At 33.6% G+C, this 126,704-nt stretch overlaps 10 protein-coding genes, 3 long non-coding RNA genes and 2 pseudogenes across 16 annotated transcripts; 9 read left to right on the top strand and 6 right to left on the bottom strand.

Annotated features, from left to right (window-relative positions):
• Positions 1-9,274: 9,274 nt before the first annotated feature.
• Positions 9,275-10,791, top strand: LOC144575729 (uncharacterized). The gene has a single exon (XM_078325967.1). It carries the CDS (start codon positions 9,290-9,292, stop codon positions 10,550-10,552), a length of 1,263 nt encoding a protein of 420 aa, XP_078182093.1. The 5' UTR covers positions 9,275-9,289; the 3' UTR covers positions 10,553-10,791.
• A 3,626-nt stretch (positions 10,792-14,417) lies between these two features.
• Positions 14,418-15,768, bottom strand: LOC144575742 (F-box protein SKIP23-like). The gene has a single exon (XM_078325980.1). It carries the CDS (start codon positions 15,718-15,720, stop codon positions 14,458-14,460), a length of 1,263 nt encoding a protein of 420 aa, XP_078182106.1. The 5' UTR covers positions 15,721-15,768; the 3' UTR covers positions 14,418-14,457.
• Positions 15,769-20,566: 4,798 nt separating this feature from the next.
• Positions 20,567-21,727, top strand: LOC144575992 (BTB/POZ and MATH domain-containing protein 2 pseudogene; annotated as a pseudogene).
• A 5,691-nt stretch (positions 21,728-27,418) lies between these two features.
• On the top strand, positions 27,419-29,108 carry LOC144575343 (uncharacterized). The gene is made up of 2 exons (XR_013518415.1): positions 27,419-27,482; positions 28,844-29,108. It is a non-coding gene; the product is annotated as an uncharacterized LOC144575343 (long non-coding RNA).
• A 31,269-nt stretch (positions 29,109-60,377) lies between these two features.
• LOC144575812 (7-deoxyloganetin glucosyltransferase-like) lies at positions 60,378-62,682 on the top strand. The gene is made up of 3 exons (XM_078326057.1): positions 60,378-60,763; positions 60,935-61,282; positions 61,656-62,682. Exons 1-3 carry the CDS (start codon positions 60,595-60,597, stop codon positions 62,591-62,593), a joined length of 1,455 nt encoding a protein of 484 aa, XP_078182183.1. The 5' UTR covers positions 60,378-60,594; the 3' UTR covers positions 62,594-62,682.
• Positions 62,683-68,472: 5,790 nt separating this feature from the next.
• LOC144575923 (uncharacterized) lies at positions 68,473-70,598 on the top strand. The gene is made up of 3 exons (XR_013518562.1): positions 68,473-68,575; positions 68,655-70,523; positions 70,579-70,598. It is a non-coding gene; the product is annotated as an uncharacterized LOC144575923 (long non-coding RNA).
• Positions 70,599-74,769: 4,171 nt separating this feature from the next.
• LOC144575946 (putative E3 ubiquitin-protein ligase SINA-like 6) lies at positions 74,770-77,558 on the bottom strand. Its single transcript, XM_078326208.1, has 4 exons — positions 77,396-77,558; positions 75,929-76,104; positions 75,481-75,736; positions 74,770-75,345 (listed from the first exon to the last, which is right to left on the bottom strand). The coding sequence occupies exons 2-4, from the start codon at positions 76,094-76,096 to the stop codon at positions 74,954-74,956; spliced, it is 816 nt and encodes a 271-aa protein (XP_078182334.1). The 5' UTR covers positions 76,097-76,104; positions 77,396-77,558; the 3' UTR covers positions 74,770-74,953.
• Positions 77,559-79,967: 2,409 nt separating this feature from the next.
• Positions 79,968-83,335, bottom strand: LOC144575691 (uncharacterized). Of its 2 annotated transcripts, XM_078325923.1 has the most exons (3): positions 81,158-83,335; positions 80,791-80,860; positions 79,968-80,656 (listed from the first exon to the last, which is right to left on the bottom strand). In XM_078325923.1, exons 1-3 carry the CDS (start codon positions 83,296-83,298, stop codon positions 80,648-80,650), a joined length of 2,220 nt encoding a protein of 739 aa, XP_078182049.1. In that variant the 5' UTR covers positions 83,299-83,335; the 3' UTR covers positions 79,968-80,647. The 2 variants fall into 2 exon arrangements, with proteins under 2 accessions (XP_078182049.1, XP_078182048.1); XM_078325922.1 differs by having other exon boundaries at positions 79,968-80,860.
• A 1,314-nt stretch (positions 83,336-84,649) lies between these two features.
• Positions 84,650-89,093, bottom strand: LOC144575692 (imidazoleglycerol-phosphate dehydratase 3, chloroplastic-like). 2 transcript variants are annotated; one of them, XM_078325924.1, is made up of 8 exons: positions 88,666-89,093; positions 88,092-88,219; positions 87,597-87,701; positions 87,061-87,153; positions 86,471-86,545; positions 86,317-86,379; positions 85,046-85,155; positions 84,650-84,922 (listed from the first exon to the last, which is right to left on the bottom strand). In XM_078325924.1, the coding sequence occupies exons 1-8, from the start codon at positions 88,901-88,903 to the stop codon at positions 84,895-84,897; spliced, it is 840 nt and encodes a 279-aa protein (XP_078182050.1). In that variant the 5' UTR covers positions 88,904-89,093; the 3' UTR covers positions 84,650-84,894. The 2 variants fall into 2 exon arrangements, with proteins under 2 accessions (XP_078182050.1, XP_078182051.1); XM_078325925.1 differs by having other exon boundaries at positions 88,092-88,216; positions 88,666-89,084.
• Positions 89,094-90,606: 1,513 nt separating this feature from the next.
• Positions 90,607-92,325, bottom strand: LOC144575974 (uncharacterized). Its single transcript, XM_078326248.1, has 5 exons — positions 92,227-92,325; positions 91,930-92,156; positions 91,699-91,852; positions 91,203-91,625; positions 90,607-91,123 (listed from the first exon to the last, which is right to left on the bottom strand). The coding sequence occupies exons 2-5, from the start codon at positions 92,124-92,126 to the stop codon at positions 90,680-90,682; spliced, it is 1,218 nt and encodes a 405-aa protein (XP_078182374.1). The 5' UTR covers positions 92,127-92,156; positions 92,227-92,325; the 3' UTR covers positions 90,607-90,679.
• A 33-nt stretch (positions 92,326-92,358) lies between these two features.
• Positions 92,359-93,193, bottom strand: LOC144575557 (uncharacterized). Its single transcript, XM_078325747.1, has 2 exons — positions 92,861-93,193; positions 92,359-92,724 (listed from the first exon to the last, which is right to left on the bottom strand). The coding sequence occupies exons 1-2, from the start codon at positions 93,068-93,070 to the stop codon at positions 92,359-92,361; spliced, it is 576 nt and encodes a 191-aa protein (XP_078181873.1). The 5' UTR covers positions 93,071-93,193.
• Positions 93,194-95,269: 2,076 nt separating this feature from the next.
• Positions 95,270-99,330, top strand: LOC144575342 (uncharacterized). The gene is made up of 3 exons (XR_013518414.1): positions 95,270-95,887; positions 97,645-97,754; positions 99,084-99,330. It is a non-coding gene; the product is annotated as an uncharacterized LOC144575342 (long non-coding RNA).
• Positions 99,331-112,078: 12,748 nt separating this feature from the next.
• On the top strand, positions 112,079-117,098 carry LOC144575991 (uncharacterized; annotated as a pseudogene).
• A 1,432-nt stretch (positions 117,099-118,530) lies between these two features.
• LOC144575300 (uncharacterized) lies at positions 118,531-121,825 on the top strand. Of its 2 annotated transcripts, none has more exons than XM_078325389.1 (4): positions 118,531-120,027; positions 120,481-120,650; positions 120,846-121,118; positions 121,238-121,825. In XM_078325389.1, the coding sequence occupies exons 1-3, from the start codon at positions 119,935-119,937 to the stop codon at positions 120,925-120,927; spliced, it is 345 nt and encodes a 114-aa protein (XP_078181515.1). In that variant the 5' UTR covers positions 118,531-119,934; the 3' UTR covers positions 120,928-121,118; positions 121,238-121,825. The 2 variants fall into 2 exon arrangements, with proteins under 2 accessions (XP_078181515.1, XP_078181514.1); XM_078325388.1 differs by having other exon boundaries at positions 118,531-120,054.
• Positions 118,573-119,406, top strand: LOC144575990 (protein Rf1, mitochondrial-like). The gene is made up of 2 exons (XM_078326263.1): positions 118,573-118,779; positions 118,867-119,406. Exons 1-2 carry the CDS (start codon positions 118,573-118,575, stop codon positions 119,404-119,406), a joined length of 747 nt encoding a protein of 248 aa, XP_078182389.1.
• Positions 121,826-126,704: the final 4,879 nt, after the last annotated feature.

Genomic DNA, 126,704 nt, shown 5'->3' with positions numbered 1-126,704 from the left:
TCTCAAAGCACAAATAATACTGCCCCCTACATCATTCCGAACACACACCAACTGAGAATAAATCTGGACCATCTGTTTCAATTGTGTTGAGTCAGGTACCTGGGAGGATACGGATCCAAACCAATTTAATGAGCCCTTACAATTTTGCGTTTATTCATATTATACTTGGTAGAATTTGATTTTATATTTTTATATACTAATTTCCACGTACATGTATAAAAACTGGATTATCTCAATTAATTAATTTCTTTGCACATATGTATAAACACATCAACTGATCATACAATTTTAATGGTTTAATATGCAATAAATAATACACAACTCATAAAACTCATGGCTAGTTGCTAAATTCAAACAAAAACAACCAAGTATGTAGACAGAAATAATAAGCATTTTTAATAATAAATAACATAACGAACAACAAGTATTAAAATTAAGATATTTTCAATAATTAAAAAAAATGAAAAAATAGACATTATCGTACAAGTATAATTTGACAGACTTAAAGATGTTTTGTTATAAATTGGATTGATATTAGATTATTCTCTAGTCTTGAGTAAGATATTTAATTATTATGATTGTATTTATGGTTGTATATATGGGATTATGTAAATGTGTTATGTGTATGTAACATATTATTTTTTATTTTATTATCTGCAAGAGTTTTCGAATAGGACTTAGGTACGGAGAATGAAAAGATATTTATTATATTTGGTTAATCGGAAAATGAGAAGATAAAAAGCTAATTAAGAACCATAAATACAATAAAGAACTAGAACCATATATATTAAATATAATTGAAATTAATATAACTAGCTAGCTTTCACAGTAACTATTTTGAGGCTTTAACCCATAAGTTGTGTCTTAATTGATTTACTCCAATGTCTCCTATAATAATTAGTTGCAAATACAAGATGCATTTGAATATTAAAAAAAAAAAATCAATACAATAAAGAACTATGAACCATAGCATTTTAATGTTATATAATTGATAGAATGTAATGAATATAACTAGATAGTTCTCACAGAAAATGTATTAATTTGAATCATAAATAATTCGTGATTTAATCTGAAAATGAAAGAACAATATAATATTCATTTTCTCACAATAAGCATGAATATCTTATTCAACGTTTCACATGTTTTTTGCATTACGGGTCATGAATTAATATGTTTTTTTCCTTGTGCTAAAATAATAATAATTCGGGCTATTTAATTTTTTTTTATCAAACAAGTCACTGATGTTCAGAATTATTTTGCTAAAAATATTAATTACAGCCTTTCACTAGTGGAAAATATGGAATCAGGATCGGTTATATACGCATATTAGTATCGGAATACAACCGATCCTGATAAAGGCGATACTGATACTACAATAATCTGGATCGGTTGTTTAAATAACCAATCTAAATAGTAACTATTAGGATCGGTTGTTTAATATAACCGATCCTAATTCAAAAAAAAATACTTTTAGGATCGGTTATTTTAAACAACCGATCCTAATAGTAGTAATCTGGATCAGTTGTTTAAAATAGTCGATCCTGATGTTTTATTGAAGCTAAAAAAAATATTTTTATTTATTTGACCAGCTTCCATATATATTTTGCTGGCCAGCATCCTAATTTTTTTTTTTTGCACAGTAAGAAGCAATAATCAAATATCATATACACATCCTAAATTAAATATCATATACATCTTAAATTATTACAAAAAATTCATGTTCATGCAAAGTTTAACTAAACTAAAGCTTTAGAAATAACCAAAATGTGAACTCTCTATCTACAAAAATTAAGTTTTGCATCTCTAAAGAGCAGAGTGAATTAGTCATCACTGCTTATCCCTACAAGAAGATAACACCAGAAAAAAGTAAAACAAATCATCAAAGTGAATTTCTCGTACGACCCTTGAAAAAATTCCATAATTTTGGCACAAAAAACACAATATCAAATAAATTTCAGAACCTGTCGTTGCTGAAAATAATCCTTAGCATGACCCTCTCTCTCACGAATTGCAAAATCAGTATCTAATAGAGCACTATTGAAATCCCCTAACTTCAATTTGCAAGCCTGAAAAAATACCAACAAGGTAACGTTCAAAATAAAATTTGCAAATGGAAGACAAAATTAACATCAAAGCTCTTAAATCACATACAAATTCACTTTGTTAATAAACCTAAAATTAATAGTAAAGCTTACTGAGCGGAGAGGGTGAGGCGAGAGGGAGAGCGGCTTTGAGAGGGAGAGCGGCTTTGAGAGGGAGAGACAGAGAAACACGAAGGAGAGGGAGAGACGGAAATAGAGAAAGAGAGAGACACGTAGGAGAGGGAGAGAGAGAGAGAGGGATGAGTTGAGACTCAAATATTTTGGCTAAGTACAGAGGCGCGAAACGAAAATAAAGGGATGAGTTGAGACTCAAATATTTTGGACAAGTACAGAGGCGCGAAATGAAAATAAACCCTAGCGCTACATAAGCATTAGGATCAATCCTAATTATCATATATTAGGATCGGTTAATAGCTTATAACCGATCCTGATACTATCAGGATCGGTTCTCGCTAAACAACCGATCCTAATTCTAAAAAAAAAACTTTTAGGATTGGTTATTTTTAACAACTATTCACACAGAATATATGCTACAAATTTCAGTATAGCAAGCTATACCTTTTAAACCTTTGTTATACTCTGTCAAATCAGATAGCAAGTGTACTATCCTATTGATGAGTATGCTCAGGTATCGATCCACAGGGACGGAAGAAAATGACCGGACTCGTCTTAAGGTTACTTGAGATTCTAGAAGTGAGAGAAATTGGTTTGGTTCGGTTCTAACAATTCTAATGATTTATGACAAGTTTAAAAGACAATAAAAAGAATTAAAGTTGTTTCTAATTGATAAAAAGGAGTTTCCAGGGTTCAGATTTCATTTCTGTTCAGCCCCGAGGCATACGGCCCGTACGGATTCCCGTACGGCCCGTAGGGGATCCCAAGTTAATGCTGCAGCTACTGTTTTCTGCGTTGATACTAATGTTTAGGGTTTCTATCGACCAGATCTAGATACCTAACCTCAACTTTCGCATTTTGGCCTAGTACCCGATTACCGGACTCAAATACTTCCCTCTTAGATGCGTTAAACCTCAAATTTCGCATTTTGGCCTAATTTATCTAAGTTACTTGTTGGTTTACTAAAAATATCCAAGGACTTTCGCCTCAAGGAAAGTTTCACCTTTCGGGTACTCCTTGGTTTCACCCTACTTCATATACTTAATTCGGTTGGATTAAATGTCATAGACTTGGCTCCTAACACTTAGATGTGCGCATTCATCTAACGGGATGACTAATCAATTCAAGCAAACACAAATAAAGCAATCAAAATACTACTCAACAAGGTAAAAACAAAGCATTCAACACAAAATCCAAGTAGCATGCAAACAAAACCAAACTAGAAACTACATCTTAACCCTAGAAACAAAGTAAATTAGCTACTCATGTTCATAAGATAACACAAATAACAAGAAATAAAAGAGTTCATGACAAAACAGTGGAAAATCCGAAGATCCGTTGCAAACTCGCGTTTTTCACTTCTCTTCCTCTTCTCCTCCTCTTGTATTTTGCTTCAAGAAAGCTTGTCCAAGTTCCAGTCGTGAATCCCCCTTTTTTTGGTGTGGAATATCTCATTTAATGCCTCAGATTACGCCGGCAGAGGCTTCCTTTTCGGCCTCCTTAAATTATGCTCATTTCAGATTCCAGCTGGATTTTCTGAATTAGCGTCCTACGGCCCGTAGGGGACCCCATACGGGCCGTATGCCTGTGCTTTGTCTTGGAGACTTTGTGCCTCTGTTGGGGAACCTTCTGTGTGGTTGGGCAGATCTCGTATGGTCCGTAGGGAATGTCATACAGGCCGTATGAAAAGTAGTCAGATCCAGTTTTTTCGCCCTTTCTCCTGCAAAATACCAAACAAAGCATAGCAGTACCACATTTCAAAGTAAAAGTCCACATTTATAGGCTTTAAAGCACATGTTTTAGTATAAATCAGGGCCGTAATTTAGATATAATATGGAGATATCAACAACCAATCCTAAAAGTTTTTTTTATTTTTAGAATTAGAATTAGGATTAGGATCTAAAAAAAAAATAGTCACTGACAGTGGGATCATTGGAGGACTAATTACTCTTAAGCAACATTAATAGTTGGTTTACATTTAGAGGTCTAATTTTAAATGTTAAACTGACATGATTATAATCCGGATTTGATAAAATAATTAAGGCTTGAATTCCTTATTCTATTTGGACCTACCGATCACCGATCAACTTTAACTTCTCTCGAAGTGAAAGTGAACCCAATAATTAAAACCGTCTACTCATCCTTATTTTTTTTTCACGTTACAATTTATATTTTCTATTTCACATGCATGTTGTGTTTCCAGTCATAATCTTAGTGTCTTAATTTTTTTCACAGGTTTATATTTGTATTAACATGATTAATTATAATAATAATAAATGAGGAGGGATACAATTGCACCATTTTATGGTAACACACCTTATTGACACCCATATGTTTATAAGCTATTTTTGCGATTTCAAAGGCCAAACTGTCAATCCGAACCGTTCAACATGATCTCTATATTAAAATGTGATTGGGGTCCAAATTTTACATTTTTTTGAACTTTTTTAGAATTTAGTAAGATGTGTACAAAATTGTTGTTTTAAAATAATTATGGATCATTGAAAAACAACGATTTAAATAAATTATAATAAATAGTAAACAATTTTCAAAAAATGAAAAATTTGGTCTGCAAGGACATTTTAATATGAAAATCATGTTGAACGGTTCGGATCGACTATTTAAATTTTGAAATTGCAAAAATTACTTATAAATATATAGTGTCAAGATGTGTCACTATAAAATGGTGTAACTAATAAATTTTCAATTATTTTGCCAAAATCCAGCAACTGTTAATTGCGAAATATCATATCCAGATACTAATTTAAAATTTTAGAGTAAATTTGCACATATGCTATCGGACACATAGATAACCTAATAAATTTCATACAATTTAAGTATTTTTTGCCGATGCATGAAGAACCATTAATTTCGGTTGAAATTTTAAGTTAATTGATGTACAGTGAATTATAACAAAAAATTTCGTTATATTTTATAGATATATCATGTCTATAATATTGTATTTAAATTTAAGCTTCCTTTTAAAAATTATTAAAACTTTTAAAATAAAGTAATATTAAAATTAATCCCCCGTCATAAATAAATATATATATATATCAATATACCCGTCCATATATGCAAAAACGTTGTTGAAAGTCTTCTTCCTCGACAATCACCATACTAAAATGGACATGTGTATTTTTAGTAGTTATCTATTCTTTTTATTTAAAATCACAATGACAATTCAATACAATAAGTTAATAATTACTTTTCATTATTTGTAATTTTCAATTTTTTTATGTATTTAGCTTTATATGTAATGTAGATTTTACTTCATTTTTTTTTTTTGCTTATTGGTTTGGTTTTTTGTTTATCGTTTTATAAAATGCTCTGAATTTTTGCATTGTGTTGCATTGGAACTATTTTTTTATGGTTGTTTTTGTTTATAATAAAATTTCTGATATTTATTTTTTAAAATTATGTCTGAGATGTTGTTCTTTTTATTAGATAATTTTTTATGGATTATATTTGTTACAGAGAATTTTCTATCGAGAATATATGCATTGTTTTGCAGATAAATTAACTTCATTAAAACAACAAAAATAGTATATTACAACAAAAGAAAAGATCGCCAACTCAACCACATAACACTATTATCAACCAAATGCATCACTACAAATTAAAATAAGAATGAACAACATAATAGGGCCGACCAACATATCTAATTAATTATAACTATTTATTCATTTTGGCTTACTTTTTTTTATATATAAATAATTTAAATTTGTCTCAATTAAAGCATGTAGTAGGAACTATATAATTTTGTATTTCTTAACGTCTTATATGAAACTTATTTAGGCTGTTTTTTTTAAACTTATCTATTAGGATCGGTTCTAAGCTAATAACCGATCCTAATATATGATAATTAAAAGTGCATAAATTAGGAACAGTTGATCAAAAAACCCGTTTTTAGGATCGGTTTTATTAATAAAACTGATCCAGATAGGTATTAGTATCGGTTGGTTGCTATAGCCGATCCTGATTCCAGTTTTTCCACTAGTGTTTGTGATGGGTCCGGTTTTAGGTTTGTCAACTTTGTTTCGTTATGGCCAAAATATTGATTTCGCATTATTCCAGTAAGAAAAAACGAATTGCATGATTTTTCAATCTTAATTAGTCAATTATCAAGTCAAAAGTGATTGAGTTTAAAAAAGTTGATGCAAGTGCATATCTATAATAACATAATGAATGATTACAAGTTATTATATTATATAATATATAATAGGCACTTTTTGCGAGAGAAAAAACACATTTATGATGGAACTCCGTCGCGAAAAGTACTGTCGCAAATAGAAAAAACACATTAATTACATTCCTCCGTCGCGAAAAGTCACTTTTTATCCTCGTGAAAAGTGACTGTCTTTTGTAGTAGCTGAATTTTCATGTCCATTATAATTTCTGACTTATAAAATTCTTATTTTGAAAATTGCATCAAAATTGTATATATTTTCTTTCTGATTTGTCTATAAACTGTACGATTTTTTTAGACTTCGCATCGGAGAAGAATATATATAATGAAAAAAGTTTAATTTTTTTAAAGAAAAATAATATTGCACAGCAGTTTTGTATTAAAAAATTATAAGCACGAATATATTTTTTTTTCAAAATACTATGATGTGTAGACAATACAATTCACCACGCATTAATGTTTTATGCATCCCCAAAAAACAGAAAAGAATTGAAATTCTTTAATAATTATAATGTAACTTAGCTATTTTACATTCATTATGACCTTCTTCTTTTTTATTTCACACTCAATCGCATCGTCACTACCTAACACATTATAATTAATTTGTATCATATGTTCTTTTTATGTTCTCTTTATTTTTATTAAAGAAAACTATCCTATTTTGTATCCTATATTTTCTTTATTTTTATTAAAGACAAACTATTCTATTTTGTATCCTATAATTTTTTTATTAAGACAAACTATTCTATTTTGTATTTTATGTTCTCTTTATTTTTATTGAAGACATAATATCCTATTTAATTTGTATCCTATGTTTTCTTAATGTTCTCTTTATTTTTATTAATGAAAAACTACCAATTGAGTGCGACGAGTATTGTGTCCCCGCAGATACTATAGATGCAAATTAAGTCTGTGCCCAGATTAATCCTAGTCAAATTAACCAAATTCAATCCAATACTTATTTAAAATATAGAGTGCCTTCTTTGAGATTCGTGCCAGGTTAAAAAAACGGTCTGAAATTATCACTTGCATCTCAGCTACGGATTCCTAAATATAAACTTTAATGAAATGGGTAGGTAGTTTGTTCAATGCACAAAAGTGACTCGGTGAGTGGAAAGTTGTATAAAATTGATGAGAGGCATTAAACGGTGCTATAACTTTCACATAGAAGATGACAAGATGTGACTGTAACAACAAACAATTAAATATTTGACGTTCTCTCTAAAACAATAACTAAGTACATTTTATTTCAGAGATTCCGTAGTCAGTCATTGAAGTTAATAGAAGGGCTATATGGTAAATAGATCTAGAAATTACTTGTCAATAACGGTATGCGGTCGTTGAATGAATAGGGTATCGCCAGGTAATTAATAAAAAATAATCGGTCGATTAATCAGAAAAATTCATAATGGTTTGATCACTGCCAATGACTAGTCGGCCGATTAATCAGTCTAAACGGACGTTTTTTACATCACTGATAATAACATGACCAATCATATATATAGAAATATCAAGTAATATGTTAAATTAATGTGATGTATTACGAAGTAACACGTACTGATCATAATAGAAACAGAAATAGAAAAAAAATTATTAGTTAAATCGCAGAGTATTTTGTTGACAACTAATTTATTTTGATTAAAAAATAATTTGCGGGTCCAAAAAGTTCAACAAAAAATACAATTGCAAATTCAAACTTCAAAAGGGGTAAATTTTAATTGGAAATATTGATTTCAACCATAAGCCGTAATGCTCGTGAAGAGATATACAATGTTTATTGAGATATATTGTAGATATTCCACTTTTTAGAGCAAAAAAATGTCTTTAAATTCTTAAATCTTGATTTGAAGTTCCTGATTCTCAGCACCATATTTTTGATGAATATTGCTTATTTCTACTGATTAAATTTGTATTGTGATAATTTAGATCTTGTATGTATGTTATATTTAACCATAAGCCATAAGGATTTAAAACAATGAATTATGGGGATACAATTAATGGAAATGTGAAAAATAATTAAATAAGAATATATAAAAATTACTGAATTTAAAAATTGGAAATTGAGGATTTTCTTTTAAAGCTAAAAAAAAACACTCATTCATAACTGATAACTGAATCATAAGTTTAGTTTCTCAAAAAAAAAAAAAAAATCTGGTTAGGCGTGGGTTGTAAATGAATTAATGAAACGATATGTTTTTTTTTTGTTTTTTTCTCTCTCAAAAAAGCCACTCCGGGAAATGAAACGATTTGATTCTCTTTAAGAGTTAGGCTGGGGTGCTATGGATAGCATAGAGGCCTCTATGCTACGGCTCAATATTCGAGTTTTCAAAATCCAAACGGTCCGAACCGTTCATCTTATTCTCCATATTAATATCTGCTTGGAGACCAAATTTTACATTTTTCTGAATTTGTTTACTATTTATTAAGTATTTTACAAAATTGTTGATCCAACGGTGGCTGCACAAAACAGTAAAACCGTTGGATTAGCGATTTTCAAAGTGGCTTAATAAATAGTAAAAAAATTCAGAAAATTATAAAATTTGGTCTCCAAACAGATATTAATATGGAGAATAAGATGAACGGTTCGGATCGACCGTTTGGATTTTGAAAACTCGAATATTGAACCGTAGCATAGAGATCACTATGCTATCCATAGCACCCCAGCCTAACTCTCTTTTTAAGATCGCGTTCAACGTATAGTCATAAATTTGAACTTAAATTTCATTGAGGGCAGTCTAATCTACGGCCTACGGCCTTTTGGGTTCCCAACAATCTCTGCAATAAAAACCCTTCAACAACCTTCTTCTCCTCCCTCCCGTCGGCCGTCCCGTCCTCTATCTTTTTTAACAAAGCAGCCAGCAGTGCATTTGATTTCAGCTCCAAAATGGAAGATTCGGCAACTGCATTTCCCGACTGGGCCCATCTCCCACTAGCTGCGGTGCTTTTGATTTCACAAAAGGTCAAATGCATCACTGACTATGTTCGATTTCGCGCCGTTTGCTCCCCATGGCGCTCTGCATCACTTCCGAAGCCAAGCCACCTGCCTCCCCAACTCCCATGGCTGATGATTCCGTACCTGGTAAGTACTGACATAGTTGATGATGGAATCCGCTTATTCTACGACCTCTGGGAATCTAAGATGTGCAAGATTCCCCTCCCAGAGACCATCGGCAAGATGTGTTGTGCCACCTACCGTGGCTGGATACTGATTGTGGCCTCTGGTGGATCAGAGCTTTTCTTATTGAACCCGTTAACCCGGGCTCGGGTCCCGCTCCCTCCTTTTAATATTCCGGTCAAACATATCTGGGATGGGGATGAGGAAGATAAGCGGCGTTTTGGAGAAAGGCCGCCCCGCATGGTTGATCATCTGTTTAAGTCTATGTCTACACCTTATGCAATCACTAAGATAACTTTTTCTAGGGATCTGACCGATCCAAACTGTGTCATAATGGTTTTCTTTCAGAGAGCCCGTGGACTTTTTTATTGTAAAGTCGGCGATCCTTCCTGGACAAAGGTTGCCCAGCCTCCGTACCCAAATGCTGAATTGGCCGATGCAGCTTACAATAATGGAAGTTTTTATCTGTACTACGAGGGAGTGATGGCCATTTATAACCTAAACAAACACAAGGAGCAAGGTATTTACTTTTTCCAGCCAGAGTTGAAATCTCTTCCCAAGTTTTTTTTGGTAGGGAAATCTGGAGTGTACATGGCTGTTGTTCATCCCGCTGAAGAAGAGTACGGTGAGGAAGCAGAGGAGGCCACCGTGGAGGTTCCTAAGCAAAAAATTGACTTGTACCAAGTCATAGGGGAAGAGCTGCAGATGGATCTAAAACGGGTTGCTGACACAAGCAACACCGTTCTTTTCTATGGGGATAACTTCCACTTCTTGGATGTCTGTGCTGATGACTGGGACCCACTTGTTGGGGGAAGTATTTACATGGAGTGCGTTTGCTCATCATATGTCGATAATGATGTTATGCTGAATCGTGAAGATCTCACGCATTGTCTGGATCATGAACCATGTTATGGCATTTTTTTTGCCAAGATGGATAATGGAAAGACTGAGCCAGTGGTGCTTGGCATTGCTGAAATGCCGCTAATGGTCCCACCCCCACCATCTATGTGGTTTCAGCCAAGCATTATTTAGCTATTTGGAAATGACGCTAACTGAACTTATGTTTTAATTAGGTAAAAAAATCCAGTCTCTTTTGGTTCCTAATTGCAGCTAAGTATTGTTAGAAATTAATGCAGTAGATCAGTCTTTTGAGTCCCTAGAGCTTCTTAATTTGGTGTTGTTTTAATTATCAAATTTTAGGCTTTCTCTAATATGTTGGTGTTTATGTTTTTATTTATGTTATATGCGATGTTTAATAGATATTATTATGAGCTATCAGAATTTGTGTTACATTTGAATGTTGGTGTTGATTGATGTATTTGTGCTGTGCTGCAATGTTTAAAGTCAGTAATTAGGATTGTTGAGCATGTTTATTGTATGTAATAAGCAACCTACATAATTTATAATTAACTAGGCATTGAATAAACATTAAGTTAAATACTATAACTAGAAAAAGTTATCTGCATTTTCCTGATCTCACCTTCTTCTTGCCAGACCTTCATATATACCAGACTTTGCCATTATAGAAAATTAGATAAAGTGCATTAATCACTTATCTTTTTACTTAGTTTTCTCTTATTTGTTATTAAGATTAACTTAACATGAATATTATTGAATGTCTCATATTTTCTAAAATGAATATAAAGATCCATTCGGTTTCTTATTCACGTTGTCCTGTGCACGACAATAGAAGCATTTTTAGTTTGATTCTCTTGTGAATATAGATGGAGTGTATTAGAAAACTGTCTAGTTTCTAAACAAGAACATGTTCACTATGTTCTGAATGTTCATAGTAGCTTTCATGATATTTGTAAATATAAGATGTTTTAGGGGTTTGCCTAAATATTTGTTGTTCCTTTGTCAGATCTTTCTTTCTGTTCCTACCATATGATCGATGGAGCTTTTAAGTTTAAATTCAGTATTATGACTTCATGAAGCATTCACCACACATGATCTGACAACCTTGTTCCCATGACGTATGTAATTTAAATTTTTTAAACTAATTCATTGTCTGCATCTACCAACAAATCTCCTTGTTTTCAAATTGGCAGTCCAATAGTGATGTGAGTATTACTATTTGCATTAACAGAGTAGAATAGTCGATAGATCAGACAACCTGCTTTAAGATCTTATTTTATGTTGTTTTCAATCTTTTTTGTGTGTGTGTCAGAGAGAGCTGAGGTTTATATATTTAGCTTGACTGAATTTGGAGTATACATACCAACTACAAACTACATGAAGATAAGATTGTTCAATATTGAGTTCAATGACTGAACTGAACATGTTGCCGTAGTACTAATGTTCTCTTATATTAATTGGTCAGACTGCATATCAAAATGTGATGATAGAAGCCAGTCCATTGATTGTCGTGATGATATATCAAACAGGATGGCCCTCAAACTTTCCAAACGGATATATATATAAGAACCTATAATCTGCTCTCAAGTGTACAGTGTCTTAATATAAAAACGAACAAAGAAGTGAAGAACCATATTATTGGTTCGATCAAATGATTTATACACTAAATTTAGAGTTTCTAGTGGCACTTGTTTTTTAGCAAACATGACATGTTGCTATTTTCAAAAATTACTAAGACTGAATCAGTTTGAATCATTGGTGCAGTCTCATCTATTTGATTGGAAAAAAAAAAATCCACCTTTTTCTTCTGAAATTTTGAGTTTTTTTATTCAAAAAATAAAAAATTTGTTTCCCAGGGGAGTAACTTGACTTTTGACTTTTATCTACAATATTAAAAAAAAAAAATTCAAAACTCCACCAAAAGTTCGTATCTTTATGTGGGTTTTATTTCAGAACAAATTGTTGACAAGAGAGATGCTCATGAGAAGGGGCTGCCCCACAATAGACAGATGTGTAATGTGTGGGCTAAACATAGTCGAATTAAGTGTACATCTATTATGGGAGTGTACTTACTCGACTTCTGGTGGGCTCTAATGCGATCACTGCAGAGGTCCCCGCCATTGCGGGTTCTAGCTTCACACGTCGTCTTCTGGATAGCACATTCGCAGCCCTTGGACAAGATACAAAAAAGAGAATGGGACGCTATCTGGGCAGCGGGAATTTGGACTCTTTGGCGGGAAAGGAACAACAGGTTTATCTCTCAAAAGACAAAGATGATCCGCATATATCCTTTTAGGCGAGACAATAAGAGATATTCAACAATGGTTGACATATTGTTAGGGAGCAGAGACCTGTTGTAATTACTTTTGATTTTTTGTGTTTCGTTACTACGGTCTTTTAGTGCCGTTGTAAATACTTTTCTTAATCAATGAAAAAAAGTAAGATGACATCTTGCCACCTTACCCTAAAAAAAAATAAAAAATAAAAGAAATTTGTCTCCAGTGGTAACAGATCCGAGGGGAAACAATTTCGGACTAGAAGCGGTCGATAAGTAATTTTTGTTTCATTATCTCAATCTTAGGGTTTTGTCCAGATACCTTAATTATCATCTGATGTAACAAAATATTTTTGTTTAGATCTGTTCTGGACCGTCTAATTATGATTTAGCTAAATTCGATATGAGATAAAATACACAGGGTCCTTTAATATTTGTGCGGATTCTAATCGGATGGTTCAAATCTGAATAGAAATACTATGTTATCTTAGGTGATATGAATTCTTGCTTCTCGTGAGGAGTTTAGCTAGATCCAGAATTTTACTGATATCTGCATTGTTGGATGTAATTTACTCTTTTTGCTAATTTTATCTCTTTCCATATGGAGACCTAAAGGATTTTAAGAAAGAGAGAAATAGATTGTATTTTATTGATTGTAGTCTTATTACATTTACATCATCTATTTATAATAGAGCTATTACAGAGAATGGTTTCATAACTAATCTTAATTAATACATCAATCTAACTATTCTGTTATAACATAATGTTAACAACTGCCTAACGACTCTATTAGCACTAACAGCTCTAATATTGCTAACTTCTAACAGCTCTATTATCTTCCAAATTATATATCTTGACTGAGATATCTTGTGTTACTTTATTAAAACCACAGTGTAAGTCTTTTCTCTTGAGATACAGTTAATGGAACTGGGGTGTACAAAATTCAATGATCTGAATTTGACTAGTTTTTGTACTCATCTTAATAAATAGTAATAAAATTTCAAAAAATATAAAATTTGGTCTCCAAACACATTTTATTGTAGAGATCACACCTAATGGTTTGAATCAACGATTTAAACTTTCAAAATGTAGAAAATAATTGTGGTAACTTGTTGTAACTTGATCCCTCCTCATATAGTTAATGGATTTTTTTTACCTTCTTTTCTAATAAGAAAATTATCATGTTATGGAGCTATCTGTTCACACACATTTTATTTGCACCCATACTTTTGAATTTTCAAAAAAAAAAAGTCTAAATATTTCTTGTTACATCAAATGCTACACCAAATTAGGAGATAAGTGACGAACGCAAAGTCTGGTATGAAGAACTGACAAGTGAAAGAAGGAAGAATAGGTGAGATCAGCAAATATGCAAAAATATTCTTGTATTTATACTATTTATTTTAATACTTAGTTAATTATAAATTATGTAGGTTGCTTATTATCAAACAATACATATAGCTGAAAACATGCTCAACAATCCTAGTTAATTAGTGACATTAAAATCGCAGATAGCACAACACAAAAACATAAACACCAACATTCAAAAGTAACACTAATTCTGATAGCTTATGATAATATCTATTAAACATCTCAGATAACATAAATAAAAACATAAACACCAACATATTAGAGAAAAGCCTAATAAAGCACCAAAGCAGCTGATCATGCGACTCAAAAAACTGATCTACGTACTACACTATTTTCTAACAATAATTAATTAGTTGCACTTAGGAATCAAAGGAGACTAGCTAGATTTTTTTTTACCTAAAAAGCAAGTAATATTACTGTCATTTCCTCACGGCTAATCAAAGTTTGGCTGAAACCACATAGATGGTGGGGGTGTGAAAATCTGTGGCATCTTAGCAACGCCAAGAACCAGTGGCTCAGGGTTGCCATCATTCAGCGTGGCTAAAAAAATACCATAACATGGTTGATGATCCCTCCAATGCGTAGGATTTACAGGATTGATCATAACTTCATTCACTACAGATGACGAACAAACGTACTCCATGTAAATACAACCCCCATCAAGCAAGTCCAAGTCATCAGCACAAACAGCGAGGTAGTGGTAGTTATCTCCATAGAAAATAATGGTATCACTTGTGTCAGCAACCCGTTTCACATCCATCCGCGGCTCTTCGTCAATGACCTGATACAGGTCAATTTTTTGCTTTGGAGCCTTCCCAGTGGCTTTGACACCTCCTCTGTACTGATCTTCTTCAATGGGATGAACACCAACCATGAAAACTCCAGATTTCCCTACCAGAAAAAACTTGGGAAGAAATTTCAACTCTGGATCGAAAAAATAAATACCCATCTCCTTGTGTTGGTTTAGGTTATAAATGGCCATCGCGTCCTCGTAGTACAGATAAAAACTTCCATTATTATAAGCTGCATCTGCCAGTTCAGCATTTGGGTATGGAGGCCGGACGACCTGTGTCCAGCAAAGATCCCCAACTTTACAGTAAAATATTCCCCGGGCTCTCTGAAAGAACACCATTATGATGCAGTTCGGATCGGTCAGATCTGTAGAAAAAGTTATCTTGGTGATTGCATAAGTTCCAAACATAGACTTAAACAGATGATCAACCATGCGGGGCGGCCTTTCTCCAAAACGCCGCTTATCTTCCTCATCCCCATCCCAGATATGTTTGACCGGAATATTAAACGGAGGGAGAGGGACCCGAACTCGGGTTAACGGGTTCAGTAAAAAAAGCTCCGAACCACCAGAATCCAGAAGCAGGAGCCAGCCACGGTAGGTGGCGCAGCACCTCTTGCCGATGGTCTCTGGGAGGGGAATCTTGTGCATCTTAGCTTCCCAGAGGTCGTAGAATGATCGGATTCCATCGTCAACTATGCCTCTATGTACCATGTACGGAATCATCAGCCATGGGAGTTGGGGAGGCAGGTGGCTTGGCTTGGGAAGTGATGCATCACGCCATGGGGAGCAAACGGCGCGAAATCGAACATAGTCGGTGATGCATTTGACCTTTTGTGAAATCAAAAGCACCGCTGCTAGTGGGAGATGGGCCCAGTCGGGAAATGCAGTTGCCGAATCTTCCATTTTGGAGCTGAAATCACCGCTAGCTGCTTTGTAACTAAAGAAAATAGATGGAGGAGAAGAACAAGGTTGTTGAAGCCTTGAAGGGCTTTTATTGTAGAGACTTTTGGAAACCCAAAAGGCGTAGAGTAGACTGCTGACAGCTGTCAATGAAATTTAAGTTCAAATTATTATTATTACAGGTACAAAACGATCATAAAAAGAACGTGATTTTTTTTTTTTTTTTTTGGAGAAATAACCGGAAAAAAAAAATCGTTTCATTTCCACAACGGCACAACGTACCGCAACCGCAACCGAGTGCGTATCCTCTGAGATATCTCAACTTTTGCGTGACCGACGTGTCCGGTGCCTATTCGGAGATGATGTAGGGTCCTTATTATTTGTGCTTTGAGATTCGTGCATAACGTGATTAAACGATTGGGATTTTCCACAAAGTCACGCAAAGTTTGAGATATCTCAGAGGATAAGAATTCACCGCAACCACACCCTCACCAGAACTTTTTATTATTATTCAATGAGTTTTCACATTTCCTTTAATTATCCCATACAGCTGAACATACGTAAAACATCGAAATTATTAATTATCACATTGTATATGATCTGGTCATACGCTAAAAAAAAGTTTCCAGTCGAAATTTACCCCGTTTGAAATTTGAATTTGCATTTTCAATTTCTTTGTTGAATATATTTGGCGGCAAATTATTTTTTTTTATCAAAATAAATTAGTTGCCAACAAATTACTTTGCAATCTAAAAATCTAAAAAAAATATTTATTTCTATTTCTATTATGATTGGTCATGTTACTTCATAATACATCACTTTGATTTAACATATTAATTACTTGATATTTCTATTATAATCTCGGTCATATTATTTTCATTTAGTATTTCACTTCCAAACCATATTCATTTTAGCAATTGCATTCTAATTCTAAAGAGAGAATGTGAAATATTTAAAGTTTTCTGTATTACTGTCACATCTTCTATATTTTAATCAAATTAATTCAATTTCTTCATCTTATTTTTTTTGTATTATATTTCAAATGCACATCATTTAAAATGTATGTTATGTACGAAACACCCATCTGAAAAAGTTAATACCACCGTTGAATATATGCATCTCATCAATTTTTTTCTACTTAATTTCCTCTCACCAATTCACTTTAGTGCATTTTTTTGGGGGTTGGTTTAGGGTTAGGGTTTAGTGCATCGTACAAATCACCAATGCTCATCTCATTAAAGGTGATATTTAATGAATGTCAATATCGCATTAAAAAACAAATATCCGGTTGACTATGACACCCCCACTTTTTCCATTTCTGTATTAATTTGTTTAAATCGGAGGAAGTGCGGACAAATTTTTGTTTTTTCGGATTAAAAACAAATATCCGGTTGATTATAAAGATAATGAGGAAGATAAAGAAAAAAATTGTTACTTTTATTCGTACCCGATAAGCTAACAAAAAAAATTCATATCCATACCAGTTTTTTCAGATACGATACGGATGGGATAAAAGAGTATCATTGACACCCCTAGCTTGAAGTGCGAAATAATTTAATTTTTCAGTGAGAAGACAATTATTTTTTCATTTATTTCAATTTTATATTTAATATATACTTTCTATTTTTATTTAAAATTAATTTTGTTATTATTATTAAAGGAAACAATTAATACATTAATAATATATTTACATGACTAGCTTTGTTTACTTTTACGGGTATTGAGGGATGTAATATTTTTTAGCTTTATATGCATCTATGTAAAATGAACTGCGAAAATTTGACAATATCTTATTTTCATATTAGGCATTCCTTAATGTTATTCTATTAATATTTTTTTATTAATATATTAAAAGTCAGTAGACATGTATTGTCATTCTATTAATTTTTTTTTCATTTAGTACTTAATTCATTTAGTACAGAAGTCAAGGGAAAAAAAAATAATGAATAATGAATGCATAAAATAAATTAAAAGCTAACTTATAAAAAAAAAAAATATTACCGCTTAATTTTGTACTAAATAAATTCGAAGATTTCAAAATTTTCCATGTACACCAAGTAGATGCATTTGAACGGTTTTAATTTATCGTTAGAAACTAATCTGATATATTTTTGAAGTTGTATTTATCAAACTCTTTTAGTGAACACGGCACACACTAGATTTGTACAAAAAAAAAAAAAAAATCAGATTTTACCGAGAAGGAAAAGACAGATAATTTTTTATACTTGTGGTAAATGGGCCACTAAATTGATGTTGGGCTCAGTTTATGGGCTAAGTAGTGATATTTCTTTTGTTAACACTGCTATAATTGTTGCAAAAATTCGATCGATTTGGGAGCACATTCAATGGTTGAGTCAGATCAACTGGTTGGGTCTCAACCATAAGAATTCAGATCTAGTCAGGTAGATAGATATCTAATAGGATTAGATAAGGACCGTTTATTTTAATCTGGTACGAATCTGAAAGATCTCTGGTGCATGTAAGGCAAGTCCGAAATAAAATTGTTTGACTGTAGTTTCCTCAAATATGTGCGGTACATAGCTGAGGGGATACACCAACCATAACGAAGATGCTTGAATTTATTTAAAGTAAATTAATTAAATAGAGCATCCACTTTTACATAGGAGCTCTACTATTGGTCTATTGATTTGATTGAGGGAAAATGAGACCTTGATGGCTATTTTAGAGGGAATTAAGCTTTCAAGTTTTCAACACAAATTAATATTATTGAATGTCTCATATTTTCTAAAATGACTATAAAGATCCTGAAATCGCTACAGTAAAGAAAGGTAGATAAGATATGAATTGATATGGTATCCATTCTTTCATTGTATTCAGTGTACTGATTTGATTACATTCTTTAGTTTAGTTTATATAACGATTACATGTTGTCACTATGTAATTCTAATACAGACAAGATAATTTGAGCTGTACGTCCTAAACATAAGGCATATTCTTCTCAAAATTAATGTTGAGTTTCTCAAAATAATTAACATGGTTATTATTTTCTGAATGCCTGAAGAACTGGCCAATTGGACCATGTTCCCTTTACACTAATCTTAAATATATCGATGTCACTATGGTACATATATATTGATCACATATATATTGACATAAACGAAATGCCGGTACTCTAATTAATTATGAAGTAGATGCAGTTCCATTTGAATCCAGCAAAATCACTCGCTAAGCATGGATTTCCTTTTCCACTGCTAAATTCGAGACGATGAATATAAAACTGATAATAGCTAGGTCCACTCGTAAGATTGATTATAACATCTCCAGTTCTCCACAACTATGGATATTATATTAGTATCCGTGAAGAGCTCTAGCTACGTCATACAACCATCCAAATATGAAAAAATTAATGTCCCAGATCTCCTTTCGATAAAGCTTTCATGTTAAAGGGTTATTTTTAAGCATCAGTCTATACTATCTTTGCACAGTTTTTGATTTATGTGCAGCATGATAATGAAGCTAGCTTGTCTCTGATCTCAATTAACGATAAGGTTGGAATAATGAAGAATTCATTCTATAGTAATACTTCATTTTTTTAATACAAACTAATAGCTTAAAAGTGTTAAGGGCCCTAAGATGAGGGTTCCTCAGATGGATAATATTCAAAACCAATACCAAAGGTTCGGTACCAGTTTGATGCAGGAAAGAACAATTTCACTTGAATTTGATGATACCTCACTTTGAAAAGCATATTTATTTAAATGTTTGACACACTCTAACAGGATTAATTTAAGCTTCAATTAAAAATAAGACAATCCAATTGATTAGTTGATATGAAAGAATGACAAATTAAATCGGTACCGCCCACTTCATAATTATGTCCCATGAGATGTTTAAATATCAAATTAATCAATAAAACGTTTTTTCTTTTTTTTTGAGCTAAGGTTGGAGGTCAAGCCACTCAACTATTTAATACCCTTATTATTACAATAAATAATTTTTCTCATCCGGGTTTTGAACCCATTATCTCTCAAATAGAGATCATGTATATTTGCCACTGAATAAAACATTTTTAATATAAGACGGATGAGAGTGGTAGAATTGGTTAGAAGTGTAAATGAATTATGGAAAGGTTCTACAAAAGTTGACATAAACGGTCTCTTATCTTATTCTACCAGGTCATCTGACCTGACTAGATCAGAATTTTATGGTTGTGATCCTACTATCTGATCAACTGGTTCAACCTAACAGTTAAATTGATCAGACCCAATTATTCTGAGTGCTCCCAAATCCAACTTGATGAAATTTATTTGCATCGATTGTAGCGTTGTCAACAAAAAAATGTCACTGATCTAAGCCCATAATTGAGCCCAACACCAATTTAGTGACCCATAATTGTTCTCTCTGGTGATTATTTTTCGCAACCTTTTGTATGTCCTTGTGTAAACGGGCCAAATGTAGACTTTAACACACAACAATGCACACGTGGCAAAACAATTAAGGACAACTGGGGAGTAGAAATTGTTTTGAGTAACTTAATTATTATTACAAAATATTTGCTGGGACACAATTATTATTAATCAATTAAGTGAAAATGTTGAAATAATTGAATTCAACAAGTAATTCTACTCAATTAAAGCACTTTGCCTTTTCATATTACAATGGGACGCATATATGAATCGTTGTTTTTCTACTGATACTGTGATACATCCCCTTCATTTAAATTAATGGGCTCACACTGTCTGTCTCAATTTCCTAGGCGATCTTTTAGCTGGCAATATTAATTATTATGTTAATAAAAAAATCCTATATAAGAAAATGATTCTGGTGTTACTGTACAGAACTACAAAACCAATATATACACTCTCCTCTCAGGGGAAGATATATCCAAATGGATTCCTCCGCTCATGCTATCAGTCATCAGAACCTCCAGACAGCATCTGCAATTCGAACAGAGACCATAACAGGATCACATCTGTTTAAGATTTTCCGATATTCTCTTACTAAAGGGATTGGCATAGGAAATAGTATTGATTCTGATATTTTTACAGTCGGCGGATATAACTGGATAATTCAATTCTATCCTGATGGAAATAGCAAGGATGACCAAAATTTTATATCCATTTTCCTTCAACTTGAAAGTGAAGCTACAGATGTGAAGGCACTAATAAGTTTCGACATACTTCAACAGAATGGTGACCCCTCTAACTTTAGCTTTCAATCCTCAGCTTATACTAATTGGACTTCAAAACATCCAAGCAGGGGTTATCCTCAATTTGCAAATAGAGCTGAATTTGAGGCATCAGACCATCTGAAAAATGATGCTTTAACAGTGAAGTGTACTGTTACTGTTATTAAAGGAACTAAGTTTGAAGTGACTAACTCCCATAGCATCATTGTTCCACCGTCGAATTTGAGTCAAAATTGGGCTAGCCTACTAGAGAATGGAAAGGGGATGGACACTATATTTGTAGTGAATGGAGAGAGAATTAAGGCTCATCGGTGTGTGCTTGCAGCAAGGTCTGCTGTCTTCGATGCCGAACTTTTTGGTTGTATGAAAGAGACATGGACAGATTCCATAGCAGTTGAAGATATTGAGGCACCAGTTTTTAAATCCATGCTTTACTTCATATATTCTGATTTACTACCCGATTTTGAGAGAACTTGTGATAATGAAGGTGAAAAGAAAGATCTGAGGTTGATGGCTCAGAGTTTGCTAGTAGCTGCAGATAGGTATGTATAAGTTTTATATATTCTTTTATTCTCTTCTAATTAATCTTCGTTTTACCAATTTAATATGACGAACAAATATCTGAATGATAGGTATCAGATGGATAGATTGAGGTTGATGTGTGAAGATTTTCTGTGCAAGAATCTCAATGTGAGCAATGCTGCGACTACATTAATTTTGGCTGAGCAACACAATTGTAGTCAACTGAAAACAGAGTGTCTCAAATTTATGAGTTATTCGGAGGTTTTTAAAGCTGTGGTACAGACTGATGAATTTCACAATTTGATGAAGATTTGTCCATCAATATTGAAGGATATCTAATTTTTTTTCTTCTAAAAGTTTATTATTCTTGATAAAAATTTGTCTCTGTCTTTTCTTTTTCATATTAATTATGTCATTTAGGTTGTCACTTTATTGAATCAAAAGTAACTGATTTTGCACTCGCATATTATTAACTTGCTTAATCACTGTGTAGCAATCAAGCTTATGTGCAAAGCAATCAAGCTTTCTCACTGTGTAATTTGCTTTTTGTGCAATTTCTTTTCCACTATTATTATTATCTTCCATATGCTTCTTTTCCTGATGAGAAGGGTTATGGAAACAGAGTACTTCCTTTTTTTTTAGATCAAATGGGATCAAGTTATTAAAATATAAATACCCACTAAATATTCAATGCTGTAATTTAATGTGCAGGTAGTTTTTTTTTTTTAATTGTATTTCCGGCTATTACTTTACAATCTTTCAATTTTAACTGAAAATTATATGCCACCACATAAGTTCTGAAAGATAATTAAAAAAAATTACAGGATTAATTAATCAAATAAAATCTATTTTTTTACATCTTTTGTTCCAGTTTGATCCATATGAGTTTATGATGTAAAGATTTATTAGCAATATTAACAACCAACTTCGTGATACACCCCTTAAATTAAATTAAATTAAATTAATGAGTCAATTTCTAAGGCGACCTTTGAGTGGTAAATATTAATTATTCTACAAATCAAAATCCTATATAATAATAAAATGATTTCACCTTATAAGACCGTACAGAATTATAATATCTAATCTAATCTAATATAAGACACTCTCAGAATTATAATTTAAGTATGGAGACAGCGTCCACAATTCCAACAGAAACCATAAATGAATCACACCTGTTTAAGATTGACGTGACAGATCATATTCTCTTAGGTCATGTTTGGTTTGGTTGTGGACTAAACAGTGGAACAAGGGCTTTAAGTTTCTTTATTCCACTAAATGTGGTTTTTGAGCCAGATTAAGACGGAATAAGTTGATCTTTAGGCCAGACTAAATTGGTCTTAACTAAACCACTGCTCTAGATGGTTTAATTTTAATTTAGTATGCGACCTAACTTTTCATTATTTTTATTATTTTTAATCACTTTTTAAGAAATATAAAATAAGCAATTTTTTTTTCATTTAGAAACTTATAACGTTATCAAATATAGAATAAATATTTTGTTTAAATGGCATAACTTTTTAAATCAACAAAATATGCAATCTAGAAAAAAATTAAATAAAGTATTTTTAAATGAGGAGGGTTCAAATGCCTCTATGTTTTTGTGCCTCCATCATGCCTCCATCTCTCTCCATCATTTTCAAAGTTCAAACAGTCGATCCGAACCGCTCAACCTAACCTCCATACTAAAATATGTTTGGAGACCAAATTTTATATTTTTAGGAATTTTTTTACTATTTTTTTAGATAGGTACAAAATCAGTAAATCTGAACCATCTAAAAACAGTATTTTTGTACCTATCTAAAAAATAGTAAAAAAATTCCTAAAAATATAAAATTTGGTCTCCAAACATATTTTAGTATGGAGGTTAGATTGAGCGGTTCGGATCGACTATTTGAACTTTGAAAATGATGAAGAGAGATGGAGGCACAAAAACATGGAGGCATTTGAACCCTCCTCTTTTTAAATTGTACTACAATATAATATATTTTTTGTTCATCAACCTAACACATTTTTGACAAATAAATTAGTACACATATAACTTTAATTAAATAAGATTCATTAAATACAATGTGCTTTCTCTAAGATATAGAATTAATTTATACATAACTCGTTTTCTTGTACAATTTCTTTCAATCAAAATGAAAAGAAAAAAATACAAAGAATAGTTTTATTATTGTTATTACAAATTTTGTAAGACAATAATTTGTAATATCAAATCATACCTTAAGCCATCAAATTCTTATCAAACAAGGAATAATTTAAGTCAAAGTATAACTTTAGATATCAAGTTATCAACCAAACATGAATAATTTATATCGACCTAAGTTGGAATAACCAAGTTAGACCACATTAACTTTAGTCCACAACCAAACATGACCTTACTAATTAAAGGTATTGGCAAAGGGAAAAAGCATTGACTCTGATGTTTTTTACAGTCGGTGAATACCGAAATTTTTAAATATACCATACTTCCAAAACAAATAAACCAAGTAACCACGATTTCTGAAAAATTTGATTTTTGACATGGCCGTATTCCCTAGGTGCGGCCACCTTTTTTCGGACCGCATCTAGGGGATGCGGCCACCTTTTTTCGGGCCGCATCTAAAGGATGCGGCCACCCCTTTTTTCTCCCGTTCAGATTGAACTACACGAAGACGATGAAAAAAAAAGGTGGCCGCATCCCCTAGATGCGGTCCGAAAAAAGGTGGCCGCACCTAGGGAATACGGCCATGTCAAAATTTGAAATTTTGAGAAAAAGTGGTGGTTTGGTTTATCTTTTTTAGGATAATGGTATATTTAAAAATTTCGGCGGTGAATATAACTGGATGATTCAATTCTATTCCGATGGAAACGATAAGGATGCCAAAAAATTTATATCCATTCATCTTCATCTTTTAGTGAAGCTATTGACGTGAAGGCGCGAACAACTTTCACCATATTTACTGTTATATTCCAAAATTTTAAAACACGATTAATTGCTAAATTGATCTTTGCACTAAATAAAAACCTCTAATTAAATTAATGATCGATCTGATTAATCTGATTATTTAAAACGAAACTAAAATTTCGAAATATAAATGCATTATGACATTATGTACTTTCAAATTTAGAGGTTTAAAAATAAAATACAACACTATAAAGAAAATTATAATTATTCGGTAAACTCGTAAATCGAAAATTCGTTACGATCGTAAAACTTAAGAAATAAAATAAACCAAATTAAATCGATTCATGTAAATAAATAAATAATATTGAGATTAATTAAAAGTATAAAAATACAAATTTTTCATGCACATAACATTATAAAATTTTATAACCCCATTCATTTATGAATCATAGAAGTATAATTAAATAGATAGTTATATATATAATTATATAAAATTGATATCGAATTATTTGGATCCTAAATTGAAATATAACTACTCGAATAATTCGTAACAAATTTCCCAATCAAATTCATTGAAATCCAATTAACTAATCGAGTTATAACAATTAAGAACGTCCATTCATTTCTATAATTCTTTTACCCATTGGATCCCTGCACGAATCTTGACACAGGAATTTTGAAAACCCCTTTAAATCTCCTCTCTCTCTCTTTCTTTCCTCTGCCCCTGGGCCCGTCCCCTTTTGTTTCTCTCTTTCGCTGGTTCTCTCATGGGAACCCTAAGAGAGGCGATCGCCTCTCTCGTTCTCTCGCGCGCGCGACGCTGTTGCCTCCGGTTCACCTGCTCCTGTCACTTCGCCTGTGTGCGCGACGACTTTGGCCGCACGGCCTGTCAGACGGTTCTGACAGCCACGACCCGCTCCCTTTTGTCCCTGTGTGTGCTTTAACGGGTATATAAGTCTCTCTCTCTCTCTCGTTGGGTTTCTCTGGTTCTTTTCCGCTCCTGAGTTGAGACCTCTCTCTTTTTCCTTCCATTTTTCTGTGATTGTGGTGATCTCCCCAAAACCCTAGGGTTTGGGGTTGTGTTCTTGTGGCTTGTCTGTTGCCTTTGTGCTTGTTGATTTGGGGTGCTTGCTTGGTGCCGATCGATTCCGTTCTGTTCTGTTCTGGTGGTGGCTCGGTGATTTCTGGTGTTTGCTTGTTGAATCTTGGGTGCGTGCTGATTTGTTTCCGGTGCTTGATTTTGACGGCCGAAGGGCGAGATTTGAAACTTGGTACCGGCCGTTTTTGCTAAGCCTTCTCTGTGATTTTTGCCTCTCTCGGTTAGTATGCGCACCCTTGATTATTCCTTGATTAATGTTGTATTGAACTGCGGCTTGTGCGGGTTGTTGATTTTCCCGGCAAGCCGATGCACTTGGCTGTGTTGCCGTGCTTTCTGACCTGTGCTTGCTCTGTTTCAGGTTCTGGTTACCTTGACCTGTTGCCTTGCTTGTGTTGTTTGGCTGGGTGTTTGCCTCTGACCTGTGCTTGCTTGTTGTGTATATTGTGCTGGTTCTGTGTTGATGCTGTGTATATGGATGGTGTGTTGCTGACTTGTGTAGGTGACTGGTACCAGTGTACCAGTCCCATGGATTTCTGGTACGGTGTTGATTTGTGTTTACCAGTACTTGAACTGACAGGGACCAAATGGTGAAATTGGGGAAAACTTGGGGTTGGATGCGAAAAATGTAGGCCCTTGTGAGATTAATTAAGTTCTAAGGGCTAAGGTGCAAAATTATATATATTATTGGGCTTGACCTTTTTACTTATTGGGTTCGGCTGAATTTTATTTGGGCTTGGGCCCTTGCAAAAAAAAAAAAAAAGAGATTTAATAAGATGACATTTGGGCTCTCGTTCTGCTGGGCCTATTTTCTAATTTATTAATAAATTGGAACAAGGCTTGGGCCTTGATATTAATGGGCTTGACAGAATTTTAAAAGGATATCAAAATTATGGTATTTGGAATTATTTCCAAAAGGCGTAATTGTCGGATATAAAACGTGGCTTTTAAAGTTTAAGTTTTAGGAGGAATCGAATTAAAATCGAATGCTTACGTAAACTTGAACTAGCTCGGGAAATGATTATACCGTCCAGGGTCTGATGCCTCGATGATGACTCATAACATAATTTGAGCAGATACTATAATAACCCGATTGGACACCTGTATGATCCCGAAACAAACCAAATTAAAACACCCAACACATTAAACTAAAATAAAAGTTTTTATAAAAAGTTTTTAAAGTTAAAATAATTCTTTTAAACATTTTTCGAAGTTGTACGAAAATTAGTTGTTAATTATTAAAGGACCAATTCATTTAGCAACGGAGAGTATTTATTGGACATAGATTCGAAACGACTAATTAAACGTAGAAAATTAATTTAGTTATAAAAATAACGAATTGCGCGACTTAGGAATAAATTAATTAGAAAACGCGTACAATAATTAAATGTTTCGTTTTTAAAATTTTATAAAAGAATTATACATCTAGAATATAAAATGACTAAACTATATTAAAAACGGATTATAAAAATTGCAATGATCATACAATCAATATATTTTTATTAAAATATTCGCATTAGAGATTTTTGATTATAAATTTACTTTCGAAACCGAATTCTGATCAATTAAAATTAATTGTAGTCCGTTTAAAATAAATCAAAGTAGATAGGCAATTAGAATATATTAGTTAAGTAAAACCCGTTAACTTACCGTAACTCTTGAAACAATTATTTTATTACGAATAATTCGACATTTGAGTTTACACAAGCAAGATATCTTCAAATTAAATCATTAGAATATAAATTTAATTAGGATTAAATTAGATTAAATTAGACCAAAGTGAATGATCAATAGTTGACGAACTTATAAATTAAGATTTATGCTAAGCTCGATGACATGAAATTAATTAATTAATATACGCCTAATCGGATCAGTCAGACTGACTGAATCGGTAATTTTATAAAATCGAAATAATCGAGAAGTTGACTTACACATTAAGTGGGACAAGGGTTAGAATAAAATTAGCATAGATTTTAATTAGTTTAAATTACGTGATCACAGATCAGTCAACTCCGTACGAGTCCGACCCGTGGACCGATCCGACTGACCCGCAGTCCGGAGCATACGCGGAGCACGCTGATTACTAGCGACAGAGACTCCAGCCCCCTCAGGTGTGGGATATCTGAATTATTCTTTTCGTGGGCGTACTCTTACCAGTCGATCCATCTGACCTGACATTCGCACTTTATTTTAAGTAGTTGCATTAAAACTGTAGAGCATGTTTATCCTCTCTGCACTGTAGGTAGAATTGCATAAACCCTGAAAAACCTGAATTTACTATATTTTAGGAGTAGAATAATTAAATAATATTATAAGTATATTATTAGAATATTAGGTTATTAGTTGTCTCCCTCTCGTGGAAGACAATATATTATTATTATATTACGTGCATACGCATGCATTGGTGAGAGCTGAGCAGAGCCGAGTGACTTCGTTCCGTCTTGGTGTCACTTGGCATGGGACGGCCCGACAGCCACTGAGCTGAGGGTCACTTGATCCTTGGATGGCTTTAGGATTATATTATATGTATAAACTTTGAATATATATCTTTCTGATTCATTTTACCATTACGTGCGGGCCGGATGCGAGCCCTGAGGCACGAACGATTCGGGATTTATTCCTTCCCTACATTAGGAGCTACTTTGCCTAGAACGGAAGTTCCCAAGGCTAGTGCAGGCCTTGAGGAATGATGTGCAAGTGCATAAGGTCGACGAGCCTTGGTGCACGGGGTCGACGAGCCCCTGATCCTATTGGTCTGGCCGGACGGTAGAGTTCTCTCCTGCTCATGAGGGAAGAGATTAACTTTTTACGACTTGCATTGTATGATTTCTCCTATTGGATATGTTTGGGTGATGAATCGTTAGGCGAGATGACACACCGGATTTTGATATAACCATCGGCTAGTGTGCAGTTCTTGTGGGCAATGCGCGATGTCATTAGGCAACGTGTATCATTGTTCCCTGATCACAGTCCTTGGATTATATTATTCAGATTATTTTGGTAAAGGTATAACCATCGGCTAGTGTGCAGTTCTTGTGGAGCAATGCTCGATGTCACTAGGCATCGTGTATCATTGCACTCTGATCACAGTCCTTGGATTATACTATTCGATTCTTATGATACTATTGGCACGGCACGGGGTGATTTACTTAATTTCATACTATTATTATTATATTTGTTCACACAGTGCTTTGGTACTGGACTCCGACTGGATTTATATCCGATATTTCACCTTGATTTTATTTTGGGTTTATTCCGCATGTTGGCATAATAGAATAATCGCATCATGACATCATTCAAAGTATGATAAATTATATTAGATATTAATATAGGTTCACACATGTGCATATTTTCAATTGCATTCATTTTATAAATAAAAGTGCTTTGACCGTAGAGGATCCCTGAGGGGATAATTCTGGGTCACATACTGGGCGATTCGTCGCTCACCCACAAGTTGTTTCGTGGGTTTTAGGTACAGATTCTGGCGGTCCGCAGCAGGAGATGTCAGGAGCTGTCCCCGAGGGCCACACCACTTGACCTAGTTAGGATTATGCTTTTGATTAGGTTTACGAGTCCCGTATTTTCTGTGTTATATATATACGGGCTCGATAGATCATGTATCCCCTTCTATAGATGGTGTGATTTGGATCCGAGATGGATCGAATTATATGTTATGTATGTGTATGTTTATTTATTTGCTATGTGACTGATGCTTGATAATTATATTATTTTGCTTCCGCTGCTGTTTGATTTATTATTGATGATTAGCCTTGCGTGCTTAATGACTAATTAAGCACGAGGCGAGGTTGATCACACCTTAATCCAGAATTCCTGGTTTGGGGTGTGACATTTACACAGAACGATGCCCCCTCTAACTCAGAACCTTCTTACATCTCCAGTTTTGACATTTGAAAGTAACTTTTAATACAGCTTCTATAATTATATTATGGAGACATGCATAACTATGTAAGTTAGGCAAATGGTATTTTTAATATATTTTGTCCGGGCAGGAACGAAATAGTGCATTCTTCGGAATTCGGAAACCAACAAAATTTGCTGTAACAAAAACAGATTTGAATTTTAAAATGATGAAAGCACCAATCAGTATACCTTTTCTAAAGATGAGCGTGATGTAGGTCTACAAAATGGAAATCTAATCATAGAGTTAATTAAATTAATTATAAAGGAGATTGTAATCTTGCCCTGAAAGCACACAAATTATTGACATCACCTAGACTTAGCAATTCTTATTGAGTAGGGTTGAAATACACTATTAATTGAGTAGAACTAGGGTGCTCTTAAGCTCACCAAAATTTTGGAGAGCTTAACTCTAAAACTCATTAAATCGATTTTAAATGACGAATCCGAACCGTTGAAACCCGCCTACCTTATGTGTGATGCATCTACATATGAAATTTTTAAACATTCGAATTAATTTAGTATAAAGTCAAGTGGTCAAAAAAAAGTTCAAAAAATGAATGCACTAAAATTAATTTATTAACCTTCTAATTTTGACCGCTTGACTTTATACTAAATTAATTCGAATATTTAAAAATTTCACATGTAGATACATCACACGTAAGGTAGGCGGGTTTCAACGGTTCGGATTCGTCATTTAAAATCAATTTGATGAGTTTTAGAGTTAAGTTCACCAAAACTTTGGTAAGCTTAAGAGCACCCTAGTTCTACTCCTATTAATTTGTGCCCCAACTATATTTTACATCTTTGTTTTTGTTTTCAAAATTCAAATAGTCGATCCGAACTGCTCAACACAATATCCATATTAATACGCGCTTAGATATCAAATTTATATATTTTTTTAAAATTTTACTATTTGTTTATATAGATAAAAAAATCACTGTTTTTGGATGATCTAGAAGCATTCATTTTGTACCTATCTAAAAAAATCATAAAAAAATTTAAAAAATACAAAATTTAGACTCTAGTTACATGTTAATATATAGATAATGTTAAAATGTTCAAATCAACTATTTAAACTTGAGAACATAGATAAAAATGTAACGTATGGTTGGAACATGAAACTAGTAGTGTATTTTAAGCCTCTTACTTTTATATAGAATTAGTTACTAACCGCTTCATTTGTGAAAAATCCACTTAGGGTAGGATTGAGATAAAGTGAAACGGCATTTAAAACAAAATTTATGACTATCTCAGTGAACTATTTTAGTTATTGGCGGCTTTGTGCAATATCCAAATTATATTTTTTTTTTTTATTTTGACTTTATTGTTCATGTGTTGCATGAAATCAAAACAATACCATCAATGTCTTTACCCGTTAACTAAGATGTGTTGTTAATATTCAATACCAAAAAGTTCGAATGTGTCCAATAGAGTCCTTTATATCTGTAATATTGTATTCACAGAATTAAATCAAATAAAAAATATAGCATAATTTCATATTAAACAGCAATCTCAGAACGACGTCGGACTATATATTTTATTTTTTTACTGAAAATATTGAATAATCCTAGCATAATTTCTGTGTTGATGTTAAATTGACAATGAAGTAATACAATATACCATTTTGTTCCTCGAGTATATAGTATAAGAATTCATATTATGTAAGGTACCTCATCGTTTGAGTATAAATCCGGTATATTCGTTGTATATTAACACAAATCTTTAAACGATTCTGTGCATTACAGTTTTAGATCATACTGGTCCGTATTTTGATCGGACGGTTTGAATTTAAACTCAAACGGTGAGATAAGTGAGATATATAATGCAAGGATTTAGATCCAAAGTATAGGCCGACATCACAACAATAAAAACGTGGCTAAACAAGGACATCGTTTTTTTGGCAGCAGAAATAATGTCATCAACGCGAAGCAGCTGACAGAAATCGATGCCAACCTTATAAGTTTTGAGAAAAGGTCTTTGTCCACTGACCTTTGTCCACCATTTGTCCACGGTCCTTATCCACTTCCGTTTAACTGATTTTAACAAATTTGGTCTCCACATTCCAACGGAAATTCAAAACCTTATCAGATTTCACGTATTTAAATCTTCCTTCTCGATCGTCTCTTTCATTTTTAAATCTCATTTTCAAAAACTTCATTCCCGATCAGATTATCTTCCTGCTGAGGAGATTTCCTTCCTCTTTTAAATTTTTCTTTTCTATTTCGTCGTGATTTCTAACTCCGATGAGAACACTAGCCACTGAAGCGCACCAAGTGGTCATAGTTTGTAACATCAATCAGATTCGGTCTATGGACCTAAAAGATGAGTCGCCTTTGGCGTATTATTGATCTATGTAGATATGCATATTATTGACGTATTATTGATCAATCAGATGCCTCCTGTTACTTTGATTATCTCTCTCTTCGACCTATATTGATCTACATAGAGAGAAAGAGAGATGGTGATTAAACAACGATATCTAGGTTTATCTCTCTGGTTTGCTCTATGGATACTTTTGAATGATCTCCTCGCTTCAATTTTCTATTCAAATTTCGGCGACGGCAGCGACAACTTTTGACATCATCTCTCCACGCGAGGCATCGTGCTCAACTCTACCGTGTGAGGAATATCGGATCTCACATTATTTCAATTTTACAATTTTACAATTAGGTTTAAAGGTTATGTAGAGTATTTTACCAGATATAGTTCACAATTTTACATGATATATACATCATTTTACAGTATTTATTATTATTAATGTTTAAAGGTTTACAATATATATATAATTCACAGTTTTACATGATATAGTTTACAGTTTTACATGATATGTAGAGTATTTTACAAGATATAGTTCACAGTTTTATAACCTTATTTATTTATTTTTATTTTTTTTGCAGGATGGTATTTCGAAGAACGCTAGTTTTTTTTATGATATTCTGGATATTGAATGATATAATTAGGTTTGTTATTTTGTGGTGAATATTATGGTTTGTGTTGAACAGATGCTGTGTGTGGTGAATATTGTTGTTTTGTTAAACAAATGATATATGTATCTTTAGATTCAGAAATTTTACAGTGTACGTGGAATTGATTTATAGTTTAGATTAAGAAATTTTACAGTATTGATTGTTTGTAAGTTGTATGTTTTATGTTTGTAGTTTAAGTTAAAATTTTGTATTTTTTACAGTTTATTTTATCCTTTTCATATGCTTATTTTAAATTATTGAAATTTTATAGTTTTTACATTTTATTTTCACAGTTTACATTCACAATTTTACAGTATTGAAAATTTATGTTTTCTAATTTGTATTTTAATCGTTTTCATCTGCTAATTTTACATTATTTTAAATTTATAGTTTTTACTTTTTATTTTCAAAGTTTAAGTTTACAATTTTACAGTATTGCAAATTGATATTTTTTATATTTTATTTAATCTGCTAATTTTACAATTTTATAATTTTATAGTTTTTACCTTTTGATTTCACAGTTTAATTTGATAATTTTACAATATTGAAAATTAATTTTTTTTTACATTTTATTTTATCGTTTTCATTTGTGAATTTTGCATGTCTGTAATTTTATAGTTTGTACATTTTATTTTTATAGGTAAAGTGGTCAATTTTACAGTATTCAATGTTTTGATGATTTTATTGTGTGTTCATTAAATCGAGAAAAAAAGAATAAAAAAATAATCAAAAATTTTAATTTTGTCTTTTTATCACGTTTTTTGTCAAAATAACTGCTAATAACTAACATTAACTGCCAATAACTTCCTATATAACTGCAATTTCTGAAAGTACAGTTTGAAAGTACAACTTTTTTGTCCTGTTGTGCAAGTTGCAATGTGTTTTTAACTATCATGGGACCACTTCAAATAGTTGCTAGATGTTTTGTTTTTAACTGATACATTTTATGTGATATATTGTATAATTATACAGCATGTAGAAGTAATTTTACAGTATTCGCTCAAGTCAAAGCTGTGGACAATTAGATGCTTCCATTTCACCATGAATTTTTTGGATATGCATACCAAAATCGTTACTTAACCAAAATAGATTGGGAAAAAGCAAAAAAAAAACTCGGATCACGTTGTTTGTGTGACGTAGATTGTTTCCATATATCTATAAACAAATATTAGATAGATGAAGGTTAACCTTAAATAGATAAATTGATTAAAAATAATCACATTTAAAAAACCTTTGACTCTTACAAAAGTGATAATTGTTAAAGTGATTTTTTTAATGATTTAAAGTCATTAATTTCTTTTGGTTAGACAATCGAGCACGCATGTAGTTCAAATTTGAGTTCAAGAGGATTTTTACAAGTCTTCATTGATATTGACGTTAAAAGAAAATTTGCATGTGAAGTTAGAAAAGAGAGAAATAAATTTAGTGTGATCAATCATGCAAATATTACTTGAATTTTTATTTAAGTATCTCATTGTTTTTGTGAATGAAACTAATTATCCATGTAGAAAGAGTGAAAAAGTTATTGGCAAATATTTGTATTTTTTAATAGAAACTTTGATAGAAAAATAAAAAATATCAAATGATAACATTGAGTTATTTTAATTAATAATTTAATAAGATATCATAGTTATTTTAATTAATAATTTAATAAGAAATCAGAGAAAATCAATGAAAATATTATATATATAATCATATTTTAATTGTTTCAAATAATCAGTCTCTAAGATATAATAATAATGGGTCAGGCCATAATCTATCAGATCATAGATTATAGGATAATATTTTGATAAGATCAACTTAGTAAGAAGTGAATTTTTAGGCAAGTGAAAATAGAGTGGACATTATCATTGACTCTGCCTTTTTTATTTGAAATTTTATTATCAAAATATAAATTTCTTAACTTTTTAAGTTTGTTTCTTTTTACTTTATAATTTAAGTTTATACAAGTTCAAATTTAAATAAAAATATTTACTTATATGTAAAGAAATTGTGTATTGTAAAAATTTCAAATTTTTGCATAACAAATTATTTGTTGCAATTTCTATCTTTTTTTTTGGCGAAAGTACCTACCTTCACTCATTGTTTATCATCTTCTACTATTTTTTGTACTCTCTCTAGCTCTTTAATCAATGTACCTTCTGCGTTGTTATCCTGCAAGGAAACAAATACCCAGCAAAATAGGAATTCGCATCCTCTGAGATATCTCAAACTTGAGTTTTTTTGAAAAATCTCAACCGCTCAAATACGTTATGCAGGAATCTCATTACATAAATAATACTGGTGGAAAAATGTGCCGTATCATGCCATGTTGTAACTAATTATATGCCGTGATTTTGGTCTCGTGCCATACCGTATTTTGATCAAATTAATTTTTCACGTGCTATGCCGTAACTAAAATGTCAAAGGGTGATCACGGCACGCGAATAGACACACCACGTGAGTCATGCCGTGCTTAAACATGCCTTGCATTACTCGCGTGACTATTTAATCATAATTTAAATTAGTTTATTCAAGATTCATTATTTAATCAATATTTAATGGTTATAATTACACGTGACTACGTGCCATGCCGTGTCGTGATTGGATCTTTTACGTCATGACGTGCCCTGTCGTGCCAAGATTTCAAAAGATAGCCACGGCACGCAACACGCGAGTCACGATACGTATCTGACACGCATGACATGCCATTCAGTACTATAACCATGCCGTTCTATGATAGAACCGGCTCCGCCGTGCTATTTTTCCCACTCTACTGGCCCCTACGCTATTTCCGAAGAGGCACCGTGCCAAAGTTGAGATATCTGTATCTCAGAGGATGCAAAGTAGCACTAGGATAGATATATAGATGATGTATTGACACTTATTATGAGCCCATTGTTCCACTGGAAAGTACAAGGCGTTGGTCCTAATATGGTCTAATTGCACTTCTGGGTCCAATGTTATTCTAAATATATACCACTAATACTTAATTTATATCCAAATTATTGGCCCACAAAAATGTGTTCATATAATGTTTCATGTTCAGATATATACATCTAGTAATAATTACAGATCAAGAGGGTCAAGAAGATATATAAATCTAAAATGAATAAATAAATCGTTTATTTGACCAAGTTTTCCTCTTTCTTTTGATAATATATTTTTTTTCAATTCTATAAAGGTTACTTTTTGGCATTCTTTTTAAGTGTTAGTTGTCCAGATTGTTGTTCGGGAATCTCTGTCTGATTTGAATAATTTGGAAGTGTGTGGATGCATTATTTTTAAAGATGGGAATTCATTAATGACGAGTTAACTAATTAATCATTTTCTGATAATATTAGAAAATGACTAATAATTTTGAAATATAACAATTAAAATAAACCATATATTTTATGTATATCATACACATGAAAATTGAAAAATAAAATTGATACAAATTTTATTGTTTATCAAATGACTTAAAGTTTTCGACAGTCCATATTTAACGACATTTGGTGGAACATGGAATATTATTTAAATTGCACTAAAATTGATACGCAATTATAAGTTCATTGTTGGTCATTCAAAACAAGGCGTTTGCAGTGTTAGTTGACTGTTGTCTCCATTAGTAAAGACTAAAGACTAAAGAGTAGAAGAGAAAACTACTCTCGGCCTAGAAAGCCCACTTGAGATAATTAGTATCTGCGTTTTATTATCTCAATCTTAGATGCTTGTTTCTCAGGAGGGGTTCACCGGAAAAGTATCTTTCCCAATATTGTAAAAGATTTTCTTCACGTTATGGTTTTGAGATTAACTCTCAGCCACTTTAAGATTCGAGCTAGCGCAGGGGCAGTATTATTGGACTTTGAGATTCGTGTCAAGTTAAAAGAGAACGGCCCATCCAATAATTCAAAAATATTCTCTTCATGTAGATCTTGTGAAGTACGTGAGTTTTGCTGAAGATTCCATGTGAAATACTAACAGTCGAACTCAAAATAATTCGGTGTTTATTTAAAGTATGAGGGAGGGGTCCACTTTAAGATTTGTGCCAGATCAAAACAGACGACTAAAATCTCATTATACGAGAAATCAGCTGTATTTCTTTTGAAAAGAAAAACAGAAATGTTCTTTTCCTCATCCAATATGCTACAGTAGCTACACCAAAATTAGCTCTAAAGTAGCTATCATTGTCCCATTTCCTCTCAATCAAATAAAAAGACTAGTAGAGCTCTTATGTGAAAGTGCACGCAGCTAATTAATTAACTTGCTGATTAACTGGTTGAGACCCTACCAGTGTCTCATTTCAAGTATTTCGATTCTTGTTGAGACCCTACCAGCTGATTAACTGGTTCAATTTAACAGTTAATTTTAATTTAATCAAATCCAACCACTAATTATAGAATTCAGATATCATAAATTAACTAAATTTTGATTCTTTTAGTTTGGATTTCAACCATCCGATCTGTTTTGACACGAATATTAAAGGGGCCTCACCATTCCACCACAAAACGAAATGACCCAAATCAGTCGTCAGAGAACAGCGGATTGGACGAAAATGAATTTGGCTGTGGAAAGAGATGAGAAATAAGTAATAGAGTGATTAAGAATATAGATAAGTAGAATTAGATGAATAAAATAATTTAGAAGGATTGATGAGAATAAATTAGTAGATACAAAAATTATAGTCATTTGACTCGTTGTAATTATTTTTTATATCAATGAAATTGTTACCAGAAATTCAAAACCACCAACCTTTAAAAATAAAAAAATTATCACCTTTGCAGATAAAAGAGAGAGTATGTCACCTTTGCAAATAGAAGATCTGTATCTCATTTTAACAGGTAAATTGATCAAACCTAATAGTGTTCCCAAATCCCAACTTAGATCGAATTTATTTTGCATCGATTATAGCGTTGCCTAAAAAAATGTTACTGACGTAAGCCCATAATTGTTCTCTCTTACGATTAAATTGCGCAATCTTTGGTGTGTTCTTCTATCCCTAGTAAACATGCTAAAATGCACAATAATACAAACATGATTAAACAAGGACATCGTTTTTCTGTGGCGGAAATAATGTTATCAAAGCAAAGCAACTGACATAAATCAATGCCAAGTTGCTAACCTTAAAAGTTTTATCTCTACATTGTTTAATACATATGTTCTTTCTTGGAAAAATTTAAAATTCCGTATAAATTCACCAGGAATTTCTTGAATATGCATACAAAATCGTTCCATAAATTAATTGTGAAAAGAAAATTTTGGATCACGTTTTTTGTGTGGCGCCGTAGTTGTTCTCAATGCATGTGTATAAACAAATATTAAATAGATGAAGGGTCCTTAATTTAAAAATATAAGTTGATGAAAATAATCATATTTTTCAAAAAATTCCACTCCTCACAAGTCACAAACTGATATTGTCAAAATGATTTTTGCTTTTAATAATTACAAGTTATTGATTTCTTTCAATTTCGCAATTGAGTACACATGTAGTTAAAATTTGAATTCAAGAGAATTTTTACAAGTCTTGTTAAAAGGAAATTTTCATGTGGAATTAGAAAAGATAGAAACAAATTTAGTATGATCTATCATGCAAATGTTACTTTATATTTTATTTAAATATTTAATCGTTGAAACTAAATATTTCTGTGGAAAGAGTTAAAAAGTTATTGGAAAAAATTTGTATTTTCAATATAAAATTTGATAGAAAAAAACAAGTATCTAATAATAATATTGAGTTATTTTAATTAATAATTTAATTAGATATAAGAGAAAATCAATGAAAATATTTTATGATAATATATTTTTCTCTAAGATTGACTAATAATGGGACCAAGTCATAATATGCCGGATTCAATTTTGTTTTTATACCAGACCTAGATCTACAATGTGAGAAATATTGTTATTCTTGGGCAAACAATAACGAATCTGAAATTTTGTCGTCATTAACTCTGTCTCTTTTCTTTTAAATTTTATTATTTCATAATATAAATTTCTTATCTTTACAATTATATATTTTTTATTTTGACTTTGTAATTTAAACTTATACATTTTCTAATTTTAATGAAGATATTTACTTGTATATAAAGAAATTATAGTTTTTTTTATTTTCAAATTTATATATGTAAATTATTATAATAAAATATACAAGGAGAATATAAGAGAAAATGAGCTAGCCATAGCATGGAAAATCCTGATATTTCAGCTCTATTCCAAAAAAATATTATTTAATAAAGATGAAATACCGCAATATTTATTTTTACAATTAAAAAAACAAAATATCTCAAAAACTGAGAACTTCCATTTTTAACATAAACGCAACGTAAAATTGTTATCAGAAATTGAGCGGCCACAACTTCACAATATGAAAAATCAAAAGAATAATAGTAAAGCTTTTGTATAAAAGTGCATGCACTTATTTAATTTTCTTTCAAATATTTCAATTATCTCAATTCTTGTTGAGGCCCTACTAGCTGATCAACTAATTCAATTTAACAGTTAATTTAATCAGACCCAACCACTAATTATGGAATTCAGATCTTCTAAAATAACCTAAATTTTGATATTTTAATTTGAATTCCAACCATCCGATCGATCTGTTAGGACACGAATATTAAAGGGGTCTCAGCATTCCACCACAGACCGAAATGACCTGAATTTTGATTGGACAGTTCTGATCTAAACTCAATATTTGAGTTAATTTAGGGGGGTCCGCACCCTCACCATTCTGGGTGGTGATCCCAAATACAAACTTGATCCAATTTATTTGGATTGAAATCTGCTCCTTTTTCTCATCCAACCGACTGTTGATTACGTCGAGAATCGTATATAAAAATTTTGAACTGTTGGATAAGAAAATTTTCAAAAAATAAAGCAGCTGCCAGCTAGCATATTCAGACTCAATTTATTTGCATCAATTATGGCGTTGGTCAACAAACGAAATGTCAAATGTCATGCCAACGGGCCTCTATCTTGGTCCATTAACTGAGCCCAACCCCAATTTTGTGGCCCACTTACCACAAGCATAGAAAAATTCTCTCTTTTGCGCTCATTTATACTACGCTTGGTGGAATCTGACTTTATAATTATTATGCACATATGCTTCACTTCAGTCGTAAATTAATAACTAGATATATAGACTAATTCAAACTAATTTAACTAATTAAATATTGCAAGATGTCAGCACGCCATATAATGATCCATAAAACACATCAACTTATACAATTTTAATGGCTAAATCTGCAACAAACAATACACAGCTCATATAGAGCTAATGGCTGGTGGATAAATTCAAACTAACATAACCAAGTATATATGTCACATACTGTATGTGCATATCATTATATTACTAAAAGTAAGGATAAATAAAATATATTGAAATATTTACAAATGTAGACATAAATAATAAGCATTTTTAAAAATAAATAACACAACAAACAACAAGTATAAAAATCAAGATTTTTCCAATACAAAAAATATATATATGAAAATAGACATGATCATAAGTATAATTCGACATATTTAAAAATACTTTGTTATAAGTTGGATGCATATTAGAGATTATACTAGAGAAAGATATTTAATTATCATGATTGTATTTCTGATTTTATATATGGAATTATGTTTATTTTATTTTAATAAAGTTGAAAATTAAGCTATTCAACTATTTAATACATTTATTATTATACCAAAGAATTTTTTTTATATGAATTTCAAACTCATAACCTCTAACTATTTAAGTTGTAGGCTACTAGACTCTTTGTGTTTATGTGTGGGTAGGAGCCCGTATCCTCTGAGATATCCCCAATTTTTAGTTTATGTAAAGTTGGAACAAGTTATTTTCGGTGCTCACAATGTAGGAGGTAGTATTAATGTGCTTTAATATTCACGCAAAAATTATTTGGACGGTTCAAATTTTTCACAGATTAACTCAAAGTTTGTAATATCTCAGGGATGCGAATTCATTATATGTACTGTTATTAATTCCAAATATTTTCTATTAATAAAATCATTCATAATTTTAAAGTGTAATATGTATTATATTTTGATATTTATATCACATATATGAATTAATGTAGATATAAGATTTACTTTGATAAAATGACCCAAAACTTAGAACAATTTATAGTCACAAGTGGAAAATATGGAATCAGGATCGGTTATATACGCATATTAGTATCGGAATACAACCGATCCTGATGAAGGCGATACTGATACTACAATAATCTGGATCGGTTAAATAACCGATCCAAATAGAAACTATCAGGATCGGTTATATACGCATATTAGTATCGGAATACAACCGATCCTGATGAAGGCGATACTGATACTACAATAATCTGGATCGGTTAAATAACCGATCCAAATAGAAACTATCAGGATCGGTTTTTTATAAAAAACCGATCCTGATACTATTTTTTTTTTTTCAAAGTTGCTTCTGCAGCAAAAAAAAAAAAATAGTATTAGGATCGGTTGTTTCAAAAAACATAGATCATAATTTATCTAAGCACAGAGATATATATATCAATTTACCCAAAAACATATATCATATCCATTTATTCACACAATCGGGCTTGCTTCCATTTGTCATTTCATTGAAGAAAAATTGCAATATTATTCTTTTAGGATTTATGGTACCCAAAGAATTGAAACCGGATTGATTTGATAAAACAGAATACCATCCCATGTAATTTCAATCCAAAACTAAACTAGCCGAATTGATTTAAATGAAACCGAATTGATTTGAAACCGAATTGAATTGATTTGATAATTTGAAATTACTTAAACTAGCAAAACTAATCTAGCAAATTTACCTAAACTGAGAGGCGAGCGGACTGAGAGGAGAGGGCCGAGCACCGAGCACCGAGCACCGAGCGAGTGAGTGGATTTATTGCACCGAGCACACTTGCGTTGAGCACCGAGCACTCTTTTTATTGAGCCGATCGGACTGAGAGGAGACGGCAAGACGCAGGGAGAGGTGGAGACTTGCGGCTAGAGGAGACAAGGAGTTGAGAGAGTTGTAATTTTGAATAATGGAGAGACGCAAGGAGAGAAGGGATGAGCGCGGAAAAATAAAAACCTAAAATGGACTATCTGGATCGGTTTTTTGAAACAACCGATCCTAATACTATTTTTTTTCAAAGATGGTTCTGCAAAAAAAAAATAATAATATCAGGATCGGTTGTTTATAAACAACCGATCCTGATACTATTATTATTATTATTTTTTTTGCAGAACCATCTTTGAAAAAAAAAATAGTATCATGATCGGTTCTTAGCTTAGCACGGTACGGCACGTGTCACTGTTCACTTGATCACAGCACGGCACGAGACTAAAGTCATGATGTGTTAGTCAAGGCACAACACGGCACGACATAGCACAGCACAACACGTTTTTTCTACTCGCTAGTGGCGCTTAAACTTTACAAGGAATTCATTGTTACCGATAATTTCAATTAGGAAACAGTCACCTAAACGAACACCATTCGCCTCACAAAACTTGCTCCAAACTTTGTATTTCACATGGTATGCCTCTATCCTTTCATTCCTCACCATGGCCATGCCTTCTGTGATTTCATATTGCGAGTCGTTACAGAAGCCTTTTCTCAGGGGCTGGAAAAAAATAAGAGTCAACGAGGAAATTATAAAATTTTCTTACAAGGAAAATATGAAATAGGAAATAAAATATAGAAATGCCAGGGAAACATGAATATGCATATATGTAACTAACTAACTAACTAACTAAGGTTGTAGTCTTTATTGATGGCAATGACTCCACTATTTTTCTTATTTGATCCACTTACTGACAATGCACTGGAATTTACATTCCTCACACGTTTTGACCTTTTCTCTCTGGTTGACCCCTCTATTTTGCTTATTTGAATTTTGGGTTTTCTTATCCACATTAGAAGTTAGGTATTGTTGCTGCATAAGAAATGTATAGTAAAATTAACAAACTTGAAAAAATATCAAGGTCAATGAAGCCAAGATTTATCTTACTTGCTTCACCGTGATAGCCTGACAGTTGTGTTTGCTATTATACAGTTAAAATTTGGATTAGGGTAATTATAATATCCCCCGGCTTACCATCCCCCATCTATCCCCCGTCAAAGTAGATCAATTTTCTAACTGTAATTATCAGTTTCAACTAATTTGTGGTCCCTACAAACTAATCTTTTTCTTTACTGCAGGGGTCTTCAACAATTTTCAATTAGTCAACCTACCTCCACCTCCATGAGAGCACCTCCACCATCTCCATAGATCTGGTGACATCCCAAATTGTTGCGTGCTTCATCTTCTTCCCTTCTACGCCTCCATACACGCTGTCTACTGACCCGACCACTAGAAATCTTACCATCTCGAAAATCTCCACGTCCTCTCCCACCGGATCCTTCTTCCCTGGAGCTTGTCGTTCGTCGTCGGAGGAGGATCGCTGGAGGATCGCCGAGGATCAGCGGCAAGTATTGATTCTGTTAGACTTCGGCCTTCTTTGCTTCGCTTCTTTGTGTCGAGAACCACCGTCACGGTAGCACCAACTAGGGCTGATGTTGACAGGGACTCTGACAACTCAGGTGGGGGTGGAGCAAGGGCTGACGTAGACTGCACAGAGTCCCTAAATCGCATGGTCCTGAGCTTCATGGAGGACAATATGAGATGAGCACCTTGCACACCACCTGTTTGATAAAATGTCTGAGAGAAGGTTCTTAACTGAAAGTCAATTTTTTTGTCAGGTTATGTTATGATATAGAATAGTTGTTAACTCTATTCAATGGTTTGTTCACTATATTATGGATTGTTCATGTATTTTTTAGAATTCAAAATTAGTGTATTTCTGTTTTATAAGGTGTACATATTTTTTTTTTGAGGTGTGAATACTTGATAGTTTTGAATGAATACCTGATATAATAGGCATAAGACAAAATATACTTTCTGCTGTATTAGATGTACATGTTTAATTTGTGCAATGTAAATACTTGATTTGTTTGATATGAATACTTGATTTGTTTGATATGAATACTTGATATACTTGTTTGATCGAAGGTTGTACTATTCGTCTAGCAAAGACTAAAGCTTCAAGTAGCGAGTTATTTTCAAAGAACAAAGCTTCATTAATGATAAATTAGGTTTCACTAAAAAATGACAGAAAAAAAATTGAAAGAAATATAGGTATGAATACTTGATATTTTAGTTATGAATACTTCATATCTTAGAAATGAATTTTTCAACGTGTATTTATGAATACTTCATATCTTAGGAATGAATACTTCAACGTATATTTATGAATATTTTTCATATTACACATTAATATCATCAATTTTTAAAAGAAATTTGTAACAAAATACAACCTAACAATATGTTGAAATAAAATACTTTACAATGTAAATATTCACACATCAATGTACGAGTGTGAATACTTTCTATTAAATTTGTTTTTTTTATAATACTGTTATCATTACTTCAATAGTTTTGTTTTGAAAAAAATAGAGGTATACGAATAAATACTTTATGTCTTAGAATGAATACTTCAATGTGTATAAATGAATACTTGATATCTTAGTGATGAATACTTGTATAACGGACACCTCGAAAGTATGTCATCGTGGATCTCATTTGAAAGATAAAATTGTGTAGAAAACATTAATGACGATGATGAATATTTTTTACATTTGCACTTGCACGACGAGGGTGAATACTTTCTCGATAAGAGATGAATATTTGTGCAACGGACAATTCAAAAGTATGTCATCATGGATCTCATTTGAAAGATAAAATTGTGTAGAAAACGTTCGTGGTTTTAGATTTGCAAAATTCCTCACAGATCGTCAGAAATATTGGTTAGATTGAACGGAGAAAAAAAAATCATCTCTAAAAACGTGTAAAAGATGGATGAGTGATGTGTTCAGTTTTTAAATTTGCACTTGCACAACGAGGATGAATACTTTCTCAATAAGGGATGAATACTTATGCAACGGACAATTCGAAAGTATGTCATCATGGATCTCATTTGAAAGATAAAATTGTGTAGAAAACGTTCGTGGTTTTAGATTTGCAAAATTCCTCATAGATCGTCAGAAATATTGATTAGATTGAACGAAAAAAAAAATCCCACCTCTAAAAACGTGTCCAGTTTTTTTTTTAAAATAATTGATATATTATGTATGAATATTTGATGTGTTATAGATGAATACTTGATACATTATAGATGAATACTTGCGCGCGCCAGTTGTAAAATATTTCAAATATTATGTGGTCCCCAAATAGTAAGTGGTCTCCCCTAGGTAGTTAGTAATTATTGAAGTAGTTAATGACTGGGGAATGAAATGGGGGATTGTTATGGGGGGATAGCTAGATGCTCCCTTTGGATTAATGCTGAATATATACCAGTTCGATCACAATTTTGGAAGTCCATATATTAGATTCATTTATAAATGACAAACCTTTATTGCCCTTTTTGTCCTTCAGATATTTCACTCTAGTAGTCTGAGGCGCTATGTCATGATATGAAAAAAATAGAAATATAAGAGGATGCCAAGTATTTTACTCTAGAATAAGTTAGTTTGTACCATGTTCTCCAGAATTGAAACTTAACCTATTACAAATATAATAGTTCATACCATTGCAAACAAACAAGTAAAGGAAGTAAAATGATTACCAAAAAAGAGGGAATTTTATGTATACCCCTCAAAAACTTCGAAATTACGTATTCCCCCCTAAAATTCATATATCATATTTACCCTTCTAAATAAAAAACTCACAAATTTATTCAATTTATTATTTTTTCTATTAAAGCTTATTTTGGGTTTCTAAAATATGCATTTTACCCTATTAAAAATAAAATATGTACGAATAGTCCATACCATTGCAAACTTGTAAATGAAGCAAAATGACTACAAACAAAAAATCAAATTTGACAAGTTATATATATATATATATATATATATATATATATATATTTTACCAGTAAATTCAGTATCATAAGAGTTGTAATCTTCATAACTAGTGTAGGAACTTTCAGAGTCATTTTCTTTGTTGATGTATGCAGAACTTTCATCTTCAGATCCAGTGTACGTAGGAATCATCAGAGTTGCTTCCTGGAGCAAGTATGATAAAATGATACCAAAATTTTGTAAATTGGAGTCACAAAATCTTTTTAACTTGTCTTTTATCCAAAAGATGGTGTCTTAGCTCCAATTTAGCTTAAGTTTAGACCGAACAAGTTGAAGAGCTAGACCTGAGATGAGAAGGCTTAGACAGAACTGCTATCTTTTAACCCACTGATTAGCATCTCAGATGAAGGTCGTATCAATCATTTAGTATTTAATCAAAAATATTGGCCAGTTATGTAGGATACTTCATTTTTTGGTCAAACAGAAAAAATTCTAAATTAGCCATGGGATTTAATTAAAATTACTGATTTATAAAACAAGGCATTCATTGTAGATGCATCATAATCAGAGATGGAGCCAAACTTTCGAACTATGGAGGTCAAATACATATAAGGATCAATTTTACAGTACCGTGACATTTACTCTAATTTATTTAGAAAATTGTATATAAATATAAAGAAATGAGGATCAATTGATGGGCTGAAAGGGTCAAAATACATGATTTATGGGTTGCATGAAGCCGAAAAAAACCCTTGTTAATATCTTTACTCCAATTTCTTTTCTCCTTTGTTTTACATAGTAATCACTTCTCCTATTTTCTCTTCTAAATTAAAAGCAGTATCAATACATAGTAGTCCGTTAACAAAAGAAAGAGATTGTAAATGCCTGCTAGTATGTCTTACTAGTAATATGTGAAGAACAACCTAATTTATCTTTTGAAAAGAATGGGCGAAATTTAATTGTGCTATTGTTGTCATTTTCTTTGTTACTTGAATTTAAAAAAAAATAAAAAATCAACTACACATTTTCACATAATTCACGAATTGTGTTGATCAAATCTTCGAACTGTCCGATTACAATCACAAATGAATTACACATGAATAATGTATCCACCCGAAAAAGGGCCCATTATCTATCCAAAAAAAAAAGGCCGAGGCCCACTGGAAATTTACATTCCAAATATTACCGAATAACACATCTAGTATATAAATAGCCATTAAACTATAACAAAATGGTAGGATTAATAATGAAAGTTTAATATGAATAAAATATATATTAGAGTAAGTAGAGATTTAAGGACAGTGCTATATTAAGATCTTAATTTACAATATTCAGGGCTTAGAGAATTTTGTTTTCTCTTTGTACCAATTTTGCCCTTATTTAATATCTTCTTTTTAAAACTGAAATATGTTTTAGCATTAAAATTAATGAAATAATTTAATGTTTTAATTTAGAACAACAACATTATTTACTTTTATAGAACTATATTGTGTACCTTCTTCTCTTGGAAATGATATTTTGTTACTTTTACTCATGTGAACTCACAAGCTAATACTATTACTTATTCAGTAGTTTGTCAATTATTATTTATGAAATCAATATTTCATCCGTCAATCTTAAATGAACTTAAATATTATAATCTTGTATGGTATAATAATTTTTATGTAAAGTTATCATATCATCATAGGACAATATCTTTAAATATAAAAATCATCACATGACACAAAAGAAAAAAAACGAACAAAAGTAAACACTAGTACAAAATATATTATGTGTTGTTGAAAGTTGTACATAAATATTCAATTATCATTAATCTCTTTAAATATGAACAAAAGGAATGAAAATAAGTTTTTAAAAAATACTAACAAATGCGTATGGCATATTGTATGTAAATACATTGTTCGTTGGATTAGATTTTTGACCAAAACTTTTAACCTTAGACTGTTAGATAATAAGAATCCTGAAAATTATATATATCAATAATACTTGTATTAACATAAGTTAATTGAAAAATACAACTAATAAAGCGAGTACATGTGAACTATTAAAGTTTTAATAAATTTATTTTGTTAATTAACAACGTTAAATAATAATATGAAAACAACAAATAAATATATTTATATATTTTTTTTTTATCAAACTTAGCTCCTATGAAATAGCTAACTTTTTCTTCCCACGATTTTATGATGCAAACATTTTGTTTATTTTTCTTCTGTTTTTTTTTTCTAGATAACCAACTAGGACTGAAAACGAAGTCGGATTATCTGTTCTGAATCCGCTCCGTATCTAACTCAGATCCGGATACGGATAAATGGATCCGGATAATTTCGCGAATCGGATGCGGATATTTTTGATATGCTAAGAATTCATCCGGATTCGGATACGGATGGTGACTGGAAAACGGAGCGGATATCCGTTTATATCCGCGAGAGTAACAGCACATTCCTTGCGCGCATCCATGTCCGTCTGAATTTCTGTTTTGTCTTCATCTCAATATTATATAAAGCTGTCAGTTAACTTTTAACTTCAATAGTGAGACTACAAATACTCACCGTCCGGATCGCTGCATAGCATGCATTGATTGCTTTTGCTTTTTAATTTTTCCACTTTTCGCTACTTATTTTTTTCAAACTTTTTACTCAAGGCTGCTCTTCTCCATTCATTTCTAATCCTCTCTTCTCCATTTCTTTACCTCTTTTTTATTTTACTTTTTTCTTTTCTTTTCTAATTTATTTTTCTTGATTTTAATTTTTTCTTAATTGATATTTATATCTTAAATTTATATAATTCAATTATCCGACCATTATTCGTTTTATATCCGTATTCGAATCCGTATCCGTGGACTATCCGTTCCGTATCCGTATCCGTATCCGTTTAAGGCGGATTTGGTTTTGAATTTTGATATCCGTTTACTATCCGTATCCGTATTCGTATCTGCTCATTATCTGACAGTTGCGGATATGGTATCAGCATTATCCTCTCCGTATCCGCTCCGTTTTTACCCCTATAACCAACGACTTAAATGTATTAATTAGAATACTTTTTATATCAACATAAATTCTTGGATACAAATGTAACTTGTACTTGTAAAATTCTAAATTTGTAAAGATAGCTAGATAAGGAAGGATGTATCTCATTTATGAGAAAAATTAAGATTTTAAATTTTTTAATTTCCAATACATTAATTATCCACATATCTTAGCATATATGCGAAGTCTTAATCAAAGGCAAAACTGGTATAAAGAAAGAAAAAATTCAGAGCCCTCAATATTGTATTTTGAGCTCTCAAAATAGCGGCTCCCAAGATTTAAATATTCTTGTGTTGCTGTTACCATGCAATATAGCAATTAAGGAGGTTGATTATATAACAATTTATTGTATATAATTACATTTAACTAAAATTCAAGGTAAATTTTATATTAGACCATCAATAATTATTTATCAAAAATATTTTAAAAAAGTTATACAGATTACAAATTACAAATTATTTTTGTACGAGAGATGCACCAGCAATTGTCCTAGCCAAAGGATCGACCAAAGGCCTGTTCAGCTGCCCTGATTCCTCAGTCTTCATCAAAAAAATTCTACCAAATTTTGGAGAAGAAAAGCTAACTTTTTTTTTTTTCTAATTATATGGAAATTAGAGAAGAAAAGAATAATAGGGGGAATTCTCTCACGCTTCCTTCCAAAGAAAGAGTCGGAATCCTTTTCTTTTTGTTTATAGAATTTACTGTTGTATCCAATTGAAAAGAGAGTGGGAATGTGAAATTGAATTCATATTACCTGAGGTAACAAAAATTTTGGGTTTTAATACGGTCCGTTGGTTAACTACATGCACGAATCTTAAAGATTGCTTCTGATCAAAAGGCTCAGATTGAAAGTCAAAAAAATTGTTACCTAAGAGGATGTGGACTCGGTAAAATTGGGAGGAAGATGATAAGTGAGTTGGCGATTCGTCTCAGAATAAAAGATTCTCTAATTAGGTCTGACATGTGGGGTCCATATTTTCATACTCCGAGTCACCGACACTTAAACTCTGTGATAGAGAATTTTATATATAAAGCATTATTCTTTTTATTTTTCAAAACAAAGAACAAAATATCTTTTTCTCAAAAATTTTAATAAAATATCCTCCTCCTAAAAAAAAATTCAATGAAACTTGAGATTTTGATTCTCACTTTTTCTTGAAAAAAAAATAAATATTTGGAATTCAACAAATTTTATGAAAAGGACGGAGCGGCATTTAATGGATATGAGTGACTTAAGCCATTGGTCTGATATTCAAATTTTATTTGAAAATTAGTGAAGACGTACTGATACAAAAGACTCGTGTCATTCCGATCTATTTATTATATTGTATCTAGAGATCTAAAATATATACTTAATTATTGAGTATCAAGCAAAGAAACAACCATTTAACATATATATAATTATTTAATAAAAAGAATATAATTTTTTTTTGTTAATCATGAGATGAATACCAAAATAACAACCATTGATATATATCTAATTTTTAAAATCTTCAAATAAACAGGTACAAATTAACAGAAGTTAATGTCACACCCCAAATCCACCGGGTCTGACAGCCTGCCGCGTGTATAAATCAACCGTCACATATACACGCAAGGCAGTGGATCTTTTTATATGCATTACCAATATCCTCACTCGCTGCGTCCGTGCAATATAAACCTGAAAATAATCGGGAGGGTGGGGGTGAGAATAAATTCTCAGTGCGAATTTGCCACAGTTTAGACTATTGGACTTGCAATCAAACTCTATATTCAATAATGAAACCCAAACAATAACAATGCAAACAGATATACATATAATCATAAATAACAGAATGCCAGTGCTCGACAACAATTTATCAACCTGAAACACAGTTCACGGAATTTCCAAGATGAATCTCAAACACAACATATATTTTGGCTTAACTCGATTCCTAACTCAGTTCAGTAGGGCTTGTAGCAATTACAGATGTTCTTTCGAGCTGAACCTTTATCAAACCCACATCTGTAGGGTTACTGACACCTACAGATGGCCAACCGCTGGACCCTTTATCTGACACCCATCTGCAACCGCTTGGCTTAACAGTTTATTAAGGTCTGGTTCAAATCATGTAAAGAAAATCCACTTTAGAATCATTTCCAATATTCGTCATATTCAATCGACCGTTCAAATGCATTAACACGTAGGAAAATGCTACCGAGCCATAGACGTTACACAAGTCAACCACGATTTCCAATCACACATCTCATAACATAATCACCCTCCCTCGTCCCAACCGGTACTGGGAATATCGAGGGCCGTTCACCTAAGGCCATTTAGGATCCTGGGAATCCAAGTCAGCATACAGCCCGACTTGGCAAATTAATTGGATCCAAGTGCTTAACTTCGTAAATCCATTCACACACATATCAATTCCACTCGTGGTGACTTTAAATCAAAATCAGATCACAATAGATCGACATAACCTATAACCATACCAGTATGCAAATCATTCAATTCAGATCAATTCGAGTTTAATTTGATTGGGCTATGCAAATGCTCTACGCAATTCAGTGATGCAATCAATGATATTCAACATGACAAACGAAAACACAGTTTAATTCCTGAAAATAAAGTATCAAACAAGTCCAAGAATCCCGCACCTTATTATGACGAGCGTACCGCTTAATTTAAAGATCAGGCGTCTCGAATTGCCTCGCGAAATCTGACTCGACTGAGCCTACACCTATATTATACGATTACTTGGTTTAGTTCGGTTACATTCTCAAAACTTAAATTCCAAAAGCCGTCTTTCAATTCGTCAATTCTTTTATACCTTTCGGCTCATTTATAATCATTTTAATTCAAGTCCGATTCCAAATTTACATATATATATGGTTGGCCCTTTTGACGTATCAATTATTTTATTCCAATTCAATTTAATTAAAGGCCCATAATTTAGCAAGGGTTTAAGCCGCTAATTAACAATTCATTTCAATTCGATTCAAGCATATTCCAACCGCAAAGTCATGGCTATCCTTCATATAAATTCACATCTTTTTCATATTGGTCCTCAATTAATATAGTTTCACACAATGGTGTCTACTTTGAAATTCAACCCCTTTTTATTCCGCTTTATTACTTAGCATCTATCCAATTTCACATAAATACATATTTGGTCTTAATTTACACAATTTCACAAGTTTACTCCAAGTCCATTATTTTAATTCTCAAAGCCGAAATCCAATTCTATTTACACATACACCTCATGTCATATTCATTTCAATATTTTAGCCCCTTTAATTCATACAAATCACAATGGCTATACATTTTACAACTCCGACCATTAATAAAATCATTTTACAATATAACCCCTTATACTTAATTTATTCGAACAATTCGTTCGAGTCGGGAAAATCAACAACCCGTACTCGAAACTAACCAATTCACATCCTACGACATTAATCAATTCATCAATACACAATTTACGAATTTTAGAAATTAACCGAAGGAGAAAAATGTCGGAAGAAATTGATCGGGTCCGAGGGTTTCGTCTCGCCTTGCGGCCACCTCACTCGAGCACTATCAAGCATCATAATAGCACCAATCAAGCACCGAGACAGCACCAATCAAACCGAGACGACTCACACCGCAACCCTAAAAGCTAGGGTTTCATGGGAGAGAAGGAGAAGCGGGAAAGAGTGAGAGGGGCGGGCTCTGGTGGGTCTGGCGGGTCAGACCGAGAAGGACAGAGAGGAGAGAGTGGGGGCAGCGGCTGCTGGCCGTGGCAGCAGCGGAAGGGGAGGGGTGGGGCCCTGTTTTTGGCGGAAAAAGGGAGGAGAGGGGGCGGGTTTGGGGCTGTCACGGCAGAGAGGAAGAGAGGAGAGCAAGGGGGGCGGGTTTGGTGGTTTCGCCGGCGACGGGAGAGGGGAGGGCGGAGGGGGGCGGAGCCCCCTCTTGGGTTTTGGCGTAGACAGAGGGAAGGGGTCGGATGGAGAGGGGGGGTTCTGTTTGGTCACGTAGAGGGAGGGAGAGGAGAGAAAGAGAGAAGGGAGAGGGGCTATTAAGTGGGGTTGCTTTGAGATTCGTGCTGTGTGGAATCCAAGGGTTGATATAAATTTCAAATTTTAAATTACAATCTTTAAGATCCGTGTTAGATTTAATCGGATGGTCCCAATAATTCAGCATTTCATTATGGTTTCTTTTAATTGGTTTTAATTCCGTTTCTTTCATAAATTCAAATCGAATTTTCGTAAAATTTTACAATTAAATTCGTATGTATATTTCGGACCTTTATTTGTCAATTTAAAATCTAAATAATGCATTATCAAACAATATATATATATATATATATATCAAATCAAATATCTAAAATTCATAATTGAATGAAATTCATAAGTTTTATATTAATCTTATTGGTACAATAATTTTGTATATTTATTCTCCTAATTAGAACTCAATACAACTATTTATTTTATGTTTTAACCCTCTAAATTTTATTATACTTAATTTCATACACTCTTTATATTACGAAATTTTAGTTTCATTTTAGTCGGTCAGACAATTTCTGAACGATCGTTAAGTTAATTAAACTTTTTATTTAAGTCAAATGATCGTTTTATCCATTTAATCATGTTTTAAAATTTCGGAATGTAACATTTCTTCCCCCCTTAAAATAGATTTCGTCCTCGAAATTAAAAATCAAAATAGAAAATAGTATCTTTCTTACTCTAAAATAATTAGACCAAAAATTTAGATGCATAATTTAACCATTTTAATTAAATGTATAAATTCACCACGCTTCAGCTGCGCTACTCTGATCGAAATATTTTGCACGAAAATTTCATCAAGAACTTTCAAAATAATTACTAATGATTGCCATTCGACAAGAATTATGATTTCATTCAAAAAATTATTTAGCTGGTACCACAACATTAAGATTATTCTAACATAATTATTTGTTAATTTATTAGTACAAGTTTATCACAATTATAAAACAATATAATATATTGCGTACACCTGATAACAAATTCATATCACTCTCATAATTGTTTGGCGTCACTTTAATTACTAATTACAGAAGGATCATATATTTTTAACTTACTTTTGTCACTCAACATTTATACGTAACTATATTAAAAAACCATATATTTTTCTAACAATGTTTACCATATATGTTCGTACCAAATATCACTAATTAATCTAGCTAGATATTCTTAATAGTTGTTTACTTAAAATGGTTCACAGTCCCAACGTCTTGGTACTATAACTATCATGGAAATTTATATGTCAAAGTTCGGATTATATTTTCAAAGTTTTACCATTATATCCTAAACTCTTCTTTTATACATGTAGATGAGTCTATTAAAAATATAATACCCTATTCGACTTCCATTTAGATATGTCGTTAATAAACAAGGGAATTTCGTAAACGATAATAATGATTCGGTCGAATCTCAGTGATCTTTATACTGGTCTTTACATTTTTAAATTAACTACAAACCATAAATATATATTAGTGTACATATGCAATACTCTTAACCAATAAGGCACATACATGCAACGACTCCATTAAATTAATTGGTGCACCATTAGTTTGTAATAACAGGAAATGCAACAACTCCATAAACCAAGAAAGCCCTAAAATAATCATATTTAACCAACAACTATTGATGCATATGCAATAATCTTATAAAGATTACCTACTAATTATTTCCAATGAATTAAAAGAAATTTTCTAATAATATTTAAATCTATAAAGTTTGAAGTAAATCAATTCAATTCATTTTTACTGTCCAAAACAATATATGTTATGTCCTCGAGTGAATTCCTTTTACTATTGGTTTTGTAACAATTAACATTGTGCTAATGCCATAACAATATCAAAACTATCAATATTCTTTTCTCTATGATTATTAATATTTATAGGAAAGAAATTATCATTACTTTTAATATAATATGTCCAGTACATATAAACCTATCTAGCGGGTTTTATTTATCTATTTATTTTTACAAGTCTTATAATTAAAACTTTTCAGTTTGATTGTCCTGACAAGACCTACTCACAGCACTCTATAGAAATACACTTCATCAGATTTCAAGTTTCACTGTTTGATCAAACCATATTTCAAATCACATCTGGAGAACAAGAACAAACAAATGTTAACTAATCTCAGTATCAATGAACGGTGCAACAATTCTGAACAGATTTCACAATCACGAAAGGAAACTAATGGATTCAAGGAATCAAAATTTTGAGTCACATAATTAAATTATTTTCGATTCATGCTTAATCATTAAAGATTCAATTTCAATATTTTTATATATTTTCTTGTATTTATACTTTGACAATCTCTTCTTTTATATACATATTCACCAGAACGTTACTATTTACATTTAGATCAACCATTATATTACAATCTAGTCTATAATATATTTTCATATAAACGTACCTATATCATTGATTAGTAAAACTTTCATTTAGCATCCTCTACTTGTGCATTATTCCAGATAAACTTAAATCAAGTTTCATAAATAAGAATTCTCTTTAAGCATCATACGACCAATATCATAATTATCAAGGTTAGTCGAAGAGAAAAGAATATGCCTTGCATTATTTAAGATCAGCAATCAAAACTAATGACTAGTCAGTTTTGACCCCCAATCTTCATGTTGCTTGAAAATAAACAGTTTACTTATAACAATTTATTACCATATAGCAGCGGTATATATTTCATTTTGAAATTTTACATATATAGTTTAATAATAAGGTCAATACTTATATTCTGTACTTAATCGACATATAAACATAACGGTTTAATTAACATATCATGTCATACTTTAGTCTTTTTCTTTTACCAATAAACCCTAAAAAAAATCATATTCAACTAATAAAACTCTTGATGCATATATGCATAGAATTTTATAAACCACTCATTATATATATATATATTTGTTTCCAACTAGAAGTACTTTGCTCCATTCACTTTAGAATTTTCACATTTATTTCACAAATTCAATAACAATCGTATCATATATGTAACCGTTTACGTTTACCATATGTACCCCTCTTTACAATGTTTACGATCAATAGATCCTTCCAAGATTCTGTTTAATTTTCATATCAACTCAGTTTCTATATCATTTCACTTTTCATATTAGAGATAACATCAATAAACCAAAAAGGGAATTCGTAATAATACTAATAACTCAATACGATCTCACTGACGTTCACTCGACAGCAAATGAGTTATTGGCACTGCATATTCATGCTCTGATACCATCTTAACTGTCACACCCCAAATCCACCGGGTCTGACAGCCTGCCGCGTGTATAAATCAACCGTCACATATACACGCAAGGCAGTGGATCTTTTTATATGCATTACCAATATCCTCACTCGCTGCGTCCGTGCAATATAAACCTGAAAATAATCGGGAGGGTGGGGGTGAGAATAAATTCTCAGTGCGAATTTGCCACAGTTTAGACTATTGGACTTGCAATCAAACTCTATATTCAATAATGAAACCCAAACAATAACAATGCAAACAGATATACATATAATCATAAATAACAGAATGCCAGTGCTCGACAACAATTTATCAACCTGAAACACAGTTCACGGAATTTCCAAGATGAATCTCAAACACAACATATATTTTGGCTTAACTCGATTCCTAACTCAGTTCAGTAGGGCTTGTAGCAATTACAGATGTTCTTTCGAGCTGAACCTTTATCAAACCCACATCTGTAGGGTTACTGACACCTACAGATGGCCAACCGCTGGACCCTTTATCTGACACCCATCTGCAACCGCTTGGCTTAACAGTTTATTAAGGTCTGGTTCAAATCATGTAAAGAAAATCCACTTTAGAATCGTTTCCAATATTCGTCATATTCAATCGACCGTTCAAATGCATTAACACGTAGGAAAATGCTACCGAGCCATAGACGTTACACAAGTCAACCACGATTTCCAATCACACATCTCATAACATAATCACCCTCCCTCGTCCCAACCGGTACTGGGAATATCGAGGGCCGTTCACCTAAGGCCATTTAGGATCCTGGGAATCCAAGTCAGCATACAGCCCGACTTGGCAAATTAATTGGATCCAAGTGCTTAACTTCGTAAATCCATTCACACACATATCAATTCCACTCGTGGTGACTTTAAATCAAAATCAGATCACAATAGATCGACATAACCTATAACCATACCAGTATGCAAATCATTCAATTCAGATCAATTCGAGTTTAATTTGATTGGGCTATGCAAATGCTCTACGCAATTCAGTGATGCAATCAATGATATTCAACATGACAAACGAAAACACAGTTTAATTCCTGAAAATAAAGTATCAAACAAGTCCAAGAATCCCGCACCTTATTATGACGAGCGTACCGCTTAATTTAAAGATCAGGCGTCTCGAATTGCCTCGCGAAATCTGACTCGACTGAGCCTACACCTATATTATACGATTACTTGGTTTAGTTCGGTTACATTCTCAAAACTTAAATTCCAAAAGCCGTCTTTCAATTCGTCAATTCTTTTATACCTTTCGGCTCATTTATAATCATTTTAATTCAAGTCCGATTCCAAATTTACATATATATATGGTTGGCCCTTTTGACGTATCAATTATTTTATTCCAATTCAATTTAATTAAAGGCCCATAATTTAGCAAGGGTTTAAGCCGCTAATTAACAATTCATTTCAATTCGATTCAAGCATATTCCAACCGCAAAGTCATGGCTATCCTTCATATAAATTCACATCTTTTTCATATTGGTCCTCAATTAATATAGTTTCACACAATGGTGTCTACTTTGAAATTCAACCCCTTTTTATTCCGCTTTATTACTTAGCATCTATCCAATTTCACATAAATACATATTTGGTCTTAATTTACACAATTTCACAAGTTTACTCCAAGTCCATTATTTTAATTCTCAAAGCCGAAATCCAATTCTATTTACACATACACCTCATGTCATATTCATTTCAATATTTTAGCCCCTTTAATTCATACAAATCACAATGGCTATACATTTTACAACTCCGACCATTAATAAAATCATTTTACAATATAACCCCTTATACTTAATTTATTCGAACAATTCGTTCGAGTCGGGAAAATCAACAACCCGTACTCGAAACTAACCAATTCACATCCTACGACATTAATCAATTCATCAATACACAATTTACGAATTTTAGAAATTAACCGAAGGAGAAAAATGTCGGAAGAAATTGATCGGGTCCGAGGGTTTCGTCTCGCCTTGCGGCCACCTCACTCGAGCACTATCAAGCATCATAATAGCACCAATCAAGCACCGAGACAGCACCAATCAAACCGAGACGACTCACACCGCAACCCTAAAAGCTAGGGTTTCATGGGAGAGAAGGAGAAGCGGGAAAGAGTGAGAGGGGCGGGCTCTGGTGGGTCTGGCGGGTCAGACCGAGAAGGACAGAGAGGAGAGAGTGGGGGCAGCGGCTGCTGGCCGTGGCAGCAGCGGAAGGGGAGGGGTGGGGCCCTGTTTTTGGCGGAAAAAGGGAGGAGAGGGGGCGGGTTTGGGGCTGTCACGGCAGAGAGGAAGAGAGGAGAGCAAGGGGGGCGGGTTTGGTGGTTTCGCCGGCGACGGGAGAGGGGAGGGCGGAGGGGGGCGGAGCCCCCTCTTGGGTTTTGGCGTAGACAGAGGGAAGGGGTCGGATGGAGAGGGGGGGTTCTGTTTGGTCACGTAGAGGGAGGGAGAGGAGAGAAAGAGAGAAGGGAGAGGGGCTATTAAGTGGGGTTGCTTTGAGATTCGTGCTGTGTGGAATCCAAGGGTTGATATAAATTTCAAATTTTAAATTACAATCTTTAAGATCCGTGTTAGATTTAATCGGATGGTCCCAATAATTCAGCATTTCATTATGGTTTCTTTTAATTGGTTTTAATTCCGTTTCTTTCATAAATTCAAATCGAATTTTCGTAAAATTTTACAATTAAATTCGTATGTATATTTCGGACCTTTATTTGTCAATTTAAAATCTAAATAATGCATTATCAAACAATATATATATATATATATATATCAAATCAAATATCTAAAATTCATAATTGAATGAAATTCATAAGTTTTATATTAATCTTATTGGTACAATAATTTTGTATATTTATTCTCCTAATTAGAACTCAATACAACTATTTATTTTATGTTTTAACCCTCTAAATTTTATTATACTTAATTTCATACACTCTTTATATTACGAAATTTTAGTTTCATTTTAGTCGGTCAGACAATTTCTGAACGATCGTTAAGTTAATTAAACTTTTTATTTAAGTCAAATGATCGTTTTATCCATTTAATCATGTTTTAAAATTTCGGAATGTAACAGTTAATAACTTAATTATCATAGTTTTAATTAATATCTCCATTCTATTATTAAGCATGTTGGGTGTCCGATCCGCCAACGGTTACGATTGAGAGATGAAACTTCGGATTTGATCTCAGCTCTCCAATTACATAATTTGTCTTCTTTTGATTAAATGCATCTCTTTTATGTATAAAAGTCTAAATTTAGTTAAAAACATACCTACCACATGTGCTGCCACACGATACGTTACAATTTAAAATGAATAAATCTTGAAATTTAGCTATATATTTATTTGTTTCCTTATTTCTTTATTTTCATATTTTTCCTCTTCAATTAAGAAGACTCCACTTTTCATTTTCTTATTTATTGTTTCCTTACTTCTTCGTTTCTATACGAATCACAATGGAAATCATTTTTTTTTTTTTCTTTGTTTCTATACATATTGGTGTGGGCAATTTAGAATATATTTCCAATATATAATATATCAATGTGTGTATATGTATTCTAAATTGGAAACAAAAAAGAATATAAATTGAAACGTGTGTGTGAATATATATATTTTTTATAATATGTGTGTGTGTGTGTATCCTATACATACAAACGATAACACTTTTTATTTATGTTTTTTGATATCATATTATATGTTGATATTGAATTGTTGTATGATATTTGATATTAGATTCGAATCGAGCTATTATTTGATATCATTGGTACTTAAAATAAAGAATCATTACATCATCAAATTGTTATCAGAGATCACAATTAAAGTTAATTAAAAATACATAATCATATAAATTTTCTATTAACATGTGTTTTAATTTTTAAATAATTATTATTTTCATTGATATATTTATTTCTTATAATATGTCTCAGTTGTAACGCATGGGTATAATACTAGTATTATATTATTATAATAAAAAAGCGTCACATTACTTGACGTGATCAAACTGATATATGTTACCAAGACTAAAGTTTCTTTGCTGTCTATCCCGTTGTGGCGGAATTCGTATCCTCTGAGATATCTCAAACTTTGCGTGACTTTATGGAAAATCTCGACTGTTTAAATACGTTCTACACGAATCTCAAAACACACATAATACTGACCCTACATCATCCTCGAATAGGCACCGGACACGTAGGTCACACAAAAGTTGAGATATCTCAGAGGATACGTACTCGTTGTGGCGCCACTCCTTTTTTCTCGGGATTTTTGTCGCCTCTTGATCCATAGTTCCACTTGTCAAAAGCAAAGTAACCCATTTTTCAACCAGCTGTGTTTAAGCACTAATTGGATTGCTCAATGTCACTATGTCAGGCTGAAGATTACCGCTTGAATTTGTGCTCCAAAAAAAACGTGGCCACAAATATTAAGAAATAAAAGAGAGAGAGAGAGATCTAGAGAGGATATTCTGTTACCTGAGAAGATGTGGACTCTCAATTGGCAGCTTCTGCCAAATTTTTTTTTTTTAAAAAGAAAAGAAAATGTGGACTCAAAAAACGAATTCATATATATCACTTAAGATAATAGAATATTTATCTTTAACTTGAACCGTCTAATCAGAATCCGCACAAATATTAAAGAAACTATGTGCATAATATTTAATTTGAATCAAATTGGTCTGAATTTTGATTGAACGGTCCAAATGTGAACAGAAATATTTTGTTACCTCACACAATGCAGACTCCAAAAAACTAATAGAGGAGAGAGATGGAAATTGGTTTTCTGATTAGACGGTCAATGAGTGCTGCTTTGACACTTTCTGAGTTACGTATATACGTGGAAAGAAACCCAATTAGTGCATATGAGATCACCACTTGTTAGTCATCCGTAACTGGTAGCGACAACTGGACGGTCGTGATGAGACACCATAATTAATGTACTACTCATAGTCATGGTTGGCTGCGTTGTTCTTAATTAACCTTTTTCATGTACAAACTTGAATTCCCATGTTTATGGATAAGTTCTATCAAATTTATGTCACTGCAAACCCTCCAAATTAACTAAAATTTGCATCTGTATATATATGAAAAATGCATGTTTTCAGATCCTTCCAATTATATTTGTCCTTGCTCATACAGTTCTCTACTTAAATTCTCTGTACAAAGGAGAGAGAATTTATTAGTAGACAGGCCAAATATATGCCATGGGTTCTATTTCCAGTGACAGAAAACCCCACGCGGTGTGCATTCCTGCCCCAGCACAAGGCCACGTAACACCCATGCTCACAGTTGCCAAGTTGCTTCATTCTTCCGGCTTCCACATCACCTTCGTCAACACCGAATACAACCACCGCCGCCTCCTCCGTTCCCTCGGTCTGTTTTACTTAATTAGATATATTACTGTGTTATAGTTTTTCTTTTCTATAATTTTCTTATTAGTTATAGTTTACAAGTACGTTCATCAATTTTATATATATATCTTTGCTAAATTGATTTGATATTTCATTTATATTAATTAGCCCTCGTTATTTCTGCCTATTTCAGGTCCTACCAGTCTCAATGGACTACCTGACTTCCAGTTCACGGCGATACCCGATGGCCTTCCTTTCTCGGATGAAGACAGGACGCAAGACGTACCATCTCTATGCGAATCCATCATGACCAACAAAATCCTTCCGTACTTCAGGGACCTCCTTCGTAGGCTCAACGAGTCGGATCCAGTCACTCCTAAAGTGACATGTGTTTTCTCAGATTTCATCATGAGTTTTGCCATTGATGCAGCCAAGGAGATAGGGGTCCCATGCGCGTTGCTATGGACGGCCAGCGCTTGTGGTTTACTTGGTTACCTCCATTACCGGACGCTAATGGAGAAAGGTCTCATCCCTCTGAAAGGTTTGTGCACTGCACACAACATGATTGATTATGTGGATAACTAGCCATTTAATACCAGCACTGGAGATTGGTCAAGATATGCTTAGTGGGGCAAATACAAAAAAGGAGGTCTAGGTTTGATTTGATAGTGATTTTGCGAGCTCTTATAGCAATTTAATATCAACACTCTGTTGTATTTGAATTTATTGGAGGGTTAACCAGGTGCCTGGGATCTAGTAAATAATCTTTTATTTTAATACAATTGTTAGATGGCTATTTGCCACTAACCTTAAAAAACAAAAAAAACCTAGTCATTTAACTAGATTTTTTAATATACTCATGATTAATTCAGAAATATAATATATATTTCTTTTATGTCCTCTGTTAATTAAAGATATGGATCAGCTAAACAACGGATATCTCGACGCGCCAGTTGACTTCGTGCCGGGATTTAGTGACATGAGGCTGAAAGACTTCCCGAGCTTCATTCGTACAACCGACCCAAATGACATTATGCTCAATTATTTCCTTGACGTAATGGACCGGGCAACCTCGGCATCAGTCATTGCAATTAATACGTTCCGCGAATTTGAACAGCCAGTTTTAGACCAAATTGCAAAAATGTTATCTCCCATATATGAAATAGGACCCGTTTCGATGCTTTCACACCAAATAAAGGAGAACTCGCTCAAGTCGCTCGGTTCAAACCTTTGGCAGCTGCAACCTGGTTGTCTCGACTGGCTTGAAGGAAAGAAGGCAGGGTCAGTAGTGTACCTCAACTTCGGTAGCATCACGGTCATGACGAACCAACAATTGGCAGAGTTTGCATGGGGGTTAGCAAATACCGGATACCAATTTTTGTGGATAATTAGGCCGGATCTTGTTAGGGGTGACACTATGGTTTTACCGGAGGAATTTTTGGAAGAAACAAAAGAGAGGGGATTGTTAGCAAGCTGGTGCCCACAAGAGGCAGTTTTAAAACACCCGGCAATCGGGGCTTTTCTCACGCACAGCGGATGGAACTCGATTTTAGAGACTATATCCGGTGGGGTGCCAGTAGTTAATTGGCCTTTCTTTGCAGAGCAACAGACAAACTGCCGGTTTGGGTGCACTGAATGGGGGATAGGAATGGAGATCGATAACAATGTAAAAAGAATTGAGGTGGAAGCATTGATAAGAGAGATAATGGAGGGAGAGAAGGGGAAGAGGATGAAAGAAAGAGCACTAAAGTGGAAGGAGAGTGCAACCATGGCGACACAAAATGGTGGACCTTCATTGGTCAATTTTCAGAAATTGGTAAATGAGGTGCTCCTTCCAAATAATTCAGGCTAGGCTAAAAAAAAATTCAACAATGTATTGATATATTACTTGTTATAGGCTTATAGCTAGCAATAAATTAAAGGAATTGGGTTTCTCTAAATACTTTAGACAAAATTTCTTCAAATTCAAGACAAAATCGTTCAATTTGTGTTGAAATCCTTACTTGATGGGCTTATCCATGACCCCAAGGAGCAGAAACCTATCAATTCTTTAAAAACATGAAGGCTCAAAATTAACTGTCAGATTGTGTCCCGATACACAAAAACTTGGCCCAGGACATTTGTCACTTTTATGGGCAAAAACAGGTTCATAGCTAATCAAAACGAATCGGATACATATCGGATAGTGGTAAAATTATAGCTGTCTGCTTTTATTTTTCAAATATAGATACGTACAGATACAGATTGGATATCGGATATTCGTAGATATATACATAAATATTTTCATAATATATTTTAAACTATTCGGTCTATATCTATTATTCGGATACTGATAATTAAAATTCAAAACTATATTACATTCGTATTTGTACGGATGTTTGAATATCAGATATTCATATCTAATTTTTGAATACAGACATATAATATCTAATCCTTTTGCACCCCTAAATTTCGATCCCATATCTGATCAGAGTCATCCAATCTGTATCAAGATTTGAGCGGATATGATCAATGTCAAAATGACATGGCTTTAATTAGTTTGAGCCCACAAATGAACGCACTTTGAATTTTATTTTGCCTCTATTCTTTCGTAGCTTTATAGTTCAAAAAAAAAATCAAGCATGAATATCTCGAACTATGTCTAGCTAGGTAGGGATCTTGAAAATAGAGTGGGGACCGGTCTTATGGGTATCTAATCAAATTTGGTCTATTTAATATTCGGTCGAAGTTGTCCGATCAGTATTTATATTAGTGTTTATTTGATTTGTCCGAATCTAAATACAAATTAATGACTGACCAATTTTAATTCGATGTCATTTTCATTTTCGATTCCCATGAAAATTTATATTAGTTCGATTTTAATGGCGAATGTAAATTGACGTAACATGAAGAAAGATCAAATACGTCCAATTAAGAATCAAATTGAGATTTTGACAAATTAAGGATCAAGTTGAATCTAACAAGAAAAGAAATATGCTCACATCGCAATAAGTTCTTTACGGATTAGAGGAAGAGAGGGGGTAAAATCGAATTCATATCACCCGATTCATAACAAAATTCTTGAGTTTTAATACGGTACGTTCGTTAACTACAAGCACGAATCTTAAAGATTGCCTTAGATTTTGATCGAACTGTCCATATTGGAACTCGAAAATTCTGTTACCTCATAGGATGTGGACTCAGTAAAATTGGGAGGGAGAAGAGAACTGAATTTATTTATTCGAATAAAAAACTTTACATACATATATGCATACATACACACACAAATTAAGGATAAAAAATATATATATATTGTAATTTTTTATTTACGGTCATGCAAATTAATGAAAATGTTTCTAAAAAAAGAGAAATTTAGAAAATATATATACTCTCGAACAAATCTTCAGATATTTACTCTTGAAAAAAAAAGAAATAAAATTATGAACCAATTAATTTAAGCGTGTTATATGTAATTTCTTCCAAAACAACATAATAACACAAATTCTTTTGATAGTAGATGAGGACTACGAATGAAATTTTGAATCGGACACAATATCATACATACTATTGTTTAAAACAAAAACCGGCTTTTATTACTTTTCTAAAAAAATAAATTAATACAACACTTAATATAGAGAGCCTATGCTAATAGTTAAAAACATAAAACAAAGTATACCTAACTAGAATAAATAATATATGATCAAGATATATTACATACTATATGATGAGGAGGGCTACGGTGCTACAGCTCAATATTCGAGTTTTCAAAATCCTAACGGTCAATCCGAACTGTTCATTTTGTTCTCCATATTAATATGTGTTTGGAGACCAAATTTTACATTTTTTTGAAATTTTTTACTATTTTTTTAGATAGTTAGAAAATCAAATATCTAAATGGCGCAAAAATTTTTTAGATCAAGTGATTTTCTACCTATCTAAAAAAATAGTAAAAAATTTCCAAAAAATGTAAAATTTGGTCTCCAAACACATATTAATATGGAGAATAAGATGAACAGTTCGGATCGACCGTTAGGATTTTGAAAACTCAAATATTGAGCTGTAGCACCGTAGCCCTCTATGCAACCCATATCACTGTAGCCTTACTCCTATATGATTATATCGACATATGAATTCTTATAGAAGTCATGTTATTGGTGAGATCGTGTCGCCAGATATATAAAGCTCTCCTCTAACATTTACATGTGAAAGAAAAAAAACGATATCAACGAAATTCAAATAGTTATTTGTTCCAAAAGTATTATGAACAAGAAGAAGGATTCACTTACAACAATATATAATTACAACATCTTACAACATGATTTTTGAAAGACCAATGCAAACAGTTAATTCAAATAATTCAACATAATCTCTATAGTAAAATATATTAAAATGTGCTTGCAGATTCAATTTTACATTTTTTTTAATTTTTTTTTTGTCATTTTTTTGGTATTTTACAAAACAGTTGTTTTCAAACTATTGAATTTTGTACCCATTTTAATAAATAAAAAAAATTCAAAAAAATGTAAAATTTGATCTCAAAGTACATTTTAAGATGAAAATTATGTTGAACGGTTTGAATCAAATGGTTAAACTATGAAAAATCATATTGTAAGATGTTGTACCTATAGAACAATTATCATATTAGACCTCCATAGCTCTGTATGCATATAATTTGAAAAATTATGAGAGCTGTTGGGAAAAATTACGAATTACATAGTGCAGCGGCCTGCTAAGCTAAGCTGGGTTTTGTTTGGGCTTCAACAGGCCGTGAGGCCCAAAATCAGTTAGTTGCACTACCTCTTGGGTCTTGCTCAGTGCTTGCTCTTGTTCTGAGATGTCCGCTCAAAAACCCTACACCTAGTTTGTACCTTGCTTTTAGCGTGTGTTACTTCGCTCCGGTTGCCACTCAGTCTTTAATTAGGTACCGAATCTTCATTTCTATTTTGAAATTCATCATCTCCATTTCCTTTTTTATTTTAAAAGGGATGATGATGACTTAGTCCCAGCGGTAATTTTCAGGGGCTTTTCTTTTTGTTTAATTTTAATGAGTTTGCTATGTCCTTTAGGTTCAAAATAGAGAGAGTGCTTTGATTAATTGATTTGTGTTTAAATAAAAGTATTGGACCTTAAATTCAATCTTTGAATTTTCTGAAAATAAAAATAATTTTATAGAAATCTTTTATGAAATTTTGATCTTCTTTTATTTTTTTAAACAACAAACATGCATTGTATTTGTTTTGTGGTGAAGACCCGGTGATGTAGTAATAAATATAAGAACATCGACCCGAAAAATAATGTTCTCTGTTGAAGCCCGATAAGATGTACTAGAAGAATTATGCTTGCACTAAATATGTATGGGATTAATCTGGGCTGTCCGTTTGTAATTTGCTTGAGTCAGGTACCTGGGGTGATCTGAATTCCGTTAATGCAGAGGATACGAATTCGGTGAATGGGGAGGAGGGGTAACGGTCCTAATTACACATGACTCGCGTGACCACGTGCCATGCCGTGACTAAATATTTTGTGTGCCGTGCCAAATTTTCAAAAGATGGTCACGGTATGTGAATGGTCATACCATGGGATACGCGTGTCATGCTGTTCTGTGCCATAATCGTGCCATTTTTCCCACTCTACACACATGTACACACACACACACACACATATCATATATACATGGAGAATTAGCTTTTTATTTATAGAAATAGCAAAATTGGTGACATGTTCTTGGTTCGGAAATAATTTGGGGAGATGCTGAAAAAAGAATGAGTATTATTTGGGATCTCGGATTAACATGGTCTTGTTATTTCCAAGGAATAACAACAGATTTATTTTTGTTACTATGCCTATGTGCCACAGAAGTGACAACATGTTGTTGCCATAGATGTAAATGAACCATATACTTTTTTATATGGGCTCCAGAGAACAGCATGTTCAATAAAATTATGAAGTTTGCTGAGGGTCTTCACAACACTTAGTGCATACTTCTTCGTTTTGTTGAATCCCTTTCCTTTTGCTTAATATATTGTTTCTTTTAAATGTTTCATTTTTTTTTCTTTATCCCTTTTTAGTAAACTCTTGTATTTGTCTATAGTATTACTATAGGATTTTTTTATTATTACTGTTTGCTACCAAGTTATTAAGCATTTTGATGATTTCTGTATGTTGTCACAACTACTAAGTTATAATTTTGGTTTTGCTGTCACGTCTCTAAGCTGTAATCCTTAAATTTTGCAATTTTGCTTTTACTGCTCGCTTTTACCTTCCATTTTTGTGTTGTTATTGGGTTAATGGTTTTCTGATTTCTATATTTCATATACTTATTTTTTCTCTAAATTACTAGCCAATGTTGAAATTTATTTCACAAGAGTATCTCAAATCCCTTGTCACAGTTTTAGTTGATACACTATCCCTGTGTTCAAATAATCGCTTATCAGTAATTAACTATCGAGTCTCCATTTCGATTTTCAAATGCACCTTCTCCTTGTGCATTATTGCATGTTTTTTTCTTTTGTTTACTGAGTTTTCCGTAAGTATTTTAGCTGTTAATGGCATATAAATAATTTGTTTTCTTAGGAAGATTAGTAAGAACTGGGAACTTTTCTTTTATGTGCTTGTAATTTTTGCCAATTTTGTTTGATGAGGCACAAGTGAAGACGGGAATGTCGACGGGATGATAAGTTGATAACTTGGTCAAGTTGGGAAGCTCTCTCATGCTTTCTGCTTTTTTTCTTTTTAAAGACTTTTATTTTTTATTATTTAGTTTGCTTTGTCCTTTTCTAAGATAGAGAAAGTGCCTTTGTTTTGATTTAAAGGAATTAATATTATTTCATTAATGATTTATTCTAGAACAAAGTATCTAAAAACACCTTGAATTGAATTTTTAAACTTTTGATGAGAAAAATAATTTTATGTAAATCTTTTTTGAAATTTTGATCGATTATTGTTTTTTTAACAATAAACATGCATTGTATTTGTTTTTGTTGTGAAGACCCAGTGATGGAATTATAAGTATAGAAACATAGATCTGAAAAAGAATGTTCTTTGTTGAAGCCCGATAAAATGTACTACAAGAATTATGGTTAAGGGGCTGATTGGCAACCCTTATTCTTGCACTAAATGGTGAAGTTGTGATGGAGTATATAGAGTAGAACTCAGGTGTTCTTAAGCTCACCAAGTCTTCTTTTGTGACCTTAACGCCAAATTTGATCTCCAAGTACATTTTTATATGGAGCTCATGTTGAATGGTTCAGATCGATTAGTTGAACTTTGTTAACGGAGATATTGATCTTTGCAAAGTACGATAGCCTCACTCAATATATAAATTTCTCGTGATTATTACCAAATGAGCCCAAGGTGTGCTGCTGAGTTTGGGTAAATGAGGTGAATTTGCAACTCTCTTTCAGCTTCTCTTTCTCTCTCTCACTACTACAGAAAAACAATTCTAACGCCACTCTTTGTGCAAATGCATTCATGCATACATACACACATACACATCATTTATACATGAAGATAACCATGTACATATATATCTGGGCCCGAGAGAACAACATGTTGAAATAAAATTATGAAGTTTGCTGAGGGTCTTCACAACACTTTTAGTATATGCTTCTTTGTTTTGTTGAATCTCTTTCCTTATGCTTGATATTGTTTCTTATATTATATGATTGGTTTTTTTTTTTTTCCAGTTGTGAGGGACTTCTTTATCCCTTTTTAGATAACTTTTGTATTTGTCTGTAGTAGCAGCACATGATTTTCTTAAATTATTGTTGATAATTTCCAGTCACCATGTGATAATTGCTGACGAGCACAGCATGCGCATCAGAGAAGGGTAACTGATATTTCTGGTTTCTCGCTGGTAATGTAACCGAAAATTTGTGATTATTTAATCTGTCTATCTTTGTTTATTCAAACACCTGATTAGCATATAAATGTAGGTTCATAAGTGTCATGGGGGTGGTAAAACGACATGACAGCGTGCTAATGATTGTACCACCTTCATAGCTGGTATCCGCTGGCTGTCAGTGGGCTCAGTTGCTTTGCATCAGTCTTTAGGTACTAAATCTCCATCTTCAATTTAGAAATTCACCATCTCCATGTTTGGTTATTGCATCATTGCATGCTCTTTCGTTTATTGAGTTTTTCATAAATATTTTAGCTGTTAATGGCTTATTATAATTTGTTTTCTTAAGAAGATTAGTAAGAACTAAAAGCTTTTCTCTGGTGTGATTGTATTTGCCAATTTTGTTTGATGAGGTGCAACCGTGCAAGTGAAGACGGGAGAAATCTGCTCCTTTTTTTCTTTTTATTTATCTGAGGAATTACTATTTGATTAATGGATTTATTTTTAAAACAAAGTGTTAGACCTTAATTCAATCTTTGAACTTTCTGAAAAGAAAAATAAATTTATAGAAAACCTTTATGAAATTTTGATCTACTTTTGTATTTTAAACAATAAACATGCATTGTATTTGTTTTGTGGTGAAGACCCGGTGATGGAATTGGAAGTATAAGAACTGAGATCTGAAAGAAACCGTTCTCTGTTGAAGCCCGATAAGATGTACTACAAGAATTATGCTTGCATTAAATTATGAAGTTGTGATGGTGTGATGGGTATAAATCACTACTTTTGAATGGTTCAAAATTTTTAGATCATGTGATTTTCTATTTATCTAAAAAAGGTAAAAAAAACAAAAATGTAAAATTTGGTCTCCAAGTACATTTTTTATATGGAGATCATGTTGAATGGTTCAGATTGATTATTTGGACTTTGTTGACGGAGATATTAATCCATAGCACAGTCCAATCCATGCTTTGCAAAGTACCATAGCATCACTCCAAATATAAATTTGTATAAATTTGGGGAATTTCATGTATTCCCCTAAAAAACTTCGAAATTATGTATTCCTCCTCTAAAATTCGTAATATCATATTTTCTCTTCTGAACTTCAAAAACTTACAATTTTACCCATTTCATCGTCTTTTCTATTAGTCGTTTGGTCATCACCAATGACTAATGGGACGATTAATCGGCCTAAATGGACGTTTTTTTACAACACTGGTTAGAGTCCACATTAGCTGCCACAGAAGTGGTAACATTTTGTTGCGGTACAATTTAAAAAAATGGACAGCCCAGATTAATTCAAGCTGGGCCAAACTCAATCCAGAGCCAGTTGGGACTGTAGGGGGTCTGCTTTGAGATTCATACTGCATGAAAAGAACGGTCCAGATTTATGACTTGCACCTCAGGTACCTGGGATGATTCGGATTCCAGTTGCAAAGTGAACCTTGTACATTTTTATATGGGCCCCAGAGAACATCATGTTGAAATAAAATTATGATATTTACTGAGGGTCTTCACACAACACTTGCTATATGCCGCTTGGTTTTGTTGAATCCCTTTCCTTTTGCTTGATATTGTTTCTTATTTTAATTGAATCTCATTTTTTTTAACAGCTGTGAGGTACTTCTTTATCCCCATTTTGGCTAACTTATACATTTGTCTATAATATCATCAGCACATGATTATTTTAATTGCTTTTGCTGTGACGTCTCTATGTTGTAATCCTTTAATTTTTCAATTTTGATTATACTGCTTGCTTTTACCATCCATTTTTGCATTGTTGTTGGGTTAATGGTTTTCTTTTTTCTATATTTGTTATGCTCATTTTTTTTCTAAATTACTGGCCAATGATGAAATTTATTTCACAAGAGTATCTCAAATCCCCTGTGACAGTTTTAGTTGATGAAATTTTCTTCTCTTTCCTCCCTTCCATCCCTCCGCTGATACTTGGCATTCATACAAGGTGTAAATTTCACATTTTATAAATTAGGCTCTGGAGACTTGGCATTTTGAAATAGTAATTCTAACCTTTATAAACTGTCTGAAGATCCAATAACATGCTTTATTTTTATTTTCTTTACTCATTTCAAAGTGTCTCGTTGGAGATTTGGTGTGCATGTTCCTGCACTTGATGAAAATTTTGTTTCCTGCATGACCTTTAGTTTTGTTTCTAAAACACTCTACTCTTATAAACTTTATATCTATCTTTGTATTTCTTTTCTTTTTAATTTTTTTTAATCAAGTTCTCAAATCTGGAACATTATTTGGGGAAGCTGGGAAATGATAGTACTACAACATTTCATGATTTGTGTTCTAAATCTCTCTTTAACTGTGAACTATTACTAAAAAAAATTCAAGCCACTGCCTTTGCTGGTAAATTTATCTTCTTTTTTTTTAATTTTGAAAAAACCTAATAGTGGCTATCAGATTGTGCTTTTACTGGTAAATTTATCAATGGCCAAGTTTTGTCTTAAAAATTTAGCTAATAACCTGTAATTCAATTTAAGAAAATTCTGTTAAAATTCTTTAATTTTTTTTTTTTCTAGTACTTGTGCTATTTTTGTTTTTGAAAAAATACATTAAATTTACTGTTGCGAAGGCCCAATGATGATGTGAGTATAAGAATGGAGATCTGAGAAACTGTCCTCTGTTGCAGCCTGATAAAAATGTACATATGGTATGTCACATGCAAAAGGTTTGCTGATCGGGACTTGATATCCTTTCCAAGAGTATGGCATTGTATATGATTGGTGCTCTGTATGAAGCCAAACTGCTCTGTCAATATCTTTACACACCATTGTATATGAGTTGTTTTTGAGGGGTATACATGAAATTCCCCCTAAACTTAAATCTGTAACCTCCCAGGTACCTGACTGAGTGCAAAGGATCTGAATTCCCTAAACCTGGTGATAGATCTGGAATACTGATCTGCCACATCTCTCTCTATCTCTCTCTCTTCCAGGTAGGTAATGAATTTGTATCACCTGAGGTAACATAATATTTCTGTTTGAATCTGGACTGTCCAATGGTGATCCACACGACTATTAAAGCGAGCATGTGCACTCCACCTTGGGCTGGATTGGCTCAAATCCCGATCGAACGGCCATGATCCCAAACATAAATATTTTGTTACCTCAGAAGATACGAGTCTAGTAGGTAACTAGCTCCCTTTCTGCGCAATCCTTCGAGGTGTTCTCGTGTGCAATCCCTCGAAGTGACCGTGGTGTGTTTGCTTGTGCCTATGGTGACTATGATATTGTCATCTCCCACAACCCTGATAATTAGGGGTGTTCAAACGGTCGGTTCGGCTCAAACTGAAGTAAAATAACTAAATCTGTTTCCTGTGTGTTGTTGTTGCTCTTTTAGATAGGAAAAACCATTTACATTTATATCTGGGCTCCAGAGAACAGCTGAGTTGCAACATGATTAATTTACTGAGGGTCCTGAAAACAGTATGTTTCTTATTTCTTATCCATTTTGTGTGTGTGTTTTTTTTTTTATAATTTCTGTTGTTCTGGATCTCCTTTAAAGACGACTGCTGTTATGGACATCAAGTAATTTGTTTATCTTGAAATTTTATACTGAAGAATCTTAAAACTTTAGCTATTCCCGTGATTTCTCTATATTGTCACTACCTCTAAGCTATAATTTTGCTTTTGTTATCACGTCCCTATGTTGTAATCCTTTGGCTCACAATTTTGCTTTTACTGCACACTGTTACTTTCCATTTTTGCACTGTTGTTTGGGTTAATGGTTTTTTGTTTTTTTATATTTCATATGCTCATTTTTATTTTTATATCACTGTCTTTGCTGGTAAATTTGTCAATGTTTTTTGTCTTAAATTTTTTAGTTAATTACCCTTTCAATTCAATTAGATAAAATGTTGTTAAAATTTTCTTAAAAAAATATATTCTTGTTCATATATATTTTTTTAAAGTTACATTACATTTACTGTTGCAAAAACCCGATGATGATTTAAGTATAAGAATGGAGATATGAGAACTGTACTCTGTTGGAGCCTGATAAAAATGTACATATGATTTGTCACATGCAAAAGGTTTGCTGATCGTCCGGGACGATATCCTTTAAATACTGAATTCTGGCTCCAGAATTGTATGTTTCTTTTTTAACACTTGCAAAATTTTGGTTGTTCTGGCTCTGGAATGTTGCCGAAAAGAACATTTAAAATATTTTCCGCTCAAAATATTTTTGAAAACAATAAATTTAATTAATAATTGTTAGAAATGTTTGATAAATTGTATATGGCGTAAAATCAATAATACCTAGATTGTATATCTGTTGATTCTACATGAATGGTAAATTGAGAAAGCTGTATCTTCTTACGTATATACCAATTTTATTTGTATCTTCTTGCAAATGGGTACTTTATCGAACAACTTGTGTGCATTCCTAAGGTGTACACATTTAATATATTAATAAACCAACTTAATAAACCCTAAATTCTAAATCAAGGACCAATACAATTACAAATCAAAAAGCATTTGAATCAATTCTAAGATCCTCAAATCAGTACATCTTGAAAACGAATAGGTTTAAAAAGGACAGCAAAAGTAAAAGATTGTTTGAAAGCTTACGTGGCCAAAAAGCTATTCGAGTCCTCTGTATTAACAGAAAGTGCGTTAATCGATCTGGACCATCTGATTGAGATCCGCACTAATATTAAACTCAAAAGATGTGGACTCACCAAACAGGTACTATAGGCCTAATAGAGCTCCATAAAGGATCTGAATTAGGGCTGGTAAAAAAAGCTAGTAATTTGTAGATCGCTTGTGACTTGTTTCTGACTCGATCACTGACAGTCTGTTTGATAGTAGATTGAACTGTTAGTGAATTAGCTCGTCAGTAATTCAGTCCGAAACTAACAAGCTGAGCTAAGACCTAGCTCCGTCCATTAACGAGCTAGAGGATCCTTCTACGAGAATTACTTTCTCACCATGTAGGTTTTAGGGTTTTAGCCAAAAATCACATGCTTCGTCTCTTCTCTCTAATCTCGCTCGGGTGTTCTAGCTTTTGTTGTTCTAAAGCTCTTTTGACTTCAAATTTTTGTATTCCATGCTCGTCCCTCCATTTTATTTGCTCACTTACCGAAGTATGTTGATTGCAAGTATGAATATATGGAGTATAATCATGTCAATAAATTTCAAATTGTACCAATTCACTAGTAACAGCACGACATATGTAACTCAAATTGAACACTTTTAACTAAGAACTCACTGGTAATGGGAATTCTATTTCGGTTGAGAAAATATTAGAGGTGCTTGCTCAGCTCGTGAGTTAGCTCGGTCCAGCTCGGACTGACTTGTCACGATTTTAAATTGAGATTTTAGCTCGGTTACTCCAAGTAAAGATTATTTGGCAATAGCTCGGTCTGAAATTAACAAGCTGAATTAGGACCTAGCTCGATCCTCATTGCCAACCCTAGTCCGAATTCATATTACTCGAGGTACCGTAGTTTTTGAGTTTGATCTGGTCCATTCATTATGTACTGGCACAGATCTCAAAGCGTCTCCGTGCATTACGGTTCTAATAGGTCCAAATTCTCACCGGATGGTCCATATTAAAAATCTATACAAATGTCAATTATGAAGGGAATGGGAAGGTACATGCGTACATGAGCTTCAAAAAAGGCAGCACAAGACCATACGGGTTTAAACCCATTTAAACCCGGGATCAACCAATTAACCAGGTAGAATTGAATTTCATTAACCAATAAATAAGCATCCTTGAAAATTATCTTACAGTTTCATTACAGCAAAATTATTGGGTCTTAATTGCTTTTTTTTCTGTAGAAATGTTGGATTTTAAGCAACAAAATAAACGATTTTTAGGCTCTAGTTTTGACAAATTTAAGGTACTTCTGTTAAAATCATTCAAGGGGAACCATCATATTTCTATTTATTTGATCACCCCAATGTGTTTGTAAACATATAAACTAACTGTCCAATTAGGGCTGGAGCTTATCATCACTAGAACACAGCAGTCGTAGTTTCAATTCTGTAATTCCTTTTTCTAAGTTCTGAAATCTTACTTGGTACTCCACTTTTTACTTTTCAAACTTCATGACACTGAAATCTTACTTTTCAAACTTTTTCTTATGTGCTGCTCTTCAAGGATATAACACTGAAATCAACTACTATTTCTATAACTGGATAAAGCAAACATAAATAAAAATAAGAAAATGAAGAAACTTTATTTGATTAGCCACAAGATTCAATTTCAAAACCTTAATGCACTTAGCTTCAAATTTAGACAACTTAATTGCAATTAGCAAATTACAAAAGAAGTAATGCAAAATAAACTCAAAACAGAACATTTAAAGACAACCATATATGGTTACTTAGAGAACTAATTAAGGATTTTATAACAAGGAGATTACAGACATACATGTACCTCCATATGTTGTTCTGTAAACCCTAATGGTACCAAAAGGTAAGTACCATGCACTTCGCCTCTCTTCCACTCCTTGATGGAAACGGCTTGCGAGTTCAATTGCACCGAGCTTGTAATAAAATTCTCTCGAGTAATCACCTTAAGTTCATATGGAAAAACATGTTGGCCCTGATGGGGCAAATCAATGTAGTATAAAGAGAGAGCATTCCCAACATTACAGATGGGTTCCTTCACAAGCAGAAACAAATCTTCACCCGGTCCAAGAAGGATATAATAACGATCCTCCTTTTTAAATCGTACATAGCAGGTTTGACCATAACTGCATTTCCTCTGGAGGTTCTGGTGGTCTTTCAGAAAATGTCCCCGCCATTCTCCTACAACATTGTGCATTCAATAATATTACTCCTTGCATTTTAATTTGTTCTTATGGTAATTATTTTGCTTATGTGTTAGTGAATTAGTTGTACTAATACCAAGAAAAAAGAGGATTAACTGGCAAAAATGTTCACCTGAAAAGGCCTTGTGAGCACAGCCTGGAATTGGGCATAAAGATGGGCCGAACTCACACGTATCAGTGTGCACTTGCATCTGTGAGTATGAAACAGACTGACGGCAACCTAAATTGGTGTAAGTGCAAGGGAGATGTGCTGCTTCTAAAACCTTCTCGAGTGCGATGCTGCGGGTCACTACCGGAAATTTGCAGATGTGACACTGGTGTTGTAGTTTTGACCAGCAGGAGGGACACGCCACGTGACCATTCTTGCACTGTCAAAAGTGAATTTGTTTAGTTTTTTGCTTTTGCAATATGAGGTAAGAACAAAAATGCTTTTGGTTATCATCAAATGTTAGAGATGAGGGAAAAAGTTAAGGAAACTGAACAAGAATCCAGTGCATGCACACCAATGCTAATTTCTGAGAGAGAATGAAAACGAGACCTTGAAAATAAAAAAAAAGTACCTGTTTAACTGGAGAGCACAAGGGATGAAAGCAAATGGAGCAGTCCAGTAAGTCAGGATCGATCCTGACTTGAATCTCTTTTCCTGCACTAGTCTCTTTGTTAGTAAGAGGAGGAGGAATAGAAGTCTCTCCTCCCCCGGTTTGTGTCTTTCTCCGCTTCGGCGCCATGGTAAAAGCTATAAATAAATATAGATGTCTCAAATTGAAGCATATATTCAAAATCCACTAAATTAAATGAAAGTCTCAAATCAGAGCACCCAAGGTTCATTTCAGTTTTAATTTCTATTCCAACTACCCCGGTAGACAGAACCATTTATTTTCTTTTCATTTTGATTTCAGTCGATTCCATCCCAGCTAATTATACAAACTTGTGCTTAAGCCCCTCTGACAAGAAGTATTTACCACAGTTTTGAAATTTATATAGATAGTAGACCTTCTAAATTTTGAAAATTGCACAATTCAATTCATGGAGTTTGTACAAGCAAATACTAGAAATCCAAAATGATTTATAATAACAAATTATATAATGCTGGTACAAAGCCTTGTAAATCAGTACCACATCGAAAGAAAAGTGATGTGCTTGAGAGTAAAAACAAAACCGGGTTCAGATCCGATAAAGGAAAATTTGAAAATAGAAAAAATTCCTTTAATATTAATCATTACCAAACTACTTTCTAGTTCATTTCAGCATTATATCAATGTATTTCAAGATTAGAATTGGCAAGAGTGTAGAGCCAAAAAGGAATTTCTGAAATCTTAACTATTTGACTAATTCGAAACAATAGAAAGAAACTTATTTGTACCATTTCATTAAACACAATTTCCAAAACTGGTATTGGTTAGCACTTAATCACATAGGAGTATGGGGTGAATAATCAGATTTATTGAGAGATTTCAATTGCCCTTAGTCAAAACCAACAAACATTTAAGTAACTTCTACAAATATGTACCATATCCAATTCTCAAACAAGGAACTAGGCAAGAAATCAAATTGCAATTTAACTCAAAGGAAACAACAACCAAATTATCAAGCCTAACAATTATGTGTTCACTGTCAACAGTAATCAGGTTCAAGCCCGATGTAGAAACAATAGAGAAAAAGAGGAATATTCATAATTTATGTAACATTACTCCATATAAACTTGTTCTCCTTTTCAGTTCAACAATTTAGGTATAAATTTCAGTTTCAATTGTAATTTCATAGAAATAAGAAGGACACAAGTTCCAGTAGGAATGTTACATGGATATAATGATTATATTATTCAATTCCTCTCTTTGTATATTGCAACAAATGCAATCTGCATGACTTTGAATTAATTCATTAATAGAATAAAGCGAAACAATTCAATCACAGTACATGAACAAAAAAGCAAGACAATTTATAAAGCAATCACGTACTACAGCCTTACTAACAAACTACTAAATTCCAACTTAAAAAAGAACTCAAAATTACACTATCAGGGTTACCTGCAATTTGTAGAATTCTATAGAGAGGGAGAGAGAGAGTAGAAAAAAGTTGAGAGGAGGCATCGTAGTATTTTATAGTGAAGAAAGCAGAGAGGAGGCGAGCCTCGGGGCAGTCGTGAGTCGTGACTCGTGAGTGCTTCCGCGATAGCAACGAGGAGAGGGAAGAGAGGAACAATCTATTTGCATCAATTATAGCGTTGTCAATAAAAGAAATGTCACTATCTTACTTAGCCCATAAACCCTGAGCCCAACACCAATTTATAGCCCACTTACACAAGCAAAAAGAAAAAAAATGCGTTCATTCATTCTACACGAATCTGATTTTATTTATATGAAGTTTCCAATGTCCACCCACATAGTTGTATAAACACTAGACTAGAATACTAGATAACCTCAATTAATCTCTTTGCACATATGCTTCTGTCATAAGTTAATAACTAGATGGATGGACTAATACAAACTAATGATGCATAAGACACATCAACTGATACAAATTTAATGGCTGAATCTACATTTAACAGTACACAAGTCATATAGAGCTAATGGTTAGTGGCTACACTCAAGTCTCAAACAAACACAAACTAAATATGTACATATATATATATATATAACAGCTAGTGGAGCTTAAAATTGACAAGGAATCAATTGTCGCCTAAACGAACACCATATATTCTCCTCACAAAACTTGTTCCACCCCTTACCAATATTACTGTATTTGCCACAAACTTTGTATTTCACAGGGTATGCCTCTAGCTTTTCATTCCTTACTGTGGCCATGCCGTGTGTGAGTTGTCACAGAATACCTTTGTCAGGGGGCTGGAAACAAATAAGAGTCAAATGAGGAAATTAGAAAATTTTCTTACAAGGAAAATATGAAATAGGAGAATAAAAAATAGAAATGCCAAGACTCTTGGGGTGCAAACAGGTCGGATACTATCCGTTTGTATCTGAATCCGTATCTGAAAATTAGATACGGATATCCAATATCCGATATCTGATATATGAAAATCCATCAATCCGTGTGGATACTGATACTGATATGGTTTCAAATTTTAATTATCCATATCCGATCCATTTGCATTCCTGCCAAGAGGAACATCTGTTGTATTTTGCTTATTTGTTTTATTTTTAGATTGCAGGAAAAAGTGAAGATGCGTAACATGTATCTGAGGTTGTAGTCCTCATTTACATTCTTCACAAGTTTAGATATGTTGTTTGATCTTTTGCCTCTCTGGTTTACCCCTCTGTTTGCTATTGTGCCATTACACAGCTTACTGTTATTATTTGAATTTTGGGTTTCTTATCCACATTAGAAGGTATTGCTGCTGCATATATAATAAATTTATACTAAAACTAGAAAATTTGAATAAATATTAAGGTCAATGGAGCCAATATTTATACTGTAATTGCTTCACACTGATAGCCTGATACCAATCGTGTCTAATATTTTACATTTAAAATTTGAGTTCATGTTGAATGTTTACCAGTTCGATCATAATTTTGAAATAGTGCATTACATTCATTCATAAATGACAAACCTTTCTTGCCCTTTTTATCCTTCAGATCTTTCACCCTAGTTATCTCAGGCACTATGTCATGATATATAGAAGGAAACATATTAGAGGATGCAAAGTATTTTACTCTTCTAAATAAGTTAGTTTGTACAAAGTTCTCCATAATTGAAACTTGACCTATTACAAATAGTCTATACCATTGCAAACCACTAAATGAAGTAAAATGACTATTTGTAATAGGTCAAGTTTCAATGGTTTGCAAACAACAATTGGAAAAGTTATCAAACAGCGGCCATGCTATGTAAAATGACTATTGAAAACCGTTAGATGTACTAAGCTGGTTTGCAAACACGGCCAATTGGAAAAGTTATTTGAGTGAGACTATGGTAATATGTATATTATGGACCTGTCCATGCTATGGACTCGTATCTTCATTTTTAATTAGTCGATCTGAATCAATTAACATGATCTCCATATGAATATATACTTGCACAATAAATGTATAAAATATACATTTTTTAGAATTTTGTACTATTTTGTTTAGATAGGTAGTTAAATCAAGTGATTTTCTACCTATCTAAAAAAATAGTAAAAAAAAATGTAAATTTTGGTTGTCAAATATATTTTCATATGAAGATCATGTTTAATGGTTCAAATCGATTGTTTGAACTTTGTAAATAGAGATTTGAATCCATAGCATGTGCTGATCCGTAATAATGCATAATACTATAGCCTCACTCAAGTTTTATACTTTTACCAATAAATTCAGTATCATGAGAGTTATGCTCTTCATAAGTAGTGTAGGAGCTTTCGGAGTCATTTTCTACTTTGATGTATTCAAAACTTTCATCTTCAGATCCAGTGTAGGAATCGTCAGGGTTGCTTCATGGAGCAGGTACCATTAATACATTAATTAAAAAGAAATACAATGAGACCAAAATTTTAAAAATTGGAGCCACAAAATCTTTTAACTTGTCTTTTATCCAGAAGATGGTGTATTAGCCCCAATTTAGCACAAGTTTAGACCTGAGATGAGCAGGCTTAGACCCAACTGTTAATTTATTTTTTTTAATCCACTGACTAGCATGTCAGATGAAGGTCATATCCACCATTTAGTATTTAATCAAAATTATTGACCAGTTTAGTAGGTTACTTCTCTTTTTTGGTCAAACAGAAAAAAAAAAAAAATTCTAAATTAGCCCCAATTTTTAATTAAAATTACTGATTCATAAAAAAAAGGTAAGTGCATCAGCCACTAGACCATTGGTATTTCAAATAACAGTGAATAAAAACAACTTTGTATTGATTGAACATATCATTTACACTGATTAAAGAGATATAAGCTAATTACTAGCCATTGCTATTTCCCAATCTACAATTAGCCATTTCTATTGCTAAATATATCTTGATTACATACAGATTTGTACCAGCTGTTATCTCATTAGTTTTCCAAAACTAAAATCTCAAGCTTACTTGACAATCCATTATGCCTCATTAAAGCAACTCAACAACAAATCACACTACTAAGCTGTGGTATAGCTCACTGGGCAAACTAAGAGGCACCTTCAAATATGTTTGTCCTGATAAGGTTACCCATAAAAACACCATAATTTTTGAAATAGCTCAGCACGACATGCATTATATCAGCACAGCATGTCACAACGCTTGTACCAGTCAGGAACTGGTAAATGTGACTAATACCATTCAGCGCAGACAGCCCCCAGGACAGGCCATTACTTCAGAAAAACTGTTTGATATAATGGGTGGAGGTTATAATTTTCAGAAAATTTGAAAGGAGTTTTACTATTCATGAAATAACTATTACTATACAAAAAGCATGATATCAACTACTATTTTAACAAATTTAGAATGAAGTCTTACTATTTGGGTAACTTTCATGTGCACATTTCTCCTTTTTTTTTGTTGAGAAAAATGGATGAACTGACTGTTACTGTAAATAAAATTAACAAAGTGACTGTTAGAAGAAACAAAATTATCGAAGTGACTGTTAAAAGAAACAAAAGTAACAAATAATTAACGATATGACAAGCCACTAGGACAACCATAAACGAACTTACAGTTCCTAGAAATTCTATGGCAAACAAAAGAGAAATGTCTCAGTGAACACAACAATGATCTGGCAAGAATTTCAGCAAACAGATATTCACAACCCAACTATAAGAGTGTTGTTGGCCAAAAAATTAGGGTCAAGCTCTTTTGAAATCGTGCTATGCAGCACCTCCTTTACCTTGTGATTTTTTCACCTTTCTTACACAGACCCCATCTGTAAAGAGTGGCATATGTCACACTATTGGGCACATGTCCTTTGGAAATCATGTCATGCAGCATCTTCTTTGCCTTCTCAATTTCTCCTTTCTTGCACATCCCATCTATAAGACTGGTGTAAGTCACGACATTGGGCTCCTTCCCTCTTGAAATCATGTCATGCAACAACTCCTTTGCCTTTTCAATTTCACCTTTCTTGCACAATCCGTCTATGAGAGTGGAATAAGTCACCACATTAGGCTTAGGCCCTTTGGAAATCATGCTATGCAACAACTCCTTTGCCTTCTCAATTTCACTTTTCTTGCACAGCCCGTTTATAAGGGTGTTGTAAGTCACCACATTGGGCTCCTTGCCTTTGGAAATCATGTCATGCAGCATCTCCTTTGCCTTCTCAATTTCTCCTTTCTTGCACAATCCATCTATGAGAGTGGAATAAGTCACCACATCAGGCTCGAGCCCTTTGGAAACCATGCTATGCAGCAACTCCTTTGCCTTCTCAATTTCACATTTCTTGCACAGCCCGTCTATAATGGTGTTGTAAGTCACCACATCGGGCTCCTTGCCTTTGGAAATCATGTCATGCAGTATCTCCATTGCCTTCTCAATTTCTCCTTTCTTGCACATCCCATCTATAAGACTGGTGTAAGTCACGACATTGGGCTCCTTGCCTTTCGAAATCATGCTATGCAGCAACTCCTTTGCCTTCTCAATTTCATCTTTCTTGAACAATCCGTCTATGAGAGTGGAATAAGTCACCACATCAGGCTCGTGTCCTTTGGAAATCATGTCATGCAGCATCTCCTTTGCCGTTTCAGTTTCACCTTTCTTGCACAACCCATATATAAGACTGGTGTAAGTCACGACATCGGGCTCCTTGCCTTTTGAAATCATGTCATGCAACAACTCCTTTGCCTTTTCAATTTCACCTTTCTTGCAAAACCCATCTATAAGAGAGGAATAAGTCAGCACATCAGGCTTGAGCCCTTTGGAAATCATGCTATGCAGCAACTCCTTTGCCTTGTCAATTTCACATTTCTTGCACAGCTCGTCTATAAGGGTGTTGTAAGTCACCACATCAGGCTTGAGCCCTTTTGAAATCATGCTATCCAGTTCCTTTTTTGCCTTCCCAATTTCACCGTTCTTGCACAGCCCACCTATAAGAATATTGTAAGTGACAATATTAGGCCGGAGCCCTTTGGACCTCATGCTACGCAGCACCTTGTTTGCCTTAGTAATTTCACCTTTGTTGCACAGCCCATTAATCAACGAAGTGTAAGTGATAGTATCAGGTATAATCCCAGCAGTGGACATCTGATTATACAAACCAAATGCCTTAGTGAGTTCACCGACCTTACATAGCTCATCTATAACCGTGTTGTACGTGATCACACTGGGTTCACACACACCACCATGTTTAACCATTTTGAAAAACAGCTGAAGAACTAAGCCAGTGTTACCCTTGGAGCAAAGCCCCTTCATAAGAATGGTATACGAGATCACATTGGGTATACATTCCATCTTAGGCATTTTGTGGATGACAATGGATGCAGCCTCATCGATCCTATTCTCAGAACAAAGGGCCTGGAGTATTGGACTGAATGTCTTGGAATTAGCTCTTTCACCCTCTTTGAGAAGCCATCCGAGAAAAGAAAATGCCAGGTTGAGCTGATTCATTTGGACACAGTATTTGATCATGATTCCATAGGTATAATGATCAGGAAAGATTCCTTCAGTTTGGGTTATACGGTTGAAGAAGGAAAAAACGGAGGGGTCAGATTTGCGAACCAAGGCGTCCAGGTACCGAGTGTAGGCAATGATTGGGGTATGATGGTTCTGGAGAGCCAACTGAGCACGCAAATGATTGAGGTCACAGTGAGTGTTGCCAACATCGGTATCACAGGGGACTTTAGTTTTAGATGGTGGTGATTTTGGTCTGTTGGGGATTCCAAGGGGTTCAATCTTGGATCGCTTGATTGCATAGCAGAAACGGGGGAGGCCGTGACGAGAAGCCGATGGGGACTGAGACTGAGATTGGAATTGGGATAGCGAAGATGATGGTGGAAATGAAGAGGAGGAGGAGGCGAGAGACGGCGCATGCATCATCGATCTTATCCTTGTCGGTCGATTTTCCTCTTTTGTGAATCTGTGCTCGACTAAAAAGAGGAAGTGGCGAGCGGTCCAAAGATTTCTCTGAGATATCTCAACTTTTGCGTGACCGACGTGTACGATCCCTATTCGGGGATAGAGCTATTATTTTTACTTTGAGATTCGTGCACAACGTGTTTGAGAGTTCATATTTTCCGGAAAGACGCTAAAAAGTTTGAGATATCTCAGAGGATGAGAAGATCTCTCAATGGTAAATGCCGGACATTCGTAATATAATGTGCTGTTACTAATGTATTTACCCCAAAATGGGCCCATTATTTATCCAAAAAACCAAGGCCTACTTAAAATTGTACGTGCCAGTTGAAGTGTTGTGTTTTATCCTTTTGTGCATCATTTTATGGGTCACTGGGATCTTGCAATATTTAATTCGGTTGTATTAGTCTATCTATCGAGTTATTAACTTAGGGAGAATTACATATATACCATTTAAAAACTATAAAATTACATATTTTTCCCTCTAAATTTTATAATTACATATTTAACATTCTAAATTCTAATAACTCACCTATTTACTCAATATAATTTAAATATAGATTCTAATTTATAATATGTTTCTAATGCACAGCACAACCATTTAAAAATCACCAAATCGTGAACTCAATATAAAAATAATCCTAACAAACAAATTTTCTTTCAGTGATTGATCAAAAACGTACATAACACAATTATTTTTCGAAACATTTTGGTAATTAATTTGACTTGCATATTACAATATAAGAAGTTTCAATAAAAATTCCACGTGCTTTTCACTAGATCACGGTTTGAGAAAAGGTGAGAAAAGGGGATGCGAAGAGGTGACGCGCGTCAACACAACGAAGAGCAAAGAGAGACGCACTCGCGATTGACCGTCATATACGAAGAGATGGAGGAAAGGGAAAGAAAAAATCCTCATTTATTAATTAGTTTGGATTTTTTTTTTAATTCATCAATAATCAATTAATGAAATAAAAAGATTCTCATTAATGAGATTAAAGATGGATACCATAATACCATTTGTCAAGCATAGATTGGCTAAACTCAATGGATACCTAGCTTAAATTTTTAAATTCAACATGCATACTTAAAATTACAATTTTGAACAAATTTGTTTTTTTTTTTTTCCAATCAGATTTTAAACTTGCAATCCCGAAGGAAAGATATTTTCTTAGCGACTAGATCAAATATCAGTTATAAACACTGATACTAAATCCTTACATTACAATGTTTATTAAAACAAAAGAACTCAAAGACCTATGAAATTTACCAAAGACCAAAACTGAGACAAAAATGTTCACCAAAACCCACAGTCTAAAGATAATGTGCACATTTATTCTAGACAAACTTGATAGTGCTTGCTCAAATATACCAAAGAGTATTCACAGCAAATTGAAGTAAGACAAAAGAGACCCATTACCATCACTAAAGCACTAAACAAGACCCATTAACATTATTTAAGCACTAAAAAGATGCATAAATATACTAAAAAATAACAACAAATTTCTCTCCCTTGGAAGTACCTCATTTAGAAGGCAATTATTTCGCAGTATAAACGGGTTATGACCGTGACAGAACACCTTTAGAGCTGCAATTGTGGTAGTAGAAACACGCATAAAAAAGATTCAAAAAATTCAGAACTATTTTTGGTACTCAATTTAGTAAAAATATGATTTTAAAAAAAGAAAAGAAAAAAAGATAGTAGTCAAACCTAGGGATAGAACCGTGGCGCCGCAAGTCAAATTCAGTGGCCTGACGAAGGGCCCTTGCAAATGCCTTGAAAGTTGCCTCTATTATATGATGCGAGTTTTTCCCAGCAAGCTTTTGAAATTTAAACATTTAAGAACTTAGAATTATTACTTTTTGAAACTATGGATTGCTAGACCAGATACCAGTACCAATTCCAGTTTGGTAAAATTCAAAATATGTTTTTGAACTATACCTATTGATTTCTTAATTGTAGTCTGGATATGTTGCTCTTCAATTTGACAATAATTTAAACTTTTTGACTGACGGTACTATGCATAATTTATGATCAGTAGGGGTACAAAAGGGCTACCCAGTTAAAAGAAAGACACTCCTATATAGTAAGTATCGGACCACTTCTCACAAGCAAGCTGTACCTTAATACGTTGCAATGACATAAACTCATACCTATGTTGACTTAATTACCAATCACTGAAAAGAGAGATAAGAAGAAAAAATACATGGACACAGCGCACATCGGTCTGTAACATGTCTCTACATCTTTATTTTTGAAGTTCAATAAGTCGATCCAAACCCCCTCAACATGATCTCTATATGAAAATGTACTTGGAGACCAAATTTTACATTTTTCAGATTTGGTTTACTATTTTTTTTAGATAGGTAGAAAATCACTTGGATAGTGGGATCTAAAGATTCTGAACCATTCAAAAGTAGTGATTTTGAACCATTCTGAACTATGTTGAGTGATTCTGAACCATTTTCATACTATGGATCAATATGATCATGAATCCATAGTACGGACTGCGCCGTGCTATGCATAGTACCGTAGCCTCACTCTAAACATTTTCACTAAAAGCATTATATCTGTTTGCACAGAATTGAGGGCAAAATCTTGGTTCATTATACACCATACACATATTTAACCAACAAAAAATGGACATACATGGTTAGTCCTGACATCTTTATATATTAGGGTGAGAGATGGGCTATTGTGATTTGCAAATTAAAGCCTTTATTTTAATTTGTGCCCATATTTTGCAATTTCAAAGTCCAAATAGTCGATCCGAACCATTTAACATGATCTCCATATATAAATGTTCTAGGAGACCAAATTTTACATTTTTTTGAAATTGTTTACTTTTTTTTCAGGGTAGAAAATTGTTTTTTTTTTTTATGGTCCAGAATTTTTTGAAAAACAAGAGATATGGGCACAAATTAAAACGGCCTCTTCAATTTGTAATGCACAATCTTCATATATTAAGGTGTGATCATTACTTGACGGATGTGAAGTGTCATGCCAGACGTGTTAACCAAAGATTGGAAAAAGTGCTCCACTAGCTGAAACAACAAACAAGTCAATAAATAAATTAACGCTAACTAATCATCTGACTGATATCATTTTTAGCAAAAGAAAAGGGTGGTACCGTACCTGGGTGTCATATGTACCAACTCTTTCAGTTGGTATACTCAGATCACAACTCAAATGGGGCCTCCCTGATAAATCCTGAAAGTATATAAAAAATAAATGAACGAGGATAAATATGCATTTTGCAAAGATAACATGCATAGCATATTAATTTTGAAGTGAGACTACAGTACTATGAATAGCGCATACTGGAGTGAGATCAATATCTCCATTTTTAAAGTTCAAACAATCGATCTGAACTGTTCAACATGATCTCCATATGAAAAAACACTTGTAAATCAAATTTTACATTTTTCAGAATTTTTTTAGATAGGTAGAATTTTTTTATATCAAGTGATTTTCAACATATCTAAAAAAAATTAAAAAAATTCTAAAAAATGTAAAATTTAGTCTGCAAGTATTTTTTGTATGGAGATCATGTGGAACGGTTCAACGGTTCAGATCAACTGTTTGAACTTTAAAAATAAAGATATTGATCCATAGTACAATCCAATCCGCGCTATGCATAGTACTCTAGACTCACTTTTAATAGTGATATACACTATCAACAAGTTAAAAAGATATTAAGACTGTAAATAGATAATAGGTTTTACCAGTATAACTTCAATTGCGGCTTCGTCAAGTGGAGCTGAAAAATGGCCAAATCTGTTTATTCCTTTCCTATCTCCTAGTGCCTGAAGTAACGCCTGGATAGAGAGTAATTCAACCATAAGTCAAACTATATCTGAATTCCATGTTAAAATGGGGAGAAAATTTGCAAAGAAGCATTGTATTAATCACATATTGGAAAAATGTAGTGCTATTTTGATATACAGTTTGTAAACAAAAATAGTCCTACTGAATTTCTTATTCTTTAATGAAGGTGTTAACAGTTGTGATGAGTGAATTAACCAATATAATGAAACAGTATGTAATACATATTTTTGATAGAAAATGAGAAACCTTAGTTGCCATTATAATAAAACACCTTGATTCCTAAATTTATTAACTATAATGAAAAACTTACAATTATACAAATTAGCCCAATCAACAAATAAGCAAGCATATTATTAACACAGAGGTTCTCTTTTTGCAAATTTGGGTTTTATTGGCAAAATTCTCAAAGTAACATGTAAGTATGTATAATTACCGTGCCAATAGCAAGTGCAACATCTTCATTTGTATGGTGATCATCAATGTGGATATCACCTGATGCTTTTACATAGACATCAAATAACCCGTGTGAAGCAAGTTGCTAGAGAGAACATAAAAAGATCATTAAGTCAAGTTAACAATAATCAGATAAATATAAAGAGTGAGGCTATGATACTATGCATAGCGCAGATTGGTCCGTACTACGGATCAATATTTTCGTTTCCAAAGGTCGAATAGTCGATCTGAACTGGTCTAGAATTTTTAAATCAAGTGATAATCTACCTATCTAGAAAAACAGTACAAATATTCTATTAAATGTAAAATTTGATTTACAAGTACATTTAATATGGAGATCATGTTGAACAATTTGTCTCGACAATTTGAACTTTAAAAACGAAGATATTGATCCATAGTACGGACCAATCCGTGCTATGCATAGTATCAGAGCCTCTCTCTTAATATAAATATATGAAAACATAAATATGCTCACATCTAACATATGATCCAAGAAAGGAATTCCCGTGCTTGAATCTGAAATCCCAGAACCATCAAGGTTTATCTTAACATGCACATTGGTTTCCTTTGTTACTCTCCTTACTTCACCAACCCTACAAGCTGCTAATATAAAATTAGAACTTCAGAAGAGATCAAGTGTTCACTTCACTTACAATTTTGTTGATTTCTACCAAATTACCAGTAAATTTTAAAGCATAAAAAAAACTTATACACCAATATTCAATTAATTAATTCAAATAGAATGATTTAATTTACATATATACCAAAATTATATATCAAATTAGATTTTAGTACAAGCTACTTATAAATCAAATCAGAAATTTAATACAGATCAAGTAATAACTTTACTTACAATTTCATTGATTTCTACCAAATTATAATTTTATAACAGATCAAGTAATCACTTTTCTTACAATTTCATTCATTCCTACCCAATTACCAGCAAATGTAAAAGCTTAAAATACAAAAGTAATTTCAGAACAGATCAAGTAATCACTTTACTTACAATTTCATTGGTTTCTACCAAATTACCAGCAAATTTAACTTACATGGGGATTGCTGAGGAGGGGAAGCTGCAACGCTGTTTGATTCAGTCATATGAGAATTGAGAGAAGCCACTGACGTGAGAACCAGCCTTGATTTCAGCTTAGTATCTCGAAAGCAAGGTATGTAAGGTAAAGGAAGCGATTGAGGTTTAACTAGGGTTTTGGTTTTGCAAAGAAGAGTATGAGGAGAAGATATAGGTGTGAAGAGAGACAAGGAACGAATTGGAGTTGGAGTACTCATTTAGTGGATTCAACCAAGGGACTGGTGCCTGGTGGTGAAGTAGCGGAGAAAGGCGACTCGGCGACTGTGTAGCTTTCTTCAAAAGAGGCCAATAGTTCATATCGCCTGATGTAACATAGTATTTATGTTTAGATGTCAACCGTCCGATCAGAATATTCTAATACCAGATTCTGATGGGACGGTTTAGACCTAAACTCGAATATTCTGTTACCGTAGAGAAGATAAGTGAGTGCGTATCCCCTGAGATACCTCATATTTTGCGTGACCCACGTGTCGGTGCATATTCGGGGATAGCGCGGCCAGTACTATTTGAGCTTTGAGATTCGTGCAGATCGTATTTGAACGGTTGAGTTTTTCTAAAAGTCACGCTAAATATGAGATATCCTCTGCAATACCTGAGAGGATACTGATTCACTACACTCGGTACACAATCTTCGCCGAATCTTAAATTTTATACACAAATCTTAATGCAGATCGCGCCCGTTGAATGATTATGCAAATGTGTAGGTGGAAAAAAAAAATTTTAAAAAAAAGGGAAAAAATGACGGCAAAACAGAGGAGAAAAGAAACCTGATGCGCACAGCTAAACCGAATACGCGTTGAGATTCGTGTGAAAAAATAACATTATATTGTCCGTGAATCTATACCGGACGCGCAAATCCTCTCTTGTATATGAGGGAGTACAATATTTTCACCCGGACAAAATTAATTTGATACATATTTGATTGAATTATAATACAGAGGATTTGTTTTGAATTTATGTCAGAATGAAATTAACGACTCAGATCTCTTCCTACTCGATCAGGTATTACACTGTAAGTTGACATTTTTTTTTAATATTTTGAGGAGTTTATACTTGTGATAGATCTACATTAGTGAACTGATTAGTGAAATGTAGCTCTTATACAAGACAAATAAAGACAATCATATTTTGATCTAGTGACAAATGCAGTGCTTTCCGTGTGAAAGATCGCAAGTTTGAAATTTAAAATAAACAATTGTTTGTGACGTACATTTTCTTAAAAGAAAATTCAAATGTGGGTTCATCGCCACTATCTTTCTTCCATTTAAATAAAATTAGTAAGAATAGATTGATTATAGATTAGACCAGTAAATGCAAATGCAATAAATAAAAAGTACTTGATGAAGATTTATACATAGACAAATTTTATGTTTGGCAGATATTTAGTTGTTTGAATCTACTTGAGTACAGATATCCCGAAATTTTTAAATATACCATTTTTTCAAAATAAATAAACCAAAACACCATTTCGGGGTGAATTTTACAAAAACCGCATGGCCGCTTCCCACAGAAGCGGCCACCAGGAGCTGGGCCGCATCTAAGCGAAGCGGCCAATATATTGGGCCGGATGGAGGCCCAGCGGGGTGGCCGCTTTGGAGGGTAGCGGCCAGGGCCGCTTCCTGCGGTAGAGGGCACCCCGAATATGTTATTTTTCAGGATTTTAGGGTTTTAGGCAAATAAATTTTTATGTGTGGAGATTAGATTTGTATTAGGCAAGTATTACTCGTTTTAGGGTTTTAGACAACTATTTAGGCAACTATTATTGTTTGTTTTGATTTATTTGTGATTTATTTGTTGTTTTATTGTTTGTTTGTTTTGATTTATTTGTGATTTATTTGTTGTTTTACTGTGACGAAAAATAATGAAAGATAAAAGCAAAATAGTACAATAAATAACAACATAAAAGAAAGATAAGCATCCTGATATAACAAATCATAGTATATGACAACATAAAAGAAAGAAAGATAAGCATCCTAAAAGTCAGAAGGAGTGAATGGGCGCCTCGCCTTCCTAGTCCTCAAACCCTTAATCCGCACTGCGAGCGGCGTGTGGTCGAGAGAATCATCTGACTCAACGGCCTCGACCTCCTCAATCTCAGCTGAGTGCTGGACTGCAGGACCAAATGCGACTGTGTTTCCAGACTCCTGAGTCGGAAACATACCGTAGGCAGCTCTCACGATAGGATCATCTATGGAGATGTCAGGAAGGTACGTACCGGGATGATACTGTGTGGAGGTGCCAGCAAAGTCCGGTATGGGAGGGTACTGCGTAGGCTGTGAGCTGCCAGGAAAGTGTGGAAAGGGGTGCGGCATAGTGAACCCTGGTAGATATGCAGGAGGAATCGACTGGGTCGGAACATAACCCGGAGAATACAAACCATCAGGGTTTAGGTCGATATTGAAGCCGAGTCGCTCCTCCTACAAATTTACAAACAAGTTATGCATCATTTTTTTTTAAAAAATTGCACAAGTTGTATATATTAAAAAAATAACTTACCTGCGTAGAGAAAAACTGAGTAGGGATCTGCTCCTGAGTAGAGACGGCCTGCTCCTGAGTAGGGACGGCCTGCTCCTGAGTAGGGACGGCCTGCTCCTGAGTAGCCTGCTCTACAGCGCGCCTCCTAAGCGTCTCTTGTCCTCTATCGAACGCCTGACCGACAGTCTGAGCATCCTGGACTGAAGCCCACAATGCCTCGTCACCACCGTATCGGACGTATATATCAGGCTCATCCGATATGTCATCAATCTGATCACATCCAGGCAATCCTGCACATCTCAGGAGAGAGTCTAGGCGCGTCTTGTACCCACATTGGCAGACGGCAGGTACATTGTGCTTTAGAATAGCTTTTCCGAGTCTCTTCCAGCCCCGCACTGTGGCCATTGTCGCCGCTATGACACAGCTCTTCACCAGATATAAAGCCTGCAAAATTATAAGTACAATATATAAATGTTGTACAGATGTAAATATTACAAGTTTTTTAAAGTAAACATACCGTAGATGCAAACGGTGCGCCGGCTGGAATGATACCATGTACTCGTCCTCGCCGATCCCTCGGCCTCGGTGCACGCTCGTGAGGGTTGTCGGTGATACACCCCTCTAAGTACACTGTGTACGCGCCACACTCCTGATACCAATCTCTATAAGGCCTGTATTTTTTTGAAAAAAAGTCATCAATGCCACGTATCATCCATTAACCAGAGATATTAAAAAGAGATATTCTTACACTGGCGGTACATCCATGTGACGGTGCTCATCAGCTATAGGTGGGTCGATAGCGGATGCCAGCTGTACGTATGATCTGTACCAGTACGCCCAGTCTCTGCCCGGAGAGATGTCTCTGGCCAAATGAAGCTGTCGCCAAACATCCTCACTAATCGGCTCTGGGGGAGGAGCTGTCTGCCTCAATCCAAACTGTCTCATGACCCGACCGGGGTAATGATGCTCGATAATCTGAATTTAGTAGGTTTTTTAATAAATGTTGTTATAGCTAAAATTTGTAAAATAAATTCAAATACGGTACCTGAAAACATATGAGGGGCACCTCTGCACGCCAGTAACGCTCCTGCTGCCGACATCTCTCGGGCAGTATCTCAAGATAGGTCTGATGTACCCCGTTTACCAAGAGCTGAATTCATAGATTTTAACACTTACGTCAATCAGATGTCTTGGAGCCTCTCTTCTTCTCTTTCTGCAAAGCAGCGTGCGGTATCCCCAGCAGGTCCTCGCACAAGGATCTGAAATCTCCATACTCGACGCCCGTCACAGGCTCTCCGACAATGGTCATGCCCCATAGACAACTCACATCCTGTAGGGTGACTGTCATCTCAGCGTGGGGGAGATGAAATGAGTGGGTCTCGGGACGCCATCGCTCAATGAGCCCAGAGCACAATCCCGGATCGGCAATCTCCTCGGCCATCTGGGATAGCTGGTACAATCCCATGCCACGCAACGTCCCTGCATAGGCCTTCTGGTACTTAAGCCACATTTTGTTGTGGCGTACTGTAACTGTATCTAGTCCCTAAATTAAAAAAAAAAATTATTAATAAAATTATTAATAAAATTATAATTTTATTAATAAAATTATTAATAAAATTATAATTTTATTAATAAAATTTGAAATAAAATTATAATTTTATTAATAATATAAAACTTACTCCAGTGGCAGCCTCCAAGATACGGTGCTCCGCATTCGGGTACCAGAGAAAGTCTGATACCCGATCAGTGCGGTGCCGGATACCGGGGACCACAGATGTCAATGCCGCATCGACATACTGTGACATCTCATATGGAGTGGGTACTGGTGCACCTCTACTGGAAGAAGGTACATCCCTACTAGAAGACGGTCCAGATCCCATAGATGTCATGCTGTATTTATTTTGGTCTTATTAGGATTTCAAATTAAATTTCAAAAAATAATTATAGTTTCGGTATTAATTATTTTGGTCAATAACTAATTTTGATCAATTTTGGTACAATTTTACAATTATTTTGATCAATAATCAATTTTGGTACAAAAAATAATCAATAATCAATTTTGGTTCAAAAAATAATCAATTTTGGTACAATTTTACAATTATTTTGATCAATAATCAATTTTCATACCATTTCATAATTATTTTGGTCAATAGTTAATTTTGGTACAATTTCATAATTACCTGATCCTACACCCTAAATATTTACCTTACTCCTACTCCTACTCCTACTTTAAACTTGAATTTAAATTTAGAAAGAATAAGAATATTACCTGATTTGAAGGGATGGAAGGGATGGAATAAGGTAAATGAAACAAAGAAAACGACCTGGGGGATATATACTGTACCATGGCCGCTTTGGTGCGTGGAGGGGTGGCCGCTACCCCCCAAAGCGGCCAGCCCGCTTCCATACAATGCGGCCCAGCCCGCTTCCATACGATGCGGCCCAAAAAATAAACCGCTTCCCTCAGCTGCGGCCCACTACTGTGTGCCCGCTTCCCTCAGCTGCGGCCATGTCGTTTTTGTAAATTACGTCAATCCGTGGCGTTTTGATTTATTTATTTTGAAAGAATGGTATATTTAAAAATTTCGGACAGATATCAGCTGATGAGCCTTAATTTCACATATTATTTGATACATGGATAGACCTAAAAGGCTAAATCAAACTAGTTCCAATTTTTATATTTTGTTGCATCTTATTTATTTTCTCTTTACTTTTATCAATCGTTGGCAAAATTTGATTTTTCTCATTAAACTCTTCTCAATAGAGATACAGATGTGACAATACGATTTGGAGAAACATGGATTAAGATTTGGAGATTTGGAGATTTGGAGAAACGAATCCTCTGTGGCAGAAAAATCCTACCTATCATTGAGTTTAGCCAATTTATACTTGACATATGGCATCTATCTTTATTCTTTAATCTCATTAATGAGAATGATTATGGAATTAAAAAATAATTTCCCAAACTAATTAAAAAAATGAGGACTTTAATTTTCTTTCCTCTTTCCTCCCTCTCTTCACATTTCATTTCAGATTTAAAACGGACATTGATTTGTCTAATAATAATTTACAATGGACACTGATTTTTTTTTTTTTTTTTTAAAAGAACTATGAATAGATATATCATAATTCATGGGATAACTATATTATGCTACGCATAGATTCAAGTGTGAACTCTGTATTATTTTTTTTTTGTCAAATGTATATTCAGCAAATTTGAGTATTGTACAAAATTGATACTTATGAAATAAAATATTAAACAACACAGTGAATTGGGTTGGTAGGCGGTCTAAGAAAAATAATCCTAACTTAGAAAGATTGGGTTTTTTTTTTTCAATCCAATTTATTTCGTCTAATATAAATGAACCGAAGAAATTCATAATAATTGTTATATTCCGAAATTTTAAAACGTGATTAATTTCTAAAATGATATTTACATTAAATAAAGATTTCTAACTAAATTAATGATTGATTAGATTGTCTGATTTAATTTTATTTGAATCTAAAAATTTCGAAATATAAATGAACTATGAATTATGTACATTCGAATTATAGGAGTTAGAAGTAAAACAATTTAAAAATATAAACTAAAAATTGGAGATATAAATGATTTATGAAATTATGGAGCAAAGATGAGAATTAAAAATAAAATAAAATATAGAAACCATAATTAATTATAATTATTCATAAGATTTGTAAATCGAACATTCGCTACAAGTCCAAGAAATTTAGTAAACAAATTGATTCGTACAAATAAATAAATCAATCGAGATTTAATTAAAAGTAAGGATACAAATTTTTCGTGCAAGCAAAATTATAAAAGTACAAATTTTGTTCATTCTGAATTATATAGACTAATTAGATCATAATACGTATATACGAATTTTATAACGAAATTTCAAACCAATTTCGTTGAAATGTGATTAACATATCAACATATAACAATTAGAAACATATGAATTATGGAATTGTTTTATCCCTTAGATTCAACTCAACACGAATCTTGAAGCATCTTGTATTAAATAAAATCTGAACTTAACCCAATTGAATTGGGAATTCGGGTCCACCCTCTCTTCCTCTCCAGTCTCTCTTCCTCTCTCTCTCGCTTACAGCACAGACCCACCCGATCCCTCTCTTCCTCTCTTTTCCGCCTCTTCCATCTCTCCCGTGAAAACCCTAAACCGGCTCTCCCTTCTCTCTCTGAACCACGACCCCACCCAGGAAATCATCTGGCTCTCTCTCATTCCTTCCTGTAGAAGGAAACAAGTTATCCCGCTCTCTCTCGCGTTGTCCCGTCGAATGTCAGAACCCCACGCCGAATTTATTACGAAACGGCGAAAGTCGCCTCTGTCTTCCCGTGGTCAGTCGGCCGTACTGGCTATTTCGTGTGATTTTTCCTTTTTACGGGTATAAGTCTCTCTTTCTCTCTCTCGTTGTGGTTCTTGTGCTCCCCTTTTTCTCATGTGTTTGAGGCTTTGTTCTCTCTTTCTCTCTCTCGCCATTTTTCTGGTTGTGTGAGTGTTATGATTTGAAAACCCTAGCCGTGCTGTGATTGTTCGTGTTGTTGTGAATCTGCCTCTGGTGCTTTGTCGGTGCTTGGAGGCATTTTTACTTGTCGATTTCTTGTCGGATTTGAGTCGAGACGCAAGGCCTTCACCTCGGGACGACTCTTGAATTTTCTGCCTCTGATGAGCCCTCCTAAATTGGTTAGTGAGCACCCCTTTTTATTTTCTGTGATGGTGCTGCGAATGAATTGAAATGGTGGCTTGCTCGGGTTGTTGATTTTCCCGGCAAGCCGATGCATGGGTTGGCCGTGCCTTGATTTTCTATGTTGCCTTGCCTTGCCTTGCCTTCCTCTCTGACCTGTGCCTTGGCTGTGTTCTTTGCTCTGTTCTGGTTCTGTTTGCCTTGACCTGCGCCTTGTTTTCTGTTTTGCCGGTCTTGCTTGTGCTTGGCTTGTGCCTTGTTGATGCTTTGTCTTGTGCCTTGTTGCTGCTTGGCTTGTGCCTTGCTGCTGCCTTGTTGTTGCCTTGTCTTGTGCCTTGTTTGTGCCTTGTCTTGTGCATTGTTGAAATGGTTGTGTTGTGCTAATTACTCGAAAGTTGGTGCTGTTGTGGTGCTGTGATTAGTCTGGTTTTTGCATGTTTACCAGTATTTGAACTGACAGGGACCCTTTCCTAAAATTCCTTAAAGAGGAGGGTTGAATTGAATAATTTAGGGCCTTGAGTGAATATTTATAAATTAGGGGCTGATCTGGTAATTTATAAGCCCTTATGTGGTATATGGATTTAATAAGGACCTATATGTAAAAGGATGGAAATTTTAAGTTGTGGCCGACCTATACATGTGATTTATTTAATATGGACTTTCGAAATTGTTGGGCTCAAGCCTAATCCGAAAATGAGTTATATTTTAGGCTTGCGCCAATTTAATTAGGACGAGTTTGAATTGAGTAGATACGTTATAAATTACAGAATTTGGCCTTTAGCTGAGATGTAAATAAAAGGATTTAAAAAGCGGCCTTCGCAAATTTAGGTTTTGTTTTAAATTAAGGAAATCAAATGAAATCGAACGCTTACACAAACCAAATTAAAACACCCAACACATTAAACTAAAATAAAAGTTTTATAAAAAAGTTTTTAAAGTTAAAATAATTCTTTTAAACATTTTTCGAAGTTGTACAAAAATTCGTTGTTAATTATTAAAGGACCAATTTATTTAGCAACAAAAAGTATTTATTGGACATAGATTCGAAACGACTAATTAAACGTAGAAATTAATTTAGTTATAAAAATAACGAATTGCGCGACTTAGGAATAAATTAATTAGAAAACGTGTACAATAACTAAAGGTTCCGTTTTTAAAATTTTATAAAAGAATTATACATCTATAGAATAACTAAACTATATTAAAACGGATTATAAAAATTTGCAATGATCATACAATCAATATGTTTTTATTAAAATATTCGCATTAGAGATTTTTGATTATAAATTTACTTTCGAAACCGAATTTTGATTGATTAAAATTAATTGTAGTTCGTTTAAAATAAATCAAAGTAGATAGGCAATAAGAATATATTAGTTAAGTAAAACCCGTTAATTTACCGTAGTTCTCGAACAATTATTTTTATTTACGAATAATTTGACACTTGAATTTCTACAAGCAATATATCTTCAAATTAAATTATTAAATATATAAATTAATTTAGGATTAAATTAGATTAAATTAGATCAAAGTGAATGATCAATATCTGACGAACTTATAAAGAAATTAAGATTAGCGCTAAGCTCGATGACATGAAATTAAATAATTAATATATGCCTAACCGGATCAGTCAGACTGACTGAATCGGTAATTTTATAAAATCGTACTAATCGAGAAATTGACTTGCACATTAACTGGGACGAGGGTTATAATAAATTAGCATAGATTTTAATTAGTTTAAATTACGTGATCACAGATCAGTCGACTCCGTACGAGTCCGACCCGTGGGCCGATCCGACTGACCCGCAGATCGGAGCATACGTGGAGCACGCTGATTTTTAGCGACAGAGACTCCAGCCCCCTCAGGTGTGGGATATCTGAATTATTTTCTTTCGTGGGCGTACTCTTACCAGTCGATCCATCTGACCTGACATCCGCACTTTATTTTTAAGTAGTTGCATTAAAACTGTAGAGCATGTTTATCCTTTCTGCACTGTAGGTAGAATTGCATGAACCCTGAAAAACTCGAATTTATTGTATTTTAAGAGTAGAGTAATTAAATAATATTATATATGTATCTTATTAGAATATTAGGCTATTAGTTGTCTTCTTCTCGTAGAAGACTATATTATTATTACGTGCATACGAATGCATTGGTGAGAGCTGAGCAGAGCCGAGTGACTTCGTTCCGTCTTGGTGTCACTTGGCATGGGACGGCCCGACAACCACTGAGCTGAGGGTCACTTGATCCTCGGATGGCTTTAGGATTATATTATATGTATAACTTTGATTATATAGCCTTTTCGGTCATTTTTATTACTTGACGTAAGCAGTTCCGATCTCGAGTTCTGTGGCACGATACGATTCGGGATTTGTTCCCTCCCTACATTAGGAGCTACTTTGCCTAGAACGGGATTCCAAGGTCGAGCTACGGGAGTCTACGGGAGTCAACGGGGGTCAACCGGAGCCTACGGTTGTGCCGGGCTCACACCGGACCCAATGACCGGACTCATAGCCGGACTCATAGCCGGACTCAGCCGGTCTCAGCCGGTCTCGAGCCTTGTGGAATCATGCGTGGTGTACCTATTGGACTGGCCAGACGGTAGAGTTCTCTTCTGCTCATGAGGAAAGAGATTAACTTTTTACGACTTGCATTGTATGATTTCTCCTATTGGATATGTTTGGGTGATGAATCGTTAGGCGAGATGACACATTGGATTTGATATAACCATCGGCTAGTGTGCTATTATCTTGTGGAGCAATGCTCGATGTCACTAGGCAACGTGTATCATTGCACTCTGATCACAGTCCTTGGATTATATTGTTTGGATCTTTTGATCCTATTGGCACGGCACGGGGTGATTACTTTATCCATATTATTATTATTATTGTTGTATTTGGGCACACAGTGCAAGGAGTACTGGATTCCGACTTGATTTATATCCGATATTGCACTTTGATTTTATTTTGGGTTTATTTCGCATGTTGGCATAATAGAATAATCGCATCATGGCATCATTCAAAAGCATTATAAATTCTTTTAGCTATTAATATAGGTTCACACATGTGCATATTTTAACTATATTCATTTTATAAATAAAAGTGCTTTGACCGTAGAGGATCCCTGAGGGGATAATTCTGGGTCACATACTGGACGATTCGTCGCTCACCCACAAGTTGTTTCGTGGGTTTTAGGTACAGCATCTGGTGATCCGCAGCAGGAGTTGTCAGGAGTTGTCCCCGATGGCCACACCGCTTGATTAACTAGAGTTAGACTTTTGATTAGGTTTACGAGTCCCGTATTCCTGTGTTATATATACGGGCTCGATAGATCATGTATTCCCTTCTATAGATGGTGTTATTTGGATCCGAGATGGATCAGATTATATATTATGTATGTGTATGTTTATTTATTGGCTATGTGATTGATGCTTGACATTTATATTATTTTTCTTCCGCTGCTGTTGATTTATTATTTATGATTAGCCTTGCGTGCTTAATGATTAATTAAGCACGAGGCGAGGTTGATCACACCTTAATCCATAATTTCTGGTTTGGGGTGTGACAATAATGAACTCTGAGAGATGATCATGACAAAAAAAAAAAAATCAATCCAATTTATTTCATCTTGCTCATTTTTTTTTTTTATCTTCAAGCCCCACATACGATAAACTAATGTTGTTGTTTTAATTAAATCTGAAATGGATGTGAAGAGATGGAGTAAAGAGGAAAGAAAAAGATCCTCATTAATTAGTTAGTTTGAAAATTATTTATTTAATCTATTTGAAAGGGGAGGTAACACAGTTGACTAGGAAAAAGTCTTAAGTTATTGTACTCAAAAGTCGAGAGTTCGATTTCCCCTTACAATAAATTAATTAATAAAAAAAATCTCATTAATGAGATTAAAAATAGATGTCATGTGTCAAACCCATTCGGTTCCAAAATTTGGTGATTGATTGACTTCCACACAAATATATGGGAATTAATTAAAGGCTTTCTATTTTGGTTCGCACAACCAAATTAGAAAGGGATTCTGGAAGGAAGAACTTTAAAATTTCCAATGATTTGAAATAACAAATCTGTCATTTGTGTCATTCTATGTTACTATATAATTTTAAAATTGGAGAAATTTTAATTTTAGACGTAGAATGGTCAAAGCCTAATTTCGTACGGGTTCCAAATTTGATGATTCAAATTTAGTAACCACAAAAAACACGATTATATTAAGCTACATCTCACCTTCCCTCAACAGTTTATTTTCTCTTCTTTTCTCTCTCTCTTCCTTTCTCTCTCGCTATTTTTTCTCACCTAAATCTCCTCTCTCTTTCTTTTACTCTCAATCAATTTAGCTTTGGCATTTGCTTTGAGATTAGTGTGTACTCATCATGAACCCAAATCAGCATGAACGGTAATTTCTTTTCCATTAATTAAGTTTCGATTGTATTAGCTTTTTTTGTGATTTGTTGGATTTCAATTATCTCATGTTATTTGGGTTGAATTTGCAATTTATATATTTAGCACATTAATCCAGAAATATTGTATTGGTTATTCAATTTTCAAAATATAATTTTAACTAATAATTAAGAGGTTCCGCTATAATTTGTATAGATACTCTTGAATTTTAAGAGAATATGAATAATTGTTTCATTGTTGTTGTTATTTTTTTTTTTCTGTTGAGATGATTTAATAAATAAGTATTTATAGTGAAACATCTATTTTATCGTTTGACTATTTACAAAAGGGGTGAATACAAAATCTGACTAATTATGAAATATTTATTAATATTGGGTATAAATTTATGCTCCGAAATAGCTTTATTCATTTTAATTAATTAGAGAAAAATGCAGGAGGGAAATGAAGAACTATGCACTGGAGTACATGAAAAAAGTTAAAAAGGCATTTCGCCAAACACCGGACTTATATACAAAATTCCTTGCTATTATGATGAATTTCAAATTATCCAAGTACGTTTTTGTTCCTTAATTTAATAATTTCTCGCTTTTATTTTTATAAATTTAATTACTATTTTGTCGTATAGAGACTTTAATGCAATTAATGATTTTTAATTTGTAGAATTTGTGCGCATGAGTTGAAGGATCAAATGGAGAATCTATTTGACGGTCATGATGATTTATTGCAAGGTTTTTATAAGTTCCTTCCTGATGAACTTGTACCAATCAAGCTGGTACCGGTATCATCACCGGTACACCCATCACTTCAATTAAGAGCTAATTTGATCAAAATTGATAATATATAATGTTTTAATAGGTGATTTCCCATTTTGTCATATCATTTTTAATTTCTTGTTATTTATTGGCATGTCAAAATATATGTTAACAGTGAGATTCTCGAGCTCTTTTTACTGGTTTTTTTTATCAGCAACATAAATGAATATCAAATTTTCACTACTACTATTGATTTCAGACAATTTCATTTTATACTACATATTCAGCTGTTGATATATATATATTTTTATTTTATATTAAGGTATAATTTTTAATATAATTAATCTAGAATAAAATGTCATGGTACTGTAAAATTAATTCTCATTCTTTATAGAAAAATTTTATATGATTGACTTCCATTATGTGTTTTGATCTTCATAATTCGAAAATCTAGCACCGCCTGCCCCTGCATATATATTTCAACCGCTGAATTATTAAGTGATCGGAATAGTTTGTACTGCTGAATAATTCAACGATTGTGGAATTAAAATGAAATTGTTCGAAATCGATAGTATATGTTTATTTCCTTTTCTTTTGGCTATGAATAAAAAGTTCAAAACGAAATTATATGCAGAAGGAAAAAAAAATAGTCCAAAATTTTAAAACAATTCAAAACATAACTAAAAAGAAAAAAAATTTAGTGTGCTTACTAAGGGTGCACGTCAAAATCAATTTGGTGCACTTTTCTAGGATGCGTACCAAATTTTTTGGTGCTCGTCCTGAGGAAGCGTGAGTGATAAAATGTGAAATTTAGAGTTTTGGATGATATTTGTTTAATTTCGAATTATTTGGGTTCTAACTAAAAAAAAATTCGGCGAAGCAGTAAGCGAAATTCGAATCCACTAAAAATAACTTCAATTTTGAGTTTGGATTCGGATCGTCCAATCTGATATGTTACGAATATTAAAGAGATCCTGTGCATTATTCTTCAGATTGGATTGGACCGAATTCAGATCGGACGGTCTGGATCTAACATCAAAAATTGAGTAATTTAGGGGGATCCAGACCCGCGGGTAATGAGGATCTAAAATCAGAATTTTTTTGTGTGGTTTTGAATTTTTCTTTTTTCTGGAAAGAAATTAAACAATTAAATGACATAAAACAGGATAGGCCGAAGCTTCTCGTCTGAGAACGTGTTGACAAATGATAGCATAGTTAGCTCAAATGTCTGGAAATAAATCTGCTACGAATTGTAGGAACCTGTTTTTCCAAATCCAACAACTCATTTATTTAGAGATTCATGCATGAAAATCAACTGTTTTTGGGATTCGTGCATTCTAAAATATTGATGGTTAGATTTAGAAAAGGAGGATCCTACAATTCTTGTTGGATTTTCCAAATGTCTCTCTCCGTCGTCTCCGAGCGATATATGTATTTTTTTTTTTTTTCATATAAAGGCTTGTTCGGTGGAACTAAAGGGAATGAGAATAGAAATGAGTTGCAAGATTTTTGAATTGATTTTTACTGTTTGTGTGAGAAAAAAAAACAACTTTGAATGATTTTTTTTTTCCCACGTGAACAGTAAAAATTTTATTTTCGCTGAACAGACCCTAAGGGCCTGTTCGGTAGAAGTTTTTTTACGGGAAATGGAATGGGATCCCTTAATATTTCCCTGAGGCGTTCGGCAACCACTTTTTCCCCCAAAACCACCCACCAATTTTCCTCCGATTTTTCCCGTCTACGTTCAAATTGGTGGGAAAAACAAAATTCAGTCGGACTCAATTTTTGTTTTCCCAAATTGTACGGCGCGCTGCTTATATACTCTCTCTCTCTCGCGTGTCAAAAGCTTTTCCAAAGTTCATTTTAGCGGGTGACAGAATAGTTGCGCGGGAAACTCGAGCGGAAGTGGGAGAAAGAAGCCGATGTGCAGAAAACTCGAACGGAAGAGCTTCTAGCATCGATATCACTTCGACCATGGCAGGAGAAGGTACAAATGTTCACCAATTTCGGTTCTAATAACTGATGGAGGTTCTTATTGATAGAATATGATCCTGTGATTCCACGGATTAGTGAGGTTGTTTTACTAGTTAATCGATTTGTGTTTTAAGTTTCTTGACACAGTTTTGATTTTGTTACTGGATTCCTTCAAAAATAGTTTTATCCCCTTACTGAGGTCCAAGAAGGATGACATTTTCATATTCGTTTAAAAATAAGTCAATATAGTAATCATCTGTTGCATTGATAAGTGATACAGTACTGATTTGGTACCCAATTAGGTTAATTTATGGGTTTAGTGAATCTTTGTATTTGATCTCTTCCACCTGTTCAAATTTCTGGTTTCAAAGTATTGCTGGATTAATCGTATGCTTTCTATTCTTGCATTCTATTTCACATGAATTCCATAGAGGTATTATTTTTAAGCTCTAGAAAGGATCTCTTTAGCCTAAAGTATTCTTGTTATTCTCTGGTGAAGGTGGTTGTTACTGATTATACTTTGTTATTGTTCAATCTATTGTGTAGAGATCGATTCTATTGAAACATGACATACTAGCATGTTTTGGTGAATTTAAAATTTTAGTTAGTTATATGATTGGTGAGGAAAGGAAAAACAAACACAGGGCCTTGAAAAATTATCCTTTTTTAAGAATATATCACACTTTTTGTAATGCATATCACTAGATACACTATGCTTCAGTCCTTCTATTACTACTGTCTATCAATTTTTCAAATAATGACCCTATGATTTAAATTCATAGCTATATCTAGGTAGATCTTAAGAACTCACTTGATTTTTTACATGATTGTTTGGAGATTTATTTATATTTTATTTTGAGTTTTATATAAGGTACTGCATTATTTATTATGTTTTTGATTGTCAAATTTCAAAATTAAATTTTGGAGAAGTTTCATAATTTTTGAAGTTTTGCAACTATGCCTAACAGATACCTGAAAGCAGGGGCAGACTGGTAAATAGAACAATAAAATAACAGTTTTTGCATTTTTGAAAAGTGAACTTTGGAAATCCTTAACAAATGTTTATAAAATCATAAAAATGTAAAATTTTGGTCCAGATTATGTGTTTTTGAATCCTCTATCTGATTATAACCTTGATTTTGTCATATTGCCAATGTAGGATATTTTTCTGTTCAAATTTCTGAAACTAGTTGAGTTGGTCATTTTTTATAGCAGTAGTGATTCACTTTGATTTTCTTTGCTTTTTTACACTGGTACAAGGCATTGTATTGACTAATGCTTTGCCACAGGACTGGTTTAGCAAACTGGTTTGTCATTTTTATTTATTACACACTTTTAAATGTTGTGAAGAGCTTTTATTACAAAAATTATAGATCAAAAAGTCAAAGTCATATTGCAAAATCATCTCTATTGCAACTGTCCTGTCAGCCTAGTAATTATGCAGGGAGATCCTTGTACTTCCTTTTATTTGTTTTGTTAGGCTAAATAAAAGGTACTATAAAATATGCATGCAGCGTCTGATTTGGTTGCAACTTATGCTGACAATACTTACTATAAAATATGCATGCAGGTGAATACAATCTTAGACTTGGGTTAACAAAGGAGCTTCAGCCTGATTTGGTTGCAACTTATGCTGGCAGGTATATATGACCGGCCTTTCTTTTCTGATATTAGTTTCAGGATTGTATATGTCTAATTAAAGCCAAGCACTTGATTTTTATCTTTTGCTTTCAAACTTTTTAAAAGTGCATAGCTCAGCTAATATCATTATGCCCAACAAAAATTTAGTAAAGTACATGCCGCAGTGGATTAGATAGTTACTCAAACTTCAATTTGTTTACCAGAAGCTACTGAACTTGCTACATTTTACATTTAGTTAGGTGGTCACTTTTCGTGGTGTGATACTTAAACAAAATGAACAATAAATCATATGTGGGACAAAAGGCATATCATATCTAAGATTTTAAAAATTTATGTGTCCCTGTATCTACCTTGTGGATACTCGCATATTTATCGACATGACATTGCTTGGAGCTGAGTGCTTATTTAGATCCTAACAATGATATGTAGCTTCTGGTAAACAAATTGACATTGCTTGGAGCTGAGTGCTTATTTAGGACCTAGGACATGCAGATCCTAACAATGATATGTATCAGGGTGCTTCAATTACTGAATGGCATTTTACTTGGCTATTTATTACAATGCAGATCTAGATTTTAGCATTTTAAATTTGTTGTTGGTTAATTTTCTTAGAAATATTAAATTTAAACCTTTATATTGTGTTATGAGGCTGCTTCAAACTTGTGAGGCTACTTGTGACATATTATATGTCAACTGTCAGCTTATATCAAATAATCAGAATATTGAACTTCTATTATGTTATTGGGTTTCTATTTTCTTTTTCTTGACATGTTTTTTTTTTTGTTAGAGCTTGTTAGAATTGCATGTTTTATTTAACCATATTTGTTCTCATTATTCCTTGTTAGAAGATGTAAAAACATATAATCAGTTTGGCACTCAGATAATGAGTTATGTATATTTTAAAAAACCAGTAATTAAACCGGTTGAACCACTGGTCTGACCAGTAAACCATTGAACCGAAGCTTTAGCGGTTCGATGTCCGGTCCGGTTCTGATAACATTGATTTGTAGGTAATGTGAATGAAGCCAGCAATAGATGCATCTTCAAATAATAAATGCAACGTTCATATAATAAATGCATCTTCATTAAAGAGATTTTGAAATTATAGTATGAAACATATACAAGAGTCTTCGGTAGCAAGTATAAACATCTTAACACTTCTCATTCAAGAAAAAAAAATTATATTTTACTAAATAATAATTAATTGGAAAATTATGTTATATTTAATTTATTTATTTAATGTAATTATTTATAATTTATTAAGAAAGAAAATTGTATAGTATCAAATATTTTAGAAAGAAAAATATAATTTCCCACAATTAATCCCACAGTACAACCGAACACTCATTTTAACACATTTCCATAATCGATCCTATGCTTACCCGCCATTATGGGTTCCCGCTTTTGAAAAAGTGGATTCCCATCCCGTGTAATCCCATGACATCCGAACAGGCCCTAACTGTGGTAAGACCTGGGCCTTCCTGTGCCACAGCTTCTTTAGGTGCTTTGAATATATGCCACAGATTTACAACTTAATTTGGTAGATTGTGGTACAGTCTGGAATTCAATTTGTCAAGTCTTTTCATGGGATGGGAAGTATCAATCCTTCGCTCTTTTTGTCATTTAGGTGCTTGGTAACATGGCATAAACCAATTTACTGCAGTTAGGAGCACGCTAGAAATTCTTTGTTGGATGAAGCATAATCGATTTTGCTCTCTCTTGTGACTTAAAAGAGGAAGAGGCGAAACAAGGGACGAACGGTCCAAAGATGGGGGAAGTGGAAATTGTTGGGTTTTCTAGATACCACTTTTGGGGTTTCGCGGTAACCAAAACCCGTTTAGGCTTAAGCTGCGGAAAGAACGTAAAACAAAAATTTTTTACTTCTAACTCAAGCCGTGAATTAAAAGGGATATGCCGGAAAGACCAAAGCAGAGTTCCTTCTGAAGTCTTTCATTGCAAGGACCCTTTTAATCATTTTACAGATCTACTCCATGATTGATTTCTAAAACTTTAATCTACTTACAAATTAAATAGATTAATATAACATATTTATACCTTGTTTCCAAATCACAGTTGGAATGCAGACCGAGCGAGTAGAGCCTCACCAGGGAAGGAATCGACTCGGAGTATCACACGTGTGATACCTCTATCGGTTATCCACCAGGACTAACCGGAGAGCGGTTTATTTCTTCTGCCAGAAATACCATAAACTGCGGAATTCTGCAAAAACACTATTCACGGGAATAAGACAAAAACCCGTAAACACGAATTTTCGGTTACTCAGTTTCATCAATATGCAAAACTGACATACCGCGAAATTCGATAAAATACTATTCATCAATCCCGTAAATATTCTCCACAACAACCCGCAAGATTATACGTCAACTATGTATAACTTTCTTTTCTCAACCGAAACACAATTTGGGAGAGAAACCGAGAAAGAGAGAAAATACCGATTCGTTTCTGCACGAAAAGATACATGTGAATGTGCATATATATATCTTTTTCTCTCTACCCCTCCACCCCTATTTATAGTGTTTAGATTCGGTTGCAAAAGACCAAAATGCCCTCCAAGTTCGGCCTATTTACAAGATATGCCATTGACACCTCATCCTTTTATATGTGAAATGACCAAAATACCCCTTCCACACCCTTCCACATTCTTCTCCATGCTTCTACACATGCAAGGTGGCATAGGTGTGAAATGACCATTTTGCCCTTGTGGATAGGATTGATGACATGTCATCTGGATAGGATCAATGACGTGTCATGCGGATAAGGTCGAATCTGAAAAGACCCGAATGCCCTCGGCCCGAACACAAATAATATTCGTATAATTATTCTGAACAATTATATATATATTTTTCTTTCGGTTATTTGTTTCGGTGTCGATGGCGTGTCATCTGGATAGGATCGATGACATGTCATGCGGATAAGGACGAATCTGAAAAGATCCGAATGTCCTCGGCCCGAACACAAATAATGTTTGTATAATTATTCTGAACAATTATATATATTTTTCTTGCGGTTGTTGTTTCGGTAATTTATACAATGTGTCCTGCACATTTATAAATTAACCGGTTAACTTTTATACAACGTGTCATACACGTTTATAAATTAACCAATGTTTTTGCTTGTTATTTTTACATAACATTTATAATTTAATTATAACATGTATAATTAATTATAACCATCTTATCATTGATCATAACCAATTTATAATCAATCAAAATAAGATTCTCCGATTAACTCCTATATGGTGTGACCCAATAGGATATGTGTTATGTTGGTAAATAGAGTTAAAACCGTTTTAACTTCTATAATCATGGGTGGCGTCTGGCAACACATCATGACCATCCAATTACACAGATGATGCTGTACTGTACAATATCACGATCCAGTAAACAATTTACTTGTGTCTGTTCTTCTGTCTCATAGCTATCAGATTAGTTTCAAGGTAGATGTGTGTCATCCTTGCTAACTTAATCTTTTCTTGATCTTGAGCAGATTATCAAATATAATTACTCTTGTAATTATACCGCTAGCAGATAATCTTACTCTATCAAGGGGTCCAGTGATGCTATAGCTCGTATAGAGATACGAGGGACAAATAGTATTCTTGGTAAACTATCACTTCCTCAGCTAAGCTATACATATGGAAAAACTACCGTTATGACTGCTTTTTACGGACAGCGGTAGATAGCAATCACACATACATATTTCTTAGTGGGAACGATAAATACCTCATACTTTAGAACGTGACACTGAATGAAAAACATTAATGACACGAACACAATTCTATTTAATGTTTCATTCGGGGTCTGTCAAATACCATGTTCCTAGAACATGTATCTATGTGATTAAAATGACATCTCGTGTCAGGTGGTTTGTAAAACTTAACCATCTTTTAATCCACATACTAACCTTATAGCGGTAATTAGTGTTCCTGCTAATTACCTTGGTTAGTGACCTTTTAAGATTAAGAGTATATATCATCTATATTATGGAGTTTCACAATTTCAGTCATGAACTCGAAATGATCCATAAATTCAATAATATTCAAGGCAACAAAATGATATTAATCATCCAATTCATGAACAAAGCTTTATGATAAATTATCGTATTATTGACTTCTAGATTATTACAAACTAACAGAAATATCTTGTTTCAGCTCTAATTTACGTGACATGTGAGAAGTACAAACACTCAACACCAATTGGGATTTGGGAACTGAGCACTGAAATCTCTCAATGGTAAATGCAGGAAATTCGTAATATAATGGGCCCTTGCTAATTAATATACACTCCGAAAAAGGTCTATTATCTATCCAACAAAATCAAGTTGGCTTCCTATTTACAGTTTATAAAAAAAATATCATGCATTTAATTAATGACCGTTTGGTAGTTTTTTTACAAGGTTTTGTTTTTTTATCTAAAAAAAATGTACGTAAAATAAAGAATCTAAATTTGTTTCTGCTATGTTGAAAATTTTAATTGGATGGACTTGTTTATAAAATATATATCTCAATTTTATGTGACTATGATGTTTCGTTTATTAATGAAACCGGACGTCCTCTGGCATTTTTAACCAAAAAAAAAAAGAAAATTTATGATAAAAGTGATTTAATATTAAATATGTTTTGAGAACCAGTTCGAAATTCAAAAGAGAAAACCATAAATTGATATCAAATAATTGGGTGTGGCTTGATCCTGACTAAGTTTTTGTGAAGAGAACTAAGATGTTGAGTTGTTCAGATTAATATTTTGAACTTAAAAAATAAAATATAGATGTAACACACGAATGAAGATGGAAAACATGAGGCATTTAACGTTGCTCTATTATCAATTTTAAGGAGGAATATACTTAATTTCAAACTTTTTGAAGGGTATAAGTGAAATTCTCCCGCCTTTAAAATATTTAAAACTCCTATGTAGCAAGAATATAATATTCGACTTCTTTTGTGCACGCTAGCCAACAATTTGTGAGAAGAGAATATAAAAATTTGTATCCCTCCGGTACCCAATGCACATGAGGAAATCCCAACCGAACGATTCCTTTTCGGATCTCCCTTAAATAAACGGAAACTTCAAAATTCGTGCCATATTATAAGAAACGGTCCTGATCTCCTGCGAGCTACCTACCTGGATTTGATATCCCAATCAGAGGCTCAGAGCTTAGGTGTTTCTACAGGCACAACTTGCTTGAAAGAAAACACAAAAAAAAAAAAAAAAAATTAATGTTGCTTTGTTGGAAAGAGGAAGAATACTTCATTATAAATAAAAGTTGGGGTGTCAACGGATACGAAAAAAAATCTTTACCCTTATCCGTTTTCGAATACGGTATTGGTCGAATAAACAGATAAAAAAGTGTTATTGACATATTGATTTGTGTTTTCGATATAATATTTTTCAAAACAAGAAAATAATAATAAAATAATAATGAATACAACTAATTTGTTTATGAAAATTTAATAAAAGACAACTTTATTATATCATGTATCATCTTCATACAAATATATCTATATATATAATTTTATTTTTAAAAATTATCTTATAAGATAACAGATAAAATAACGAAAATAAATCGTTATCCTCACCTATTCTCGATAAGTTAACGAAAAAAAAAATTATTATCCTTACTTATATTTTAGAATACGATACGGAACGGTTAAATGGATAAAAGGGTGCCATTGACACCCTAGTTACAGGCACAGCCTGCATTTTTTGAGAGAGTTCGTTTAATTATTTTTCTCACATGTGCTATCCTGCTAGAATCCGTATTATTTGACGGAATCCGCTGTTATTCTCTTCATGTGAACAGTTACCCTGCTATCCCTGCTTTTTCGAATCTAACCATTCAATTTTTTTCAGAAGCGAATCTCAAAGCAACTTTTTTTAGAACTTTTCTGTGTACGTATCTCGAAATAATTCAATGACTAAATTTGAAAAAACAGAGATAGCAAGAGCACTGTTCATGCACAAGAATAACAACAGATTTTGATCTATTATTATTTGATTGTCAACTAGCTAAACAGCTAAACCCAAGACTTTCACACGTGTTGTTCTCCCATGTGCTCTCCAGTCGGAAAAAAAAAATGAACTAGGAAGGCAAACGTGCCCAATATTTTAAAAAGTTCCAGAATTTATGATATATATTTTTTAAATTGGTATAAGATAAATCGGTTAAATTTGATCTGACCAACTTATGGGCCTCCATATGTTCTCTGATCCGTTTGACTCTTGACACAGTACTAGCTAGCCCGTGAGATCTTTTATCCAAATTTAATCTTTTCAAATTTGTTCTTTCGACATTCCAGAGCAAATTATGACTGTGAAAGCATATGTATATAGGTTAACCCAACCCTTTCAGTTTCAGACTCGGTTCATGTGTTTAAGAGAAAATCATGACCGTATAGACATGTTTAGCAAAATTTTCCGAGTGGTTAAGATTTTCATCGAACGAAAATTCCACAAAGATTAACTAATTAATCATTTTGCTAACAATTAATATTAGCTTTGATCTATTAGAGTATGATGCAAGTGTCAATTAAGTCATATACCTTGGTAAATATATGATGTAAGTGTCATTTAGATGTTGTTAAATACACATAACATAGCAAATCTTATGATGCACCATCATTTCCGTCGTGTACGTAGTTTAACAGCCATGCATAGCCAAATATAGAAACACGTGGGGTTGGTTATCTCATATTATGCTCACCTAACCTCCCTAATTAATAGCAAAATCAGACAAAGAAGATATTTGTTTTAACTTATATAGCAATATAATAAAGAACAAGAACTGACTGATCTATAGTCTACCTATTAGAATCTACAACAATAAATAACAGACACTGACTGAACTAACCATGCATAGTTTCAAAAATCTGATGTGGGATTGCCCATACGCATCAAGGTTCTGGAGAGGATTGTAGGGCCAACACAATATAACTTCGTGTGGAGGTGATACCGTGGGTCAGGCATGGATCAGAGCGAGAAGACTGATCGGGCATAGGGAAAGGTTGAGATGCATGGGATGTAACATGAGCCGCAGGCACATGGGCATTATGGAGAGAGAGAAACAAGAGGTTCTTCTCTAATAACAGTGATATGTGCCGCCTCTGATAGATGACACGACACAAGAAATACAGATGTGGCTTGCAAATGGCTAAGCTAATTTGGTTATGCGATTAGAATTCATGTATAAAAGTAGATAGATATTATATATATCCTTGTAATCATTATCAATATATTATGTTGACGGTATTTACCGTCAACCATAAAAAAAAAAAAAATCAAAATTACTATCTTCCAACTAATAGCATTTGAAGCTTTAGAAGCTTAGGCTAGCAGAGGCAAAACTTCAAATTCTGTTCATTAGTTTTGTTCATTCATTAGATAGAATATAACAATGAAATTATTAAATCTGTTTCTACCCATCCCGCTTCTCTCTCTAGTCAATCTTAGCCTATACACGCCTGTGTCTGCAGCGCAAAAGCTCTCGACAAGTTCATGGACATGGATTGTTGACGAGTCAGGCAAACAGGTCAAATTAGCATGCGTTAATTTGCCTTCACACCTTCAGCCAATGGTTGCCGAGGGTTTCAGCAAACAGCCAATTGATGCAATATCTAAGGGCATAGTCTCTAGGGGCTTTAACTGTGTCAGGCTAAGATATGCTACCTTTATGCTTACAAATAAGTTACTATCATCACTTGCTGTGTCAAGAGGTCATTGGAATCACTTAACCTCACCAATGCTCTACAAGGAATCGGCATCCACAATCCATCCATCTTGAATCTGACATTGATTCAAGCTTACCATGTGTGCCTTTTGTTGTTTATTTTCTACTTTTTCCATATCACTTGAAGAAAAAAATATGTTCACCGTAATCTATTTAAACTGTAGGCTGTGGTGTCGTTCTTGGAGAAAACAATATTATGGTTATCTTGGCTAACCACCTGACTAAATTGCGATGGTGTTGCCCTCAAACCGATGGCAATGGCTTCTTTGGCGACATCTAGCTACTTCTATCCCGATGTATGGATACAAGATTTAATAAAAGATGGCCACATTGTTCCATGACGCGTTGGCATGAGTCTGAGAAACGAACTTGAGGATCCCGCTAAAATGTCAGTAAGTGGTACAGCTAGGTAATGCGAATAATGTAAAGGCTAGCTAGGATAAGCCCATCAAATATCGTAGCACATTGTTTTATATTTTCTTTAAATTTGGTATTTCGAAATTTTTTTATTTTCAAAATACATTCTATAAAATACAGAACAACCTCTATTACAAATTTGTAATAGATATAGAAGAAATGAATATATTCATGAAACTAGGTATGGGATATAAAACCTAGGTTCATATAAAAATGAACAAAAGATTATAACAAAATTATTAAATAAATTTAATATTTTTATTAGATGAAACCTGGGGTGGAACATAGGCTTAGCTGTGGGGTGCTAAATCACCTCAACTTTTAAAAAAAATATTATAAAGTATCTAGATACAGTAGAAGAAATGAAATCGGTTTTGAATATGTGGTCTAAATATGCGAATATTCAGACCACATATTTTTTTTGAGAGGAAATGTCGGCCGCATTTGCGCTCCATGTTAGGATATAATTTCTTTGATAGGTATATATCAATCATGAACCGTCTAAATAAATCTTTAAATTTTGTTAATAAAAAAGTTATTCAATTCTGTGAGAAATTATTTAACCAAAACCATATATATTCAAGTATTATTCAAGTTTGCAACAGATTCTTCACCGGAAACCTCGTCTATGAAGTACACTGGTATAGTTTTTCTGACAGCGACACGTGGAGCACTCTAAGCATCAATCTGGCATGTGCAAATACAAGTGAAGATTGTTGGATTTATTTTTATGCAGAACCGTATTGCATACATAAATCCTAAATTGTCATGATCCTCTAGTGAACTCTAATTTGAAATTTAAAGTTACCTTGATCAGTAGCCATGGTCTTTTAGAGATACACAATCACCGTTGATCACCGGAAGCCTTTCCTTTCCAAGTAATCCCTCTCAAGTCCGATGGAGAGAGCAAGAGAGGCAGCAAAGGCAATGTTCTCTTCCGTACAAAGAGAGACACCCGATTCAAGTTCTGAACTGAAAATCCTCTCCTTAACCACTCTATATTAATCTCTGTTTTGTAGATAGAGAAAACTAGAGAGAGAGAGAGGCGTCTTTTTTTATATTATTCATTAATTAATTAATTAAAGAGAGGATACAGACTCATCTGATTAGGCGCATCCTCCTTTTATATTATTTAATTAATTAATTAATTAATTAATCTTGTTTTTCTTATTGGATTCTTAATGGGTTTGAATTCAGAACTTGCCTTATTGGGTATTTCCTTATTTACGGAATATTGCCATATTTGATTGTGTTCCCTAGGGACCAATAGCATAATTGTATTATTACCAAACTTTATATAATTTAGACCATCACTAAATCATAAAGTTATTAATACGCATTCTACACATTAAAGGCCCCACTTCTCATGACACATATTGAACCCGATAAATAATACTTAATTTGATCACTTCATAACAGGTCTAATTTTGACAGTCTATTATTCAATATATATTTATATTACATATAAACCCACATATGTTGTAATTAATTGAAATTAATTCCAACAATCTCCCACTTGGGCTATATGTATATCCGAATAATATATATTGATAAAACCGAATTGAGTACTCAAACTGTGCTGTCATAGCCTTTTGTGTCATCAACCAATTTCGTCCATCAATCATATTCACTAGGACTTAAGCAGTATTCGTCTCATGAATCGAAACTAAACCAACATAAATCACAGTGTAAACATAATCGAATGACATGAACCATGAAGGGGATGTGTAGTTTGGAAATTACATGCAATGTGATCCACATGTCTATCTCCAATTTGGTCACTTTATCTTAATTTGACTTTGAGGTCAATCATAAATTCAGAGTGCATAATAAGTTGAATAACTGAAAGCTGAATAACTGAAGTCTGAATAACTGCATGATACATACAAATAACAGAATATCATATAAAAGTTAACTACATGATATCTGTAAAAGTATATCATATAAAACATAAAACATGATACATAAAATACAAACTCCCAGTAAATCTGACAATCCTCTTTTAACATAGATACCCATGTGAGCGACATGCTCGTGAAACTGTTTGGGTACTAGTCCCTTAGTTAGTGGATCTGTCAGCACAGAATTTGTACCAATATGTTCAATACTTATAAGTCCACTCTAAACTCTTTCCTTATTTGGCTCCGATCCGGTAACCGATTCTTATCCTTATTGGGCTTCTTCTGCAAACTTGTAGTTGCAGTATCTGAATTGACCTTACGTTTCTGTTTCCCTTAGCAACAAGTCGAGCTTTATATCTTTCCACATTACCTTCTGAATTCCTCTTGGTCTTAAATATTCATTTGCAACCAACATGCTTCACACCTTCAGGTAATGAGATGATATTCCAGACCTTGTTGTCATACATTGACTTCATTTCCTCATTCATGGCCTCGATCCATTTTTTTAAGAATTGACACTTTCCAAAGCCTGATGGAGACTGAGAGGGTCATCCTCCATTATGCTAATGTCGAATTCATGTTCTTGAAGAAACGCAACATAATCCTTAGATATTGCACTTCTTCTCTCTCTGGTAGACCGCCTTAAAGGCACTATTTCTTGAAGTTCTTGAGGTGGTATAGGTTCCTCTTCAACATCAATATTGTCTTGAACCGGATTCTCTTCCATTTCTGAAGGTTCATACACTGCAGGTTCATTCACAGTACGATCCTGAACCAATGAGTCTCCAGATATTCTTATTACAATCGGTACCGTTGTTGGCACCTCTTGTATATATAGGAGAATCATGTTTCTCTTCAAAGACAATTTGATTTTGATTTGTATTTCCCCCTTGAACCATAACATCCTCAAAGAACTTAACTGTATTTGTCTCGAAAATTGTTCTGTTAGTGGAATCAGAAACTGGTCCCCTAAAACTTTCAGGAATGGTCTTTTGCATGACCCGGAGACACAACCGATTTGACCTTCATCCACCGTGCATGTGCAATTTGTTCCTTTTTCAGAACTAGTCGCAACAGGCATAGTAGGTTTGGCCTCCTGCAATGTTGTGTCCAGGTCAAGGCACCCAAGGATAATCTCAAGATTATCTTTCCAATCCTTGTAATTAGAACCCGTCAGCATCAGAATGCTATTGATGCCGACTGTAAGATCAGTAATTTTTGCTTGAAAAATATTCACAAAGAATGAATCAAATAAACGAATAGTAATAAAAAAAAATCAAAATAAGGCATATTCCATCAACTAAGTATCCTCGAATAATAGTCTATTTGATGTCAATTAGTCAACCTTCCTTTGGGCCGATTAACTAATTACATCTAAAACTTATTGACTATTACCTATTCATTACCATAAGAATACACATATAACACATATAACACTTAATTAATTAATTAATTAATTAAAGAGAGGATACAGACTCATCTGATTAGGCGCATCCTCCTTTTATATTAATTAATTAATTAATTAATCTTGTTTTCTTTATTGGATCCTTAACGGGTCTGAATTCAGAACTTGCCTTATTGGGTATTTTCTCATTTATGGAACATTGCCATATTTGATTGTGTTCTATAGACAGTGGCCTCTATGGCCTGTATTTTGGGTGTGTTTTGGCCAAAGCAGCTGAGCTGGACTTGGACTGGGGACTGTGGGCCCTTCAAGGGAGCTATTACTTGAGGTAAGGTGTGGTAGATCATGAAGAGACATATATATGGTGTGCTAATTAAGTTCATACTGGAGCACCAGTCAGAATAATAGCGTGTTGAAAAAGATCCAAGCAGTGCAAAAACCGTTCCAAGGTGCAGATGTTAATTTCATTGACGAATAATTGATTTATTTATTTTTGTTCAAAATTATGATAAAAACATTGAAAATCATAAAATTTTCCCTTGCAGGACGTGGATATGCCAATGTTCGACCTCATATACAACCACACTCTGTGTTACGCAAAAACCGTGGCATGTACTCCAGCTAGCTAGGCCCATATACAACCAATCTACAGCTTGGAGGTACACCAAAGAAGGCAATATCAAACTGAGAACAGGCATGAGTTGCATTAAAGCGGGGCCTGTTGGGGAACCAGTGAGGCTCGATAACAACTGTTTTGAAGAGAGGTGAGAACTAGTGTCAGCATCAAAGATGCACCTCGCAAGCATGTACAATTAATAGTGAGCGGAATCGAGTCTGTCTGGATGTCGATCATGATAACAAGACGATTGTTACCAAGCCATGCAAGTGTGTGAGTGACGACCATTACTGCGTCCCCACCAGTCAGTGGTTCAAGCTAGTGAAAAGCACGCGGAATTCTCACTGAAACTTCTATATTGTAATATGCATGCGAGTCAAATTAATTACCAAAATGTTTTGAAAAATAATTATGTGTAACATACGTCTTTGATTGATCACTGAAAAAAAAAATTGTTTGTTAGGATCATTTTTGTATCGAGTTCACGATTTGATGATTTTTAAGTGGTTGTGCTGTGCATTAGAAACTTCTTATGAATTAGAAAATATATTTAAATTATATTGAGTAAATATATGAGTTATTATAATCTAGAATGTTAAATATATAATTATAGAAATTAGAGGGGAAAATATTTAATTTTATGGTTTTTAAATGGTATATATGTAATTCTCCTTAATAACTCCATAAACTAATACAATCGAATTAAATATTTCAAGATCTCAGTGAGCTATAAAATGATGCATAAAAGTATAAAACACTTCAACTGACACGTACAACATTAAGTGGGCCTTGTTTTTTCGGATAGATAATGGGCCCATTTTGGGGTAAATACATTAAGAACCCATTTTGGATAGATACTGCCGCCCTGCACTATCCCCGAATAGGGATCATACACGTCGGTCACGCAAAAGTTGAGATATCTCAAGAGAAATGATTGAAGTTGAGATATCTCAGGAGAAATCTTTTGGACCGCTCGTGCCATCTTTCGCCTCTTCCTCTTGTATCAGTTACAGTTAGGGTGGCAGCGAGCTGTTAAAGAGCAAGCTAGTTCACATTCGTACTCGGCTTGTTGGTATATTAAGCTGAGCGAGTGAGTTTGGATTTTAAATTCCGAACTAAAATTATTGTTCAAGATTGACTTGTGGCTTATTCGAGCGAGTCAAACTAGCTCATTACTAGCTTGACAGATTTATAAATTTGTATATTTTTTTTTACTATATCTTAAATTTTCATAACACATCTTATCAATTATGACTAAAACAAAATAATATTTATATGACTAATTACTAAGTAATACTCTTAATTCAATTATAATTAAGCAAATCAACTACTATAAATTAACTTTACAGCTAAATTCATACATACAAATATATTCACAGAATAAATTCATGCATATCAAACTAAACAAATTCATACAAATTAATTTAATTACTAATAATTAATTCACATATATTCCATACAAAATTATCAATCAACTTAAACACAGTCCAAAATGCAATTGTCATAACACTGGCTATAACATCCATAGACCATAATATTTCTAATCTGAAGTGAACATATATGATTAAACTATTAAACTATGTATATTAAATAGCTCATTAATGACCGAGCAGACTCATGCCGAGTTAGACCAAACTCAAACTCATTAATTCTGACTTGAGTATATAACAAGCGAGCTAATTTTAACTCTATTCACTAACGAACAAACTGTTACCGATCGAGTCCCGCCGAATACCAAACAGGCCACGAGCCATGAACCTTTTTTGCCAGTCCTAGTCACAACTCACAAGAGAGAGCAAAATCGATAAGGATAAGATCGACGATGCATGCGCCGTCCCTCTCCCCCTTCTGTTGCTTTCCACCATCATCTTCGCTATCCCAATTCCAATCTCAGTCTGAATCGCCATCGGATTCTCGTCATGGCCTCCCTCTTTTCTGCTATGCAAACCGATCCAAGATTGAACCCCTTAGAATCCCCAACAGACCAAAATCACCACCATCTAAAACTAATGTCCCCTGTGATACCGATGTTGGCAACACTCACTGTGACCTCAATCATTTGCGTGCTCAGTTCGCTCTCCAGAACCCTCATATCTCAATCATTGCCTAAAATCAGTACCTGAACGCCTTGGTTCGCAAATCTGACCCCTCCGTTTTTCCCTTCTTCAACCGTATAACCCAAACTGAAGGAATCTTTGTTGATCATTATACCTATGGAATCATGATCAAATACTGTGTCCAAATGAATCAGCTCAACCTAGCATTTTCTTTTCTAGGACGGCTTCTCAAAGAGGGTCAAAGAGTTGATCCCAGGACATTCAGTCCAATACTCCAGGCCCTTTGTTCTGAGAATAGGATCGATGAGGCTGTATCCATTGTGATAGACAAAATGCCTAAGATGGAATGTATACCCGATATGGTTTCGTATACCATTCTTATGAAGGGGCTTTGCTCCAAGGGTAACACTGGCTTAGTTCTTCAGCTGTTTTTCAAAATGGTTAAACATGGTGGTGAGTATGAACCCAGTGTGATCACGTACAGCACGGTTATAGATGAGATATGTAAGGTGGGTGAACTCACTAAGGCATTTGGTTTGTATAGTCACATGTACTCTGCTGGGGTTATACCTGATTCTGTGACTTACACACCTCATTGATTGGCGGGCTGTGCAAGAAATGTGAAATTGAGAAGGCAAAGGAGTTGCTGCATAGCATGATTTCCAAAGGGCTCAAGCCTGATGTGGTGACTTACACCAGTCTTATAGATGGGATGTGCAAGAAAGGTGAAATTGAGAAGGCAAAGGAGATGGTGCATGACATGATTTCCAAAGGACATGAGCCCGATGGCGTGACATATGCTACTCTTTACAGATGGGGTCTGTGTAAGAAAGGTGAAAAATCATAAGGTAAAGGAGGTGCTGCATAGCACTATTTCAAAAGAGCTTGACCCTAATTTTTTGGCCAACAACACTCTTATAGTTGGGTTTTGTATATCTGTGTGCTGAAATTCTTGCCAGTTCATTGTTGTGTTCACTGAGACATTTCTCTTTTGTTTGCCATAGAATTTCTAGGAACCGTAGGTTCGTTTATGGTTGTCCTAGTGACTTGTCATATCATTAATTCTTTGTTAATTTTGTTTCTTCTTTTAATTAATGTATTAATGGTACCTGCTCGAGGAAGCAACTATGACGATTCCTACACTAGATTTGAAGATGAAAGTTCTGAATACATCAAAGAAGAAAATGACTCCGAAAGTTCCAACACTAGTTATAAAGCTGGTAACTCTCATGATACTGAATTTACTGGTAAAAATATATAACTTAAGTGAGGCTATGGTAATATGCATATTATGGATCAGCCCATGCTGTGGATTGGGGTAAAGCATTATATTTTATTGTTATAAAGCATTTTGGATTTCTAGTATTTGCTTATACAAACTCCATGAATTGAATTGTGCAATTTTCAAAATTTCGAAGGCCTAATATATAAATTTCAAACTGTGGTAAATACTTCTTGTCAGAGGGGCTTGAGCACAATTTTGTCTAATTAGCTGGGATGGACTCGACGGAAATCAAAATTGTGAAAAGCAAATAAATGGTTCTGTCTATGGGGGTAGTTGGAAAAGAAATTAAAGCTGAAATGAACCTTGGGTGCTTTGATTTGAGACTTAAATTTAATTTAGTAGAGTTTGAATATATGCTTTGATTTGAGACATCTATATTTATTTATAGCTTTTACCATGGCGCCGAAGTGGAGAAAGACACAAACCGGAGGAGGAGAGACTTCTAATCCTCCTACTCGAAAAGAGACTGATGCAGGAAAAGAGATTCAAGTCAGGATCGATCCCGACTTACTGGACTGCTCCATTTGCTTTCATCCCTTGTGCTTTCCAGTTAAACAGGTATTTTTTTTTTTAATTGTCAAGGTCTTGTTTTCGTTCCCTTTCAAAAATTAGCATTGGTTTGCATGCACCTAGCTACTGGATTCTTGTTCAGTTCCTTTTTTTCCTTGGCTCTAACATTTGATGATAACCTAAAGTTTTTTTATTTTACCTCATATTGCAAAAGCAAAAACTAAACAAATTCACTTTTGACAGTGTAAGAATGGTCAGGTGGCGTGTCCCTCCTGCTGGTCAAAACTACAACACCAGTGTTACATCTGCAAATTTCCGGTACTGACCCGCAGCATCGCACTTGAGAAGGTTTTAGAAGCTGCACATCTCCCTTGCACTTACACCAAATTTATGTTGCCGGCAGTCTGTTTCATACTCACAGATGCAAGTGCACACTGATATGTGTGAGTTCGGCCCATCTTTATGCCCAATTCCAGACTGTGCTCACAAGGCCTTTTCAAGTGCACATTTTTGCTGGTTAATCCTCTCTTTTCTTGGTATTAGTACAACTAATTCACTAACACATTAGCAAAATAATTACTATAAGCACAAATTAAAATGGATGGAGTAATATTATTGAATGCACAATGTTGTAGGAGAATGGTGGGGACATTTTCTGAAAGACCACCAGAACCTCCGCAGGAAATGCAGTTATGGTCAAATCTGCTATGTACGATTTAAAAAGGAGGATCGTTATTATATCCTTCTTGGACCGGGTGAAGATTTGTTTCTGCTTGTGAAGGAACCCATCTGTAATGTTGGGAATGCTCTCTCTGTATTACATTGATCTGCCCCATTGGGGCCAACATGTTTTTCCATATGAACTTAAGGTGATTACTCATGAAAATTTTATTACAAGCTCGGTGCAATTGAATTCGCAAGCAGTATCCATCAAGGAGTGGAAGAGAGGCGAAGTGTGCAGTACTTACCTTTTGGTACCATTAGGGTTTACAGAACAACATATGGAAGTACATGTATGTCTGTAATCTCCTTGTTTTGAAATTCTTAATTAGTTATCGAAGTAACCTTATATGGTTGTCTTAAAATGAAGTTGTCTATTTTGATTTTATTTTGAAGTACTTCTTTTGTAATTTGCAATGAAGTTGTCTAAATTTGAAGCTAAGTACATTAAGGTTTTTAAAATGAATTTCTGGCTTATCAAATAAAGTTTCTTCATTTTCTTATTTTTTATTTATGTTTGCTTTATCCAGCTATAGAAAGAGGGAGTAATTGATTTCAGTGTTACATACTATGTCCCTGAAGAGCAGCACATATGACTGGTACTGCTATGAGTTGGTATCATGTCATGAAGTTTGCAAAGTGAAAAGTAAGTACTAATAAGATTTCAGAACATAAAAAAATAAATTAGAGAATAGAACTATAACTGCTGTGTTCTAGTGATGATAAGCTCCACCTATAATCGGACAGTAATTTATATGTTTACAAACACTTTGGGGGGATCAAATAAATAGAAATATGATGCCCACCACCCCCCTTGAATAACTTTAACAGAAAGTACCTTAAATTTGCCAAAACTAAAGCCAAAAATTTGTTTATTTTGTTGCTTAAAATCCAATATTACATTCTACAAACATTAAGTAATTGAGATCCAATAATTTTGCTGTTATGTAACTGCAAGATAATTTCCAAAGGATATTTATTAATTGGTTCATTAAATTCAATTCTACCTGGTTAATTGGTCGATCCCGGGTTTAAACCCTATGGTCCTATGCTGCCTTACGCATGTACCTTCCCATTCCCTTCATAATAGACATCTCACATCTGTATAGATTTTTAATATGGACCATCCGATAAGAATTCGGACCTATAAGCTAGATCTGTAATGCTCGGAGACGCTTTGAGATTCATGCCAGTACATAATGAATGGACCAGATCAAACTCAAAAATTGCGGTACCTCGAGTGATATGAATTCAAAAATTTCTCAAATAGCTGCTGCTCCTTACGAGCATCTTTACTTTAACATTTTTTTTATCACACCTCTTTTATTTAATGCAACTGGCAGCCTCTGTGAAAAAAGAAATAAATAAAATAAAATAAAATAAAATAAAACCACATCTCCTAGTGTTGTTTAAAAGAAATTTATATAACGATGAAGAAAGGAGGCTGTCAAGCAACCCATAATTTTGTATTACTGACAACTATTGATTACAAAGTCTGCTAAATTACTTATCTAGAGTAGCAAAAAAAATGAAAAATAGAAAACCTAGGAGATGAGGTTCTAAATTTAACATCTAAAAGTTTAGTTTAATTTGAAAAAAAATAAAAAGATCTGCTCCATTTATAATTTGATTGTGCATGAATACGAATGATAAATGAAAATTGTATACGTGGGAACTGGGAATTAATGATCTTTTCTTCAAACCATCACTTTTAACTATAAATGAAAAGATCTGCTCCATTTAAGTTTTAAGACTCTTCAGTTTTAAGAGCAGTCATTTTTAAAGAAGACCCAGAAGAACACAAACCATCACAAAAAAGCACAAAAAAGAATAAGAAATAAGAAACATATATACTGTTATCAGGACCCTTAGTAAATTAATATGTTTCAGCTCGCTGTTCTTGGAGCCCAGATATAAGTGTAAAGATAAGTTGTCACCAAATTCACAGAGACAATGCATGAGAATGTTGTGGGTGAGCACACCGGAACAACACCTTTATCAACCATTTCACGAAACATCCTCAAAGCACTATGAATAAGACTGCTGTAATTAAGTATTGAAATTGGGAACAAGTCCACAAGCAGGCATTGGTTCGAACACCTTTGTAATAACATCTCCATTTTTGCAAAGGCCATCAATGAGATTTGTACAAGTGATCGCTTCACTTCTACAACTATACCAATTTCACCCTCTTTGCAAAGCCATGCTGTAAGTAATAACATTAAGCTTGCAACTACTCTTTTATCTTGTCATACAACAACACAACTCAAATCCAAGTCTAGTATCCCAGTGCCGCAAAGACCTTCAATTAGAGTGTTGTAAATGATCAAATTAGGAGTGCATCCCATGAGAGACATTTTAGCAAACACCTTACCTGCAAGCACAATCTGCTTCAATGCACCGAGTACCTTGATCACCATATGTGCCCGAGGTCGAGAGTTCGAGCCCCTCTCACGACTTCACAATCTCTGTAAATCTTTCAAAAAAAAAGAAGAAGAAGAGATAACTGAATATTTAAGTTTATATAAAGCCGGGCCATATTTGATTCAGTGCCTATTCGGACTGCACGTGACAGTATTATTGTTACAAACTGTGAATTATTCACTGATCCAACTCAAAATTTGGGATATCTCTGGGGATGTGAATTCATTTACAGTGAGGTAAAGATATAACAGAGCAGGTTTGACTTCATGCAGCACACCAATCATGTACAATGCCAGTCTTAGAAAGGATATCAAGTCCCGACCAGCAAACCTTTTGCATGTGACAAATCATATGTACATTTTTATCTGGCTCCAACAGAGTACAGTTTCTCATATCTCCATTCTTATACTTACATCATCATCGGGCCTTTACAACAGTAAATTTAATGTAACTTCTAAAAAAATATATATACATGTACAAGAAAATATTTTTATAAGAAAATTCTAACAGCATTTTATCAAATTGAATTGAAAGGGTAATTAAGTAAAAAAATTAAGACAAAAGAACAGCCATTGACAAATTTACCAGCAAAGGAGTGATTTACAAATAAAAATGAGCATATGAAATATAAAAAAACAGGAAACCTAATACCCAAACAAAAATGGAAAGTAACAGTGTGCAGTAACAAGTTTACAACATAAAGACGTGACAACAAAAGCAAAATTATAGCCTAGTGGTAGTGACAATATAGAGAAATTACGAGAATAGCTAAAGTTTTAAGACTCTTCAGTATAAAATATCAAGATAAACAAATTACTTGATGTCCATAACTGCAGTCGTCTTTAAAGGAGATCCAGAACAACAAAGATTATTAAAAAAAAAAAAAAAAAAAAAAACACACAAACAAAAATGATAAGATATAAGAAACATACTGTTATCAGGACCCTCAGTAAATTAATCATGTTGCAACTCAGCTGTTCTCTGGAGCCCAGATATAAATGTAAATGGTTTTTCCTATCTAAAAGAGCAACAACACACATAGGAAACAGATTTATCAGGAAAATTATCCAAACAAAAAAAACAAGCTATGAATATGGAACCAAAATCCACATAGGTCACAAATGTCTCCAAAACTTTCAACTCAAGAAAACAGACAATCCTGGAAGTGTCATTATCAGGGTTGTGGAATATGACAATATCATAGTCACCATCATAGTCATAAGATTCGCGAATTATTCACAAATAATTTGTTTTTTGGTGACGGCGAACCGAATGCCTATTTATTCAGTTGACCGAACTTTGACCGAATTATTCGCGAATTTTACAAAGTTTTCCCGATTTATACGAATTATTCCCGAACTTTTCCCGAATTTTTCGGGAAAACTCTAAACCCTAAACCCTAAATGGCGGAACTAACATGAATCTATTTTCCTTTCATCTGGCTGGATGAACCGACAAGAAAGTTGTGGCTCATGGTATAATCACAACATCAAATTGGTCAGGCTGGATGATGGGATGTTTACTGATATGACTAGTGATTTAGGTTCATTTCAAGTGAATGCGCATTGGCAAAATTCTATATGGCTGACACCGAGTTTGCACCAGCTACTTCCTTAGTAATGATAGACCGACAGTTTTGGTAATTATGGTCTGGTATCGGAATATCAACAGATAATCCTTCTATTAGTTTGTTCCATGCTAATACTTTTTCTTACTGTTGTTCCTGCTGCTTCCTGTAGTGAAATGGAAGCAATATACATATTATTGAATATTGGTGTATTGTCCCAAACAATTTAAGCTAGAATATTTCTTCTCTGTTTAATGATAGTCCCTGCAAATTTTATCTGAATTAATTAATAATGATCCTACTGTTGGGATTTCTTATGAAGTAACAGTGGAATTTCTTGTTGTTATTGGGAACAATAATGTTTCTTTTTCAAGCAAGTATAACTAGAGTGAAATGTTTCCGAGGAAAACCAGTGCCAATGATGTTGGGACAGTGTAATATATTAAGTGAACCAGTGACCACATATTAGATGTTTGAACGGTGAATTAAATTAAGTCAAGATAGTCTATGTTGTGCATAGTAATTATCTTTTTAAATGTACTGGTACTTCTTCAATGTTATGACAACTGTTTAAAATTTTTTTGACTGCAAGCTGATGTTTTATTCAAATATTCTATGTGGTCTATGTAATCAGTTATAATGTATTGGTACAAGATCTGAATCCTTGACTGAAAATTGACACTTCTCCGGTGTTAAAAAAACTGTTTTATAATTTCTTGACTGGAAGCTGATGTTTTATTAGAATATTCTATGTAGTCTTAGTAATCTTTTCTAATATACTGGTACCGTACCTGATTCCTTGACTGAAAATTGGCATTTCTCCAACGTTAAAAGAATTTTCATATTATTTCTTAACTGTAAACTTATGTTAAGGCATCCATTACACCTTAAGTATTCTTCAGTCATTCAATTTAATATGAAACAAAACTTTAATAAATATTAGAAAAAAGGAAAAACTGTGTCTGTTATTCCATCCAACCAATGACACCTCCTGTATAGAGTTGGTTACTCTTGTGTTGAGAGAAGTTCATACTTTAAGGGTTAAGTGTAGGATGAATTTGCATCAACCTTGAAATATTAAAATATATAATGAAAGTTCGGACGTCCATATATGTTTCTTTAGCAAATTAACACATTAACATGACATCATATTTGCAACTAATGCTGGCAGGGAATCTGATATTTCTTGTTCAGTCCACATGTCTGAGTTACATCTACATAAGAAAAATAATAGAAAAAAGTAACAATCATATCCAACGAGAGATGTGCCAGATCAGTATTCCACTATTCCAGATCTGTCACCAAGTTTAGGGAATTCAGACACTTTGCACTCAGTCAAGTACCTGGGAAGTAACAGATTCAAGTTTAGGGGGAATATCATGTATACACCT

The sequence above is a fragment of the Carex rostrata genome, chromosome 24 (genome assembly GCF_964058835.1).
Source record: "Carex rostrata chromosome 24, lpCarRost1.2, whole genome shotgun sequence".
NCBI classification, from domain to species: Eukaryota; Viridiplantae; Streptophyta; class Magnoliopsida; order Poales; family Cyperaceae; genus Carex; species Carex rostrata.
Note: the sequence above shows the minus strand (reverse complement) of the source record. Positions and strands in the feature narration are given on the sequence as shown.

What these genes read in the sequence shown, in the direction of transcription:
- LOC144575729 (XM_078325967.1), top strand. Translation starts at nt 9,290, where the DNA reads ATGGAAGATTCGGCAACTGCATTTCCCGACTGGGCCCATCTCCCACTA.
- LOC144575742 (XM_078325980.1), bottom strand. Translation starts at nt 15,720, where the DNA reads ATGGAAGATTCGGCAACTGCATTTCCCGACTGGGCCCATCTCCCACTA.
- LOC144575812 (XM_078326057.1), top strand. Translation starts at nt 60,595, where the DNA reads ATGGGTTCTATTTCCAGTGACAGAAAACCCCACGCGGTGTGCATTCCT. An exon ending in CCGCCTCCTCCGTTCCCTCG is followed by an intron (nt 60,764 to 60,934) that starts GTCTGTTTTACT and finishes TGCCTATTTCAG; the next exon opens with GTCCTACCAGTCTCAATGGA. An exon ending in AGGTCTCATCCCTCTGAAAG is followed by an intron (nt 61,283 to 61,655) that starts GTTTGTGCACTG and finishes TGTTAATTAAAG; the next exon opens with ATATGGATCAGCTAAACAAC.
- LOC144575946 (XM_078326208.1), bottom strand. Translation starts at nt 76,096, where the DNA reads ATGGCGCCGAAGCGGAGAAAGACACAAACCGGGGGAGGAGAGACTTCT. An exon ending in TGTGCTCTCCAGTTAAACAG is followed by an intron (nt 75,737 to 75,928) that starts GTACTTTTTTTT and finishes CACTTTTGACAG; the next exon opens with TGCAAGAATGGTCACGTGGC. An exon ending in TGCTCACAAGGCCTTTTCAG is followed by an intron (nt 75,346 to 75,480) that starts GTGAACATTTTT and finishes ACAATGTTGTAG; the next exon opens with GAGAATGGCGGGGACATTTT.
- LOC144575691 (XM_078325922.1), bottom strand. Translation starts at nt 83,298, where the DNA reads ATGATGCATGCGCCGTCTCTCGCCTCCTCCTCCTCTTCATTTCCACCA. An exon ending in AAAGGTGAAAAAATCACAAG is followed by an intron (nt 80,861 to 81,157) that starts GTAAAGGAGGTG and finishes TTTTATTTACAG; the next exon opens with TAACAGTCAGTTCATCCATT.
- LOC144575692 (XM_078325924.1), bottom strand. Translation starts at nt 88,903, where the DNA reads ATGAGTACTCCAACTCCAATTCGTTCCTTGTCTCTCTTCACACCTATA. An exon ending in TGACACTTCACATCCGTCAA is followed by an intron (nt 85,156 to 86,316) that starts GTAATGATCACA and finishes AAATTTCAAAAG; the next exon opens with CTTGCTGGGAAAAACTCGCA. An exon ending in CGCCACGGTTCTATCCCTAG is followed by an intron (nt 84,923 to 85,045) that starts GTTTGACTACTA and finishes CCACAATTGCAG; the next exon opens with CTCTAAAGGTGTTCTGTCAC.
- LOC144575974 (XM_078326248.1), bottom strand. Translation starts at nt 92,126, where the DNA reads ATGAGACAGTTTGGATTGAGGCAGACAGCTCCTCCCCCAGAGCCGATT. An exon ending in CACATGGATGTACCGCCAGT is followed by an intron (nt 91,853 to 91,929) that starts GTAAGAATATCT and finishes AAAAAAATACAG; the next exon opens with GCCTTATAGAGATTGGTATC. An exon ending in GCGCACCGTTTGCATCTACG is followed by an intron (nt 91,626 to 91,698) that starts GTATGTTTACTT and finishes ATAATTTTGCAG; the next exon opens with GCTTTATATCTGGTGAAGAG.
- LOC144575557 (XM_078325747.1), bottom strand. Translation starts at nt 93,070, where the DNA reads ATGACATCTATGGGATCTGGACCGTCTTCTAGTAGGGATGTACCTTCT. An exon ending in TCTTGGAGGCTGCCACTGGA is followed by an intron (nt 92,725 to 92,860) that starts GTAAGTTTTATA and finishes TTTTTAATTTAG; the next exon opens with GGACTAGATACAGTTACAGT.
- LOC144575990 (XM_078326263.1), top strand. Translation starts at nt 118,573, where the DNA reads ATGCATGCGCCGTCCCTCTCCCCCTTCTGTTGCTTTCCACCATCATCT. An exon ending in ATGTCCCCTGTGATACCGAT is followed by an intron (nt 118,780 to 118,866) that starts GTTGGCAACACT and finishes GCCTAAAATCAG; the next exon opens with TACCTGAACGCCTTGGTTCG.
- LOC144575300 (XM_078325388.1), top strand. Translation starts at nt 119,935, where the DNA reads ATGACGATTCCTACACTAGATTTGAAGATGAAAGTTCTGAATACATCA. An exon ending in TCATGATACTGAATTTACTG is followed by an intron (nt 120,055 to 120,480) that starts GTAAAAATATAT and finishes ATTTATTTATAG; the next exon opens with CTTTTACCATGGCGCCGAAG. An exon ending in TGTGCTTTCCAGTTAAACAG is followed by an intron (nt 120,651 to 120,845) that starts GTATTTTTTTTT and finishes CACTTTTGACAG; the next exon opens with TGTAAGAATGGTCAGGTGGC.